This window comes from Pyrgilauda ruficollis, unplaced genomic scaffold, assembly GCF_017590135.1.
Source record: "Pyrgilauda ruficollis isolate IOZ18807 unplaced genomic scaffold, ASM1759013v1 scaffold4, whole genome shotgun sequence".
Classification (NCBI taxonomy): domain Eukaryota; kingdom Metazoa; phylum Chordata; class Aves; order Passeriformes; family Passeridae; genus Pyrgilauda; species Pyrgilauda ruficollis.
In genome coordinates this window covers 20130164-20274342 of record NW_024525489.1, presented here as the reverse complement: position 1 = coordinate 20274342, position 144179 = coordinate 20130164, and the positions used below count along the sequence as shown (strand labels likewise).

The 144179-nt window shown below is 39.3% G+C and overlaps 4 protein-coding genes across 8 annotated transcripts; 1 reads left to right on the top strand and 3 right to left on the bottom strand.

The window, feature by feature from the left end:
- Positions 1 to 39780: 39780 nt before the first annotated feature.
- On the bottom strand, positions 39781 to 52588 carry C1D (C1D nuclear receptor corepressor). 2 transcript variants are annotated; one of them, XM_041477042.1, is made up of 5 exons: positions 52532 to 52588; positions 45161 to 45307; positions 43711 to 43777; positions 43166 to 43221; positions 39781 to 40314 (listed from the first exon to the last, which is right to left on the bottom strand). In XM_041477042.1, exons 2-5 carry the CDS (start codon positions 45305 to 45307, stop codon positions 40138 to 40140), a joined length of 447 nt encoding a protein of 148 aa, XP_041332976.1. In that variant the 5' UTR covers positions 52532 to 52588; the 3' UTR covers positions 39781 to 40137. The 2 variants fall into 2 exon arrangements, with proteins under 2 accessions (XP_041332976.1, XP_041332977.1); XM_041477043.1 differs by having other exon boundaries at positions 45161 to 45310; positions 52539 to 52574.
- A 9504-nt stretch (positions 52589 to 62092) lies between these two features.
- Positions 62093 to 69032, bottom strand: DNAAF10 (dynein axonemal assembly factor 10). 3 transcript variants are annotated; one of them, XM_041477128.1, is made up of 8 exons: positions 68841 to 69032; positions 67700 to 67800; positions 66543 to 66673; positions 65979 to 66080; positions 65126 to 65241; positions 64640 to 64774; positions 63722 to 63819; positions 62093 to 62984 (listed from the first exon to the last, which is right to left on the bottom strand). In XM_041477128.1, exons 1-8 carry the CDS (start codon positions 69030 to 69032, stop codon positions 62777 to 62779), a joined length of 1083 nt encoding a protein of 360 aa, XP_041333062.1. In that variant the 3' UTR covers positions 62093 to 62776. The 3 variants fall into 3 exon arrangements, with proteins under 3 accessions (XP_041333062.1, XP_041333063.1, XP_041333064.1); XM_041477129.1 differs by lacking the exon at positions 66543 to 66673 and having other exon boundaries at positions 68841 to 68979; XM_041477130.1 differs by lacking the exons at positions 66543 to 66673; positions 68841 to 69032 and adding an exon at positions 67933 to 68148.
- A 93-nt stretch (positions 69033 to 69125) lies between these two features.
- PNO1 (partner of NOB1 homolog) lies at positions 69126 to 74661 on the top strand. The gene is made up of 7 exons (XM_041477133.1): positions 69126 to 69299; positions 69382 to 69531; positions 71093 to 71176; positions 72700 to 72760; positions 73241 to 73358; positions 73883 to 73953; positions 74390 to 74661. Exons 1-7 carry the CDS (start codon positions 69126 to 69128, stop codon positions 74455 to 74457), a joined length of 726 nt encoding a protein of 241 aa, XP_041333067.1. The 3' UTR covers positions 74458 to 74661.
- Positions 74662 to 76096: 1435 nt separating this feature from the next.
- PPP3R1 (protein phosphatase 3 regulatory subunit B, alpha) lies at positions 76097 to 115031 on the bottom strand. Of its 2 annotated transcripts, none has more exons than XM_041477131.1 (6): positions 114775 to 115031; positions 91368 to 91407; positions 82057 to 82233; positions 80558 to 80617; positions 79652 to 79836; positions 76097 to 78259 (listed from the first exon to the last, which is right to left on the bottom strand). In XM_041477131.1, the coding sequence occupies exons 1-6, from the start codon at positions 114775 to 114777 to the stop codon at positions 78212 to 78214; spliced, it is 513 nt and encodes a 170-aa protein (XP_041333065.1). In that variant the 5' UTR covers positions 114778 to 115031; the 3' UTR covers positions 76097 to 78211. The 2 variants fall into 2 exon arrangements, with proteins under 2 accessions (XP_041333065.1, XP_041333066.1); XM_041477132.1 differs by lacking the exon at positions 114775 to 115031 and adding an exon at positions 114082 to 114211.
- Positions 115032 to 144179: the final 29148 nt, after the last annotated feature.

Sequence of the window (144179 nt, the reverse complement as noted above, 5' to 3'; positions counted from 1 at the left end):
CATCCATCACTCCAATGGGACTGCAGCCACAGTTTAATTGGACTGCTACCATCACCCTGACCAACAAACGGGGTGTCAGGTCATATTCTGACTCTTTCAGTTAAAGCCAATGTTTCTGTACTATTGCCTTTATTGCAATTTTCCTATTAAATTGTAGTTCTGATGTGGAATCAAGTCAATCAATTTGACTTGGCTTAGCTCTTCTCTAAATACAAGGAGGAAATCTGGTTATAAATGCATCAGGCAACTATATTCCTTACTAATATCAGCTACTGCAGCTGCACTAATAACCATGGAGCTGCACCTTTTAATTACAGCAGAGGGTCTAGGCTAAAATACCATGCTACTAGGGGCCAGTAGGTCTCATCAGTCCTCCCTTAAGGGGGTAAAAAAAAAAAGAAGAAGAGAGATTGAAATGTAAAAAAAACTAAAACCCAACTGCTATGACTATATCATTTGGTTCATCTCTCAGGAGGCACCTACAAACCACACAACAGGGCATTCATCTATGAGATTATTTGATTCACACCAATTCAGATTTGGCAGGACACAGGCTGACTTGGTGCACAGCCTCACCCTTAAGACTTTAAACCAGATGTGCAGCAACTGATCAAGAGTGCCTTTTCCCAAGCACATTCTTTCCTCCCGTTGAACTACTTGTTTTGGAGATAGGTCTGCTGAAAGGCTACTGAACTACACAGTTAAGGAAAATGCACTGGAGAGGAGCTGCATCTTTGACTGAAGCAGAATCCCTGTCAGCCACAGAGAAGCTGTGCTGCTGTTAAACATCTGATTAGTTTATTCTGCCAAACATCTGAGAGCATCATTAGTCACACAAATGGTTTGAATTATGATCAAATGAGCTGAGTAACCTGCTGCCATGAAACTCCATGAGTCCTGTTTTCTCAGGTCTCAACATGTGTTACTCAGTGCGAAGCCGTGTCTCCTGGCTCTATTTGATGGCTTATGCAGGCCAGGGTTTAGAAGTGCCCTTTTCATCCTAAGGACAACCCTTCCTACTGAAATGTTTTACCTGAAGATTGCCCCAGTATATATTTCTACTAGACAAGAAGAATTAATGCAACACTTTCAGACATCTTTTGTCACTGCAGTATTGCACCCTCCTTTTGTTGGCAGGTATAGAGATGTGTTGCTGTCTATTTTTTGAAAACAAAATTAAAACCAGAAACCAAATTACATTTCCCTGGTGATTTGAAGCTCAGTGGTGATGAAAGGAATTAATGAAATCAGTTTGTCATTTTGCTAAGACAGGACCAGGCTATCTCTACCACAAGAGAGAGTACCAGCACACCAGCCATGAGATTTACCTCTCTCTTTTAGATTTTGCTGTAACTGAACCATTTATAGCAAAGAGGCTCTGACATAGATCACAATACATCTGCTCAACCTAATTCCAAGAGAAAAAATATTAAATGCCAGTTTTTCAAAGCATCAGTCCTCCAGTCCTCTCTCACTTTTGAAGGCTGACACCTGCTGTGATAATTCCCAAGACTGAGTAAATCCCTGTAGTCCAGCAGATGAGAGATTCTTCTATAAGCAAAAACATCATTTTCAACTTATATTTCTACTGCTGCATGTCTAAACTCTTTGCTCAGAAACTAAAGTACCCAAATAGATTCACACAGAAATGTGGGAGTCCCACATATGTATTTCCTTTTGTGCTGTGAAATACTTTACTAAACAGGAGTTTTGTTCTGTACAGAATCAACAGAGTGGAAAAAATTCCTGCTGTTCTCAATTCAGTGGCAGTGAAATACTTTATCCTGAGATACAGAAGAGTGTTTCTGTGCACAGTCTTCCCCAAAATTATTGCATGGAAAAGTATCAAGAAATATACAGGCATACTGATGAAAGATTTGTAAGAATAGCCACAAATCAGTGCATTTTTTCTTAGTTTTACAAATTCTGAAATGAGGAGTTTTGTTCTCCCCTCTGGAAATAAATTGGTTTATAAAACCTGAAGGAGAGAAATTACACAAATGCACTGCTGCGACCAGGAACAGTTACACGAATTTAGCCATGACTCAACCATCAAGAAGCTCCACACTCTACTGTCCTGTCAGCACTGCCAGACAAGAAATAAGCATCCAGGTTCATTCCAGTTAGTGGTCTGTGATCTTTTCTTCATTCCTGTTTTCAAACATTTCCTGCAGAGAGAACCTGAACTTGAGTATAACCAAGCTAGACCTACAGCAGGCACCTGCTGAAACGCTACAGATGTTATTTTGTGTCATGTGATAAAATCCTAAAAAACACCAGCTTCAATAACAGTGAGGGCAAGATTTAATCATAATTGCACTCATGGGTTGGAATTTTCCAAGTCAGAAAGGTCTTTAAGTGAAACAAGTAGTTTCAGGAAAAACATTTCCATTCAAAAAATTTTTATTTCTTCCTTTTAGGAGAATAAAATCAAAACTATCCAGTTCCAAGGGAGATATACTTAATTTAAGTTCATCTGAACTACTGCAGGGCCTCATGACATTCCAATTTTCCACTGACAGATCACATGTGTAACATGTAGTGGCTTGGAAAATATATCAATTAGTATCCTGATAATAATTAACATAATACAAAAATACCACTTTTCTTCTGCCAGGAATCCTTTTGTTCAAAAATATGTTTACAGATCATGTTTAATTATTACAGCCTGACATAATGTATTGAGGGAGGAAGTATATCAGAAATAAATAGTGTATTTATAAGTTCCAACATCTCTTATTGTATGAAGACAAGACAGAACCTCAGTGGGACTAGCACTTGTAGGCTCCCAGCCCACAGCAGCAAACCTGCACTTGTCAGTGAAATCAGTGAAAATTGACTCATTCTCTGCCATAACATCTTTTCCTGTGGTTGATGAGGAGACACTTCACAAAAAATAAAACCACTGATCTTCATATTCCAGATTACCACAGAAAAATAATGGTTTTCCCCATTGAGAGACAGGTGGAGTTACTCAGTAGCTCTCCTTCGCACAAACTCACCCTCTCGAGTTTCTAACACTTTCATTATCCAGCTCATACAGCTCACTGCAATTGAGATATGATTGTTTTCATTAATTAGAAGAGATTAGCAATGCTAAAGTCCTCTCCTGACAGAAATAAAGGCACGATCAACAAAATTATGTGCACTTAAATATGGAATTAAAGAGCAACAAATGCCTTGCAAATTTGCCACTAATACGTTTTCTGCTCTTGCTGAGTGTTATTATACTTATGGATTTACTATGGCTTCCAAGATGATAACTGCAACTCGTGTTTTTATGAAAGGACATCTGGATCAGGCACATATCCAGAATTAGTATTCTTCTTGCAGCAGAACTCCAGCATCTGTTCCATATGCTATCGTATCTTGTATGTTGACTAACTTCCAACAGAACTGGATTTTGCAGAGTTTACTATGGTGCTGTGAGAGTGCTCATCAATATGTTTCTCCACTTAGAATTCAAAACCCTACTCAGCATTAAGAAATACAAGCTTACAGCTTTTTTCTCCCAAGAAACCTCTCACTATGCAGTTCTGTACACTGTCACAGTCTGCATGGCTGTGGTTACAGACAGCAGACATCAGTTTTTGTCTGCAGTGGTCTTAAAGAAGGCTATATTCCAAAGTTTCCAAATGGAGTCCTGAAATATGGGGGCATTTTATCATCAATAATCTGTAACTCCTTAAGGGCATATTTTCCCTGCATAACATTCTTCACTGTTTTCTTTTTGATGCATCTGAATGACCTGGAGCAAATGGCCAGTTCTAAGCAGACTGATAAATTAGCAGGGTCTAGATAGAGAATACAATACTGAGGAGACATTGCCAACAGAAGCCCAAAGTAAATAATTTCTATACCTTCCCTTAAGGAAGGTCAGGTTTTTTTCCTGACCTTATAGCAAAGTCTCATTGTATTTCCCAAACTTCATACGTTCCTTTACAAGTATCTCTTTTTAATCTGGCAAATAACCAGAGTATTCCTTGCTTTTTGTCTTCCATTTTCTTCAACCTTTCTGGTTTGCCAGCACAAGTTCTTTCACTTAAAAAAGTTGAAGGAGTGGAGTTGAAAGTTTTATATCAAGAACACCTTTCAACATGCAGTAGTTCTACAAATTAAGATTCCCTGCAGACAGGTAAATGTACCCATGCTCTCCTTTGTACCATCTTTTCCTTCACATATTTCCTGTCTAGTAAAATTACTCTTCAGATTTGTTTTCTGCCTTACATGTAAAAAAATTGATTTTGGCTTTTGGGGACTTAGGGATATTATAATGTTCTAAGACCTAATGCTGTTTTCCACACAACATCCATTATTCCACCACATATCTACACTCATCTGACACTCACCAGTCTGTCCTAAATGTGGTCTGAAACACTTTGCTTCATGAACTGTTCATCAACAGTTCATCAAATGTCTTATCTTGATCTCACCCTCTGTTACACAAAACTTACAAGTACTTGTGGGTGTATTGAGGAATTCAAATGGATCACTGTCACACCTACATCTTGTCTCTCCTGCTTGAAGACAAATGTAAGAAAAATGTTTCATTTACTCTTCTTTTTTCTTTTTTTCCCCTAGAAAGGCTTGACATGGAAGGAAATTTTAAAGGCATTTTCAGCTCCACCAGGGATTTTGCTGAGCAGTGAATCATAAGACATTTATCTTCTCACCCACATAGTGCAGTTGAAGTGTAGCTTGTCTTTTGGTTACCAATTTCACACTGCTCCCAAAAGATTTCTGAACTAGCTTGTCCACTGCTGCATCACTGTCAACCAGAGCTCCCCCCCACACCTAGAACCACGCTGTGTTGTGACTGCACACAAGGAAAATGTGCCTCATTTGGGCTTTCCACCCCTTTCTCCCACATGCCACTTTGATGTATTTTTCTTCTTACTAGACCTTTGTCAAATTTATTTCCATTTGCCTCCCCCAAGCGTTTCATGCAGCCTTCCTACTGCATGCTTTAAGGCTTCCTCCCCTTTTCAGTGTACACTTTTCTGCCCTCTTGACAGACAGTCTGTGAGTGGAGCTTGTATCAAAACACAACCACTAATCTTTTGCTACTTTCTTTTCTCCTCAGTAAAAGACATGCACTACACATCCCATACATTGATTCCTCTTACATCAAAACCTCCTGGCAAGTGTGGGAGTATCATTACAACTCCACTGGGGGTTCTACACATAGTTAGTCTATCAGCAGCCAAAAAACCCAAAATCTGTTGAAAATGTGCATTCATACACACACACTATCATAGCATCTCTGGAGACCAGCCAAAATTTCCAAACTAGCAATTAACTTTGGATGTCTCTAGTAAGATTGCTGACACGTTGCCCTCTAGAAGCTGAAGGAAGGATGCCACTCATCTTCAAGTTTTCTCAGCCCCATCACCTCACCAGTGAAGGGTGGGGGTCCATGACACCAATTCCCACCAGCAGTGGTTGTGTTCCACTCTTACATTGTCAGAGAAAGCTCAGAGTGCATGGTGTGTCTCATCAGCTTCCCAATCACCTTCTGCATGCTGGTTTTGCTAAGATTTGGGGCTGCATTTTTTTAATGTCTTTTTCAAACAACTTGGTCTTGCCATTCTGTTTTATTATAATTATCACTACAAGAGGAGTAACCTGGTTAATTGAAACTTAGATCTCTTCCACTACCTTACGATGCACATTCTAAAAGCCAGTGTTTAAATATTGCTTGTCAATGCATGGGATGGCTTTGTAGAGTTTACCATGTCTTTTTGACCTTTTTTTTTTTTGCTTTTTCTTTTTTTTTTTTGTTTTGCCCTGCACCTGCTGAGGTAAAAAGGCCTGCAATGGAAGTGTTTTCACCTCAACAGGGTGGGTGGGAGGATTATGTAAACAATTGTCTGGAAAGAGGGTCTTTGGCAGGTCCCATGCTGTCAAACAACAATTGTGACTTCTTGCATTTCGAAAGTCACGCTCAGATGGTTTCATCTGAAACCCTGTGGGTAATAGTAGCCTTTTGAGGTTATGATATATCTGGATGGAATTCAATAAAAGAAATTCACTTTCAATTGAAGCCGTGGAACACTGCCAGACAGCCTCAACAATGAGATGCCTCTCCAAAGAAAATTGGACTGATCCCCCCCCCCCCCATTTTTTCTCCTCCCCTTTCCATTTCTCTCTTCATCTTTATTTGTGCTTTTAACCTTGTTTGTGGGTTCCTTTTTTTGATCTTTTTCCTCTCCCAATAAGTTCAGGATCCTGAAGCCTTAAAAAAGAAAATAAACACTTGGGACTGAAAGAGTAGAAGCCAGTAATAGAGAGACACAGACTCTCACAGTGGCAAAGACAAGTCAATAGCTCTCAATAGCTGACCTTTGCCACATGTGTGAAAGGAAACAGAATAGAACCTCTGCTCTGGGTGAAGAGGGGGTATTATTACAACCACCAGCTTCCTTGTTAAGAGGGCTTGTTAAAGTACTTATTTATTTGTTTAGTTTAAGGAAGGGGAAAAGCTCACAAAACCTGCCGCATTTCCAGAGGCAAAAGTGTTGGCTTTTTGCTTGGGTTGCCATTCATGATGACTTGGCATTTTTTTGGTTTGATTTTTTTTTTTTCTTTGTTTTGAGTGTTTTTTCTGTTTGTGTTTGTTTGTTTGTTTGTTTGTTTTGGGGTGTTTTTTTGCATTCTACCCCTTTTTTCCCCCTGGATTTAGCAGGTGATGCAATTGTCTGTCATCACTTGGTTTTAATCATCTAAGCAGATTGAAGAGTGTGCATAGTTGGGAGGCAGAATGGGAATGGAGACGATGCATAAATCTTGTGAAAGCAATAATTTTCTCCAATATTTTCTTCATCAGTGATCTACCTCTTGAGCTGTTAGAACTGCATGTGATTTTCATTTGATTTCCTGTCAAGTCAAATGGGCATAGGAAATGCATTAAAGGAAATAAATCCCCCATGCCTTGGAAACAGATCTCTTTGGCAGGTTTTTGCTCAAGTTCATTGTGGTTTGCACTTGATTCACATTGGGCTGTAAATCCCTTTTGCCTCAGTTCTATAATGATTTATTTTTATTACATTAGGTTAAGATTTCAAGACCAGTGAAGTAACAGCAATTTTTGAGTTAAAAAAATCTGACCTGCTTCTTCTCCCTACAGCAGTATTTGTCCTTTTATCTCTCCAAAGCTCACAGTCTACACAGGTTCAGGTCACGTGTCAGCTGAGACAACAGGCATGGGCTGGTGAGGAAGAGGGTCATTTGTTCTGCACATTGTGTTTTCTTCTGATCAGCTGCTTCAAAAGAATTGCAGGAGATGCTCAGACACTGTCTTTCACAAGAGAGTCCAAATCAAATTTCTGGCTCACAGGGATCCTTGGGATCCACTTGCACTTTCAAGAGAGCTGCCTGACTGTTGGCACCAAAGCTAAATCCAGAGCACAAGCTTCTGAACAAATGAGTTTAAATCCTGCTGTCATTTCAGATTGCTACATTTTTAACTGCTCTCCCTAAACTGTTCTGTACATACTATTAAATTCAAGTAATAGGGCCAATTTATTTCATAAGAGCAGTTCCAGCTAAAATTCCTTGCTAAGACTTACACAAATTCAGAGTGTCAGCACTAAACACACCCAAACCCAGTTTACTGCATACAATTCTTTAGGTGCTGCACATACAAGCAGATGGCAGCTCTGGGTACATTTGCATCCATAAATATTAAGTAGGGATTACACATCTCTAACATACAAGATTTTCCACTAAGTTTCTCACAAGCACAAGGAAATTAAACAACTGCTCCAAGTACACCAAACAGCTCAGTGACAGGGTGAGGAACAGAAAGGTCTTCTCACCTCCCCTCTCACACCCAGTCCTGAAAATACATTACCTCCTTAGAGTGAAGACTTGGTGTAAGAGACAGTCCCAAGGACTAAGGTATCAAGGCATCAAGGTATTTCAGGTACTGAAATATTTAGGTGCATCTCATTATGCTAGATTAAAAAAAAAAGAAAAATCCCCCTAGCTAGCAGTCTGTATGCTCTGCTTTTCTCACTATGTAAATAAAACACATGCACATTCATCTGGGTGCAGTGGCGGTTCATGGATGTGTTGCTACCCATGTATTTGTCCTCTGCCTTTATTCTCCAGAGTGCTAGGCTTGGCTATAGAACTTATTTGGACTACATTTTCTTCTTCTCATTTTATTTATGTTGCAGAAGAACATCAGCTCTCTTCTGAAAAGATTTACAAAACCCACTCACTTGTTTATCTTTTATGGACCAATTGTTGCTCTCCAGAAGATTTTTTGTTCTTGTAGGGCATACTATTTATTCACACATAAAAAATATATATTCTTACTACCTGTATAGTGCAGAGGAATTTTCAAGGACCAATATTAGAAAACTATTTTTAAAAACATATCAAGTTTAAAATCACTGCAGAATTACTTTCTTAGCCTTTTTGGTATTTGAAAGATTTTCACTTTGTTATGAGGTAACAAAGTAAATTCAAATCTTTCCAGAAAGAGCAGTTCATGAATATCCCATCAACATTCTTCCTATTATTTACCAGCCTTTATCTGAAATTTTTTTTCCAAGAAAAAACAAAACCAAACAGTTGCAACAGACATAGAAGGCAACAAATGAATTTGTGCTTTTGAAGCAAATCAGACATCTGTAGTCTAATAATCTACTTTTTCCTGTAGCAATAATAGAAAAATATTCCTTGAAGAGTACAACAGATCTAATCTGCAAAAATTACAGACATTCTTCATTGTATTCTTAAAAAAGCATTTTTGCTACAAAAACAACCAGAATATTCCATTGCTTCCATAGATAAACAGACCAGCTTCACAGCTAGGAAAATTTAGATAGTGCTGGTGCATGTACATACTTTGGAAGTAGATATAGGACAAATCCTGAAGTTTGGCATTACAAAATTAATAGGTGCAGTCCAACTTACCAAGCATGAGCGCAATCTCTTCCCTTGCCAGCATGGACTTCATTTGATTCCTTAACCATGGTTTGATATTAATGGCTCTAACATGGATACTGCTATGTGAGGATCAAGGTGTTTTACTCCTATATAATTTATTTTTTAATTTCAGCATATCTTCTTCTAGTTGAAGAACTGGATCCCTGGATAGAGGGTGCACTATAAATCAAAATAAACATTTATTTACATGAAATAGCATCCATATTGCTAAAAATAAAAATCACAATAGCCTGTGAAGACCTCAAAGCCAAAGCAAGAATCTAATTTTTACATCCTTCTTCCTTCCATAATTCTTAGGTTCTTATCAAACGAGTTCTTTTCATAGCTGGGAATAGCATAAAACCTTGCTTGGAATGTATAACCTTTACTTCACTCTCATGAACTAAGACAAATTCATTAGGAAAGCAGAGCTGTGAGTTCTAAGCTATTCAGAAGCAGATGAGTCCAGAAGAAAATAATTTTCCTCTAGCCAAGAGTCTGTACTGACCCAGAATCCTGTGCAGTGAAATTTAGTTGTAGCATACAATAATAACCCTAAAATTTAAAAATCAAAAAAATTTACAATCAACAGAACTTAATGGGTTCCTAAACTAGGTGTTTTAGCTGTGGCCATGAGTCATTTAATGAGAATTCAAATCCATCCCCCAAATGTCATTATTTTTTTAGGGGATTTTGTTCTAATAGCCTGGATTGTCACTTTGTGTTCCACTAAGTTCTCTTTTTTTTTTTTTAAGCTGGTCACTGCAGCATAGCACTAAGAAAGTAAGTGATTATTTTAAGGCAGTGCAGCGTGTGTCCCAGATGACCTTGCAAAGTCATTGGGACGATTAACCAGGATAGGCAGAGTCATATGACATTCATGATAAAGAATAATGTAAATAAAAGGCTAGAGGAGGAAAGGAAGATGTGTGCCCCTCCAAAAAACATCTAAAAACCCAAAAAAATACCCAGATACCATAAATATGTCAGACTTCTGTGAGGAGATGCTTATTTTTCATTCAGATTTTGACAAGAGTATGTTATACCTCTATTTTCCACTTCTTGAGCCATGTTTAAGCCAGCCTCCCTTTCTGCACATGAAAACATGCTGCCCCAGAAATACTGAATTCAAGAACAATGTGCACTTCAGTTGTCATTCCCACACTACAAAGCTTACCATCTACTGGGAAGATATCCCAAAATAGCAAAGAAATATCCAGTAAGTAAAACAAAGAGCAATCTAATAATCACATTTTACAGACAGAAAATACTCAAACTCATTTTGTTCTAAAAACACAATCTGAAAAGAAATACTGCAAAAGAAAATCTATCCCACTTTATGAACCAATACTACACTGAAGAGTTTTCTGTCCTGTAGTGGTGGATTTCCCCACTTTTTTAAATTAATTGCTCCTTCCCCATCAGGTCTCCAGTGCTGTAGGGCAGAGGAGATTTCAGCTACACCTGCCCACATTGCCCCACTGTGCTCTTCAGCCACAGACAAACATTTGTTTCTTACCCAGCTGTTCTACAGGAGCCTGTCCCTAGACCCTCATTTTCCCTGTGCTTCCACTACCAAGCCCTTTTCAGAGAACAGAGTGGCCACCAAACAGCAGTTCCAGGAGTGCAAATTATCATCTCCAAGGCAAAAACTACTCAGCTAACAGCTCCCATGAATCACTCAATAACTGGTGAAAGTACTCATCGCTTCTACCACCATCTTCTGCTTCTGGAAACAGATCTTGTCACAGCCTGGAGTGCTCTGGGGCCAGAAGACTGAAATTACAAGTTAAAACTTCTCATAATAAGATAGAATTAGAGCAACTTGCATTGGAAATTGTGCTTTGAAAATCCCATGGCATTTTGTAATCTCTCTCCCATACTATGATTCATCTCACCACCTATACAAAATTCCATCTTCATTTTTTAAATGCATTAATCAATCTTCCCACTTAAAGATAGGAGAAAGTTTCCCATAAAAAAAAAGCCTTTTATATGATAATATTCTTTGCACAAAAGAGTTTTCATTTTGTTGAAAAAGATAAGCATACAGAAAAAAGCCAACAAGTACAACCCACCAGGATTAAATCCCAGCAAATCAGAAAACAAAACTAGCAAGCCAACAAGTAACAGTGGTTTCACATCCTATAGCCACTCCACTGTTGAACTCTCAGCCCTGATCCTCTAGGATGCTCAGTCCACAAGTGACCCTCGAAATGTAAGCCTGAAAACTAAAATTTCCCAACACAGTAGTTGCTAATCATCTAAACTGTGATTCAGATCTGCTTTAGTATATGTATATATTATTACCAATTTATTTTTTTGCTAATCATTACATTTCTGCTCAGCACCAGACATACCAGTTCTGCAGCCTGCCACATACCAGTTTTACAACATATAACACATGAGTGGGTCCAGCCTCCTTGCAAGCAAGAGAGGAGACTAAGGACTTAGAGATGCTAAAGACTTAGAAGATATTACTAAAATTCCAATTGTGCTTCATACAGCCAATCTGCCTAGCAACCTATCAGCCTTCCACCGCAAGTCTAATGACCTCAACCATTCTTCCTACTTCACATCTCTGTCACTACATCAACCATCTGTCTCTGATTCACTAAATAATTTCTAAAAAAAGAGGTAAACAGCAATTGCCTCAGAACTGTGCAAGCAGCTACATTCTTGGGATGGTCACAAAGTCTGCTCTCTATCTGCTAGGTAAAGAGTTACAAACTAGAGGAGAAGAGGGATGTCACTAGCACCACAAGTGCTAGACAAGAATTTACCTTAAGCAACAGCCCTTCATGGTCTCCGTTCTAGGTGTCTCTGGCTTAAATACCTCTGTCAGAAATAGCTCTGCTGGTCACCTGGCTAACAGTGCAACTTTCACATCTCCTCTTCCGTGCACAAGGGCAGGTAGTTCAATAAGTCAAGATGAATTAATTTCTGTTTCCAAGAACATTTGTTATTTTGTTATTTGCCCTCAGCACTTAGCATGGAGCTCCCAACATACCTTGAATGCAAAGGATGCCTTCCCTTGTCTTGTTTATTGAGGGTGTGTTAGGCAATCCCAAAGAAAGTAAGCAGGAAAACTGCTCTCCAACACTGGTGGGTTTTGGTTTGTTTTCCTCTTTCTTCCACCACCACAAAATCTGAACCACAGGCATGGTGCATGTGGAAGGGCAGCTGTGGTCTGTAGTTTATATGGATGACTTCCAACCAGGGTTCACAAAGGTGTGTGGGGTTAAGGAGGAGGGAAGAAGGAGGGAAGTTTGAGGAGAGAAAATTAAAAAAAAAAAATTAAAATTCAATTTATTAGAAATGTAAGTTGAAGATGAAAGTTTATCCTTCCCTATTTATTTAATCCTTCCATATTTATTTATTTTATTGTGTTCCTTCAAGGGACCCTGGTTTCAACTCTGGGTTTTGGCTGGAAAACTGTCCAAGCTTAATTTTAGTGAACTTATAAAACAGGACCCTTGGCATGATGATAATGATACTATATTCTGTGCAACCTCTAAATAGCATGAATGAATAACAAAAAATGACAAATGACAGGAAATTCCACCTGTCTACTTGTGAACAAATATTCTCGTTTAGAGATTAAGTAATATCTCAAGTGGACCTGAGCTCTGGGCAAACAAAGCTTTGTGACAAAGACATTGCTCTCTTTCTGATTTTACTTTACTTGTGTTGGAATGTTGGGGGACACAAGACAGATGATGGACTTTGGACCTGGTTAACATAAGAGATTTGATAACAGGATGCCTTGGCAAAAGCAAACGGAAATTTGAAAATTAGACCTAGATTGCAAGAAGATTAAATCAAATGGGTTTACCGGAAAAAGAAAATCCCATTAAACTCTGCAAGCAAGAGATGTTGCTATATGCATAAGTTTGTGTATGTGATTTTAACCTAATCATTGTAGTACACATTACTAGTCTCCCTGAAACAGTATATAATTTTGTCCCACAATAAAATCAGATTCTGATCTCCAAGTCAGTCTCCCCGTCTCCCTCCATCGCCAACATACTTGGGGATTTTTATCTTATTCCTTTAAAAAAGAAGAGAGGTCAAGAAAGGGATCTGTATTTAATTTGACTGAGGTAGCACAGTTATATGAACTGGTCTCAATTCAGATACAAACTGAAAAGTATCACTTGGATTCAAACTCATCATTTGCCTTACAATCAACCAAGTTTGAAAAAGATACTGTCCAAGATACTTTTATAATATCTCTACTTCAGGGGAAAAAAAGTCCCCAAAATAACCTTTAAAGGGATAGCTCTTTTTACAAGCAAACCCAACCATAAATACCACACTTGAACCAAGAACCAAAAGCAGAGGTCTCTTGAAGTCTTGCCATGCATCAGTACAGAGCAGAATGCGGGCAGAATCTGCCACATATCCCTGGGATATGCTGGGGCTGCTGTGTGAGAAACCAGGTTCAGAGTCCTAGCAGTAGTGTTCTGATTTCCCAGCTTAAAACACAAGAAGCCAAGAAGAACACAAGAAGATTGTCTTCCTATCCTCTCCTCCACACCATACTAAAACCTGAACCAAATTACTCCTGACCACAACCTTGGGATTGCCTGCACATGTCTGTTTCTTCCTCCATTTACAACAGGCCAATGGAAAAGAGAAAAAACAGGAAGTAGTAACCCACATAGTTGAGCATTCATCAAGAGTTCTATGATGCTGGAGATGGACAGGTACAGATGTTCTCCTAAATTCTGGGGTGTCCTGGTTTAGGGCAAATTTTGGAGGATATTCCATTTCAAGGAATGGCAAGGAAGGCTGGGTATAGTTTTGCCATATCCACTGGTACATGTTGTACTCTGTGGAAAGTCATGGAGCCTGCTCCCTGCCAGACCCACAGGGAATGTGGGCATATCAGGACTCTCTATGCAAGGGCCTGTAACACAGACAGCAGTTCCTGCTTTTCCTTCTGGATGTTTCCAGGATGACAGCCAGCACAGAGACATTCTGTGCTACAGCATCATGCAAGGCATCTGTGTTCGACTTAACTTCTGGGATTCTGGGGAAGCTGAAGAAGTTAGAGTCACTTTGTCACTTTGTTCCGAGCCACTGGGAAGGACTTACCTTTCTTTGACCTGCCATTTGTAGAGAGCAGATAAAAGGATCGAGCTACACCTTCAACAGGAAAGGAAGGGCAGTATTTTCTGGAGAATGGCTCCTATTTAGGTACCTCAGAAAAGGGGAAAAACCTCCACAACCTTCAGCATCCAGGCATCCTAGTTGGTACTGGATTTTTGAGCAAGGGAATCCTTGGCTTCTGCCTGCTTGAAAAACACTGCTGCAAATGACACGCAGCAAACATGCAGAGCCAAACATTCATTGGAAGCTGCTGCCTCTGGAACACTGATGAAAATCCAGCTGCCTGGCTCCTGTATGATACTGCCACCTATTTTTCTAATCCTGACCAAGGAGTTCTCATTTCACCAGAGAATGGGAATTGTGTGAAGATTGCCCTTTCTTCCAAGCTTTGCTGTGTGTGCTTGGCCAAAGCATAAACAGGCATATTTAAAAAGAGTAAATGGAAGCCATGCATCATCTGCAGCTCGCACAGGCTAACAGCCAAATTACTCTGTTTATTGCAACTTCTGTGCCCAGAGAGGTTTCTTTTGTTCTTAAAATAGTATCAGTCAGTGCAGAGTGGAGATACAAGAAACTGAAGATTATATATATACACATACATTTTGTCACAAGTCCTGGTGCTTGTACCTATTATTCACTTTAATCATAGTTTTAATTGATTTGCATATTACAGTACTGCAGCTTCTGTAGACCGATAAATATATCAATATTGGATGTTAAATAAGAATATTAAAAGGTTCCCCTAATGCATAATTTACTTCATGGCAAACAATCACTTCCTCTCAGATCATCACTATTGCAAATTTAGAATCTTACCTGAAAGGCTTTTCCTAATGTGTTTCCTAGTAATTAAAAAATTAATAAAATATGATTTACATTATGATGTTTTAATTCAAGTTGAGTAGCAGTGTGGGAATGTGCTATTTTCTTAATTGAATGAGTATTAAAACATGGAGGGGAACACAGCAAGCTCTGAGTTCGAATGTATTTATTTTAATTTTGTTACTTATATCCCAGTAACCACCTCAAATTCCCAGCCCAGGTCAAGAACTAACAGGCCAGAAACTCTGCAAAGCTATCATAAGGAAAATGTCTCAGTCATAAAACAGCTTGCTTGCAAGAAACCACATGATGGAAAACAGGAAGACAAAACCCTGAGTATCATTATCCGCACCTTGAAAAGCAGGGATGGAGGTGCAGGCTGCTGGAAGTCACAGTGGCTTAAGCCAGGGAGTCTGAACCAGGGTAAGAAAATGGAACTGAACTCTATTAAATATATCAGAAGATATGACCCATGCTTACAAGGGGAATATTTCTGGTACTAAAGGTCTCATTAATCTAGTGGAAAAGGCATGACAAGACCTCATGGCCAGGAGCCAAAGCCAGGCAAAATCAGACAGGAAGGGTGACCATTTCTAAAAAGGGAAAGTAGGCCATTAGAGTTCCAACACTGGCGGATAGAGACACAGTGACTTCTCCAGCTCCTGGAGGCACTAAAATAGAGCTAAATGTCTGTCACAAAAGGCAGAGATTCTGTACGCCAAAGTCACAGAATTGCAAGAATCACTACTCATATTTCACAGTCCAGTCACACTCAATATCAAACCCTTCTGATTTCAACTAAGAGCAAACTCTCAAATTCCCACCTTTTATCTCATACTCACCAATAGCTGCTGCTGTGAAACCACACAGTGGAAGAGGTAGCAGGGAACAGTGGAGAATGCAGGGGTCTATTTGTCCAAAATACCAACATAACGTGAGGTTTCTAATATTGACAGCAGCTGACAAAAAAAATCCCAAAAACATATGTACCTCACAATCCCTTCCTATCAGCTGGGGAGAAGGGATGACTCTAAGTCATTCCCTGAATTTACACATGGAAGAAGGAGATGGTCAACAATGCCATCACCTTTAAGAAGCAGCCCAGCACAGGTCTGGGAATCCATCACTGAGGTACAAACCAGGAATTAGCAGATACAACCCACATATGCCTGCCTTATGGAAGGAATGGGAAAGCACTCAACAGGTCCCAAAACTAAGATCTCTTCCTCAGGCAGTTTAATAAGCAAAACAATCTCTGGGTCTAGAGGAAAAATGCTGGCTTTAAGAAATTAAAGAAATTCAATTTTCAGGGGGACTGCCATAGCATCAGAATTTTCTCTCCAAATTCTACTGCCAGCTGAACCACCAACCTGTTGTGGGATCTTGAACAGTCCTTCACTTCCACAGGACTCTCCATGAGCCTTTGCACGTCTCAGGGAGCAGTGCATGACTCTTGCTTTACATATGTGCCATGCCTGGCATAGCAGAGCAAGAGGCCCTTGTCACTTCCACGGCGCAAATGCTATTACTGTCACCTTTCACAGACCAGTCCTGCTCCAGCAGTCATGGTCTGGCTCGCTGTCACCACACTGGGATGCACAAGTCCTGCTTTGGGAAACAAAAGTCGTAATAGTGCCACACCAGGAAGGATTGCTCACATGCTGGGGACAGGTGTTGAGCTCTTCTTTGCACCAAACACGGAACAACATTGCACCCCGTTCACTTTTCCGTAATGCTGCTGAAATCACAGGCACTGACTTGGCAGAGCTTGGCCTCAAAACTCACCAAAAGTGTCCTGTCCTATATATGGCCTTTTTTTGAAGTAGCTGAGTGGACACCAAGGGAAGGAAAAAAAAAACCATAATACTGTGATACACAAGAAATCAGTGCTGGAGATTAATCTGAGATACAGGTGCACATTTTATTATGGGACAAGACAGAGTTAATATATTGCCATTGCAATAATGTGACCAGCTCAAAGAAAATTTAAAAGGGCAAGTTTTGGAGTCTGGTGGTGCATTTTAGGTGGTTTGGTTCGGGGGTTGTTTGTTTCTTTGGGATTTTTTTTTTTTTGTTCAATTGGTTTGGGTTTTTTCCAGATGCCTGACCTTTCAAGCAGAGGAAAATTTCCCTAAAATGGCTTCATGATCTGGCATTCATGCAACCCACAAGAAAAAGTGTATGTGGTTCCTTTCAAGACAAGGTTTTGGACAGAGATACTCTTAAAATATTGAGTTAACTTTCTGCTCCAGTGCCTTGCAGCTCAGTTCTAAATAATGGCCACTGAATGAGAACAGGCAGAGAAGAAACAAGTTTTAATTAGCTGTACAGTGAGTGTCTTTGTCCCACAGATAGATTTGATTATATCACTGATAACCTTCAGAGAGTTCGTAATCACATTACACAATATCATTCTTCAGAGCTGAAGATATTTTCCACACACCCCAAACAGCCTTAGCAGTAGAGAAAAAATAGTCAAAAGTCCCTTCCAGATGTTTTGGTGGGATTCTTCTGTTTGACTGAGTTCCCTCAACTGGGATGAAGCCAGGAGAGCTGCAAGTAGTGAGTGATACCAACCCAGATCTCTGCCAATGCAGTGTTTACAGGGTTAGTTTGTAAACCTGTTTATGCAGTTGTGTGTGCTACATAAAGTGTTTACCTTAATTCCTGAGAATGCCATCTGGTAGCTATGGACCAATGTATTCTGCATAAACTCAGACAAGAAATATCACCACTGATACTACCTGACATCTTGTGACCTTCAGACATCACCCACTGTAATTTTACATACCCTAAGCTGTCATAGAATTGGGCAAGCCATGGGAAAAAAACCCTCATAAATAGAGCAAGTTGTTTTGGCCATGACTTCAGCCCTTCCACTGAATCGCTGTGCACTTGTGAGAAGTACACCTAGTACTTGCTAGTGGCTTGCATATGGCACCAGGTAAGGAGAGAATCAGAATTTGTTCTACAATAATATTGGGGAAAAAAAGGGTTTGGATCCAGCAGAAGGCTTTTGATAAGAAGGAAGTGGTCTTGCAAATAAGCATAAGCAACGTGGATCATTCATTTCCAGTTACTGCACCAGCCAAGAACGAAGCCTTCCTGCTGTACTTAGATAAGTAGCTCTAATTTAGTAGGGCTCAGACAGCAGTCATTAACCACAGGATTCCTTCTCCACTTCCAATTTGGGAAACAAGAAACTGCTCCACAAACTGTAAGACACAACAGATCAGATCCTCACAGCCCACACACAGCTTATGCTGCAGGCATAACTTCACTGGGGATTAGCTCTAGTTCACAGCAGGTCAGCTGAGGGCAAAACCAAGCATTGCCACCTCATCCTTTCTCTGCTGCTGGGATAGATGGCAACTTCACTGTGCTTGCAAGGAGGCTGGATCCAGACATGTGCTATCTGCTGTGAAACTGACAGGTGGCAGGCTGCAGAACTGGTATGTCTGGTGCTGAGCGGACAATAAGCTTAAATGTAATAATTAGCAAAAAATAAATTGGTTAATAATATAGACATGTCCTAAAGCAGATCTGAGTCCATTTTGTTTATACTTATGGCTTCATCACTCCATTGGCTTTGTGACATCCCTGGGAGAAGAAGAAAATAATAGCCAGTAAAATCCCTGGACAAAGCACAAATTTCCTGCACTGTCAGGTGCATATTCCTTAGTGGGACTCAAGGAAAAATATTTTCTGTTCTGTTTCCTGTATGTCCAAATACGTACACACAAAGCAAGGAAATAAAAAATTACACCTTTGAATTTTTACTTCCAAGTCTGTCTTGAGTTTTGTCTGCTGTTTATTTTCATGGCAGCACATCACTGTACTTCTTCACACACCCTTCATGAGGCTGGATTGTTGTTGATTTACGTATATTGGCAGGAAGACTGGGCAGACTCCTCTTGGTCTCACCTCCCTGCTGAGTCACTGATTTCTCTGATTTCTCCGTGTTTCTCACCCGAGATTCTCCAAATCCTTTTTTTGTGGAATTCAGTGGGGCACTAGTCCCACTAGTTATTCCTGGTAACTTTTCCTCTAAGTGAGGGCTCATACTTCAGCTCAAGGTGTAATATAGCACTTGGTCCTTCTGCCCATTTTCCAGCAAAACATTTCTTGTAATAGTAATCATTCTGGTATTGGAATGAAAAGCTTTTTCAGGATTTTATTAAATGGCGTGTATGAAAATGGCTAAAGCATGTGATGATTTTCACTGGCAAAATCAGACTCCCTAAAGCGTCTTGTTTTTGTTAGTTCCTGAAGATCCACTCAACAGATCATATTGCCTGTAACCAGTGTGGGAAGCACATGCTTGTCTCTTGTAAGAGGCAGCCAGGACAGCTATTCTGAGGGCAAGGACAACATCCTGCTCCTGTCAGCCAGACTCACTGTTTCTCAGAGAATGCAGGGGCACAGCATCTCTGATGGATACCTGGTAGATACACACACACTTCTGACTGAACCCTGCTGTTGTAGATAGCTGGTCCAGCCTCAACAGCTGCAGGGGGTGTATTTGTGTTTACAGTTTCCCCTCCTGCCTTCCTCTCCGTGGGCTGCATCCTGCCTCTCTCTCTCCAGCAGCATCCAGCCCTCTCCCTGAGGCAGAACAGCAGTGCCTCCAGACCTTCCACACAGCACCAGCAATGAGGCACTGCACAGGCACCATGGATGCTGGGTAGAATCCCTTGGACATCTGCCCCTCAGTAACAGCTAATTCTGCCCCAAAAACACACACTTCCTGTCAACAAGAGCAGCATTTTGGCTCTGTGTTGGAGGACAAGTTCAGCCGCTGGAAGGTACAGTTGTAGCTCAAACAGCTGTTCCCCAGCTCCTCCAACGAAGAAGCTGAGGGCTGGATGGATCAGAGCAGAAACCTGGTGCTGGCCTTCAGACCACCAGATGGACCACGTGGAACACTTGCAGCTCACATCCCTGATGGTGCCAAGGCACTGCAAGGCTACCTCTTCAACCAAGGGCTTGTAATCCTGTGAGTGCTCACATCTGTAACACACATACAGCATCTAGTCAGACTTTATAAATTAAGCTTTTATTACAAAGTTCTGTTTATGAAGCTATTCTGAATCGCAATCCCTTTTTTCTAGGCAGAGGTTTTAAAGTTTTGCCTTTTCACACAGTGAAGAAAGGAATTATTTTCCCCTCTCCCCCTTCTTCCTGGCCCTGCTTTTCCATTAACTCTTCTGCACGGCTGTGTCTGTCTGTTTGCATTTACTATTCCCTCAATCTTTCTCTCTTCCCGAAGAATCAAAAAAGTGTTCTGGAGAAAACCAGATTTGAACTGAAGTCAACAGAAAAGCACCAGTTCTGGGATCATGCAGTTCCTTAAGCATCAATTTGAAGCTATCTGCCTAAGACTTATTTTAATTCCTTGGAGCAGACCTACTGATCGCCAAGACCAAATATTCATTTTCATCCTAGTGCTATGCATATTTATTACTTTTTTTTTTTTACTAGAAATTACTGTGGAGAAAAAGCAAAGCATACAGCAAAGATCACAATTACAGCAAATAATTAACCACTTGGGATTTAATACACCTCTCTGCAAATGTTTCTCTCACATAAAGCCCTTTGGCACACTGACAAGTGAGGTAAATCAAACAGCAAAATAGTTTGGTCATTGCAAGGTGGGGGAAGAGGATTCAGCTGAGATGTAAATTCCAGCTTCAAACTAAGGAACATTTTCTCTCAGCCTTCTAACATCACATAGCATATTTTATTAATCTGAAACACCCTAAAAGGCATGATTTTGCAACATCATCTGTTGAGTGGATCTTCAGGAACTAACAAAAACAAGATATCTTTAGGGAGTCTGACTTTGCCAATAAAAGTCATCACATGCTTTAGCCATTTTCATACACGCCATTTAATAAAATCCTGAAAAAGCTTTTCATTCCAATACCAGAATGATTACTATTACAAGAAATGTTTTGCTGAAAAAATGGGCAGAAGGACCAAGTGCTATATTACACCTTGAGCTGAAGTATGAGCCCTCACTTAGAGGAAAACTTACCAGAAATTTTCAGACTTCTAGCAAGGTGATACTCTGAAACTCTTCTCAGCTTTAACGCTCTTCCATTATTGTAGAACAGTTCCAATATATTCTTTTGTTAAAGACTGGACATTTTAAAACTGCTCCTTAACTATATAAAGAATTTTTTTATATCTCTTCCTCTCCTTTCAGCCCCATTCCAGTGGTTTTGCCATTGCTTGTATTGCTGATTGAGCTTTGTAACCACTTTGACCACACATTTGGCTCTTTACTTGATCTCTCCCACATCAGAACATACTGCTTTGGCCTTCAAAAACAATTTGCTAGAAACTAAAATGGATTAAAAATATATATGGCTGCAAAGCATTAGATTAATACTAGAGTACAGGAAATCAGAATGTTAAGTCTAATGAGTTGGCAGATGGTTCATGATCATGATAAATTTCGCACTCTAGTTGACACATTTTCAAATGTTAATGTCCTCTAGAGGAATAAACTCTGTTGTAATGACTGGAATAATGGCTTCAAAGGTGAGCATTTGCCTTGTTATTGTTTCAAACCCTGGCACTCAATGTACATAGGTGTTAGGCTACGCACTCTACAGAAAGGAAATAATTAGCACCGCATGGTGAAAAAAGACAAGGTTTACAGAAAAGAGGTTGTGAAGATCTCAGTCATGGAGAGAACGACCTCCTTCATCAGTGTGAAACAATAACTAATCAAGTACTGTACATAACATAGCAGACAAGCACTTGCAGGCATCCCAAGAGCCACAAAACTGTTCTGGATAATTGCAGCAAGTGTCTTGCTGGTTGTATGGCTTCGGCAGCAGTAAAACTCCTGTGCTCTGCTTCCTCTCTCCCACCCTTTCCCCTCCACACTCACTGTGAGCTGGTTTGCCCGGGGAAAGGAGCAGAGTCAGACTGCACAAAAGAAACAAGGAAGAGGAAAGTTGTGCTGTACATTCAGTCTCATGGCAGCCAGTAACCAATGCAAGAAAGGCATGCACTGAGAAACAAGGACAGTATAAAGAATTTTCATTTTTGGATTGTAACAAAGGATTTGGATTTTTTGTCTTGTGAACCATGGGCTTACAGGTCAGGATGGTATCTCCACACTTTGCCTTAATGCTCCCACATTCTCTGCTCACAAACATGGACACACATGAGTGCTGAAGTCCAAGCCAGCCTAAACTCTTGCACAACACTGACAATACCACTACTCCTGCAGAGCCAGCAACATTCCCTAGACTTCTTTTTTTTGGGTATACACTTCCCCTGCAGGTATCTTCTCAACGCCCAAAAGTTCCCATGCACAGCCATGAAGTAGCATTCCCCTCTAAGGAGGCTGTTCTACTTGTCAGTCCAAGTGGAAATAACCCAGTTTGCACCTAGTGATGATCCCATGGTCACGAATGTATCCTTCTGTCCTCTTTACAGTGTCTTGTGTTTTCAATGTCATAATAATTTATGCCTTCCCAAGAAGGGCAGAATCATCTGTTGAACAGCAGTCATGGCCTTATTTGCTCAGCTATTGCGTAATCTTACCTTTGCCCCCATAACATTTCTTTTAAAGTGTCCTCTGTCAAGAGTCACTCTGCAATCAACATTGCTGACCATGTGTTATTAATTAAGTAATTTTACAAAATTAGAAATACAAATCACATTGTTTTCAACCAAAATAATGACCTACCAATTATTCTGCCAACAGAAATGACTTGTAGCTTTTGGCAGGTCTTTTCCCTTTGGCCATTGTTTTCTTAGTTATTAACAAGGTTACAGTTGGTCCTTTTGATTAAAAAGCTTTTTGGCCAGAATCACTGCTATGGGAAAACAAAACCTGAAATTCAATATGCTTCTAGAATTCTTTTGAAATTTGATCTCAGTACCAATGAGGGAGGAAGGTGAGGGGCCACAGGGGACATATTTTGTTAAAAAAAAAAAAAAAAAAAAAAAAAAAAAAGAGTATTTTATGCTCACTAGTCTTCCTGTAAGGCACACACCATATTACTTAGGAGCTGATTGCAACAACTTCAAATGTCTAAAAAATATAAATTACGTTCATGGAGTTTACAAGCTCGGTTAAGGCTACATAGTGAGATGTATCTCCATGACTCATTCAAGCCACACTATCCACACAGACCTAGAAGATTCTTTCAGTTACCATAAAGGTAAATAAAGTCCAGGACAACAGAATCCATGGCCTTCTTGAACCAGAAAAGAATTTATAAACATATACAATAAACTAGCATTAAGAAATTATTATATTTAATATGACCAAAACAACAACATAATTTAAGAACTTAGTTTCAATACAACACCTGATTCTGCAAGACATACTCTCATAATCTATCCTTGGCCTTTAGCATTTAGCACTAAGGGTGCTGTGCAAGTAGTTTCATCTTAGAAAGATTACTTAGAAGGTAAAGTGTGTGCAACAGGGTAGTTCTGTACTCACATAGGTAAAGCTTAGTCTCTAGGTCTCCAGCAAAATTCAACTTCTCTGCATACGAGACTTTACAGAAGTAAGGATGGGCTTCACTTTCTGTGCAATATTGCAATAAATTTGAAAAAAAAAAAAAAAAAAAAAAGCAGAAGAAGACCTGTACTTTGCCACTTTGCCTGCTGCTTCCAAAAGGGGTTATTAATGCTGTGATGCTGTGAGGGTCAGCATCATAGAGAGGGACAGAAATGTGCAGCAGCAGAAATACACAAAATCATAAAGAGCATTTCCAGGTTTCTCTATGAACTGGCTTGTTCCAGGAACCTCAGATTTGATGTTTAGGCAAGTGTGTTAGGCACTTCAAGCTTGGAAGAATTTAAGGTTTGTGTATAATTGACTAAACGATTCAGAAAATGGTGCACAGCGGTATCAGCTTCACATATCAGCAAAGAACCTACCTTTCTCCATTGTTTTGCTTTCTTGCCCAGGGAGAGCAAGTGCAAATAAAATATCCAAACAGTAACCACATGAAAATACAATTTTCAAGAAATAACAGACTAAATCTTTAACAAGATAAACTAAAGGGGGTTGGGTATCATTTTTCCCTTTTAAATTTCTCCAACATTTGCACTCAGTGACTTACCCCAGCTGAACATCTGACACTGAAAAAGAACATAGCACTATTTGTTGCAATTAGAGCTGTAGCAAACAGCACACTGCTGTGTGCAAGTTACTTCAACAGCTTTTGTATCTCAGCCTTTGCAGTATCCCACTAATAGTCCTGCTAAAGCTACTGTTAGCCATCTGAGAATTTTTCCCATCCTCAGTCATGCGGTTAGAATAAATGCCACCTCTTCTGCACTGATTCCTTACAAATTCCTTACAAAACACTCTTCCAGAGCCAGTTCACTCATGCCATTCTTGGCTGGGGATGGGGAAGGGAGAGGGGGATGGAGGGAAACATGAAAAAGCAAAACAAAACAAAACAATACAAAAAATAATGAAGCCCTTCAAAATTAAGCCTTCAGAAGAAGACACTGAACAGCCAGTGTTGACTGTTACCATTCTGACTGCAGAGACAGCAAGGCTAAAATTAAGTTATGGTGTAGTCTTGCTTGACCTTAGAAGAGAAAGATCATGCATTTCAAAACTTCTCACTATTAGCAAGATTTATGCAATTCTGCACCAGTGACACTCACAGAATGTGCATTATGCTTGGCAATAGGCCTGCAATCCAGCTATTACTCCATCACATATTATAACACAGAAACAGAGTCACACCTGCAAGGCCTATGACAAATGACATTTCATTAACTTTGAAGACTGCTGGATCACTTTCCCAGGTTACATGTCAGCCAGGCTGTAATAGTCCTTTCAACAGTCTATCATGAATAGAAAGTCACTAAAATGTCTCAAATATTTCAGGGAGTAAATACTTCTCAATTTGTTAATGATGAAGTTCTATGTCAATTAGATGTAATGGGATAAAAGCCTATCATTAGAGGTCCTAGACCACACAAATTTAGAATGGTATTTCCCACTGCTTGTTTTGCCATTTCCCCACCACTCTCTCTCTCACATATTTATTTAATTTTTTACTGTTTCAAGTGACTAGCAGAGTGGTCCTGTACATTTCCCACTAGCTGTTTTCATGGCAAACAGTCTTTTCTGGTGTTTCAGTCCCCTGATGATTTTGTGGGATCAACAAATCAAACTGTGAGGTTTTACAAACATGAAAATGTCAACAGAAGAACATAGGATATAACACCTCAGGTGCTTTCTTTCCAAATAAAATTATTTCCCCCCCAGTCTGTTTCAGCCTAGTTACAAAAACCAAACCCCATTTGAATCATACATGTTACAGGTGTACATGAACACCAGTCTGTGCTGCCAGTAGAGAAGGGATTACGGAACAGCTCTTTGTAGAACACATGTCCGTGTTTGCTCACGATGGTTTTTGCTGTCCTGAGTCATTGCACTTCTCTCTGCTGGAAGGAGAGGCGGGGGTTACTCACATGTCAAACTCAGCACATCTTTAACAGCTCTGCTACACAAAGGCTTGAGACTTTGACCCAGACTTCCTTGTGAAACTCCATACAGCTCAGACCATGGCCTGCAATTGGATCCCACGAGTGTGCAAGGTTCTGCAGGCAGCAGATCCAGGTGAAATTTGGCTCCTGAGGGCATTAACTGCACCCCACTGGCCTCACAAAAGCCTAGGGAGGAAGACAGCATTCACCCCAGTCCTACAATTATTTCTCCAGCACCTGCGGATCACAGAGTGAAAGTCCTAGGGCACCCCTGGTGTGGGGAAACACTTACAATAAACAAGCAGGTCCCCCTTTTCCATAACCAGAGGCAGAACCTTCCTGGAGACCTGCAAAGAGTCTCTTTGCAAGTCTTTGCTCTTAATGTGGACACACTAGTCCATCAATCTCCCCTTGGGCTTATCCTGAAGAAGTTATCGGAACACCACAACCCTTCACAGTTTAACTGTCCGTTCTGAATGATATCCAGATGCACATCAGGTCACAGCTTATACAGAACTCTGTCAGAAAGCACCTGTAGGTCCTCCCACAGAAGGCAGGCTGGCCCTCTATGCCATCTCATTATATATTTAGATATCAGAGCCTGCCCCTTGCTCTGGGTCTTGCTCAGCCACAGAGGAATTCAATCAGGATTAAGCTGCATGAGCTGCAAAGTCAGAGAGCTGCCAGGTCTCTGTCAGTGTCTGTTGGCTTCTCAAGGAATCATGCTGGCACCATTTATAATTGTAATGAAAAGCTATTTGCATCTTGAAAGCAAGAAGAAAAAAAAATAATATATTCCCTAACTACAACCTCTGGGGCCAGCTGAGGACATATTTCTCTTACGAGCACTCTGATTTTGAGGACATGAATGAATTTGACAAAATGTAAACAACTCATTTCTAGAGTACAGAAACAAAGAAATGCAGGTGATAATGTGTCAACATCATGTTGCTCGTCCCTAAGGAAAGCAAACTCCGTGGGTAAAAGCACAGCTTTGCAATTTTAAATACACCTACACCCAAGAACTCATGCTGCCTACATTGCTCTGTGAGCTGCAAGTTACATCTCGTAGCATTTGGAAGAAATATCTGAAAGCAGCCTGTTATGTACAGATGGCCCATAAAAATTAGTCTTAGGTATTGTGCTGATTTACTTAAAACAGGCTGTACTATTTTGGATTGGCTCAGAATGTTCTGCATCAAACACCATCACAATGATCTAAACTAGGTACTGATTGATTTATGTCCTTTTACCTTAAAACATACTATGTCAGGCTTCATCCATTAATTTTGTGCTGTTTAGGAGTTTAGGTTTGTGTGTGTCTGTATTACTATTGTATTTCAGCTATATACCCTACAGTAAATAATCTTAATGATCAAATGACAGCCTTCATATCTTTCTGAGCAGAGTTCATCTGATTTATTAAAGTGACACCAGACATTTACTCAAGGAGTAAACAGAGCTGACATTATAGGATGATCTCTGAGGGAAACACTCCAAGGTAAATACTGAGGAGAAAGATTGGTTATGCATTCCATTCCTTTGCATTTCTTGCCTAATGTTTTACTTTCTTATTTTTAATGTTCCTAGTATCTTTTGTGATCTTCAGGCAACAATCTACAAAAGGGAGCCCTTTTAAATAGTTTTAACTGTCAGCTTTAAATAGAAAAAGAGTAACTGGTTGAATCTGGAGAAGAATCTGAAGAAACATCTGGAGAAGCCCAATGCCTCTTTGTCTGAAATCATAGTCTCAGTTAATCTGTGATTACTTGCTCTGCAGTGGGATCCTGCCTTTACAAGGAAAACATTGAGGAACGCTGGCTGAACCTCCTCATCTCTAGTGGCTACTTAAAAAAAGGATTGCTGCCTTTCATCCACTCAAAACATCAGCCAGATTTCCTTGTTAGGGTCCTGTGATTGTATTTGTTAACAAGAACAAAGGGAAACAAAAGGAAAAAGGGGAACAATGTATATGAAAATTGATAAGTCTTCCAGTCTAACCACAAGTCCAGAATTTTCTCTTATGACATACAGACAAAATGACACATGGATTGGAATGACCTGACCCAGAAATCCTGCCCCTTCTGTGAATGACAGTAAGAAGCTCTGTAGCTCACTTTGAGCAGCCAATTAAATTAAAAATTAAGATAAATGCTCTGTTATTTGCATGCAAAATAAGCCTTACCTTCTTCAAATCTGAGACAACATATTCTGTTTCAAGGCCCTGCTCTTGTCACCATGTATCCCTGCCCTCAAGAACCTGACACTTGTAGAAACAAAATGATTTTCTATACTCACTGACCAAAGCCAAAAGAAAAGGAAATGCATGACTGCTGATTTTTGAATCACAAGCAAGAGCACAAGAGACTAAGATGTATCTGAAGAGGAGAAACAAAACATCAGGGCCGAGAGGGGCACAAAGAACTTCTTTACAGCTTTCAGTTTTACAGAGATGATGGTCTGGTGACAGCAAGGAGAAGACAGACCCTCAGACAATTAAACAATACCCAGAGGCAGTACAAAAGGCCAGGTCTGGCACGAGGCACAGAGCAGGAGAGGCAGGAGCACTCAGAAGGCAGCTCTAGGTGATCTAGCAGCATGCAAGCATTACCTTCACTCACCTTTTTTCTGACATGCTTTGACAGTCCTTGAACAAAGCTGAAGCAATGCCAAACAGCCCTCACTCTATCAAAAAGAGAACCCTTCACACTTGTACGCAGGGATGGGAGAAGCCCTTGAAAGTGCTTTATCTTTTCAGCTAAAATTTGGCTAAATTCCTGCTGAAAACCATAACTTTTCCTTTCAAGATTGTTCCATCTGCAACATGGCCCCACACATGGAGGTGGCATAATTCAAAATAATGCTCCTTCAGCCAGTAGTGATGTGAAGAGCACTTATGGCTTCAAGCTTAAAGGCCTCACTGCCATAAACACTAAAGGCAACTAGAAAATTATATTTCACTATAACCAGCAAGTTAACCTGATTCTGTCAGGAAAAATGCCTGTTTCCTTGACTCATCCATCATCAAGGCATAATAAACTTATAATCAAAATTATATCAATTTAAATGATTCTGCCAATCTTTCCTTAATGGATTTAATTTAATAAAATTTTTAAAATTTTCCATGCCTGCCTATAGCAGACAACAATAGTAACAATGGATTCATAGGGACTGTGGGAAAAAACCCCAACCTCTTTCCCCATGGCAAAGTGCTGCGTGTACCAGCTGCTGCTGGGGAAGCATGGAGGGACTTATCCCCACAGGACAGAAGTGAGCTTACCTGCCCTTTCAGGGAAATGCAGGGAAAAGAGTGGACATATTCTTTTCCCAGTTCTATTTTCTCTGCCACTGGCTGGAACACAAGCCCGGGAGGTTTTTTGCTGCTGTTTGAGGAGGGTTTGAGGACTTAAAAAGGGTTAGGTCTCTGCACCTGTAAATAACATTGCAAAGTCACGAGCTGGCAAACTGCTGTTCCCCTTTGGCAATTTTCCTCAAAAAAAAAAAAAATATTAATCTTTAATATCCTCCCTTCTTCCAATCTCTCATGACGATGGGCACAACCCAGTGCTGACTGAAGTTTTGGGCCTCCTGCTGAGATTAAGAAGACTAATTACTTCTTTCACTAGAAAATAGCACCCACTATTAGAAGCACTCATTAGTAGAAAAGTAAATTAAGTTCTGCATTCATGGCAGAGATTCACCTCCAGATCCAGAAGACAGAAGGAAACTTATAATGTCAAAACCTAAGCCAAAGTCACTGGGAAATTTGCTTGGGACTTGAGATCAGAGTGCTAGTATGGTATTTTCAGCACCTACAGACAGGTTTCTACCAGTTGTAGTCCTACTCCCTCCATCACAAAGCAAATCGATGAATAACAAAGATTGTAATGTATCAAAACCAGAAGAAAATCACTTCAGTTGGAGCAAAACTGGGTTTTCCATTTAAAATAAAGCAGTAGTTAGACACAGGAACAAATGGCTTGTCAGTTGCACATGGGCACATTTTGGTTTGCAATAAGAAAGCTATCACTAAACCAACAGCTTCAATACAGGAATACAGTTATGGAACAACTTTTTGGGGGCCAATAAACCTAATTAGTTAGGGAAGTTGGCAGGATTTTTTAACAGAATTAGGCAACTCTAATGAAGTGCAGAAACCATGGTTCCCTAATGGAGGACTTCATGTGCCTGTCTTAAAATCCATCTTAATTGTTACACCAATGCCCTTTATGGTGATACTCAGAAATGTTGTAAGAAGCAGAACAAGTCTAGACACACCATTTAAGAAGAAAAGGGAGGAGGAGAAAGACTAAAAGCACTTTTTTTTTTTTTTCTCAATGGATATGCTAAGAGTGTTTTCCCTCTAAGAAGATATAAGAAAAACAAAAAAATATTAGAAAGGGCTAAAGGGTTTGGCAACTAGATTAATTCTTTACAGGGTTTCTTCTGGAAGATGAGTATTTTGCATTCACTCTCCAAGATTCAAACAGGGAACTCACCTTGGAATTCAGCCAGAATAATCTTATACCAATAGGTTGATTCAGGAGCAAAACCTTCAAAGGGACTCCAACTGCTAAAATTCTGGACAGAAAAAGAGAAAAACCAATGTGCAGATAACCACACAGGTCAGTGGGCTGGGACTGAACCCAAAGGACTTGATTTTGCATTCCTCCTAAACTCAGTGGGCAAACTTGTGCAGGAGAAGTAAATTACCAGAAGGTTTGCCCATGAAATGTAAACCAGAACTCAAGCTCTATTGCCCCCATCAGGATTTCACAACCACATAACACCAGTGATTTCATTAGAGTCATACCTGATTTACTAAAAAACAGAATCAAATTTTAGATCTAAGGAAACCCTTAAAATAAGTCATTATTAATATCTTAATATTTTTTTATGATGTAAATCCACAGGAATCAGTTAGGCTACCCAGGATTTATACAGAGGTAAAAGTTAAAGCAAGATTTAAGATTTAACATAGAAGTTTCTTGGACCCGTGATGTGCTTATGTGCTAGTTTAGGCACAGGCATAAAAATAATTTGTGACTAGATGCTAAGCAGAGAAAAAAAACCCACAAAAATTAGACCTTGCCTCAAAACCTTTCCCAGATAAAGTCATTAAAAAAAAAAAAAAAAAAAAAAGATATTTGGGGCTACCATCCTGTGCTGGTGAAACTCAACACCATTCCATTAAGAGAAGAACATCTATTTTTGCTGGCCAAGCCCTTGATCATCTTTTTCCATCCAGTGGGAAAGAGCTTTAATCTGGAGAGGGCACTGCACAGATGTGCTCACCTCAAACACAGCCAGTGTGACACAGCAGGCCAGCAGTAACCACCGAACACAAGGCAACACCTGCTTAGCCCTTCTGATAAAATCATTCCTCCCCAAAGAAATGCAAAGCCTTTAGAGCCCCCAGAGCACCAGCTGGGGTCCTGTTCTCCAGTCTGCAGTGGGGAAACACTGCCCTTTTCCATTCAATACTTGCCACATATCAGGATCCTGAGAATAAAGGACCTAATCTACTTCTTGCTTACACCATTGTAAATCAGGAGCAAAGCTATCCACATTAGCAGCCTTCCATGGGTATAAAACAGGTGTAAGTGAGAGTAGAAACAGGTCTATAAACTCAGCTGAATTTAGAAGTCAGTGTATTACTTTCCAATTTTGCAGAGATTACATTACATTATGTGTGTACATAAACACACACATATACGCACACCATCTTTAAAACCTCTCCAGGAAATCAGACAAACTAAGCAGAACATATGGAAATTTAACTGGTTGCTCATAAAAAGCTGCTAATATCTGCCAAAGTCAAAAGACATGGTGCAGTCTGCTACACGGGCTTGTTAAAAAGGGGAAAAGTAAAAAAAAAAAAAAAAGCATCATTTTAAACTAGACTACTCGATGGGTGGAGCAGCAGTTTCACTTGTCTCAGAAATGCAGATTTTTTTCAGTTTTAAAGACTTTCATAGCTTGGTTTTTGGGGTTGATTGGTTTTGTTGTGGGGTTTTTTGGGGGGTTATTTTTTGGTTTTTGGGGTTTTTTGGTTTTGGTGTGGTTTTTTGTTTTTTGGTTTTTTTTGGGGGGGTGGGGTGTGTCTGTACGGGGTCTTTCTTTCCCCCCCAGAAGGGCGGGAGCAGGTTTCTGTGACTGAAGCGCTTCTCGCCGCTGCCTCTTTGACGCTCCTTTGCTGCCACCACGTGGAAAAGAAACGGGGCGGCAAAAACGTGCGGGAAGCGCCGGGAGCTGAGGCCAAAGGGCTCCTCCCAAGCTGCTGTCCCAGCTACGTGCCCTCCTGTCCCAGCGGCACTGCCGCTCCGGGCTGCCTGCAGGGATGCGGAGTGACGGCGGTGAGCGCAGGGACACGGCCGGCAGTGCCACCCCGAGCAGCCTCCAGGGCACTGCCTTCGCCGGGGAAACGGGACACGCCAAAAGAGACTGCCACAGTAACAAAGGCAGGACAGCACTACACAGCACCTCCAAGAGACACTGTAAGCAAGGGGCTCCTCAGGGATTAAATGTATTTCCTCAGTAGCGCGTCCCCCCTGTGCTGCTCCTCCACTAAGGGACACACGAGCTTAATGCAGATATACATTCCAGGAGAAGTAAATGTTTTACTCGCACTTTTTCTTGTAGAGGAAGTGAAGTACCGGCCAACAAGTGCTGGGAAGCAAGCACAGCATCTGACAGGCCTGCTCGGGTGAGGGGAGGTGCCCCTCAAGGCAGCACCACTAATCCCTTCTGCTGATGGGATGAATGAAGTGGTTCAAGGAACAAACATCTGTTTCATTGTATTGTGAACAGAGGATTTTGGGCTACCCATACTGGAGGGGTGCATAGGACACTGTGGAGACTGCTGAGGGAGACACTTGGGTGAAGATGCTCTCAAGGAGTCCAGCAGTTCATATTGGTTTCCAGGGATGTATACACTGTTCACTTTTGCTTTCAATTTAAACTAATTTAACGTACTGTAAGATATTCTCCCCGTTTTCATACATCTTGTTTTTGTAGCAATTACTGTCTTTTAGGTAATATCACACAGATGTGCTCAAAGAGCACAGAGTTGTGAGAAACCCTGAAGAATTTCTGGCAGCATTTCTTTTGTTCAGTCTAATTTCAGAGGCAGACGTAGAGCCACACAGTGAATTATGTTGAACATGAACACAGGAAAGGCAGCTGAAAGACTGAAAAAGAGATGAAATGGCCTTTAAGCACTAACATAATTAAACATGAGAATTTGCCCACCTTATCTGTTGTGCCATAATCAAACTGGAAAAAAACCCCAAACTTATGACTTAAATAAGTAAGTTAAACTACTAAAATAAAGAGGTACAAGATACCCTAGATAGAGAAAAATTACAAACTTCTAAGCTCATGGTTGACTGGTTCATTTTCCAAGTGCTTTTCAAAACCTAAGCTCTGTGCTCTGCAGTTACTTCAAAGAAATATTCAGATGTTTTAGCAACATGGGGGTCACAAATATGTTCACACACACACGGCCAGCAAAGTCACTGTAGGCAATGCCAGCTGAGAATCAGCTTTCAGATTTTTGTTGGTTTTTTTTCCCTTGTTGTTGGTGGGATGCTTGAGTAGAGTAAATCATTACTAATCTTTGCCAGCTGAGGTACTGACTACTGAGGCTCCTGAAGCCAGCCAGCTACCCTGCTCAGGCTTTGTCTTAAATGACTTAGAACCTCAAATTCTCTTTGGACAAGATGAACTTACCATTATGCATTAACTGAAGGCTTGGCTCAATTATATCTTACCTTTTTACCATAAGAATCCAAGCATCAGATAATTCTGCAGGTCAGAAGTCACTGTAGCTAACATCAGAATCTGGCCTTTTGCATTCTGAAAACCTGTGCAAGAAAATCCATGGGCAAAATCTGGCCCTTAATTTTTCTCATAGTACAACCTCACCCACGTGGCAAAAGACAAAACAAAACAAGAAGGTTTTTCCAAGCTTATTTTCTTCCTTTTAAATTGTGCAAGTGGGTATAAAGTGTGCAAGGTGCATAAGTCTCAGTCTGGGCAGTTTGCCCTGGTTTGGGGAAAAAGTACAGGTACACCTAGAAATACCAACCTATGCCCAGAAATTACTCATTTACCTACCAAAGGTCTCCTGTGTAATTCTATAAATGAGGGATGAGGTCTAATTCTTTGTCTTTAATGATCTGAGTATCTTCCAAAAAAATAGGATACTTCATTCTACACATCACAAGAACACCTATTAAAAAGAATACTTTAAATGAACTAGTTTTCATTTTACCAGCTCAAGCAAGAAGCAGGTCCCGCAGCTTATAAAAATAAATGCACCTCCTTTTACAAAACAAATAAATTCAGTATGACAACTGTTACCCTTCTTTATGCTCTGAGGTGAGACAAAATCAAAATTTCAGCTTTTTAATACATTCAACACATTTAAACAGTGAAAAGAGGCACCCTTACACTGGAGTTACCACTTAGGGAGATGCCACACGTGAGTTAATCCCACCTTAGTTTAACTGATACAAAACTAAATCCCAGAGTGATCATAATGTAAAGCAATCAGATACATATAAGAGCATCTGTGGTCTACATTAAGTATTTTAAAATCTGAAATTAATATAAAGCTACATTAAAACAACACCGTTAAAAATGGCAAAGTTGTACTAGAGCTGCAATTCTTCAAATATAGTATGTGACAGAGCCCTGTCATCATCTGGGATGTACTGAACTTTAATTTTCAAGCCCATATTCCTCCCTAAGCAATTTGTGGCCTCAGAACTGTGCCGAGAGTTTCTCGTGCATGGCAAAACCAGAACATGAGCAGAGTAAGGGCCAAGCAGTTTGTGAGGTTCCCCAGAGCCCTTATCTGGGTAAATTTTCACTGAGATAACTTTTCTTTTTAATCTCCTAACAATGCATTTTGAATTTTCACCTCAGTGAAGGAGAGTTGCAACCTTTAGAAAAATACAGTTGGAAATTTTAAGCTGACATTCCAATGTGGCCTGTACTTTGCACAACGTGTTCTTCAACAACTCTAAGAACTACTCAACTTTCTGGTTTTGGGGGAATTCACTCATGGCAGAGACCAAACATGAAAAAGACCAATACAAGTAGTTAAAAGCTGGCAAAATTACAGACATCTGGGAACATATTACCATAAGAAGTTTAGGCACTGTGTGGGACTACAAATAGTAAGTCCTGTGTATAATAAAAGGTAAACAAAACTTAACAAATACTGTCAAAGAAGGGAGTAAGTAGACTTTACCAGACAAATAAATTTCAATGGAAGTAAATATCTTAGTGCTGGTTTTGTTACATAAAGACATTCATACTTACATAAAGACAAATTCTCAGTTCTTTTGTACTGGATTTTTGCTATTGTGACCTTAATGAAATCAAGAACTAAACTGACTGAAAGCAAAGATAATTAAGCTTGTGATGTTATACAGAGTCTCTAACAATAGCATTTCAGTAACATGCACTTTGTATTGTTGAACACTGAACTTCCTGACAACCAAGTGATCTATAACACACAGGTGAATGTGTAATGGTACATCCTCAGACAGCAGCATCCCATGTGATTAACTGCCTTAAGGAATCACTCTCTCCATGGAAACTTCACAGGAGAAAATGTTTTGTCTTGTGTGTGAGCTGGGGAGTAGGTCTTTCAGCCCAGGGCAACAAATTAAAAAGATTGTTTATGCTATCTAACTTGTCAGCATTTGTTACCAGGCATTTCTCCTTCTCACCTTTCAATAATGGGGACAGGAATTTTGTTACTTTAAACAATGACTCATTTGTTCCCATGGGGGCAAAAAAAACCTCATGTGATAAGGGAAAAAAGCATTCTAGAAAACAAATGCTACACCACATTCATGGAAATATCCGTACCATGTGAGAGAGTATCAAAGACTGCTTTTTCACTTGCAGAACTCAGCAGCTGCTCATTTACTTTAACAGACTCTGCTGGCAAACAGCAGCTAAGAATTTACCACTAGAATTAGTACTCTACTAAGGTACATTTGAGTTTTACTTCTTTTCTGTCTATTCTGGATCGTTGTTATGCACTATTATGCATTGTTATGCACCATAAATTGAAGGTGACCCTTCACTAAAAAAGTAGTTTGTGCTTCATGTACTCTTTTGGATGTGCTCTCTAGGTACCTTTGATACCAAGATTGTCGTGATGTAAAGTTGAAACAATGTGGAGCCGAATCAAATCCATTTTCTATCACTTAGACTTTAAATTTGTCCATGGAACGTGTCCACACAAGACTCAGAAGAAGCCTCTTGGCAATACTGAATTATCATACTGAATTGCATCCATCCATTTGCCGAGGCTGCCAAATTGAAATGATGCCTGTCAAGGCAACCCTACACTGAAAAGTAAAAGATAGCCTCTTAAATGTTCCATTTATAAAACTTCTTATTCACAGTCAAATTTAGTATCCCTTTTGAAATATATCACTTTACAAATTGATACCTTGCCATTACAATATTTCCATGCCATATTCACTCAGCTTAGTAGTAAAAACAAGCTTTTGCTCTTTCCCCTTTGGTACAGGTGATGAAAACAGTGCAGTTCAAGGTTTGCTTCTTAGATCACCAGCACTAAATATTCCATAGATCTGTAATCTTCTCTACAGGAAAGGTTAAAAGTCAGCAAAAAGATACACTGCTGGTTTTATCAATAAAATATCACAAGCGTATCCCACTGGAAAGCATAAATTGAAGAAAAAAAATTCCCAAGCAACCACTAATGCTAAAATGCTAAGAGTGCTCTGCAAAACAAAAGCATTCATGTGGACTTTCTGAAACTTTGTGTAAGAAATACTACTCAAAGCAGATTAGAAGAAAATTACACTGTCACACTGCAGAACATAAATGCATTTTTTAACAAATATGTATCGTGTGATTCTAAAATGAAAATTTGCAGTTGTTTTCTGTAACTGATGTAGCTTAACACGTTTTTTTTTTTTTTTTAGTCACTAGCAAGTGAATGTCTAAGAAAGTGAAATAATAACACAAACTAATAATGCCCTGTTTTGACACCTTTATATCTCAGTTTATGAAAAACTAATAACATGCATACATTTGGGGTGCAACCACTTTCAATTATTTTGGCACTTCTAAGTTGGAAACCTTGTGCCAGAGGAGCCAATTCCACCAATGTAACTCCACCCATGTTTCCAGTTTCACACTGGAGTTTGCTGTTGATGGCTCCCAAAAGCTGATACAAGTCCTGATCTAGGTAACCAAGGTCTCTCCCTCCAGAGCTGCAGAAACAGGTCACCATCACTTCCTGGGTAATGTATGTCATTTACTATGAAAACTAGGATTTCTCTTTACATTTCCCAGCCCTGCAGTTAAATCTGAGTATCAGTCTACCCTCTTAAACCCAAGAAAGTTCCTAATCCTGAGAGAATTTTGTTTGCTTAGCTTTTATTATTCCAGATAAATATGCTTGAAGAGATTTTCAATATAGCTGCAAAACTGACAGTTTTTGACAAAGCTCTATGTTAGCACTGATTTTCAAGACCAGGAAAACCGACTCTTTTATTTTTATTTTTTTTTAATATTTAAATTAAAATGTTTATTTTTTAATTAAAAAAAAACAAAACAAACAAACAAAAACAAACAAACAAACAAAAAAAAAAAAACTCTTAGGAATGCAGTTCTCCAGGAATAAAAATACTGAAGGAGTAGAAATGAGCCTCATTGATCTGTTGACTTCCCAAGTCATATGGCAAGCACTTTTAAGGCAGAAAATTTAAGCCCTAGGAAAATTCCCCCTTTGTTCACAGCCACAGTAAACTCTCTGTCAGAGAAATGTTTTCTAGCAGTAGATCTGTGTAAACTTCACAGAGCTCAGAGAATACCTTGTTCCTCATGTCAGATATTCATTTTGTTACAGTAAAAATCTCCTTAATGGCTAGGACAGTTAATGACAAATTGCTATTTTTATGCAGTTATTTGCCACTAATAAGAGTGGGATTTAACATCCTGAGCTGCATTTTCATTTCTCTTCTGAAATATATTTCTGTGAACTTGGAAAATTCCTCATGTGACCTCATACAAAATTCTAGTCCCAGCTGCTAACTTCACATGCTCTCACCAACCTCAACACTTCCTTGGTGCAAGGAGTGAAAAGAAAAAAAAGTTCCAAGCACTCATTACATGTCTGAATCAAAACAAAATCTTTAACAAAGTAATCACTTCAATGATATAAAAACCACTTAGCATCCATAATCATGATTACAAGCTTCTTTCAAATAGGGCTGTTAGTGAACAATAAGCACAGGGTGAGGATTCTTAGTTTGTGGCGTATATGTCTGGGTTGTGTTGTGTCAGAAAACCAAAGTTTCAATCCACACCATTAACAGCTGTACTGAAAAATGCAAGCCTTAAACAAAAATTCACAAAATTGCACATGCTATGTCTATTTAAACTGTCCTATTACAAATGTCAAATACCTGCATATAATTAATTATGCCACATGGACTTCTACCTCAGTAAGTCTCAGCTAATAGCCTTGCATTACTCTTGTTTAAACATTTACCAATGAAACCTGTGTACTTTGCTGGACAATGAATTATGATCCTTTTCAGAAATTATCCTTTTAAAACAAAACCTATAATTGAAGCTTAAGAGGAAAATAATGTAATGGAAATGTCCTCCAATCCCCATTTAATTAACAGCACTGCACATAAGTACAAGCTGAGCTACTCATTTCCTCAAGACAATGCCTCTCAAAGCAGAAGATGTTATCTCCCAGAAAATTTCTATATTAAAGTGCTCTGGTTTGTGCTACTTCAGACCACTTCTATCCTCCAACCCTCTCCCCCACTAGTCCAAAGAATACGTGACCTTTTTTCTTTTTTTTAGATCAGTGTGTTTGAGACTAACATTTTCAACCTCATGTTTTGTACATGCAGACCTCAACACTCACACCTAGACCATAAGTCTATTTATAACAGTCTAACACTGCCATCTGCAGTGTCAGGTTGAAAGGGGTACAAGACAGGGCACAAAGACTTCCAAACAAACAGCATCCAAACCTATTTAGAAGAACTGCTTCACATAAATGTGTTACTTTTGGTCAAGAACACCCTTTGGGTCTTTCGAATTTTTAACCTTAACTGAAAAAACAAACAAAAAAAAACAAACAAGGTCAAGAACACCCTTTGGGTCTTTTGAATTTTTAACCTTAACTGAAAAAGCAAACAAACAAAAAAAAAATCTCTCCCAACTTTCCTATTTTTTCTGGACTCCCAAATCCAGCAGCTCCTTCATTTGACACAACCATGACATCAACCTGAAGAAATAAAGCACTGTCATTTTAGCTTCTTACAGGCCTTTGACATGCATACTCACATAAGCAGTCCTGTGGATTTGAGGCAGCAAGGTTAGGTACCCACATCTAAATAGTTCTCTTGTTAGATGGATTGAAGGCATTCATTGCTATTTACCTGAAGAGTTTATTGTAAACAAAAACATGTAAATTCATACCAGTCACTAAAAAAGTTTCTAGACATGTAATGGGTTTAATAAACTTGTCAATGCATTGAATTTTTCCTTTCAAATGCGTATTTTTAGATAATAATTAGGGAAAAACCATCATTTTAATACCTAATTCAGTTTAGTTCACACTCTGCATTGCCTGCGGCAGTACAATGCCAAGGACAGCAACCATCCACTGAGCATCATTCAGCTTGCAGTGCTAGAGCTTTGTTCTTATAGTTTAGTCCTTCACACTAACAACATTTCCCAAACACTTGTATGGATTGTGAATTGCTACCCATACTGCATTTTTTGAGCTAAATCATCTATTTTTCCTTCATAATTGTTAAATAGCTTTTGGGCAGATAATTGAGCTTTGCATTGCAGCATATTGAAAGCTGAACTCACCTAGCACCCCAGCCTTCCTAAAAAACTAATCTTCACATTTTGATGAAAAACACAGTATTTCCAAGATGGAGCAGTAGTTTTTATTGCACCAGAGGGTGCTTTCCCTAATGAAGACTTGAGAAACACCAATAGATGGCCACACTCCCACCACCCCAGAGCACTCCCACCATCCCAGCATTAGCACTAAGGGATGAGCACTGCAGCCAAAATTCCATCAAGTTCCTGCATGTGCTGCTTCCTAATAGCCATCCCCAGCCTGCTCCTTTTCTTTGGACCCTACAAACTGCCCTTAGGAAACATCTAACTTTTTCACTGACTAGACAGAGGCTTAGAGCAGAATCCAGGGTGTTTGCTTGTGGCCCTTGAAGCCCTGCTTTCTCAGAGGCAACAGAAGAAAGGGAAAATTGCACACCTTCAAGTTGAAAAGAGTTCAACACAGTGAATAAACCTTACAAAACTCTAAAAATATGGCATTTCACACAATGCTCTGTCATAAACACCACACACTGGACAGCAGTGTTTAAAACTTTTTAATACTGAGGAGATTGAGGACATATAAAAAAGTGTCAATAAATCATTAAAAAATTTGAATTCATAGGCATTATAAGCAAAACATCACTAGTATTTATTACCAGCAAGTATATGTCAGGTCATTATCAACTGAGTAATGAAATGTCCAATGTGCATCAAACGGCACTTTTAGATACACATTAAATGTGATCACCTCAGTGACAAGTGTTCTGGACAAAATACAATCCTGTAAAATTTGTAAGTTAATCTGCTATACGGCACTTCTATGAGATGCATGCAGTATGCAAAACATTTCCAAGTAAGTTCTAGGTCTCTGCAATTCTTATGAGGGGAAAAAAAGACTTAGTCCCTCTGTCTCTTTTTTCCCTTAGCAGGAGTTTTGGAAGTATGTTCATTTTCTGCATTTGGTTCCCAGAGTGCATTTTTTACAAATCTAGAAGCAGCTCCTTTATCAAGTTTGGATGCCTTTTTCTTGTCTGCTATTTCTTTGACCTTGTTCATGTATGTTCTTATTCTCTCCTAGGGAGGAAAAAAAAAAAAAAGAAAAGTATTTCAAACCATTCTCCCAAGATTACTGCTAAAATGAATCAATGAGTAGAAGTTCTCCACACTGTACACTTCTAGAACTATAATAACTAGAAGAATAGTATTACTTAAATAAATATACCAGGCCCTTTGCAAACTTGAGTCTTCCCTTTAGCATATTTTCCATCACAGGTACCTACCACACCATCTGCATGACACCCACTATAACAGGAACACACAGTCCTACAGAGATGCAGACTCTGCATCTAATTTGCAGAGATATGGGAACTGTTCTTGCAAGCTAAGTTAGAAAATAAAATACTGAACTCAGTTTGGAGTTTGACCTACATAAAAATGCCAAAGTAATATTTAGGTATTTGACACATTTATGGATGCATTATACTGCCTGACTGCTGTCCACAAAAAAAAAAAAAAAAAAAAAATTAAAAAATCAGCAAGTCCAAACAAAGCTAAAAAGGCATCTTACACAAAATTGAAGATGGTACAAGCATCACACATACAACTGCCCAGAAGTCTAGGGGTTAAGTTCCTGAAATTGTCAAGGGGTCTAATCAAAGAACTTATTTAGGGCAGCCTGATGAATTTCCAGCCACATCAGAAGTTCATTTTATGGCCATAAATAACAATACAGGCCTATTTCCAAGGAAAAGGGCAGGCTTATTTGACATATCTTGGCCTACCAGTTATTTGGTGTTTATGGGTTGTTTTTTTTTTGGCGAAACCATGACCTGGATTCAGCCCCACAAAAGTATACACTCCCAGCTTAACAATGTCATTTATGTGCCTACTCATCCTCATCTGCTTCTGCAACAAATAAAGAAAATTACTTTGAGAGGGTACTAAGCAGCTTTAAGATGTGAAACCCCCTCTGATAAGTGCCTGCTTCTCTTCACTCATAAGGGAGTACACTCAGAGTAACTCTGCAAAATATTTAACAATTTGGTTTACAGATTTCAGGTATACATATTTAGCCTAATATGGCCTTTAACTGTAGAGCCTTTGGATGTTACTGTCATACAAACAACAGTAATATATAAATATATATGTACACATATATGTAGTGCTCTACCTGATACTTGAATTATGAATGTGGATTAACAGAACACATGTGGATACTGCTAAAATAAATTTTGATATGTAACCCACACATTTCTCACAGTCATTGCCACCTCTTTGAATCTGGAACAAAAGTTACAAGACTTACACTACATAACTGATTTTCAACTCTTCAGTGATCATTTTAAGCAACTGTCAAAAAGTTGTCAAAAGCCACTCTTTCTGTATCAGAAACACAGCTTTAACAAGGAGGGCTTTACAGGGTCTGAAATCATGATTGGCTGTAATATTTCTTTGGTGACTGAGATGGCTAATGAGAACAGATGGCAAACCTATATGTATTAACATGGGAAAAAGGAGCTGGAAAATGTCAACTTGACAAAAGAAATTAATTCTGATAGCCTGAGTGAGCGTTTTGTTAATACAGTTTGAATACCTGTATGTATACAAGGAGAGCAATTCTACAAACAAAATAATCATGACAGAACAGTCTTTTTTAATTCCCTTTCCACATGAATAAAAACATCACAATGCCTTTGGAAGGAAGAAATCTGCATTCATTCAACCTCGATACTTGCAAAAGGAAAAGAGACCCGAGTAACAATCTAGGCTAGGAAAATATTCACTCTTTCTTCGGAGTTAAAACAGCAGTTGTGAAGCAAAATACAAACATAAAATATCCACAGCAGAAGAGATAAAAGTTCTTAGTATCACTAAATTAACATGATATTCAGAAACTATATAACATAGGAGGAACAAAAAACTGACAGAAAGCTCATGAAGTATTAACTGATGCATTTTTTAATATGATACAGTCTAGACTACTGAAAACCTCACAAATTTAAAAATAGAACTATTCTTGATATTCAGGCTATCTTTCTGCATTTTTAGTCCTCTCTCCCATTCCATGGTTATGTAAGGATTACATTTAAGCTAACTATTTTACATCTGCTGAGATTTAGTATTTTCATTTATTCAGGAATTAAAATGAGTAGTGAGAAGTTTTGATTTCTGTTTCTTCTTCAGGCTAAATGATTCAGTTTTTTAAGTCAGCAGAATTTTCAAGATAGCTGGCCTTCTATACTGTAGTCATGCATCTAAATGGAATATAGAGACAAAACTAAAGATTTATTATAGGTCGTAAATATGTCACTAATGCAGAATTACTGGACAATACACATATAACTGGTGCCAAAAAAGCTTTTAGCTTTGTTGAACTGGATTCTTTACTGCTGAGAAAATGAATTATTGGAGGGCTTGGAAGGGGGAGGGGGCACTTTCCCGTCTTCGCTAGTAAATCAACCACACTACTTTTAGAGTCACACAAAAGTAAGAAAAGGCAGCCTCAGAGATTAACATGATTCCAAGTATTTATAAGAAATAAAAAATGCCATACTGGAAGTTATAAATTATTATCAGGACTGCAACATTTTTCCATTTAACAGATACAAGTGAAAAGCTGCTCTGCACAGAATCCAATTCTCAACCAAAGGTGGAAAAAAAGAAAAGATAAGATGATATCATTCATCATCCTTTTCTAATTTCAGCAGACTCTACCACTTCACTTTAAACAGTACTGTTTAAAAGTAAAAAATTTCTAAATTTAGAGAGCTCAGCAGGGCATATAAATAGTTATATAACACCATGTAGCATCTGCATGCTATTAGAGCAATGTATCATTTTTTAAATGTAGATACAAACATTTTTTAAATTCTATTTGGGCTAACCATCCTGCACAAGTAGGATGCATGCAGGGTAAGCAACTCACCAGTTCTTGTTTCACTGGATGTTCCTTTGGATTGATTCCCTGGGTAGCCAAGTATACTACAAGAAAAAAAACAAGATTGTTTTGAAACTGAAGGCTGTCTGTGACTGAGGACCCTATCAAGCAGTCACACAGGAAAACCAAAGCTTCCACACAAAATCATTAATAAGAATTGTTAATGGTGTCACTAAGTATCTGACAAATTATTATTATTAAATATTGCAACTAAAATAGCTTCAACAACTAAAATGGTTAAAATTTAACAACTAAAATGGCTAAACTTTCAGCCCTTTAAAGAACAGAAAAGGCTGCCACAAAAGAACCAGAAACATACTCACACATGTACAAAATTAGCTTTTCTAAATATAGATTTTTGATTCAGAATTTCAACGTCATTTACCCTATGGATGGCAAGAATGTGGGTCCTCAGGGTAATTACAAGGTTTTAATTATTTGGCTATGAGATATGATTATTTAGTGTTTGTGGCTGTCTAGGCGTTCGAATGGTAATAATAAATACTACGTTTTCCTTTCTACCACATACTTACCCCAGAACATAGAATTTAATGTGTACACCGAAACCAAATCCAGCTTTGCTTGCTCAAGAGGATCTAACTAGAATGAAAAAAAAACAAAAAAACACCAACATCATATTTGAAGAATTTTAAGCAAGATAGGCACTGATTGTGGTAATGTGCACATTTTATAATTGTAAATGTATTAATAAAAGAATACACACCGAAGGAGCATGTTTTGCATCACAAAATACCTTATGCCTTATTTCCATGCCATCACAGGACCACTCATTCTCTCCTCTCCAATGAAGGAGCGTGTTTTTGCATCACAAGTTCATTGAGACTGTGTTTATGCCTTATTTCCATGCCATCACAGGACCACTCATTCTCTCCTCTCCAAGCATTCATGTAATTCTCCCATTCTGAATTCAATGCCACAGGCCCATAATAAACCAAAAGCAAAATCCCTTAGCATGAAGCTCTTGTACTACTGCTCCCATAGTCAGAAATTAAGTCCCCATTTTTCCACAGAAACTTAATTCAAAATAGTTGTTGCTAAATGGAAGGGGGAAAAAAGTTTAAAAGTTGCTGAAACACAAACATCAATATACAATCAATGAATGTTAACACTACACATAGCAGACTGTGTCTTCAATGCATGTCAGAATACTTATGGATATAAAGCAAAAGAAGGATAAAGGTAATGAAAGGGGTTTTGTTTCCCTTGACTGTCAAAGTCAATTTATTATTTTAGTCCTACATGACTTCCAGAAACTCTGATAACATCATTGTAGAGCTCACTAGTTCTAACATGGATACTGTCAAAAGATCTGTGTTGTCAAGACTGTTTTCTTCATAATTTATTTGTGTAAGAAATTCTCACAGGATAAAGAAGTTCCCTCATGTGTTGCCTTTTTCTTGTCTTACAGAAAGAAATTACACATTAGGCTTTACATGTTACAAGACAGAGATGCTTATATGAAATTCTCAGGCACTACCTTGCTCTGATAAAAAGCCACTTTTTGTAGGCTTATAGCATAGCTAGAGGAGACAGCTCAGGTTCTGCAAGTCTAGACTTCTGGAATCAGATCAATTTCCACTTCTGCCAGTTCACCTTCACATCCTGATGGGTACACCAGTTCCATTCAATTTGTTGTGAAGAAGTCTCAGTCAAAAATGTGAGTGACCTCTCCATTATGGACGAGCATGTTAAGGAAGGTCAGGAATAAGCTATAATGTCCCTGAGCTAAATGACTCACTGGTAAAGTTATCACTTATCAGCTTGGAAGAGCATGTGTTGCATTGTTGAGCTTGTAAGACTATCTTAGAAATGAAAGGACTTAACAGTAAGTGTCAAGTGTAGGAGTAATTTTTGTTATTTCTCAGTGCAGTGGCTGGCCTAACAGACCCTTTTATTTCAGTTCAGGCTCTCAAGTATTTGTGTATTAACAAGGAAAAGAGTTTCAAAAGGAAGATAAGTTACCTTTTGCAAAAGCTCACTCCTAGAAACTGACATCATTGTCTTCAGCATCTCATCTACAGAGCCAAGAGACTTTTCAAATGCTGTGAGATAATCATGAATTTCAGTGGGGTATTCTTCCATGTTATTATAATCTTCTGACGTTTCCATCTGGAAAGTGGAAACAAAAATAATAATCCTTTTCATTAAGTACCTACAGACTGTAGGTATTTAAAAGACTGCAATTTACAACACAAAGCATTAGCATTCATTCATTAAACATTATAAGAAAAGCCTGCATGTGAAGAGTTCTAGCAGATAATGCCAGCAGCAACACTGTTAAATGTCCTGCAATTTCAGAGATATCTCCTAACTCCTGTGCAAAATGGCACGAAGGAGCATTACAATTTACATGACTTTAGTACCTATTCTTGCAACAGTCCTAAAACAGTATTTACTTTTTATGATCTGTGATAGAAAGAAATTATTTGCATGTTTAAAATAAGTGCTCTATAAATCACACTACAGAAAGAGCTACACCAAGCAGCAGGCAGCACATCAGGAAAAACAAAAACAAAACTAACCAAAAAAAACCCCAAACCACAAACAGAACCAATGGGCTTCAGTCTGTCTTAGGAAGAGACATTACTTCAGCACCAGTTATGTCATGGTCAGTTCATTTAGGAGTAGGTCCAAAAAATTCTTCTTGTGAACCCTGTATCCAGCTTTCTGAAGTCCCTAAGGGGTATTATAATCCGCAATATAACTCTACCTGTAACAAAGCTGAGTTGATTTTGGGGATTTCAGAATACTCTCGCAATCTTGTCAACACATCAGTGCACAGCAATTGGGAAATAAGATGTGAAAAATCCCAAAGTACCCCTTTTCTGTTCCCAGAATTCATAGTACCATGGTATGGCTACTGCCAAGCCATCTGGCTGCTGGTTTGCAATCAATATCTTTAATTCAAATCATAAATCAGGTATTATCTTGGGGAGTTAATGTTACTTAGAGCTATGTTATTTTCTACAACATCTATTGAGCAACAACTTTTCAAATGTTCTAAGGAAAGAAGAGAAGAAATATGTAATTTTCCTGCCTATTTGGTGAGCTGCATCGAGAACAGTGAGAGCACCTGGATCACTGCAGACTTTTCTTAGACTCAGAGTGATAATCCCACTCTCCAGGTGCCAAGTACAGAGGCTGCATTTTATCTATGAACACCAAGCCACACAGTCAGTACACACAGCAAAGAGCTGTCGCATCACTGCAGTTTGTTTTAGATATCAATTTGATCTTTCCCTTTCCCTGGCAAGAGCATGAGATGTGTGAAAGAGGTTTCCTTTTATTTATGTTGTCTCTTGCAGGTCAAAAAGAAAGACGATTGGTAGAAAAAACAGTGTGGAGCTACTCAAGCTTGTCTGCAATTTCAGTTTTAACCATACCGTGTGATTTCAGAAATATGATCAGGCAGTTAACAAGCCCAGTTTCACCACTGTTGTTTACACAGTTAAGAATTATAATCCTACTCAGCTGCATGACTGCTCATCCTGGTCAGAGCTGGTTTTCACACTGAGTTCAGAATCACAATGCCAACCATGCTAAAGGTCCCCTCCCCACCCCAGCACGTAACCCACACACCACACACATAAGCATTGCTTCTGTCAGCTGTGGCAGACCCACGGAAGAAAGCTGAGCTGGATCCACAAGTTGCTGCCCACAGAAAGGCAAAATACCAATACAATTATTTCTGACATTCACAATAACACTGTTTGTGTTTCGTTCTACCCCTCTGGCCACCTGGTTTATAATCTGCCATGTTAGGTTGATTAAAAGGGTTCAGAAACAATGCTTGTTTTTAATTTTGGTCATATAATACAGCATTAAAAAACCCTCAAAACTACAAAAGCAACTAGATTTTCCTGGTCGTTAATACAGCCAAGTTTGGTTAGAAGGTGTGCGTCAACACATGTTCCCTACACTTACACAAACAGGGAGAGAGGTAATCCAATCCAAGAATCACCTACAGGTCTTTCCATCACTGCAGTACTTAACCGACCTACTATGGTCTTGATTTGACAGGCAGGCATGAACATAGTGATAAATTCCAACTTCTCTCTCTCCCTTAATCAGTGTATCCAGCACCAGCAAGAATAAAAAAGAGTACTAACAAAAGCCTGTAGCAAGTATGTGTTACCAAAATTAATTGGAGGTGGTTTACAAGGATAAACAGTCACATATTTGAAATTCTTTTCAGTATATCAAGTTAGGGAATAACTTAACTTAGGGAATAAGACAGAAGAAGAATAGGAACATAGAAGGAAAAGATAACTAATACAGTCTGAAACACATTTTGCTATCCTTGCTGTCTCATGAACCAGAAAGAATTATGTTTATCCTCACATTTACTGAGTATTTACTCAACACTATTAGCAAGGAAAGGGAAAAATCTGCATCGGTGTCTTGGTTTGAAAGACAGGTGTCTGCCAAAGAAGGCAGGGAACCTCCTTTGGAATGAAAAAATATGACCCACTTTCCTCCAAATTATTATAAATTTGAAAATATAGGGATTCCAGGCAAAGATACGGGAAAGCAATACTAGGCCTTTACTAGTCCGCACAAGGATAACGCGGCAGAGCACAAACCCAGCCCCGCCGCTCCGGGCCGCAGGCGCTGCCCCCTGCGTGCAGTTCCGCTCACGGCCGGCGGGGGCGCTGCTGGCTCCCGGGCGGGGCGGGCGCCGTGATCGCCCCGCGCCTGCAGGGGGCGCTGCGGCGCGAGCTCGGCCGCGTCCCCCCTCAGCGGTGATGGCGGGATGGACAGCGAAGTGGGCTGCGGCGGGAACCTCGGAGGGGCAGAGGGGATTGCAGAGGCAGGCACACCCCTGGGACAAAACAAAATGTAACAGACAACCCCCGCAGCTTTAGCCGGAGCTTTGGGGGGTCGGCTGCTGGGTAAGAGTGTAGCAAAAAAGCCCGAGGCAGCGTCAGAAAGCAGCGAGGCTGGGCAGCAGCAGCCAGGGAGACGCGCTCTCCAGGATGCGGGAGAGGGTCAGGGTCCCGGGCTTTGCCCCGAGGCACCCGAATAGATGGTGAAGGTCCTTTCCAGTCGGATCGGGTGTTAATTAGGTCCCAGTTCATCAGCTGCTCTCAGGAGCAAAGGCTCACCTGCGGTAGGAGCAGCAGTGGCAGCAAATCCTCCGGGCAGCGCCCACAGACCGGCTGTCCCTCTGTCCCTCTGTCCCTCGCCTACCAGGGAGAGGGCCGGGGTGAAGCCCAGCCCTCACACCCCAGCCACAATCTCACCGTATCTCTGCCCTTCCCAAGAAAAAGCCCCTCGGGTAAGAGAGTAGCCAGCCGCACCCTTCCCCACCTTGGCCATTTCTTTTGTCTCTCATAAGTAGGGCTTGTTACTGTCTCGTACAACAAATGGGACAAAATTCCATGGGAGAAAGAAAAAAGAAAGAAAAGGAAAAATCTTAACCTCCAACAATCGAACTTCAAAGGAACAAGGCTGCCCTTTAGCCTGTGTACAGAACCCTGCACTGCTAAGTCTGCTGCTTCTGCCTGGGGAGCGGGAAGAATTTATTAAACTTGTGTTTTCTGTTCACTTCCACAGGAACTAGCAAGTTCCTACTCCTGCTGTGTAGGGACCTCTGTCTTTTCATTACACTGCTGTTTCAGCATAACTAATCTCTAAGAAGGATATACAAGCCAACAATGAGGCAAAAGTCAACAGCCTAAAACAATTTTGGTAACCTTAACAAGAGCAAACTACATGAGAAAACGTGTACACTAGAAACTCCACAAAGCTGTTTCTGCCAAAATCAACACATGGCTTTTGTACTCACACCTGCACAATGACAAAGCAAAGGATAGAAGGGAGGGAACTCCATGACTCCAAAAGCTATACTGCCCTCAGTAGTTATGTTTCAGTTATTAAATAACAAACAAATTTTTCCTCAAAGTTCTTCAAGTGTTTCTTTTTGTATTTTGAATAAGCAAAAACTTAAGTCAGTCCCTGAAGACAGTGTTAATTAGAATTACAATGTTAATTACAATGTGATTTGAATTTACTGACTTTCTACCAGATTTTATTGGCACTGAGTTCTCACTTTAAAAATTAAGGATAGTAGAAATATTCAGATAAGAGAAGTAATGAAAAAATCTAGCTAGATAAGTAATGCAAACAATGGGGAATTTTGAAGGAAATAAGACAAAATTTTCATTATCAAGCAGTAAGACCTATGATGCACAACACATAACCTGTGGTTGTTACAACGGTAACACTTCAAAGATCTTAAATTTTGAGAATGCAAAAAAAGGTTCATAACCCATAAACATAAAGTACAAAATAAATTTACTACTTTGATTAAGGACACTGAGTCAAAAAACCTGTGATGAAAAATGTTGCACAACTTCCTAACACCAACTTACCAGAAACAAACTTCCTTTTTAATAACCCTGAGCTGCCATGTAATTTTTGGGGAAAAAACCCCACAAGAATATGTATTTGAGGAAGAAAAGGACTTTAGATTGCAAAAGTAAGCCATTTTCATGAGAAAATTTATGCATTGCATTTAGGTCTGTTTAGAAAAAATGTTTCTTAGTTTCCATAGGTGCAAAATTTCTGAATAATCTGAAATTTCTGAAAAATCCTGAATAAATTCTCATTTATTCAGAAAGAGGACTGCATTTTCTGTTTAGAACACAAGAAAAACCTTGTTCTCTTTGCAGTCAACATATCAGTACACTATAAACCAAAGTAGGTAACACAAACTGCAAAAAGGGAGGGAAATATTAGACATGATTAATGAACCACAGAAAAGACACAAACATGAAAAGGAGAAAGAGAAAATACGTCATTTTTTGCAGACTCTATAAAAACAACTACACAGGTGACAATCAAAAGCAGTTTGCTGTAGTGTTAACATGGCTATTGATCTAAGAGACAACCAAGTTAAATGCCATATGAAGGTATTTTAAATAAAAACAGAATACAGATGTTTGTGGACAATACTACTAGCAAAATTAGCTATATTTATCTTCCAGGAGAAAGAAGAGAAGAACTAGAGACCCCTTTTAAGAAAAGCACACCCAGGAAAAATAGAAATTGCAGTCAATTTTCAGGTGGCTTTTATGAATAATCTTTTAATATATCTAGAGGTGATTTAACACAAGCCTTCGAAAGCAATTGCCAGCTGGCTTAAAAAGCAAAACCAAACTTCCCTTCCCGCTCACACCCCGCTCTGGGCTCTGTGACCCCAGCAAAGCCCTGTCACACTGAAAGATACAAACTCTAATTAGGCCAGAAGCACCTCTGTGTATCTTTTGCTGAAGATACATTGTGAACACAGTGGAAGCTACATGCATCTGTCAACACGGCAATAGGAAACCACTTAAGCAGAAATGAAAAATGCTCAGTGTTAGCGTCATGAATGTGGTTTTCAACTGGAATTAAAACTGCAAGTTCGGGATAAAAATGGTGTATTTGAAATATTTAGTAATGTGTAAACAGAAGACAAAAAAGCGATTTAGATTCTGCTAAATATTGCAATCCGCTCATCATGTTAATTCTTGCGTATTCCTTAAGCACTAAAAGGCCTTTTCTTTGTACTTAGCTCAATCCTTTTTTTTTTTTTTTCAGATTTTTCACCTAATAAAAATCAGATTAGGTAATTAGATTATTTCATCTTTTCATGCATATTTACTAATTGCATAGAGGAAAAAAAACCTACCAGGAACTTCTTGTGCAGCAAAAGTCTGTCTCCTTGGACAAATCAGTGGGGACAACAATCAATACTGAATACTTCTGTCCTACAAATTTCCAGCAACAGGAAGTGACCTGCCTGCAGTTTGCACCTCCTGTATACTTGAAAACTATGGAGAGTTTACTACTTCTAAAACCTGCTGCCACTCTCCACTGATATCAGCACCATGAATATGAATATCCAGAATTAAAGCCAAGAGGTTTTTCCAATCCCTTTAAACTGCTGACCTAGTTTCCTTTAGCCACTAGTTCCACAATGCATGAAAAAGCACTTCCTTTACTATAATGTAATTTTCTGTATTTGTAATTTGTGTAGTGCCTCTCTGTACCATTTTGAACAGCAATTCACATGTATTTTCAGCTGGTTTTTATTTGGCTGTGCTAACTGTTATTTTTATTTGGCTGTTCATATTAGAAGCATGTTTACCCATTTTTTGGTTCAATATAATTTAGTAATTGTGGGATGTTTGTGTTCTTAGCATGGATTTTACTGATGCAGGAAAAAAAACATCTACCTGGAGCTATGGTGGCCAGTCCATTCTGGTGTTCTGTTTATTTATTTAGAGGAAAAGCAGACCACAGATGAAAAAAACAACGCTAAAAATCTTAAGCCACTTCAAAGAGAAAGGCACTTTTCATAAAGGTTTCTGTTTTTCTGACATGAAGCCTGAAAATTCTACCAATTACTTTCAAATTTCTCACACTTTGGAGAAGAGCTTTGGGTTGAGTGTTTTCTCATTTCTTTACCAATGTCATACTGCCACAGGATTAGCAATACCCATGTATTTTAGATTTGAAGTGGTTTTTTTATACTTTTAAAACCAAGAAATATGCCAGACACATTTCCATGCTGATTCTAAAATCCAGTTCTTCCATTTTTGTTTGTCTCAAAAATGAGGCCTTTTAATCAGCATCATCTAAATTTTAATTTGCTACTGGAAGTCCATTCCACGATGTTGGCAGCAGCTAAGCTTGTGGTCAGAAAGCTGTGACAAAGTGTAAGGAAGGGGACATTTTGACCTTTGCAGCAACAGGAGAGCTACAGATGTTTCATTACAGGGTACTCATAACTTTAAGTGCCACCTGCCCTTCTGTTAGGTGCTGCTTAACTGTGCTCACAGCCTGTATATGCACACTCTACCTTCTCTTTGAAAAACTTTGCCAAGTTCCCAAGGCTCCTCAAGTTTCAACACTATTTTCCCAATTTTTAACAGACATGTAACCGTTTACTGCCCACAGAACATCCATCCTCAAAAAATGCAAAAAAAAGCCTACAGCCCATGTTCTTTTTCTCACCTACACGTAAGCCAGTCGTAAACATGTCATACATTAAACATTCAAGGCCAGGCCGGATGGAGCTCTAAGCAACCTCGCCTGTAGTGGAAGGCGTCCCTGTCCACAGCAGAGGGGTTGGAATAACGCGATCTTTAAAATCCCTTCCACCCCAAACCACGCTGCGACTCCACAAACCGCGTTTATAATGCTCGCTAACAACGCCAGCAGCGCCCACAACGCATGCACAGCGGCCCTGCCTCCCGCCAGCGGGATTCCCCGCTTCCCAAGGCCTCGGGAAAGGCCCAAAGGCACAGGGAGCGGCCGGGGCCAGCCGGGGGTGGCCGCGCTTACCTGCGGGCGGGCGGGCGAGCACGGCGTGCGGCTCCCGGGCGCGGCGGCAGCAGGGCGGGCCCGGCACCGGCGGTGACGTCGGAGGGAGCGGGATGCGGAAGCGGCGGTCGGGCGAGCCGGCCTGGAGGGGAAACGATCCATCCCAGTCTCGTAAATGCGCTTGGAGGGAAGGGAGCCGGGCAATAGGGCCCGCAGAAAACAAGATTTGATTAGGGAATCATGCACTGGGCATAGCAGCTGGTGTAAGTTAGTCCCTGACATGCACGAAAAGCGCACGGCAGGGGGTTTTGCGTAAAGGGCAGGGGGGAGAGGGAATAGAGAAAGGAAGAGAAGAATTAAAGGGGAAAGAGAGAGAGAAAGGGAAAGAGAAAGGGATCCAGCTGATGTTCAGGGCAGGGATACCTCTTTATGGCTAGGTTTCCCTGCCCTGAAGACTCGTTTCTCTCTTTCTGCGTAAATTAGTTCCCATGCACAGTCTGTTCTATCAAGGGTCTTGAGTGGCCTTGATCCCTCCTACAGCCCATGCCCATGTCTTGGCCTCATTCCTGTGCTTGCGCTGTGGTTTGTTGTGCTTATCTCCAAGAACTTAAGCAAGGATGTTTGTCCGAGAAAAGTGGTGCCCTACCTCCTCCTGGCCCCCTTCTCCACTCACAACTTGTTTTTCTTCACAGTGTATTAATGCCAACAGTCTTTTGTTATTACCAAGAATTCTTGTCTGGTGGGATTCCTGTCTGATTCATTGGCTCCACAGCCATCCAGTTATCAGTGTCTGAGACACACACTGGGCTCTTACCTTCGGGGATTCTACAGTGGGGAGGGAGATGCTCTTTTAAAGCAGGAACATGCTTTCCAGCTGCTGTCTTCTCTGAGTGGAGAAGGTAAACAGCCAGCATGACATATCTCCAGCTGTTCCCAAGCTCTTGCAGTTGCTTCCTGGAAAAAGGGAGGCACAAACTGTGTGTAGAGATGGTCTCCTAAAGCCAGAGATTGCATGGAGTCATCCCAGGGGATTGGCACTGGTTCCTGCCGACACTGCACATCTTCACCTCACCCTCAAGTGAGAGCTGGTTTCCAGTTGTGTTATTGGCTGTGTTTCCCGCTGTGTTTCTCCACAAGTCCAGAGGAGGCTACCACAAGAATTGGAAAGACAGAGCACCTCTTCTACGAGGGAATTGGTTGTTCAGCCTGGAAAAGAAGTGGCTTAGGGGTGATCTATTTGCGGCCTCCAGTACCTGAAGGGAACCCACAGGAAAGACAGAGTGGGACTTTTTACAATGGCATGTGATGACAGAACGAGAGGGAATGGATCCAAACTGAGCGTAGCTTTAGATTAGGTTTTAGGAAAAAATTATTGACTGTGAGGATGGTGAGGCACTGGAGCAGGTTGTCCAGAGAAGCGAATGTCCCGTCCTTGGAAATGTTCAAGGCCAGGCTGGAGGGGCCAGGCTGGTCTAGTGAAAGGTGTTCCCTGCCCATGGCAAGGGATTGGAACTAGAGGATCTTTAAGGTCCATTCCAACCCAAGCCATTCTAAGATTCTGTAAGATTTCAGCAAATAAATCTGGGTTCAAAATGCAGTGGATTAATATTTCTCTACTGCAAGAGCTCACTGACTGGAAGATCACTGACTGGAAGATCAGTGGCCACATCTGTGGCTCTCAAAGATAAGATTCACTTTTTACAGGTTTATGTTCTGATAAATAGTATAGCAGAAATCAGTATCTGCATCAACAGTATTGGCATTACTTGCCAAAGACCTCTTTTTGCCTCCTGTTCACAATCTCATCTGAAGCTTATTGTAACTTAGGTTTTGCAGCCTATTCCTCCAAGGTAAGATCACTGGAGTCCTTCATCATAGTTGAAGAGGGCCTTCTCCCAGCTATAGGTTACCAGGAACCTGCATGTGGCTGACTAAGTTGTGGCTGGTTGCCTGAAGGGAATGTGCTGAGCTGGCTTGCTCAGCAACAGTGTCCAGAGGAAGAGAAAAACAGGTCCTGTCTGGAGAATGACAACTTCAAGGCTGGGGAAGGTGGAGTTATATCTCTAGGGGAAACAGGAGTAGAACTTGGGGATCTTACCTAGCTTCACTGAACCTTCCTGCACCTTCAATGCTTTTAAAAATACCACAAAAATGAGCTTCCTTTTAATAAGCTGGTTTACATCATCTAAGTGCTATACTATGTCAATTCTAATTAGATCAGTGCATACTGCAAATGAGAGTCTTTCTCCCTAGTCCCAGTTGGAAGCATATCTGGAGATCTTCAGATGACATTGTTACTTGTTTACATCTTGTCTCCTTTTTCTTCAGGAGATTTGAAGGTTTAACTTTTCAGTTTCAATCAAAAATGGCTGCAAATGAATAAAAGCTTGGGTTTTATGAATATTATAAAAGCAGCAAACACAGGGATTATTTAAGAGCCTTTCAGCCATATGTGGGACACATACAGGTGGTAGAATCACTGGTGTACAGAATGGTATCCCTACTGTATGCTAATATTTTGGTGTAATAATAAAATTTTTCACTGCATTTTCCTAGGCATTTCTTATTTTCAAAAAACACAGTCTTGATTATTTTCTCATGTTCATTTTTACTAGTACCAGTACAAAATTATGCACTGTAAATAAAAGGGAATTTAGGAGAGTTTTCTTTTCAAAATGTTCAGAAATGGAACAGTCTGAAGGGTAACAGAGAATTAGCAAGACCTGCATTCCTAAATAGAATAATACTTTGCAATTCTAGTATGCCAAATGTCTACAAGGAGGTCAGAACACTTAGCATATGTTTAGTTCATTCTTACCTCAGTATTCACATGTCACAGACCAGGAAATACAGAGAGGGGATTTGATTGATAGACTAATTGATTTACCAAATGTGAGGTAGAAATTGTTGCCAGAGTCTTATTTCCTAAACCCAATATTTAGTTTCAATTACAAGATCAAAGGAAAATGCAACATGTGCTGATCAATGTTCAGATTCAGCCAACTCTGCAGAAGATTGTAACCATGTAGAGCATTAATGCAGTACAGATTGTGCTCTGTATTCCCTGGTCGTACAGTGTGGCTCTGTCTCCTTCTACTGGTTTACATTTGTTGTAGATTTGCTCCTACTGGCTCTGGACTACTACAGGTTTATACTTTTGTTCAGTTAACTGGAGTTCCTACATTGAGTGCCTACACTGAGTGCCAAGTCTTGGAATTTCTTGAGCCAATTCACTCAGGAGTTTATTAGGTACAAAACCATTCATTTTCTGCTTAAAATGGCTGCACTGCCTGTTTGTTTTTCAGGAGCAGTGAGTGAGGAGTTAAGAATTCACATTTATCCCAGCCAAAATCTGATTGAGATACAGGTCATATAATTCAAATGGTTTATGCTGGTGCCACTGAAAATATATTATTATTTTATATATGGATATCTATTGACAATTCTATTCACAAAAAGCTGTACTGGCATCTTAATGGTACTTAATGGAAACCATTTCATTTGAGAGGCCCATGAATGATTATTGATTTTTCCTCTATCATTCCGAAAACAAGAGCAAACAATCCTGAATATTTTTGCCAAAGTAGTCAAAGTGACAGGCATCCTTAAAATAATTACTGCATTATTATGAAGCATCTCATCCCCTGTAAATACAACATAATGATTTCTGCAAAGTCAGTGTTCTTTGTGGAGCAAAGTGGAGGCCAAATCCTGCAGTCTTGGCCTCACTGGAATCATTATACAGCCTGAGTCATGAAAAGCATCACAGCCTGACGTACAGACCAGCCGTGGCAACTCCGTCTCCCTGAAACAATGCCACTGAAAAAGCTTTGGGAGATGTCATGCAGAAGAAAATGTAAGTGAAAAAAATATAGCCTAGATTCTTCTGCTGTGAATCTGGTGTGAATATAACAAAGATTACTGGAAGCTGCTTGTAACAAAAAGGTTAATAAACCATTGGCAGGATAGAAATACAGACTCTAAAATCAGACTAAAAATCTGGCAAGCAGACCAGTTTGGGAGATGTTTGTGTGTGTGGTACACATGTGTCTGAAGGGCACCTTGGGCCTTTTGGAATAGGCATTTTGTTTTTGTGAGGCCTACTTCTTGGCATGTAGTCCAATGAATTTGCAATCTAATTTCTTTGCAGTGTAATCTAATGAATCTGCAATCCCATGTGTGGGCAGACAGCAAGTTACCAGAAGAGGGTGTAGCAGGAATAAACTGAAGCACAAACATCCATCTACTTGCCAGTATCACCTGACGTGCACTTGTTCCTTGGTGGAAGAAGGGCGAGTACCCAATGTTTCCTCTGGTAAATCAGAAGACAGACATTCCTAAAAGGACAGTGACAGGCAGCTGCCTGGCTCAATGCCCTGTTTATGGGAAATTATGTCTCTGCCTGAATTCTGCTGAGAGCAGATGTATGCAGGGAGGGAGGGCAGGGATAGAGATTTTACAGTGATTTATTGCAATGCACATGGTGAGACCAGAAAGAGAGACCAAGGTATCTATCTGGCTGCCAGTTTTGTTTTTCTTACTTGCTAGATGGGGTGAGAAGGAGAAGAGAGTCTTGAAGCTAATCCTCATTTTCAGCAACTAAAAGTCCTATAGTAGTGACATTAGCACTGTGGAAAAGAAATGTAACCTCCAAAATTTTCCATGTTCTGTTACACTTTGCTGAACTTAGGGGCAGCGTATGTGGCAGCCTGAGCCCAAGTGAACTTATACTCACCTTTCAGTTAAAATGCTCTGGAAATGCCCTTTTTTTTCTGCAATCAGATTAAATTATAATGACTTTAAATCTACTAAACACAGACTCTTTTCTCTTTCGAAAACATTGGATCTCTAATCAAAATACAGATGCAAAAGTACACAGAAAGAAGGAAACTGAGACTGATGTATCTTTGGTTTAGGGAGGAAAAATAATATAATTCAATAAGACTAGCTTAAGTCCTCTAATTACAGCTTTTTTAGCATAACAGATAGGGAGTATGAGATCTACACTGAGATAGTGATAGTTGGTACAGATCAAAAGAGCTTGTGTTCGTACCAGCTAGATTAAATGACAGGATGTGGTGAAGTACTGGGTTACTTTACATACAAAGCCTTATTCACTGAATGTATATATATCTATTAGATTAAATGCATTTATAGATGGAAACTGTAGAAATAAATTGAAAGCAATTTATCATGTGTAGAATATTTGTTCTGATACTATTCTAAGATTGTATTTCTTCCAATTAGTATGTAAATCTGTAATTTTTTTTACAGCTATCTCTCACTAAGATTGGAAGTAAATTGTATTAGAAATTGAGGTTTATTTTTATATGCATTAGAATTCCACCTGTCTCACTTGTTAGCTTCTGTGCATAAATTCAATAGAACCACATATTTTATACCCTGTTTTGGCAGAAAGCCTAATACAACTTTAGGAGTAAATTAAACTTAGGACCCAAATTGTAGTTGTCATTTTAAAGTGGTTTTTAATATTTATCTCTAGACAACCCCAGCTCCTTCAGCTGCTCCTTGTAAGACTTTTGGTATTCTGCTCAGTACTGAGGCAAACAAGGCCATAAGTACCTTAGCCTTTACCTTCATTCTTTGTCACTGTGTTTCCTCTTCCCTTTCCAAAAAGGATGGAGATTCTCCTTAGCCCTCCATTTGTTGCTAATATATTTAAGGATTTTTTTATTGTTGGCATTTGACAGGTTAAATTCTATCTGGGCTTTGGCCCTTCTAATTTTCTCCCTCCATAAAACTTCATTACATTCTTGTCCTCCTGAGTTTCCTGCCCCTTCTTCCACAGGTCATAAACTGTCTTTTTTTTCCCAAGTTCCAGACAACACTCTCGGTTCAGCTGTACACTTCAGTAACCTGCTCAACTGTTTCCTCTCTGCTGTATTTCTAGAAGACATCTGGTAAGTTGAAGTGCCCCACAAGAAAAAGGACTAGCAATTGTGAAATTCTAAGCTGCTTATAGAGTCTTTCATCTGCCTCTTCACCATGGATGGATGATCTCTAACAGATTCCCACCAGGTTATCTGACTTGTTGGCCTGCCCCCCTGATTTTCACCTATAAAGGCTCAACTCTTCTGTCACCACCATTAAGCTCTAGAAAATCAAAACACTCCTTAACATACATGGCTACCCCAGAAGGAAGTCAGGGTGTGAAGCAGAGACTGTCAGCCTTGGGTGACCTCTTGCACATTGACAAGAGTGGAAAGAGCCATTGTTCTGGGCCCCAATCCATACATTCTTCACAGGCTATTTTTACTGCCAGGCATAACAGAAGAGGGAACTTACATGCGCCCTTACATGGTTTTGCACCTCAGCTCCCTCTGCAAATCCCCAGACATGGAGATGGTGACAGAAGATTTAACTAAGATTGCGGAGGCAGGGGAGTACAGGAAGGAGAGGGGGAGATCTCTTGGAAAGAGAAAAGTACTCTGAAGGGAAATCTGTCCCAGAGGCTGTAGTTGTACTAATCTAACAGCAGTGGGCTCACTCTTTGGCTCAGAGACTGATTGATAAAATGTGGGGCCATACTGTGAAATTGAGCTAGTCTCCAAAGCAGGGCTGCCACACACATATTGCCTATTAGAAGCAGCTCCTGCTCATGCTACAGTCCTGAATCACACCAGCAGAGTATTGGGCCAGTTGGCCCAGATCAACTATCTAAGAATGTATTACTGAAGACTACTATTGGGAAGAGATGCCCTGCTGTGGTCACCTTTCCTGCAGGATCCTACAGAACGTCCATGACAATTGACTTATTGGTGGCTGAGGAGGAGACAGACCAGAATGTGGGGCAGCTACTCAGTGCTCTTGAGACCCTGGATGCTCTTGCAGCCATCAGGAAACTAATCCAGTTCCAGTGTCCTCTGTGGGTCAATGTTGTGCACCTCCCAAGGCAGGCTGTGCTGTGGAAAGCAGGTCCTCCCAAAAAGGCCAGAAGTAATGGAAACATTTCACAGCCAAGGCTAGAACTGGTCACCATCACCAAGTTGCCAAATAGCTCTGGCCCAGCTCCACAGAAATCCCATCTGGTCTTTCCTCTGGGCTGATCCTGCACTGCCAGAGGCAGTCCCACAGCCGTGCCTGGCACTGCACTCCAAGTGATATAGCTCTTGGCTCCTGCCTGAGTCAACAGCTGCCCCTGCCCAATGTACTGGGACTTGGGTTTGCTACTGCGAAATATTTTGCATGTATAAAGGCTTTAAATACATGCTAGACATACAGACTGTGGTCTGAACATTTTTGAGGAGTGGGCAGTTCTGTTTAAAGTGAATGCTACTGAAAACTCAACAGTAACAGCATCACAAGCAAGAAAATGTAGGATTAATAATGGGGTAAAAAAGCAGTAAATCAGTGTATTTTCCTGGTGCTTTGTCAACACCAACTTTAGACAACTTCATTACAGAGTTGAATATGCAGGCCACAAGCCTCTTACTTACAGATCAGTCAGCTTAAACAAAAATCCCTGTCTCCTATCAAATCTATTTGAAAGGAATAATTTGGGGAAGATGAACTAACTGTATTGACAAGCTCTGTTTGCTGCCTCTTAAGAATCACTGAAGAGCACGTCTTTCTTTTTCTGTGCAATTCCCCATCTTCCTTCTTTGTACCAATTCCATGATGTCCCTAACAGAACCAGTGGTTGTGAAGAGGTGAGAGCACGGCATTGCAGCTTCCCATACAGAGTTACAACTTGCCTTACATTGCTTAAAATTTGGTCCAAGTCATGCCTCAACTGTAAATTACCTTTTTTTTGTGATGAAAATTATATATTGTATGCAAATACTGACTCCATGCACAGAAACCTTGAAGGCCTGTAATCTCCAAGGACCTGTACAAATGGTGAAATTCAAAAGAACTATACTGATGTGAAACAGAAGACCCAAACCTGATTGTTGGGGATTTGGGCAGTATCTCCTTAAAAAAAACACAAAGCACAAACCCAAAAAACACATAACATGTCCCTGTACATGGGTTGCAGTCATGCCTGTAAACAGATTTTTTCTTCCATGAGCACACAGGGATGGTTTGCACAGGAAACAAGCAAGAGCTGCCAGGCAGATACACTTGTTAAATGTAGCCACTCCAAATTTGGGAGCACATTCCATTTCCTGCCCTTGGGCGAGGCAGGGGTTTTCCAGAGCACTCCTCAGAGCTGCGTCAGAGAGCATTTGGTCTGGGCGTGACATCTCAGATGCATTATGATTTTATTTAGAACACACTTCAGCTCTGCAGGCTGCAGAGGCAAGGTGCCACGCTTCAGCAAGAAGGAGAAGGACTATAAATAGAGCAGGCTGGACTGCCACAGACAGCTTTTTCTGGTTTAGCCTGGAAGAAGCAGAAATCCAATCTGCTGAGGAGATAATGCACAGTACAGGCACAGGCAGCGGCTCTTCTCTCCAACCAGTAACTGTCTTTCATTTTGTAGGTACACAGGTACAGCCACTTACCTTTAAGGAACCACCTTCCATCCTTCCATCTGTGCTTTCTCCAGCTCTCAGTTTTTTGCAAGCTCCTTATATGCAAACTGTCATATTTTCATGAAACTATGTGTTCCCCTCTACTTACGAGGGGAACACATTTCTTCATTTACAAAACAAGGAATAAAATGAATTTCAAAATTAAGTGCACAGAGGTAACACACATTTCATATTTCTGAGGCCCATGGAGCTTTAAGAATTGTTGTTTAATAGTTCTTGCTCTAAGTTGTATCCCACTAGGAGATCTTCCATGGAATTGTCTGAATAAAAAAGGGACATTTTTGCTGCAATACAAGTACATAAAAATAGCACCAAGAGCCCAGTCCTGTGCTCAAGAGTTTTTTGTTTTCCCTTGCAGGTACCTACACTGAGAACTTTTTCTTCCCTTACTCTGTGCTTGACTCAGTTACTGTTAAAGAGAGAAAAAGTATTTCTACCTGTTTCTGCAGCCTTTCACACCTTTCGGTGAGTATATTTTATTTACAGCACAAAGCTAATGGAAGCCATCTTTGGACAGTGCATTTTAGACTCAAAGCACTTGAATTCTTTGAATTCCACACCCCCAAAGCAGCCAAGAGTACAGATAATGGTTCCTCCTATTCCCTCCTGCTGGAAGGACCCCAAGAAGGACAACATTTAAAATCGTTTCAGAATATGCTCTCAACATTACACCATGCACAAAAGGAGATGGGATTACTTGGGTCAAAAAAATCAGATACTAAATATTTACACTTAAAAGCAAACCATCAAGTCTTAGGGAAGACAGGTGAATCTCCTAAATCTTTGTCTTCCACAAAATATTTAGCCTACATTGCCTGTGTTTTCATCCCTGCTGGCCCTTGCTAAATCTGAAATACAAGAACCTAAGTTTGTAGAGGAGAGTATCAGTGGCCTACTAAAACCAAGGACTTTCACAGACACACTTTGTTTATGGTCTATTGTAATGTTCCTCCTGCCCACCTCTGCTACACAAGCACGAAGCATTTCTCCATTCCAGAAAGTTTAGGGTCTAATAGCCTGTAAGGTTTTTCTATACATTACTTATTTAAATCTCTGGATATTTGAATAATATAATTTGTTCACATTAAGAAAATACTACATATAATTTTATTTGTAGAATATCAAATTGAAAACAGATATAAAAACAACAGAACATATAAACTTAATAGGAAACCCAACTAAAATAATAAAACAGTGCACTTTTCTCGATAGTTTAATTGCAGTATGATCTTCAATAAAAACCTTACTCCTTTAAACCTGAGTATTTTAGCCTTTGTTATCGTTTCTCTATTGTAGTAAAGAATCCTAAGTCACTTTAACAAACATTCTAATTAATAAATCCAGTAACACAACAAGTTTCTGCAGTAGTTCCCACTGCAGGAATGCACATGGACAACACTATATATAATAAAGCCAAACCATTTAACAAGTGTGAAGAGATTTGCACTATGAATAAACTGAACACAAACCCAAGTGAACTCTGAAATTACAGAGCTGTGTTAACATAAAGGCACATTTTATTTTCAGTGTAAATTCACATTTCTAGAAAGTTAAATTTTGTGCCCAGGAAACTTCAAGTCATGACAGCACAATCAGCCAAACAACTCTGATTGCACGTATCTGAACTTTCAATAGAAAAATCTGGCTTCTATTTTTTTAATCCAGTTTTATTAAAGAAGAAATTAAATTAGAAATAGAAGGGCTCCCCCTCCCATATTTACAGACTGAAAACTATATTGCTTTCTGATCATAAATTCTTGTTTTCATGTCAAATTTTGTTAAGCTTTGTAACTATCAGCACCCTCACAGTTTGGTCAAAAGCCCCACAGACACAAAGTCCCTTTTTGTCAGGGCTCCAGTCCAGGCTGGAGATGGGCTGTGTTGACAGAGTCACATTCTGCAAGAGACTGAGAGACCCTGCCACCCCCATCTCAGATCCTTCCGAATCTTTCTTCGAGCGCTGGGCTGGGTACTCACTGCCAATGAGAAAATTAAACAAAAACACCTACTTAGAAATGTAGTGATACAAACACATCACCATCCTCTTTATTCCCTGCTCTACAGATAAGGAAAACAAATGTCTTAAAAGTAATGAATAATCATATCCAGCTATATCTACACTGCATACTTTAGTAGACATTTCATGAAAGAAAAAAGGAGCTGGGAAATTTTGAATCCTGACACCCTTATCCTATAGCTCTTCATTTAACTGGTTGGTTGAGTTTCTCGCTTTTACCAAAGCCAGAAAAATTTAATCAAAACTATGCTTCTGAAATTTAATGCAACAACTTCATTGCTTTTAGGATTATTAAATTATTTTTCCATGTAATGTAAGAAAATGTAAACATAAGAATGATTAAGTCAAGGCTTTCAATATTCTTCTCAGATGTAACTGCTACAATATTAGAATTTTAAGAAACCCATTTTTTTCCATTTATCACCTTGTTAACCAAGGATATAATTAGATCTTCATTATATGAAGACAACAAGGGCAAGATTCACCTGTGCTATAACATTCTCTTAGGGATTAATTCAAGATTCCAGATCAAGTACTGACAGTGAAATCACCCTTTCTACTGCATTTGTAAGCAATAATTGTAACCAGATATTCTGAGGTTGGAAGCAGGACCCCACTGATCATTTCCAGAAAGATTCTTTCTTAAAACATTAAATGGTTGGTTTCTTACTCCTGGCTGGAGAAGTGTTCACTTACTATTTCCAGAGATGAAGGCTCCCAGATCCTCCACTTGTCATAAATATATCTCTGTTCTGTGGCAGGTGCCGGACCTGCCAAATGGTAGATTTCTGTGCCTAATAAAAAGAAATCAGCATTGTACAAAAGTCATTTGGAGATGAACTTCATAGGAAAGGACACAGAATCTTAAAACAGAGATCACTTGTATGAAAAGAGCCCAGCCTCCCCACAGTGGATGGTTAATTTCACTGTATGATATCTCTTAAAATCATTACTGGAAGGGAATATATTACAAACACTGTGTAAACAAAACACACAGTCAACAACTCAAACCTCAGCCAGGGCACTAAGATCATACAGCAACAGAAATCACTTAGGGAAAAACCCCAACACGTCCTCTGGCTTAATGTATATCTGTCTGCAAATGTCCACAAGGAAAAGCTTAAATGCACTTAATGAACAACAAATTCTATTTTCACATTTTATTACAGAATTATTTATAAATAAATAAATAAAATGTATTGTTTTGTTCTGTAAAATGTTCTTTGATTCAGAATCAAGTACCTCCAGCACCTTATTGGCTTTGAATGATAGCATGGAAAATACTAAGAGATACTAAGTTGAAACTCAGCCTTTTCTAAAAAAAGGAAGTCCTAAAGAACTTCACCACAAGAATGCCTTTTCTTGAATTATCCCCAGATTTTGTTCACAAAACAAAACAAAAAAAAACCAAACAAACAAAAAACAAAAACAAACCCACAAACCCAAACAAACCAACAAAAAACCAAAAAAACCCCAACCAAACAACAAAATAAAACAAAAAAATTATGAAGTAACCTGGGCATTTCTTACATATTTGTACTACACCTGTAGTAATTTGACAGAATGAATTTAGAAAGTTTGCCTCTTATTAAGAAATTCTCAGTCTCCCCATACCTTCTCTGAAACAGAAGCAAAACCTTTGGTTGGATGCTGAGTTCTCATATCAAAGACATGGAATTTTCCCTCAAGCGATGTGGCCACCAGCTTATTCATATTTATATCTTTTCTGTCAAACTCCACACTGCAAACCTGGATACAGAACAAGATAAATTCAGTCTTGTAATTTAGTCACTGTTAAAAAAAAATTGGGTGTTTTGTGATTTGTAAATATATATTAATAATTGGTTATTTCCACAATAATATCATCATCAAACAGGAAATAAACATGTTCATCTGAAAACATTAACCCACTGAGAAATGCCCCATCCTGTCCTGATCAAGAATGTGAGGGGTACCACTTGCCAAACCTAAAGAAAATTATTCCTTGGTACAATCTCAGCAGAAACATCTTCTGGGTAAGTTTCACACAGACAAGAGTCCTTTTAATTTTTCCACCCTACATAGGAGCTGGAATGAAAAATACTTCTATGATTTCCTTACCCCATTCTTAATGTTGGTCTCCCATCGCAGTGACATGGTTTTTAAGTCAAACAATTTAATGTCCCCATTGTCATATCCGGCACATACAACACGTTCCTCTTGATTGTAAGCATTGCCTGGACACAGAGAGAAAATTAACCAGAAAACACAAAATCTCTTTAGCCTGTAAATTTCACAAGACCCAGGCCTGCAGTTTCAACTTCCATTTATACAACAACAACAAAAAGTTGTTGGGATACTAAGATGTGGTGTACTGGATGGTTTTCAAACCTGAAGGGTCTAGAAAAATCTTGTGTAGGACACAAGCAACTTTGCTCTCTCCAAAGAAAAATGCAGAGCTCACATCAAGCATTGCTGTTTTCTTTAATTAGCTCTTAAGCTTCAAGGGACTTCTCTTAAATTAACTCCTTAATGCTTGGTAGCTGCAACTACACTACAACAGTGATGAGTTCCCTGTACATGGCAACATTTACATCCCTTCCAGACCACACAGCTAGATATACTGTTTTTACATTTCTAGGCACATAAATAGAACTTGCACAGCTTATCTGTGAAACCACAGAATCATCAAAGCATTTAGGTTGGAAAAGACCTTCAAGATTATCAAGTCCAACTACAGACAGTGACCAAAAGTGATTAGAGAATGAGTCTACAACCTAACTATCACAAACCCACAGAACTGGTTTATTTTGAAGAAAAAACCCCACACATAAATTTAATAGTGTGGAAAAGCAAAACCTGCTACTTATGCATGCATACAAAATAAAGTATTCCATAACATCCTGAAATACACTGACAACCATCAAAACACAGTCATGTGAGAGGGAGGAATGGTCATAATCTGATCAATTACCAAATGCCACAGTCCAGCAGTCTCTTTTGCTCTCCCCCTCTACAGGTTCCATATTAGCCACAGGAGTGTCATTCTGCCTTGGGTCCCACACCTTCACAGTTCCTGGGAAAGAAGACAATAGATTTTTTATTAGGAATACATTGTCATACTGTGTTCACCTTCCCAGGAAAGCCCTTTGCTTTTCATCCTAATCATTCAAAAACAGGAGCAACTCTTTCAATTCTAACCCAAGCCTTAGTGTTTTGTAGCTATAAGAAAGAACCACAAAACCAAACAGAAACAGAGTGAAAGCATTTATTAAGGATACATTTTCTCTAGCTGATATTTTGCATTTATCATGGTTTGTGTTCCTTCTGTCTCATGCCCAGTGACAACAGCACCTTTTGCTTATCTGTGGCTTCTAGAAGAATTAGAGAAAATTGGTCCCAAGCAAGATTCAAAAGACAGTGTACAAAGAACTAGTTGCAACAGCTTGTAACTAGTTCAGATGGCAGACTGTGCCCTGCCATCAAGAGCTTGCAGGCTCAGAGGAACTGGGAAGACTTGCAGAGTTCACTAACTCACCATCTCGACTGCCAGTCACAATTTCTGGTGCACCTTCCCCAATTCCTAAGCCACCTACACCATCTATACTGTTTATGATTTCCTTATGACCTTTCACAGAATACACTGGTATTTCAGGAGCTTCTAAATTCCTAGGCAAGAGAGAAAAAGAACAGAAAACATGGCATTTTTCCTTGACACTCAGGATTTGTACAAAAATGAAAGGAAACTTGAGCACAAATCATAAAAGCTCAGATTAACGGTGAGAACAAATATTGATATCACCACTAAGAACCATCAGTCTTTGTTTGATTCCTTCTTTGGCTACTGCTTTGGACTGCTCCAAAAGAAATGGCTCTTTTCTGGACCTCCTGTTTGTAAAGGCAGTTGTGAGATTTGCCACAGCAACCACTCAGACCCAGTTTTACACACTGGGCTCAAAAATGAATCACACTACAGATCAAGACACTCCAAGTATCTTTACTTTCAGTAGGTCTGTAAAATAACTTGAGTCATTGATCCCCACCTAGCTCTGAGTACTGCTCTCTAACTTTAGGTGACTGTTGTTTCCAGCCATGAGTTTCATGGCTCTTTCCCAATGATTCCCATTCTTTAAGAAGCTTTCAGAATTTTATTTTACATTTCAGCTAGTAACTGTCCACGTAATTCTTGCTATTCCAACAAGAACCAGTAGTTCCTTGATATAGGGCAATATAATAATAAAAAATCCCCTTTTGACACTACTACTTTATTTGATAATAAATTTACCTAGACATTAATTACACCAATAATTCAGGGACCTAGAGGAAACATTTGAAATTTGAAGATTAAAAATATATATTTAATCTAGACATGAAATTCAGGTTGAACACCACCTCTTCTTTGTACTTGTGCATCCATTCAAAAGCCTCTTTTCAGAGGACAACCTCACAGAACTTTAACAGGTTTTTTAGCTGCACACAGAAGATGGGAGTGAAGCAGCACTAAATTAAACACAGTGCAGAATTCTGCGTTGTTTCTACAATGGTCCAAATACAGTAGCCAGCAAAGCTTGCACTGGATCCCAACCACAGGCAGCATGGAGAGCATCTCATGCAAAATCCACAAACAGAAACCTCTGTACAGACAGACATGGACAGCATCAAGTGAAAACACTTCCAGAGAATATCTGTGCTTACCATATGTTAAGGTTTCCATCGAAATCTCCTGTAGCTAAGTATCTTTGCTGCAGAGATGTAGCACCAAAAGTTCCACATTTTATAGGTTTGGGCTTTTCGATCTTGTAAAGAAAGGAAATGTCTGTGTCAGCACACGGAGAAGGCAAAAACACCCACAGGCCACACAGTTCTCGGGAGTGCACAGGGGCAAGGGGCAGCGAAACACACATGGGATATTTGGTGCAAAATACTACCAAAATGTTATCAAAGGCAAGCTGCACTTTGAGTTTCGTCCTTGTGCCCAGAAAAGCAGGGTCCAGGTTACTGGTGTGGGAGAAAACACTCTGCTTGTGGCCTAGGGGGCCTCATGCACCTGAGGAACTGCTCGCCTCAGAAGTGAACACTCAGAGGTCAATCTGAGAGAAAAAACCAACCAAACAAGAAAGCAACCAACCAACCAACCAGCCAGAAAAAAACTCCAAAACCCAATCAAAAACCCAACCAACCAACCTAAAACCCAAACAATTACAAAAAAAACCCCAAACAAACAAACGGAAAAAACACCCTCAAAAAATCCAAGCACAGGCAGAAAACAGAAATCCATAACACAACACAGGAAAACAACCTATAAAACACAGCAGTAAACAAAATCACAGGATCACAGCCTCAGGCTGAAGAAGGTCTCTGAGATGGTCGGGTCCAACCTATGACCGGCCACCACCTTGTCAACTAAACCACGGCACTGAGCGCCAAATCCGGTCTTTCCTTAAACATCTCCAGGAACGGTGACTCCATCACCTCCCTGGGCAGCCCATTTCAGTGTCTAATCACCCTTGCCGTGAGGAAGTTCTTCCTAATGTCGAACAGAAACCTCAGCAGCTTAAGTTGTCAGTAGTTGCCTGGGAAGAGACAGACTCCCCCCCGGCTACAACCTTTCAGGGGGCTGTGGAGAGCGGCAAGGCTACCCTTACCAAGAAACGACAGGGCATCAGCGAATCAGCACATTTAACTAACCTTTCAGGGGGTTGTGGAGAGCGGCAAGGCTACCAAGAAACGACAGGGCATCAGCGAATCAGCACATTTAACACGCAAATCAGCTCCTGTTTTGCATCCCGGGCTCTGGACGAGCGCCCCGCCGCTGTTCCCGAGGGGACTCGCTCACCTCCCGCAGCAGCTCCAGACGCGCTCCGTGGAGCTCGTACAGCTGGATGACGCCGGTGCCGCGGGCGGCGCTGCCCAGGCACAGCAGGCGGGCGCTGCGGGGCACCCACTTGCAATCGAACACGGTGTAGCTCAGCGCCTGCTGGACGTGCGACACCACCTGCGGCCGCTCCGCACCCAGCACCGCCGACATCCCGCCCCGCTCCCGCCCTGCCCCGGCGGCTGCGGCGGAAGCGCCGCCGGCCCCTTCCGGCGGGAGCCGCACCACGTGTGCTGCGCGGCCAACATGGAGAGCGAGGCGGCGGCCGGCGGCGCCTTCACCAGCGTCGTGTCCCGGCGGAGCCGCAGGAAGCGGCGGGCGGGCGGCGAGGAGCCGGCGGCGGGAGCTGCCATGGACACGGCGGAAGCGCGGCCCAGCAAGCGGCCGGCGTTCCCGCCCGTGGCCGCCGAGGCGCTCGGGGTACGCGGGGCGCTGGGGAAACGCCGCCCCCGGGTCTCCGGCGTCCCCCGCCTCACGGCCTGCTGTGTCTCGCCCCCGGCAGGTCGGGAAGGGTGAGCTGAGGAAGATCCCTGTGCCGGCCAACAGGTACACGCCGCTGAAGGAGAACTGGATGAAGATATTCACGCCCATTGTGGAACATCTGCAGCTTCAAATCAGGTTCAACTTGAAAACGAGAAATGTTGAGATCAAGGTAAGGGGAGCAGCTTCTTGGGCCTTCCCCGGCAAGAGAAGGTTGTGTGCAGACCTCGAGGCACCTTCCAGTGTCTGAAGGGGCCTCCAAGGAAGCTGGAGAGGGGCTCTTTGTCAGGAACTGTAGTGACAGGACAAGGAGTCACGTTTACAAATTGAAAGAAGGGAAGTTTCGTTTGGATGTTGGGAAGAATTTTTTTACTGTGAGAGTGGTGAGACACTGGAACAGGTTGCAGTGCTCAAGGCAGGCTGGATAAGGCCTTGAGCAGCCTGGTTTAGCGACAGGTGTCCCTGCCCGTGGCACCGGGATTGGGACTAGAAGATCTTATGGCCCACTCCAACTCCTTACCGTTCTGTGAATCTGCCTCCTGAAAAGCAGGGCCTCTCCTCATGGGTGTTCCGCAGATTAAAGACTAGAGAAGTTGTAAATCCCATATAATGCTTGGAAAAATGGAAACTGTGTGGTGTCACCTCCCCGGGGATCACATTGCTTGGAACAAATAGTTACTGCAAGTAAAATCCAAAACTACAGATCTGTTCCAGAAGGAGCCAGCAGAAGCTGGGGGTGTGTTCAGTTTTTGTAAAAGAAAGTTATGTACATTAAGGAAGAATTTTCATCTATGTCTTAGATAAGATTTTGTAATTCAGTGTTTTCCAGCTATTTAACGTTACCCAATACTGACCTGGCAGTAAACAGGATCTTAAAAAGGGGCACTGAATCTCGAAATGCCTTTGTTTGTTGCAGACAATAAGGGCCTATGGTTTAATAGCATGTGATTTTTCTTTAATGGTTTGCAGTGGAATACCTTAGGGCACAGACCCCAGTATAAACCTGTAATTCTTGTAGACGTTCATTCTTTATCCTTATTCCTTCTGAGGAATGTTCACACCAGGAGTTTTTAAGGGCATATCTAAAGTTTTGACATACGACTAATTGTATTAGCAACACTGACATATGAGATCTTCCAATGTAATAGTGAAAATACAGCAGGAATTTTGCTTCCTAACTATGAAATGTTATCACAAATTTGATGGCAGGAGCCATCCTCCTTGAATTGGAGGACAGAATTATTCCTTATTTACTTTACTTCCTAGAAATAATCTCAGGTGAAAGGTAGGGAGGAGCAGGAACTCCTGCAGTTTCACTCAATAACTGCAGGAGAAAACCCTGGGATTTTAGTAGCACCTTTTGATATGAAATGATGTCTGGTGAAAAGATATCAAGGTAGTTTTGTTCTTAATCAAGCTGATTTCATTTTGGCCATATCCATCATGAACATAAAACTTTAAAATTAATTTCATTCATCTGCTAAGGCATATTTAGAATACTGTCATTTGAATAACTCTCCTGTCGTCACCATACTTCTCTTTTTCCTGCTGTTTGCTGTTGGAGTTTAGTTTGTGTTGGTTTTGGGTTTTCTCCACCAAAAGGGTTCTACTTAGTCAGCGGTGGTGTGGATTTTCAGCAACTTTTCTCTTCTGCCCCCTCCAAGCACAGGCTGATCTTTTAAGTTCTGCTCCTAACTGGTCTTAATTTGCAAACATAACTTCTTGTCTTGCAGACTTGTCAAGAGACAAAGGATCTCAGTGCTCTGACAAAAGCAGCTGATTTTGTGAAAGCCTTTATACTTGGATTTCAAGTAGAGGTGAGTCTCCCAACAGCCAGATTGTAAAATTGCTCCAGTTTACTGATCTGTCCCTGGCCTCTCTGCAAATTACAGTAAGAAATAAAGAGAGAAAAATCCTTAGGTGGTTTTCTAGAAATCAGTGTTTTCTAGAAGTTGTGACTGGAGTAGACATCCAGTTTCTTAAGATAATGCTGGATAAAAAAGTAGCCTTCAAACAGCACATAAACAGAGAACATAGGTTGTGTAAGACAAGCATAAAGCAATAATCTCTGAGGTCCTCTGCACTGGTAGAGACTGCTCATTTTTCTTCAGCCCAAGCCAGTAACCTCCAGTCTGTGCGAAACTCACAGAATCACAGAATTAACTAGGGCAGAAAAGACCTTTGTGATCATCAAGTCCAACCTATGACTGTCAACTAAACCATGGCACTGAGTGCCACATCGAGTCATTTTTTAAACAGCTCCAGGGATGGTGACTCTACCAGCTCCCTGGGAAGCCCATTCCAGTGCCCAGTCACTCCTTCTGTGAAGAACTTCTTCCTAATATCCAGCCTAAACTTCCCCTGGTGCAGCTTAAGACTGTGTTCTCTTCGCTGGTTGCCTGGGAGGCGAGACCAACCCCCACCTGGCTACACCCTCCTTTCAGGCAGCTGTAGAGAGTGAAGAGGTGTACATGAGCCTCCTTTTCTCCAGGCTGAGCCCCTCCAGCTCCCTCAACCACTTCTCATAGGACTTTTGTTCCAGACCCTTCATCAGCCTTGCTGTCCTTCTCTGGGCACATTCGAGCATCTAAAAGTCGTTCTTAAATTGGGGTAAAACAGTACTGGACATAATACTCAAAGTGTGACCTAAGCAGTGCCAAGTACAGAAGAAGAATGACTTCCCTGGTCCTACTGGCCACACTGTTCCTGATAGAGGCCAGGATGCCATTGGCCGTGTGGGTACACTCCTGGCTTGTGTTCAGCCGTCAGCTGAACCCCCAGGTCCCTTTCTGCCTGGTTGCTGTCCAGCCGTTCTGTCCCCAGCCTGTAGCTCTGGAGGGGATTGTTGTGGCCTAAGTGCAGGACCCGGCACATGGACTTATTAAACCTTTTATTAATGGATTTGGCCCATCTATCCACCCTGTCCAGATCCCTCTGCAGAGCCTTCCTAGCCTCCAGCAGATCACCACTTCCACTTGCAGTTTGGTGTCAACTGCAAACTTGCTAAAGGTGGACTCAATCCCCTCATCCAGATCATCAGTAGATACTAAATGGGACTGGGCCTGTTGGAGAAAGCAAACCCACTTCTTTCAGTGTGGTAAGGGCTGCTCCTTGCTCTAGACCTGTATGGATTCACTAGCACTGGGGAGGCAGGGCTGAAGGCACGGGCATCCAAACCTGTGTAGGGTTCTCCAGATGGAAGTATTTGCATTGCTGTTGAAAAAAATTGGATTTAACTTTAGTTGTTATTTGCTAGGTTGTGTGTATAAAGAGAACAGCAGCTTTCAGCTGTGTTACTAGCACAAAATAACTGCTGATAACAGATCTCCTGCTCTTTCAGGATGCCCTTGCTCTCATCAGATTAGACGATCTTTTTCTAGAGTCATTTGAAGTTACAGACGGTGAGTATTTTCTGATGCAGCATTCAAGAAGTCATGTGTGCATCCTGCTACTATGGATTTTTCTTTTCCCCTGCTCCACTTTCATCACTTTGACCTCACAGATCAGGAAAGTCAGAAACATCTAATTTTATGTAGTACTGGGACTCCTTGGAGTCCCCTGCAGGGCAGGATCTAAACCTGATCTACTTCATTTCTACCAGTGTTAACTTGGTGCCCTTGGACTCCATTTCCTCAACATGAAGTGCAGTGCCTCCCTCTGCACTTCTAAAGGAGACTTGAGTTCCAGAAACCCTATGTCAGCATTGGCTGCAGTGTGCATTACTAGTCAAAAAAAAGCTGAAATCCAGGTGGATCTGTGTTGACCAGTGAAGTTGCTTTGGTAGTACTTGGCATGAGTTGTTTCCAGCAACTTGACCAAGGGAAGCATTAACAGGAATACACACCACTGCTGTTACCCTGAGCATGCTATTCTCATTTCAGTCAAACCTTTGAAAGGAGATCATCTGTCAAGAGCAATAGGGAGAATAGCAGGGAAAGGTGGAAAAACCAAATTCACCATAGAAAATGTGACCAGGACACGCATCGTTCTTGCTGACACGTAAGTACAGACTGACTTCCTCTTAGGCAAAGCACAACCCCTCAGCTAATCCATGTCCTATGCCAGAAACAAAGATAACTTAAATTTTATTAAACTGTTGTAGAGTAGTAGTAAGAAAAAATATTTAAAAGAATATTTTAATGAACACAAGTTATTTGACCTTTTGTTATGAGAATGATAGTGTCACCAGCGCATCTAGAATTCAGTCAATCCCCAAAGCACAAGAATTCCTTCTTACGAATAATCAAAATGGAACTCACCAACACAGCAATGTTTTCCTCCTGAAGCTGCTACACTATTAAATTTGCAAATGGTAAAATCTATTTTAAAAGCATTTAGAAGAGCACAAATCTTATGTTGTAGGTTTTGTGGGTTTCACCTGGGTTTTTTTTTTTAACAAGTGTAGAAAAGAAACTATTACACTGATACAAAATTCCACATTTACCTCTAACCTCCAATTCTCTATTAACTGTGCAATCTCTTAAGTTACTTTCTGTTAACTACTGCTACTTTTCTTTTTACAGAAAAGTTCATATTTTGGGATCTTTTCAGAACATTAAAATGGCACGAACAGCAATTTGCAATCTAATTTTAGGTAAGTCCTCTTATCTGATCTTCACTACATATGAATCTTGCAGTTTGAGAAACTGCTTTGTGACTCTCACCCTCTTCCCTGTCCTGTCCACACCTCCATTTGGAGCAAATAGCTTGCTGGCAGTTGGCTTGTGACTCTTAAGAGGAGAAGCAGGGAATCCAGGACTTGCTTTCTGGCTCCAAAACCCTCACCACATTGCAGAAAGATGTTCTGCATTTTGATTTAGCTGCAGCATTCCCTAAGGGGTCTCAAAAGCCAAAGGGAGCAACCCGCTTTGGAAGCAGAAGTTGAGCTCTGCAGTTGCAGTAAGATGGTGACTGACCTTGCCCATCCTTCTCACCCTTTGGCTTAGTTCTCCAATTTTAACACAGGTGTGAGCACAACACATCCATTTTTCGTGGCAGTTTCCTGACTAGATTTGTGCCTTCTTCTGCAGGAAGTCCTCCATCCAAAGTTTATGGCAATATTAGGGCAGTGGCCAGCAGAGCAGCTGAGAGGTTCTGAGCTGCACCACCAAGGACTGGGGCCGGAAGTCCAGGTTCCTGGACACAGGAGAAGCCAAGAGCTACAGAAGCCATCAGGTTTCTGCTGGATTTGGAAGCCCAGAAGAAAACCACAACTGTTTGTGCACTCTGACTTTGGACATGTGGTCTGATTTGAACAGACCTAATGTTTGTGTCTAGTCATTAAAAGGGGTTTTAAATTGTGTCTATATCAAAAGTCCATGATTTTATTTGAACAGCCTCAAAGAAAAACCTGCTTCATTACGGATTTTCTGAATATCAGACTTAAGAGGCTACTTCTTCAGAAAGCCTTGGTGTTTGATGTTTTGAGCCTAAAGGAATTGGCAGAGCTAAGCATTTATAAGCACACATCATGGTTTAGTATCTGCCTGAAAGGAGTCAACTGGAATGCAGAGTTCAATGGTGGGCTGTCCACTGAGTCTGTGCTGCTGCTGGAACAATGCATCACATGAAAAGCGTAAGATGAAGGGGTAAATAACATATTTGAACTGAATCCTGAATCTGCACACGTATAGATTTCTTAATTCCTAAAATGTTCTGTAAGGACAGCCTAGTGAAGCCAAGAGCCACCAGGTGAAGTACTTTCCAGTGTACCAAAACACCAACAACTGTAAGGTCCTGTGTGTCTCCTTAAAATGTTATATAAGTAGCATAATGCAACAAAAGTAGGGGGAGAAATTAGAGTGCCCAGTCCCAGCATGACTTAATAATGGACCCTCTTCTCCTAAACCTGCCAGGCAACCTTCTGCAAAGTATCTTGCAAAATAAATCTGTTCCGGTTTGGGAGTGAAAACAAACTGAAATATGATTATCAAACACACAAGCAAATTGAGTAAGCATTTAGGTCAATGTCCAAGATTCCAGAATAGTGCTTCACAGTATGGGATTATCACTACAGCCAAACTGATTGGAGCCTTCAGTTGTGAATAGATTTAAGACCTGCTGGAGTTACCTCAGCACACAGTTTAGCAGTCTGAGCGATACAGGGGACAGTGTGTGCGTTCTGAGCAGCTCCAGGCACACGTACCTGCTCACTACGTTTTCTGTTCCTTGGCTGCTTATGTCATTTATTTCAATTAGCTTAGAAGATAAAGGAGAGTGAGTCAAGAGCGCACAAAACTGATGTTTATCCTAAATTTGGTACATACCGACACTGACCCAAAGCAGCAGAAGGGAGAGGGCAGCACACACAAGGTCCAAACACCTGCACCCCGAAGAGCACAGCACAGAGCTGCTGTGAAGGGCATACCTGTGCAAGGAGGGCTGGTGTCAATACAAGCTCAGACATTTCCTGAGACATGAACTGCCTTTTATTCTCCACCTACATTAATGTTAGGAGGGGTTGGTTTGTTTTTTAAAACCACTTTCCACAGGGATTTCAAATGAAGCAGGTTATCCACTTGGAACGTTTAACAAAGAGAACCAGATGTGCCATTAAACAACATCAACATGTCTTGAAATGCTGAAATGAGCCCTGGACGTTTTCAGCAGACTACACCCCGTGGAGTTTTTCAGTAAATCTTAATCAAGGAGTGGACAAAAAAATATGAACAAGTTTTCTTCAGAGCAAGGTGCAGAGCTGCTTTAAGGTGAACAGGAAAGGTACTGAGCACGCCAGCTAAGGTTCAAATATTTTATTTTGTATTCATACAGTATGAAGGTTCTTATAGTTCCCACAATATATGATGTAGCATGCAGAGGAAAAACTAAACATTCAACATAAATCATTTTTCCCCACACAAACTGAAAAAAAAACCTCATCCCTCCCCTTCCAGTCCCCCTAAGGAAATAACATTAGCACTAAATTCTATAATGCCAGCCAAGATATGCACAAGCAAGAAAAACTGAAAGCATTTGCTAAAATGTTTGTAACAAATACTTATGTACAAAAAATTCACAAAAGACTAATTCCCCCCCTGAAGCAGAGCACATGGCAGTTGACACTGGAACAGATACAACCACTGGCTGGGATTATAAACCACGTACTGATCCAGAAGAAGAAAAAAGTTACATGTAGTGGAGATTTTTGTTTTGAACATTAACATTTACCAAAGTTTGGCAACATTATCTTTTCAATTATGCAAATTATGTAAACAAGAGGAACATTTCAAATCGATCTACATGCAAAACTTCATGTCATGCAAGGACACTAAGCACCTGGATTTCTCTCTCACAGACAGAGCCCATGATGTGCAGCACTCAGTTGAAGGAACAGCTATGGCAGACAGGTGCTCGATTGAAGAGGTTCAGACAACCTGCACTTTCCACTGCTCATTATAAAACAATTTTTTTTTAAATAGAAAAACTACTATACAGGAAAGATGTACTGTCCTAAAAAATCTGCAAATGTTTTTCTTCCAGCCAATAGTACCACTGCAGAAAAGGGAAGGGATGATATAAAGTTGTAAAACATGGCTCGCTACTTTTATATCACACAAACAGATCAAGTTACCTTCCATTACAAATTATGATATGGACAAATCTAGAAAAGAAAAAAAATTCTCCAGGAAAAGGACTGGAGAACTGCAAGAGGTATAAATTTAGATAGTGTGAAGTTTTCCTCCTCTATGGCATAGGTTAACAAGATTCCCCCCCTGTATGAATCATATATACATATATATATAAAATATTACCAGTTATTTAGCTACCTGTAGTATTTTTTAAATGCAAGGGGGAAAACTATCATGGGTGAAACAACAGAATTTAAGTGGCAAGAATATTTTATAATCTAAGTACTGTATAAAATAAGTAGATGGGAATCCTGCAGTTATGTTGATCCTAATTTCATTAAGCTAAGCACAAGAGAAAATCATATATGCATCTACCACCTTAAGCAGCTGTATCTAAATTGAACCCAGAACAGCAGAGTTGTCTTGGCTTCAGGACAGCTGTAGCTGCTCCCAATTCCTGGGTGACGGAATCTAACAGCCATCAAAGCATTCCGCAGTCACTATATGCACACGAGGACTAGTTCTTGGCAGTAGCATTAAACTATATTCTCATATTAAGTAGAACTGTACTAAGTTATTTAGCAAAGAGACACAGTCCCTGGTAATATATTAACAGGTATAAATAAACTTAGTCTCCCGTGTTACAAAAAAAAAAAGTAATTAAGGTGATTTAATAAGAAGCAATGCTTTGTCAGCCATTCAATATATAGAAACATCTGAACAGTCACAGGAAAAGGAAAAGAGTTGACCTAAGACCCAGTTAAAACTTTACATTCTTCTACTATATATATAAAACTGTGTGAAATAAAAGTAAGGATGTATATCCACATATTGAACTGTTAATATTCTGCTTGGCACTTTGTACTCTAGTTTTGTTTCTGAGTCAAGTATATTAAATTAAAGCCCACCTAGCTACTACATATAGAAAGCTACATATATATCTATATATAAATACACACACACATATATATATATAGATAGATATTTCCTTGTTATAAAAGATGAAGAAAAATAAATTAAAAAGCCAACCCCTTCCCTTTCTCCGCCACATTGATATGCTCTTTCCATCTTTGCTGTCCTTCAGACTTTAAAGTGCTACACTGAGTTATTGAGAGAATAAAAGTTCAATAACACTTAGTTGGCTTCATGAGGCTCATGTTGGAAAATGTGGCTTCACAGAGAAAAATACTTCCATTTAAATACACAGAGAGCATTGCTGGACGTCTGGAGCAGATCTTCAGAGATGGAGAAGAAAGCAAAAGTGTTGGGTGGTGCCCTACAGAGTCACACATCTACGACCATCTTTTTGTGGATATCTAGGCCTCCTACAACCTGGGAGAAAAATAAGGTTCAGAAAGATGAGAATTGAAAATTAACAAAGTGCAAAGAAAACATTCAATAGATGCACTGCGGTCAATGATAAAGACAGTATTTCCCTGGCCTCTCCAAACTGATTTACATTTTACAAGTACTGTGAGAGATGAAATTAATTATGTACAAACCAAGGTAGTTCAGTACAATTAGTACAATTTACACACTCAAGGGCCTGAAAACCAGTGCAAATAACACCATTCTGGCATTCCTCTCCATCTCATACTATGACCTTGTAGTATGTTTGTGCATGTTAAATAAAATGATGACTTCTAAAACACCCTGTAAAACTGTGAACCTTCCCAGGAAAAGGAAAGTACTTTAGGAACAGCAGCAGGATTTCTCACAGAACATACACCCAGGAAAGAATTACCAGTGTTCACAGGAAAAGGAAAGGTGCCATGTCAGAGGAACATTTTATAATGCAGGAACAAAATTCAAAGGCCAAATGGTATGTGCCAAAGACAACAAATTAAAAAGCATTTTTGTAGATACATGGCACCAGATTCAGAGAGGGTAAATGCAAGAAAAAGAATAACATGTTATAGAACTGAAAAGTGTCCTGTCATGAGGTCAACAAAAACTCAAGAAAATAAAAGTAAAGAAGAGGAAAATCCATCAGTAGCACAAGGAAAGAAGCCTGGGCAAGAAGCCCAAAGTCAAAAGAAGAGGCAACATCACATTTGATGGATGGCTGGAAGATGACAGCCCAGTACAAGAAATAAACAAGTAATGCAGTATTAAATCCAGGCATTTGCAGGCTGTAGCTCTAACTTCTTTGCAGACAAAATGTTTTTTACATGATGTCACAAAAATAATTAAACTTAAAAAAAAAAAAAATCCCCAAAATGCAAACAATAGTACCTTTTCACTTTAGTAATTGGCAGCATGGCAGATTTCCACCACCCTCCCTCCCCTTCTTTTTTTTAGAACTCAAATATTTTTTTAAGTTGAACAAGTTATGTTTGAACTGAAGTTATAAATTCGAAGATTAGGGGAAAAAAGCAATGCCCAAACCATGCTATCAAGTGTATCTTCCTTAATGTACCATTTAAAATCAATGAGTAAACACTCATTATTGCAATTTTCAAAGGATCAATATTCAATGTGTCATCTACTTTTTTTGAGGAAAGAATTTAAAACTTGCTGTCAACTAATTAAACAAATATATCCCATGGGATGAAATCAACCCCTTCAAGTGTTAAATGCTACATTATAAGCATTCTGTTCAGTAAACCTCTAAGTTCCTAAAAATGCTTATTTTAACTGTTTACTCTTTTTCCAGAGCAGCACTTGAGAGATATTTTTTTCTCTCTCTGTAAATGACTCCATTTTTCTTTAGAAGTTACTTACAGCACAAAATTCTTCAAAGGATATTCTTCCATCACCATCCTTATCTGCATTAATTATGGTTTTATCTACAATTTGCTGTAACTGAGTGTCTTTGAGATTGTTCCCAACCATCATCTTCAGCACCTGGAAGAGCTCTCCATTTGAGATATAGCCATCTTTGTCCATATCATAAATGCGAAAAGCAACTGCAGAAGTAAAAAAAATAATAAAAAAAAATAAACCAACCATTTGATAGCAATTGTCATTGGAAAACAATATATACTCACTTTAGAAAACACCTGAAATTGTTCTAGCACCTGCAGTAAAAGCATTCTGTGAACACCAAAAAAGAAAATCTTCCCCACAAGTAAAGCACCCAGCCAGCAAAAAAAATACAACCTTCCAGGAAACAGATGACTTAAAATCCCATCTGGTTACTTTGCTGCAAACAACTTGGCGTCAAGACTGAATTTATTTTTAAATATTTCAGTCTTAGTTATTGGAAGCTACATCCGTAACTGAACTCTTCTACTCCTAAAGCCAGAGTCTGGAGATGCAGTTCTGAAACAAGAATTTAATGCTTTCCTACTGTAAGAGCATATAACTGAGTATTATTCTCAGGCCCTCTAAGTTTACAGAACTATATAGCAAGCCGTTCTTAAATGAATTTACTTTTTATAAAAAACAGAAAGCAACTGAAATTCTTCAGAAATCAACCAACCTCCCTCCTCCAACCTTCCCTGCAGAAAAGAGTGCTAACAATCTTCACAACAAATAAAGGACAAAATGTGCAAAAAGCTTACAATCTACTTTCATTATTTTCCTCTCTTTACAACAATCTGAATTTGCCAATTTCTTAATCTTAACCTACAAAAGTGTATTTTTGAGTATGAGAAAATTTTTGTTAAGGAAAATCAAAATACTTACACCTCAACTTCTGTTCTTTATCTCCTTTGACACTGAACTGGGAGACTCCTTCTATAAATTCTAAACAATGCAAGGAAAACATGTATAACAAAGCACATTTTTTAATAAACAAAGAAGTCAACATTCAGAAAATTTTAGAAATTGTAAAAGCAATCTAGTCTTTAAAATATTGCCTATCTAGTCTTTAAAATATTGCCTACCTTGTGACACCTAAATGTCTGTGTACTTTGATATTTAATGTTCTTCAGTGGGAGGAACCCCAAATCCAATGCAGCACTCACTAAACAGACTATGTCACACCAGCATTTAAGTAATTTTGTTTTGGACCTTCACAAGACCTTGACAGAAAACTCTAAGCTCTTTACTAAAGCTACTCCAGTTGAGATTCTAATTGTACAACTCCTCTCAATACTGGTTTCTCAATGTAAAGAATTACACTGAAACTGAAAACTGCTTTTGAAGAAATACTAAAATAATATTTTTCTATAAAAGAAAATTGGTTTTGCCAACTTCCTGTTTCCTTCCAAGAGGAACAACTCCTGATGACTGTATTAATCACAGCTCAATGTCACAGACAACATGATGATCATTGCTCATGACCATCTATTTTTTACAAGGGAATTTTGAATAGTTCCATGCAACAATTACTGCTTCTGATCAAAACTCAACATTCTGGTTATACTGTAGCTATCCCTATAGACATTTAATGGGCTTTGCAGAGGTTACGAACTCTTGCATATTAATATCTTATTTAAAGTGTCAATCTGTCAGTATAATAAGATTTAAGTACTTTCTCCAATTAAAAAAAAAATGCAAGACTGATTAACCTTCTCTAGTCATAAGAAATACTAAGTTTTACCTTGAACAGAAGTTACAAACATTATGATTTCAGACACTGTTTTAAGATGAACTAGTGAGGAAGATTTTAATCATGGCCCTTTTAATCGTGAATATTTAAAATTAATCTAAAATTTTGAGAAATGTACTAAATCAAATCTTCTGTGTTGTTTGGATTTTTTTTTTTTTTTTGTTTCAAGTGTCAATCTAAGATCTACCTAAAAATAACCCCATAAAAGAAGTATCAAGAGAAAAACCTGGGCTCCTTCCTATTTTCTAAATACTTGAAAGAAGAGATTTCATTTGGACAAATACAACTTATGCAGAAACACACCACTTAGCCTACCACACTTTCTTCAGTCTCTCCTCAGCATCAAAATTAAGAGTCTAAATTGGTATACTTTAAGAGATATTTAATGAGTAGTCCTCAGCCAGCCAGACCTTAAAAGCTACCACTAAACAATCTGGTCTTTTAACCATTTCACTCAGAAGTGCCCTAATGCAGAGAAACTAGTTTTACCGGTATTTAGTTCCACTAGGATTTAGCACCTTATTTTAACACGTCTTCTTCACCTCTCCTCTTTTAGATGAAGAAAAACTGGAATTCTAAAGCTCTAGGAATTCTGAAGTACCACCACCTGTCACAGAACACTGTGCCTTACCTTTAAAATCCACTTCTCCATTGCCATCTGTGTCAAATATATCTATTACTCGCTGTACTAACGGGTTCTGTTGCAATTCAGGTAAAGACATGAACTCTTCCACGCTCAGAGAACCAGAGTTGTCCAAATCAAGCTTCTTAAATCTCTTTCCTAGTCTTTTTATCTCATCAGCATCAACTGAAATGAAAAACAACCCCAGACTTATTCTCAGAAAGGCTTCAGTAAACCCTTTGCAGTTAAACACAAGGCACATTTCATTGCTTTCTTACAAATTTTTCTCCTACTTTATTTTAACTATTAAACACCAATATAGATAACATGAAATTCTGAAGACAAACACAATTTTATTTTAAATAAGACTTACCTTTTTTCCTCCCTGCACCTGCCATAATACAGTTATTAGCCTTGTGACTCACTGAATACCACATGCTGACACAACATTTTGAAGGATTGAGGATGCTTAGCTAGCTCTTAGTCAGCTCTTACAAATACCAGATATTAAGAATCTGAGGAAGAGACCAAGTGTTCTCTGAAGGAGACAGCATTATGTTTACACTGGACTAACATAATATGCCAGAGAGACAATTATATTCACCTTATTCGCAAAACTAGTGCTTCTTCAGCACAGCCAACACGAGATCTCCTGGGATATGAGTCAAGTTAAGCAGGTTAACACTCTTACTGGTAAACAGTTATCTCTCACCTACTCAAAACACCCCTCTGACAGGCCTAAGGTCATTTTTCCACTCCATCTCAGACAGGTACACCTGTAGCCACAACTTGCACACAGCTTTTTATTTGTCAGAGAAATTAAAGTGAATTCAGGTTCTGCAGCACCTCTTCATCTAATCTGTTCAAATTTATAGGGAATCTCAATTAAAGCATATACCTAGTACCCCATTTTACACATCTGATTATGCCAAGAATAGACTAAACCTGTGAATCCATAAAAACAAAAGCAATCATGTACTGGGCAACTGCTGAAAAGCTTGAAAAATTTCTCCATAACAACCTGAAAACATCCTGTCAGCAGCCTCATTTACGAGATCCGAGTCTGTTCACATGTTGCTCACCCTTTTTAGCTACAAAGGAGCAACTGAGGTTCTTAGGAAGCCTAGAAGGAGCCCAGCACAGAGCAAACCACAGCAAACATTCCTTGCAGAACCTAAGGCTGCAAACTCTCCCTACCAACCCTCTCCTTAACATGAACAATATTTCTAAGCTCCATTTAGTAGTGTGTTTGCTCCAACAGTAACAGAAATTGCGTAATCTTCTACAAGGCACATACCTTCACATTTCACATTACATCAGTACCTTCTTAGGCTTTTGTAAAAGGGCAGCATAAAATCGAATAGCTATGAGTCTTTCCAATACATAAGGTCAGCCAACCTGCAGAGCTTGATGTTTAGAAATTGTAACCAACTCAAAAGACCTGATCATCTACCAACAGTAACCAACTGCCACTTCAGTTCCTTGATATCCTTGTCTAAAAACCAGTGAGACGCAAATAGAGAGTCCTCAGGACTGTACTATTTCACAATGAAAGAGAGCCTGACAGAAGTCCAAAGGCACAAGATGATTTTCTGACATTTTGCAGTTTCAGTTACTGCTTGCAACTGCAGAGGCTAAGGGCAAAAACCAGTCTGCAGTCCCAGAAAAATCTTCTCTTTGCTGTGCCAGAAAGTGACAGACCCGATTCTGCCTCTAGGGCTACAAAAGTGAGACTGAACATAATTCGCTTTCCTTGGTTTCTAATAAGTAGTGTGGTATTTCACATAATTAACCTCTCAACTGCACTGAAATATTCCTTTTATCCTAAGTTTGAGCAGAACCCTTGGCCACAACTGGAGGTGTGCCCTGAACAGTACAGCAGCACAGCAGTGGCAGCAGCACATTGCACAGCTACCCAGGAACCCCTCCAGGTGACACAGAAGGAGACGGAGCACCATACAGTAACCTGGATGTAGATCATCATCACGGGACTAGAAGAACACAGTGTTAAAGAGGAATGGCAAAGCAGAGCTCCACAGGCAACATTATGAGTTCCATCAGCACAAAATGCTGCTTCTCACCCATACACTGAAAGGTATTTGCCAGCTTTTGCTTCTGTGCACAGAAACTCTTTTGCTTCTACTCATCCTCACTCCCAGTCCTGAAAATTACGAGGCCCAGCCCATTTTAATGCAGACAGCACCTTGGCAAGCTGCAAATGTGGGAACTTCATTTTAGTGCAAGCTCTACTTGCAACTCCCATAGAAAGAGTTCACACTCTCAAAAAAGCCTCACAGCACAAGCATTTGAAAAAGCATAGAAATATTAAGGGTGACTTATCACACTACCTATGTAAGCACATTTCCCCTTGTAAAATAAGTGCACGAATTAACATAATTTATACCTGTATTACTTCACTTTAAAACAACTAAACAGCAAACTAATTATATTGTCTATGGTGTATATAATGCACTGTCAGCTTCTTACCAGATCAGTGGAATCACACTCTCAGTATTAATAGAAAGACTAATCTTTCCATTTTGGTCAGTTCTAAAGCCTCCCAAACAACCTGAAATACTTCATAGTTCTGCAGCTTCACAAAATCACAATGGAGAAAAATTATAAGAAGCATTAACACGGCTGGATCTCTTCTCCCTTGCCACAAAACCTAATGAGTTAATGAACTGCAAGTTCTGTAACATTTCTAAGTAACATGTAAGAAACTCCCAAGTACCAAAACACAGCAATGAATTTTTCACAAATTAGGATAGAAACATGGAGCTGCCTGAAGCAGGACTACAGACCTCTGATCATCAGGTAACACCACTTTCTCACAACCCAGAGGTCACATTAAAGAAAGTCTTATTTCATTACTTCAGTTCCATTTCCTGGTTTGGGAGCTCAAGTCCATGCCATTTTTCCTCACAAATATAAGAGCAAATATTGCAAGTGACACCCAGAGTTCTGTCAATGTTCTGCTATGAAGTGGAGTTAATTACCACATATACAAGGCACTCACTTGTATATGTGGTAATTAATACGTGGTAACTCATGGCTACATGGCTTAAATTGGCATAAGCTGGCACAAAAGACCAGACAAGACTGTCTCTGCCATTGCACAGACGTGCTAAGAAAACAAACTGTTGTCAGAAAGGTGTTTTATCCAAGGTATTTCAACAAGCAATGCTGCTCTGCCATCATCTGCTGGGCACAAGAACCACTGTTGGATTAACTAGCCGCACATCTGCAGTTAACAAGGTCCTTAAACTCCAAAACTAGCAAGTGTAAGAGAAGAAATTTTTTTTTTGTTTTGTTTTAAAGATGGTAGACAAAGAGGTCAAGATTATGGATGATAAAGGTAAGAATCAGATCACAGGAAGGGAGGAGGTTGCAAAGGAATTTAAGAGTATTTCTCAACAATGATCATGTTTTGCTGAACTGTAACAAAGCAACAGCTGCCGCAATTATGAAATTAAGGATATTTGAAAAATATTAATTACTCTTTCTCCACATATACACACGTCCCATTTCATAGCTCATAACAGCTCAACTTCAATGCACAGTCCAGGTACAAATAACTGGCAGCAATTTCTACTGGAAATGGGATTAAAATTTCTCATTCCAAACCTTGAAACATTCAAGCAAGGGGTGTGCCTGCACTGGAGATCTGAAAGAGGTTCTTTTCTTAACAGGAGTCAAAACAAGTCAAAAAAACAGTACTGAAAAAATCAGCATCTCTGTCAAAAGCTGACCAAATAGCAAACTCTTCCTCTGTTTTGTTTCTGGCAATTGATACAGCATGAATGACAGTACTTGGAGCAGGAAATAATGAAAAAGCGAAGTAAATGCAGGGGTAAGAAAACTGTCTTTAATAGTTCATCAGCATATAAACCTCTGTTCCTAATGAACATATGTGGAGAAACATGAGATCATGTTCATAACTGACTGTATGAGAATCTAGTATCAGAATTTCATTATTTTTCCTTAAATATATTGCAGGCACCTCACCTACCATTAAATCCTTTCCACAAGCTGAATTTTAAAAATCTGGTACACTTGAAAAAAATTTGTATTTCAGTAGCATCTTTGTCTTCATAGAACAGCTTTAAGAAATAAGAATACAAATATAAAATAAGGGATGAGTACATCATAGTATAATATGCCTTAGATTGGCATACCTTCTGTCAATTCTTTCTTCAGTTCACAGTCTTCCTTTCTGGTGACTCTCCCTGCCTATGCTGAATTTACCTAAAAACTATGCAAGTCTTCTGGAGCTTAATGTTTGTTTCTTGGCTCTTCTTTGGATTTTTTAAAGGGAAACAGCATACATTTACATATAACAGCAGATTTCAATAGCATCTTATTCATTTTTTGTTGACATTATCTCCCAGAATGCATATATACAACAGTTCCCATCTAAGATGGATGCTGCCCTATTTAACAATGCTTGTATTTTCCTTCTCCTTATCAACACTTTCTTAAAATTCCACATAGCTCTCACTGAAGAACAGAGCACTGAAATTAATTCTTAGTGTCTGAACAAAAAATATGACTTCGTGCCCACACAAACTCTCCAAAGTTCTGCTGGAAACACAAGGTACAAGATAGTTCAGCTTAAGGGAAAGCTGAGCCGAAAGGACTGATGGTGGCAGTAGCAGACAGAATTTAAGACCAGCTCAGGAGACCAGGCCAAATAAAAACACTAGGAACTCCTAGGAAGTCCAAGTCCATAGTAGTGTAAAAAGGGTGATACCACCACTAAGGAAAATCAGGACTGAGCTTTGTTTACATCGTTTGAGCTTGCCTGTGACTCATCACCACACTCCCAGCAACCCTGAGCATTCAGATCCAAATTAACCTTTTTTTTTGTGCTGAGCTCCCCAGCTGACAGGGGGCTCTGTGCTTCCCATGCTTTTCAGCAGAAGCAGACAGGATCCCCTCACCTTGGCACTGATGCCTGAGCTCACAAACTTACTAACTGGCTGGAAAAAATAACTGCTAAGTGCTTTTCTTTAAAATGCTTTATTGGCAGCACTGCATAAACACCAAATTCTGTACTGTTTCAAAACACTTGGAATTATTTATGTTTATTTCATAATCCATTCTGAATTTTGTTCCCCTTGTAATTAACATAAGGCAGGTGTTAAGTAGTTCTGGTACTAAGGATTTTTTTGTTAAAGAACTATCAGTACTTTCAAAAGACTCCTCTTCTAGCCAAGTATTAAAATTCTTAGGGCCAACACCTGCTTCATCTCTTGAATTCATCTGCATATATCTAAAAATATGATGAATCATGTTAAAATGCTTCCAAGAAACTACATGCAAATGCTTTGCCTCACTCCCATTTTAATGCAGGAGTCTTATCTCTCAGATGCTCACTTTCTAATATGCTGATCCACACTGCTGAGTTCCTCACTTCTGCCCCTCAACACAGCAGTAAAGGATGATCCATTAGATTTCAACACAATTCTCTTTCAAATTGTTATGCATGTAACTGATGTTCAGATAAGACTGTAAAAACTATTCAAGTGGAAACTCAAAATGCTTTATTAGAAGCCAATTTCAGTGTGCTTTATGCTGAAAACAGTAATTTCAGGAAAAAAAAATATATTTTTTACAGTTAACATAAAGGTACGTAGCTAACTTTTTATTAATCTGAGAGCCAAAAGTAAAGAATGCCCTAAAACTACAGATTTCTGAAATCCACTACATTCAGTGATGCTTTAACAGGATAATGCATATGCATTAAGAAGCATGGTGCATCCATTGCTGCAGAGCACAGTATACACACTGGCATCTGCAAAGGGTACAGACCTTAGAAAAGCTGTACATCTCTCAGCAATTAGGTGCTGAGCACTTCTGAAATCTAAATGTTTACCCCTGTATGTAAAAGGATGGCTTTTCAGATACTCTTAGAATACTGGCTCAAAGGTTTAACAAACAAAAGCCAGATCAGAGCATGGTCACAGAGAGCCCCATTTCCACAACTTTTCAAACATGAAATCATTATAGACAAGAATATTGCAAAGGTATTAGGAGAAAATTTGCAAATCAAACATGTTCTGAAATGAATTTGGAAAGTTTCCAGACTAATTTTCCCCCAGAAGAATGTATTGCAGAGTTCTCAAAATAAAACAGACCTTCAGCAAAACTTGCACCTCTACCTACAGCCTCATCTGATTCACGAATATAACGTTTCAGAGTAGCAACCACATCAGCCATTTCAGTTTTGGAGATCAGATTTCAAAAAGATGATACCCTTGAGAACACATTCAACCACTCATCTTGTATATGCTTACACACAGCTGGCCTAATCCTTTTCATGACTTCAGATGTGTCAATTACAATTTCCTAAATTAGGAAAGAGATACTAGTCTTCTTATCCTAAAATCCAAACACTCTACAAAAGAGTGTTTATATTAAAAATACTGTACTATAAACCATTCTTTACTCTATTACAAAATAGTCTTCTCTACATCTTTTTGCTAGGATACAATTTTCTTATGGACAATTTGACAGATTCTAGCTGACATCAAATTTTCAACATGGAAAGCAATAGTAGGTTTTCATTAATTTCTGGCACAGTACAGCTGAGAAACAAAACCAAACCACTTTAAGGAATTCAACAACACTAATTCACCCACTGAGAAGAACTAATGTTCTAAAATGAGAGGTTAAAAGAATATGCTAGACTATCTAATGGTGTGCATCCTCTCTGTGGTATCCTGAATTTGCTTCAAGTAACTGCCTACTTTAACAAAAAATCATTCTTATGAGACACCAAAGTAGGAACTGTAGCACCAAGCAGAGGTTATGACCCAATGCCTCCATGCAAACAGCACTAATACATTATTACTAATTGGCAATCTCCAAAAAGGTGAAAATTCAAAATCCGTATGTCCTAGATTGCAAGGCAATGTGTGTATTCTATTTGCCATCTGTTAGAGGTGTGGCAGTTATCTTCTGTTAATTGCGCAGTTTATCTCTTCCACAAACCAATCCTCCCTCCAGGGAGACATCTGCTGTTAATGAGCTATTGAGTGTCACTGCATGACTGATAGAAATTACAGCATCCTATTGGGAGATGCTCCGCCCAGAGGGAGGAGCCAAGCATTCCTAACTGGATATAATCTGAAATTTTTGGGACACCTTTCCACTGGATTCCCAGAGGAACAGCTGTCTTTTCCACTGGATCTTCAGAAGAAGACTACACCCATCTCCAGGATCACTGCTAAAACAGAACCACACCTGACTCTGCAGTTGGACTGCTACCAACACCCTGACCAACAGGGTGTCAGTACGTGTTCTGACTCTGTCAGTGTTGTTTTGTATTACTGCATTGTTTATTTTATTTTTTATTGTCTTCCCTAATAAAGAACTGTTATTCCTGCTCCCATATCTTTGCCTGAGAGCCCCTCTTAACTTCAAATTTATAACAATTAAGAGGGAGGGGGTTTACAGTTTCCTTCCTTAGCAGACACCCGTCTTTTCAAACCAAGACACCGTATCAGATGATCTTCAAAGACACTGTCTGGCCTTGCCTTGAAAACTTTAGATCTGTCAGTGACAATTTCTGGGAAGCAGCAGGAACGTTTAACACTTCAAGAACAATGTGAACATCTACTTGGCAAGCTTGCTTCCAGTCATGCAGCTGTGCACACCCGTGTCCAAAACCCCTGGCTTTCAGAATACTGAGGCACTCAGGATCTTTAAGCACAGCACTATCATTGCAGTGGCTGGGCCCATCCAAGCAAAGGGACAGTGATAACTCTATTTTCCTGGTGTGTTGAGACATGCTGCCCAGGGATACAGCCAACCTTCTGCTGTGAGAAAGGCCAGCAAAGCAAAACAACCTTTAGTCTTGCAAAACTTCATATTTAAACAACAACAGCCTCAACATATCATTTAACCACAGAATACTATGCAAAAAATCATCAATTTCTCTGCAATAAAAATGGGCAAAGAAGTTCAATAATAAACCTTCAGGCTGCCCATTGCTACCAATGAATATAGTTTGTCCTAGAATCAGCAGTTAAGGATGGCAACACACTGCTTACAACTCTGACATGACTAGCTAAAAAAAAATAGTTCTTCAGAAACCAGTTTGTCCATAACAAAACACTGACCAATGGAGCAGTAATGTAAGATTGAGATATATATATATATATATGATTCAGGAAGACACTACTGAAGTCTTCATCAAGTACAAAACTCCAACCATGTATTTGCATTTAACAAAATACACTGAGAGCATTACACAGCTATGCACTGCTGTGGATGATATTCCCAAGTGTTTGCAAACTTATGACTCAAATTGGAATCCAGGTAGATGTTCCTATTAGGCACAGAGGACTTGCAAATTCCCAGCTGAAGTCTCATTTCTCTGAAAAAACATATTTAGACAAAGATTTCTCCATAACCATTTATCTTCTATTACAGTTTGAGTTTCAAGAGCCATAGGCCATCACAAGCGCATGACAAGCACTGTGAAAGGAATCTAGAACACAGTCCCTCTCTTGAAGGGTTACCCTGTTTAAAAACAAGATCCAATTCACCCAAGACAAGGAATTTTATCAAGTGGCTCAGAAGACACATACACATGTCTACACGCGCTTTAGGGCTGAAGAAAATAATTGAATAGAAAAAGCAATTAAGAATAGGTACACTTAGCACAACACCACAAGGACACTTCACAAGACAACCCTTTCTTTGGTCAGCTTTAAGCGAAAAATACTTTGTCATTTTTACAGGGTAGACTAACCCCACGAGATGGAGCAATGAGTTTTATTCTCATGTGGCCAAAAGCAAGTAACACCAAGTGGGTTCTCACCTAACTGCTTGGCTGCAAACATACACAAGGGGAAAAAAGAGCTCATTTAGTCTCAACCTCTCCCTTCCTCTGAAGGCACGAAGCCAGTTTAAGCAATATACTTCACTCCTAACACAGCACAGACTGCACCATGACTGCTCCACAGCCCTGAGGAACTGGCACCAGGATTGATGGAAAAGCCCCACTGGTTGAACTACACTTCACCCTACAGACATCAAGACTATTGTAAGGTTTTTTTTAATATTGTAATGGAAGACTCAAAGAAAACCCTCAAACCTTTAAGTGATTTTTACTTTAAAGATGGACTGATTTTTGATTTTACAATCTAAAAGCAAAAGCTGTATTATTTCCAAAGGTAATTTTTAACCTTTTAATTTTATTCTTTTAGTTAGTATATAAACTGCATATCATACATGGAAACTGTACATATCAATTTCCAAACAAAATTGACTTCTGTAACAATACAGTGTAGCAATTAAAAAAAACTTACAGTGCGAGCACATTTCCAAAGGGTAGCTTGCCTCATTTCCCTGAAACACAACAAGAAAAAAAGAACAAAGTTGCAATTACTCCTAGATTAGCTTTAAGCAACTATTTAAATTTCAGCACTGTAAAAATCTCAGGAAATACAAGATACATTGTTATTTAAAAATATATATTTCAGACCCAACAATCATAGACAGTGTTTTATTTGAATATATCTATGTTGCCAAAACATACAAAGAAATATAAAACCATTAAGATGTCTCCTTAAATGACAATTTCCATGAAAATGTCAGTTCACATAATTATGACAAGAAATTCAATCCCGTATTCTAAACTCAGAAAAACAAACTCACTGCTTATATATTGAGGAAATGCTACTTTTCAAGTTAAAAATATTTAATTTCAAAACTTCGCAAAACCTGCTTTACCATTTTATTTCATAAGCAGAAACAGACGTGTACTTATAAACTCCGACGACAAATCTTATTCAATTTGCATAAGAAAACTGTTTTCTTCCCTGAACCACCTGCCCGTTCCCCCAAAAAAGGATTCACACAGCAAGAATTATGCAAAAGAAGAATTTTACATGACCAGAAACTCAGACATAATAGCTTTACATTTAAATATTTTTGTAATGTACTATGTTAGTATGTTCCTGCTTTGTAACTGAACGGAAAGTCAAACTAAGACTTTAAATCCTTGCTACACAACAACACAGTAATAGCACAAAAAACTTAAAACTTTGAGGGCATCAACAATGTAAATTTGCACTTATGGAAATCAGCATGAACTACTGCAGTAGGAACGCCAAAAAACACTTAAACTTGGTATTTTCCCCCAAATGCCTCGCTTTGAGCCAGAGATCACAATACGCACATGCTTAATGACTTTTCTGAATCCATTAGCAAAGGAGCAGCCAGATAACTGAAGAGATTCATAACCACATTCAAAACAAATGTTTTTAAGGGAGTGTATTACACCAGAAAACAAAACATATTTCAGATGAGTCTAAGATACTCTATTCAGCAGCAATTCTCTTATGGTGTAGAGCATAAAGGATTTCACAGCTGAGCACTTGCAAAGAAAGGCTCGTCAAAATGATACAAAATTGAACAGAGAGATTACTTGACAGAAGGGGGGAAAAAAAGGAAGAACTACATTTAGCCTAGAAGCTAAAATGTGACTGCATTTCCTAATTAGAGCAGAAAGGAGCAGAACAAACATCTCATGAATCTAAACATGTCCAAGAGAAGATGTGTCGTTGTTGTTGAGAGGAGTTGTTTGCATTTTTTATCTCAGGAACTTTTCACTTTGCTTATCATCCCCCACAATCCACAGGCTCTCTTGGTTCTTTAAAAAATGTTCATGCATTTGCTTTCTAAGTAGGGCAGCAAAAAGTACAGCCTTAATGTCTTCTCCAATGTGTACTCAGAGCAAGACAAAGAAGCAGAACAGAAAGGTAGATGAGGACCATCAGGCCATTAAAACTTCAAAAGTACATCAGGGATGTTCTTCAGACAAACTAACTGCACTGTGGCAGGGAATCCAGGAGAGCAGTACCACATGGAAAATACTGCATGGGACCAAATCAAAGTCTCAGGATAAACAGCAAAGACCAAAACAGGTAGCAAAAGGCTAGTGTATGCATATGAATATAAAAGGGTAGGGAATCTAAAATGGGAGAAAGCAGAATTTTGAAACAAGAAGAAACAGGAACCAGGGGATCCAGCTAGGCTGCTCAAGACACGAGGTCATGAAGAGGCAAGAAAAACACCAGACTGGAAGGCTGCAAATTAAAGGAGAAAGTTGAATTAAAACCAGTGCATTTATGTACATGCACACAAATATACAATCTTAACTACTACTGTTGTGGGCATTTACATCCTTGTTCTGGTCTTGGGAGAAAATTAATTTCTGGTACAGGCCACCAAAACCAATCTGCCTAAAGACACATAAAATGCTTCTGTAAACTGAGCAGGACAAAACAAAAAAAAATGGGGAGTAACTGTTTTCACTTCATGAATTGAGTAAGTGTAATGTTTATAAGGAGCCTTACTATGCATTTAGATGCACATGCTAAGTCATAAGTAAGTTATCTAAATGGAGTAGCCTAAAAAATATTTGGAAATCAGACAAAAAAGTGAATAAACTTCAGCTTAATTTTTCTTTGATACAGTTACTGCTAAAATAAAAGTGTTCAGAATACTTACCTATCCAGGACTGGATCTTGGACATCTAAAAAGGCAGAAAAATGTAGTAAATGACAATGTAAAAATTACAAGATTATTCAACATTTTCCATATAGTATTTAAGTAAAGTATTTTAAAAAGCAGTTACCTGCTATTGATGCGCTGAATATTCATCTTCACAGGAGAATCCAAAATTCTTGTAAGATTTCAAAGGACGTTGGTAGGGAGGGTGTTTTTCAGTACAAATAAACAACTGAATTACTCATGCCAAAATTCCTGTTTGCACTGCTGTGACTCGGACAAAGACAAAAATAGTGCTCTATACGAAAGCCTTGATCTTCAGACATTAACAGGAATTATTTGGTCTCAGGAGCAGGTATTTTTTATCATATTCCACAAGCAGCAGTACAAGAAGGTTGCTTACTTGTCCCCAAATACAATGAGAATGTGTATATGCTTTATAGACAGGAGATAAACCCTGAAACACAAGCACTAAGCAGGCTGAATACTCTTCTTGCTTAAGAAGGAAGGATTGTTTAACAGGCAGGTATTAAGTGAAATGGAGGGTCTAGAGCTATATCCACATTCATGTGCTCAAAAAAAAAGCAGGGAGCAAAGCACCCCTATGAGACATCATCAAGTATCAAGTAAACCCTCTAAGAAAAGGGAAAGAAACTGGATACACATTTTCATCTATACAGTTTTAATGCAAAGAATTACCTGATTTTAACAGCAGATGAGGAAGCATTCTAAAGAATGCTGAAAAATATTCTTTGTGATTGAGTGCACTAACAGAAAATTTGAGTTACTGAAAAAGATCATTATAATTATACACCTTATTCATCAAAATAACAGTTTATAGTTTTAAATTATACTAATCTATAAAGACCAAAGCCAGTGTAAAACTCCAAAGATGTAATTTCATCTCCAATAGAAAAGTTCATTTATACAAACACATCTGTAGAGTAACAAGGTTCTGACACAACATAAGACTGTCAATTTAAAAACCTCATTATAATAGTAGTGTTTCCTGCCAGATATATACTTAGCATACCTCACAAAAAGGCAGAGTATCTGCTTGTATACACTGCATCAGCACATTTAGATACCAGTGGCACATGGTTTGTTGAAGAAATGCATCTTTTACAGAGTCAACACTCCAAGAGAGATTTACTTGGCCCCTATACCCAGTGTAAAACATGCCTTCCCCAGCTGCATCTGGGTATCACTACAAGGCTGCTGGAACTCTGCTCTCTCTCAAGCTGCACCAGTAGAAAAAGAAGCTGAAATACTACAAATACTTTGAATACCCTTATCCTTTCAGAACAGTCTTGAAATTTTCTTAAATGCTGTTAAAAGGCTATGAGTTAATTCCTAGTTAAACAGGCACAAAATCATGACTTGTTGACAGAAATAATTACAGATAAAAGTCCAAAATCTGCTAACAGAAGGTTGACCCAATTCTGAATACTGCAGAAATGCCAGTTTCCTAGAGAAAAGTCAAAACACATCACTAAAGGAGCTGACATGACAAGTAATGTGTTTCTTTAAGAACAAAAATGGATCTTGCAATTTTCTACTAAGTATTCTTTTTCCTTTCAGCAGCTGTGCCTTTTTACTAGGTAAGAACAACCTCTTAGCGGACTTTAGTCATTATATCTTCTGTAAATTATATTTAAAAAAAAAATATTTCCTGATTTTTTTCCCTGTCAGCTATTTCAAATACTAATCATTCTTTCATCTTAAGATCAGTTTTGTACATGCTGCTCCAAGGTACAATAGTTGAGGCAATTATCTTGACAAGTTTCCTTTTAGTGAAAGACATGAAGATCTGTAGATAGAAAATAAAAAAGGAAATTAGCAATTAGCAAAATTAGTAACAGAATTTTAATTCTTATCTGCATTTGTTTATACAAAACAGCTTGTACACAGACATCATACTGCAAAGCAGTTCTTCAGCATATATTAGTAGAACACTGTTTCTAGGTCTAATTATGCATAACTTTTCTGCATGGTGTGCATCTTTTTGTAAATAGTTCAGAGAGTTAAATTAGAGCATCAGCCCTCAATTAGTTTTCTGCTTTTATAAAAGCAGAAAATGTGTTTAAATGTCAGCAGGCCACAATTTCATCCTAGGACTAATCTCAAATTTAGTTCTCCAAAGAGGGTGGGCGGTGTACGAGTCACTGCAAACGAAAATTAATCCCTGGACAGTTTAAAACATAAGGTTCTTTCCACAGCCAGGCAGTTAATTTAACAAGGGGCAAGAGTGGTCTCCTGATCTGTTTAGTACATGTACAGGAGTAGTTGTCCAAGATTTGCTATCTTCTGTAGCAGCATACAAAATCAATGTAAGATGTTCATCCTTGTAAATTGCCTTAAACATGCAAACCACCTTGTTACAGCACCAGCTGTTCCAGCTCTGCACTAGATGTTCCTGCATTTGTGTTGTTGATGCAAAGGCACCTCCTGGGGTGCTGGCAACACACTGTATGTTGTGCTTCTTTCATCTGCTCCTGTTCCTTCTACACTCCTAATTACCACTGTTAGCAAAAGCAAGAAACTTCAGCGGGCAAGTGAAAGAGTCCAAGCCATGTCAGCTGGGGACCAGATAATGCCTCATGCATAATGCCTCACCCCCTACCACAACTTAAAAGAATAGGAGTATTAAAGATGGAAGCAGCTGGCAGTTCACACTGAGGAAGAGCCTACACGTAAGACCCTTCTCCCTGTTCCACAAACACAGAAAATGCTTCTCTGTCTTTTCTCTTTCTTCTCCATACCACCAAAATTAACATTGATGACAATTACCTGTTGCAGAGAATTCTTCCTCCTCCTTCGAACTCATTTTCCATGTATTGTCACTTTCATAAAGCTTTAACATTGAAGAACTGCTTGGTGAAAAGAAGTTTGATTTGGTTGGGTGGTTTTTTTATGATCAATCTTTAAAAAGATTGATCAGTAAATTAGAAAAATTACTAGGGCTTTGGCTGTCAGAGGTTCGTATTCCTCATCAAAAAACAGCAGGCAAGTAGTCAAACTAAAAATGATGGTATGTGTTTTCAAGGCTCTAAAAACTCCTGCATGAATAGAACATGCCACATAGACACATCTACAGTGGTTTAAAATAAGTTTCACACAAAGCCCAGGAAGCTTTAAGCCACTTTAATATTTGAATTTCTGAATTAAATGTTGGTCACAAAAATATGCAAGATCTCACCTATTGTAATTTATACAGTTTTATAAGGAACTTAGAGAATTAAACATTAAAAGGAGTTTACCAGAGTGCAGATGAAAGACGTACACAAAGTTTCTGCAGACATCACAAAAAATATGGCTTAAAACAAGAAAAGCAAGAACAAGATTTCAGTGCAAAAAAGCAGCAAGAAAAATACTTTAATCGACCCTGTTCAGAAAGACTATGAATATACTTCTATTTGGCCTTTTTAGTTAAATTCTATGAGAAGAAAAAAAAAACCCTCAAAAACCCTTGAACAAACTACTCAACACAGTAACATTGTGGTCAGTCCAAGAGGAGTCTATGAATCAAGAAAAATCCATCACCGATTATCTTCTATTTAACAGGAATATCCAATTTATACACTGCAAAAGGAAACTTGTAAAGGAAATGTTATAGATCACCAGGGAATTTGGCATTTGTGTTTTGACTTGGAGTAATTAAGACACCTTTTAGGCTTTTTATTGCAGCAGTGAACAAATCTGCCTAAAATTTGAATATCCAAACAGAGTCACCTGAAAGCAAACCTTAACTGAAGAACTGGTAATAGCGCAGACTAACTGCCAAAATTTAGAAAATACCTTTTAAAGCAACTTGGTGACTTCTGTATTGTTTTAAGCTACTAAGTTGCTTGAAAGTATTCCAGGCAGAGTGCAACTCTCCTAAATAGTTCCTCCTTGAATTAGCAGTTCTCCAACACAAAACTTCTACTCAAAGAAAATAAATCCACCTCTGAGATTCTTACATTCATACTAATGTTGCGTTAGATTTTGCAATGCAAAAATTAAGTGAAGCCAAGAAATTAGAAGACATTGAATAAGAAGACTTGTAGAAGTTCAAGAAACTTAACAGCAGTGACACTTTCACTGCTGACCCCAAATTCTCAGCTTGTCTTCTAAGGTCATGTCCTAAAGAAGGAATTAAAGAAATACATAAAAATTCATGTGAGGTGACGCCCACCTCACATTCAATAAGACCAAAAATTAAACATCTCCTAGCAGTGAGCTAGACTACAGTTGCCAATCTTGCATTATGTTTTCAGGTCACCAACAAGTCCAGTCTATCCTGAAGCTAGGACACTATGACAGTGGTTTAAGATCCAAGACTTCCAAGCTGAATCCAGCTCAAATGACAATTCATTGAGCCTTGAGGACTACACTACAATTTTCACCACCTCAGCTCTGCTTGTGTTTCATTCATTGTTGTAACCAAAGCCCATGACATTTCATAGCTATTACTTTGGTTATCCAAAAATCCAACGTATTTTCTGGCACTGGACTGTCAAATCTGGGCATCTTGCTACCCTGTGGTGTGTGCCTACAGTCATCCACATGTGCAACAGAAAGAATTAGAGGGTACAAACGAGCAACAAATTCTCACAGGTTATACAGAAAAGTCATGGATTAAAGTAAAGTAAATAAATAAGGAAGGAAAAGACAGGAAAACAGAGAAGCAGCAATAATGCTGGTACCAGGTAAGTAGCACAGACAAGAAGTGTGACAGTAAAGGACTTAGGCATTCCATTGGTATGTAGGAGTTGCACTTCTCCCGAGTAAAACTTGCCATCAAAATCAGTAACTATTATTATGAACACATCTCTAATAGCTAGAACTAGCAACATATATTGAACTTACGGAATGGCACAAGTCATGAAAGAAATCTGTTTTGGTATTTGGTATTTCTTAACCAAATCAATCTTTCAATGGTCTGTATGGATGGATGAGCAAAAGAATGGATGAGTATCCAACACTTTTTCTTTAATTCTTTAGTCAACCAGCAACAAGATGCATATTGCAGCAATATATTACAGTTATTTTCTCCTGAACCCCTGAAGATATAGCTACAAAACCAAGCTGTGAAATTTATGAACTGACCTTAGATGTTGGTATTTAGATTATCTCGGGTGCAATCACACAGCGCATGCAGGACAACAAGAGCAAGCAGTGTCTCTGTCAGTCCCAGTCAGCCTGGGTTCTTGCAAGGCAGGCCCTGCTTGACCAAACTCATCTCCTTCTATTGCAACGTGTCCCACCGAGCAGATGAAGGCAAGGTTGTGGATGTCATCTACTGCACTTTAGGAAAGCCTTTGACACTTGTGTCCCACAGCATTCTCTTGGAGGAACTGTCTGTGCATGGCTCAGGTGGGCCAGGATTTCACTGGGTAAAAGAATTTCCTGGATGGCCAAGCCAAGAGCGGTGGTGAATGGCGTTGCATTCAGCTGGAGGCCGGTCACCAGCTCCCCAGGGGGCTCAGTTTTGGGGCAGGTCATATTTAATACTTTTGTCAATGATCTGGACAAGAGGATCGAGGGTACTCTCAGTCATTTTGCAGATGACACTATGGGAGTTGTGTTCTGCTGGAGGGTAAGAAGGCTCTGCAGGAGGGATCTGGACAGGCTGGATCAGTGGGCCAAGGCCAGTGGTATGAGTTCAACAAGGTGAAGTGCCAGGTCCTGCCCTGGGGTCAGAAGCCCAGACAGCACCACAGGCTGGGGGAAAAGTAGCTGGAAAGTGTTCCAGTGGAACATGACATCGTGGTGTTGACTGACAGCAGCTGAGCATGAGCCAGTGTGTGCCCAGGTGGCCAAGAAGGCCAATGGCATGCTGGCTGGATCAGGAATAGTGTGGCCAGCAGAACCAGGAAGCTCATTCTTTCCCTGTACTTGGCACTGGTGACACCTCAAAACCTATATCCAGTTCTGGGTCCCTCACTTCAAAAAGGACATTGAGGTTCTGGAGCAAGTCCACAGAAGGTTTGGAACCTAGGTCCCATGAGAAGCAGCTGAGGCAGCTGGGGATGTTTAGCTGGAGATAAAGGAGTTTCAGAGGGGACTTTACCTTGCTATTCATTTGGGATTAAAAAGAAATCTTACAATTACATTTAGTTCACACATTGCTGTGCAACCAATTTAAGGTTTCCTTTAAATAGGTAGAGGCAACTTCCATTCACTGGCAGGCACAATTTCAAAGAGACCACAACTATCTAGCATAATACATCCACAACTCCCTAGCATCTCTGTTACAATTCCAACCAGCAGTTTAAAACCAGTGAAGCAAGCCAGTCAACATATTGTTCCATTCCACCTTTAAGTCTGGAAACTTCCATTTAGATACATAAACTACTTTCTCCCCTACATCTGCAAATCATCATCCCTTGAAATTTTATAGTAACTTTTTGTGGATACATGAGATACATTTATTGTAAAGGTTACCAGAAATCTGATAAACAACTGAACTTGTATCAGTGCTCAGCTTTTATGTATGATCTTTAAGGGAAACCATAAAGGTACAAAAGACAGGTCTTACAGCTCTTGTTAATATTCTAACTCAATACCTCACCTGAATACTAATCAACAGCAAACATCAAGGAAGGCTGTAAGCATTCTATATAGAGAAAAGAGAGCATGTCAGGAAAAAAAAATCATAATACCACAAAACCAAACACAGCTTCTTTTAACTTACCTTGGAAAGAAGATTTCAAGTTTTAAATGTGTTAAAAAGCAGCCTAAACTTTTAATCCTGCCGCTAAATAAAATACTCTGTGACCTTCAGTACTGAAGGAACTAAAAAAAAGATTAATACCTAATTCTTCAACATATTTAAATTGCAGACATCAGAGATAATGAACCAAGGCAAAGGGGATTGGTGGATTTGGGATTACAGTAGAGATCAAGTCAGGTTAAAGCTGTTACAGCATTCTGGCATTGCTTCTTTCAAGTATGTCGAGTGTTATAATTCCCTTTGCCACAATAAAAAAAAGAAAATCTTATTTTAAAAATAAACAAAAAACCAAACAAAAACAAAACACCACCAACTTATTTTAAGTGGTGATTCCTTAGAAGACTCTCCTCTCTTGCATGTACATCAGGTTCTACCACATCACCTTTCTGGACATAGGAGGCAAGAAAGACTGTCCAAGTCTTAGGAAAAGCCCACAGTTTACTCCTTAGTCACCACCTAATCCAGTCATGTCTCTGTTCAAGCTTCATCAGTCATTTTAAGGGAAGCCACTTGTCCCCTGGCTGGCAGTTGGCCAGTGACTTCTGCTACGCTTTATTTAAATCCTTCACTGTCCACGGGTCTCCTCCAATGTGAGATATTAATGGCTTAAGGCCATCACAGTCAAGTAACTATTCTAGGATATCATAGGGAAGCCCTAAACCAATGAAGCACAAAGCAAAACCAACATAAGCAAAACCAAATCTGCCAAAGCCTCTACCAGAGAGAAAAAGGAATCAAGAGTGTAATTTATAATAGTGATGGCTCCTGTTGCCAAAGCCTCTACCAGAGAGAAAAAGGAATCAAGAGTGTAATTTATAAGAGGATTCAGCCTTCAATACACCATTTGGCTTTTTTAAGAGAAACATAACAATAAAAAGTGCATCTACTCAAATACGATAAAACCACTTTTTAAAATTTTCATGTTTTGAATTTCAAGTGTTCAGGACTGAAAAGCAATTATGAAGTCTGTACACTTAGAGCAGGGATTATATGATATATATTCGTATACATCAATCCCATAGCATTCCCTATCTGAACTCCATTACACTTGCTCAGCTTCCAGCAAAAATCTAGACTTACATGATCTTGAAGGTATGATTAAGTAGTTGGTTTAATCATAGATCTCTACATGCAGACGCAAACACTAATTACTCACCTGCAGTGTCTCCCAGAAAAAAAAGTAACCCAAGACAGAATGAGACATACAGACCCAGCAGAAACAACAAAGAGCAGTTTGCTAAACTGCTTAATAAGAAAGAATGACCAAAGATAAAACCAGTTTTACTGCAAAGTCCTTTTCCCGAATTTGGAGGACAAAAGAAGCCATGAGGTCAGAGCACAGACTGATAATATAATTTACTAGGTATGTATGCATTCCCCCAAATCATCTCACCAACTCTGATGTAGACATAATAAAAACCTAAAGGATAACTAGATTACTATAAACTTAACTCAATTGTCCCATCTATAATATGTGAGACTACTCACATTTTCTGTTCCATGTTATGATCTCCATAATAGAGCTTGCAGTATGTCAGATAGATAATAAAAAGTGCTAGAAATAAATATAGTGAGTTTTTAAAACTAGGTAAGGCAGAGAATAGATTGTGCCACATTTGGAAAACTAACAAATTAATCTTGTTATTTGAAGGAGAAAAGCAAAACCTCACATGTATGAGAAACCAGAGAAAACAGTAAGAGCTCTCACTGTAAAAACTTGTAAAAACATTGCAATCTGTAAATAAAACTTGAGAGAAAACAGTGACAGGAACAAAAATGTTACCTTTATGAGCTAAGGTACATTTCACAATTTCATTTTTGGCAGTTCCCAGCTGCTACTCTTTAGCAGCAACAACCCAATCTGCTTATCCAATCACTTCAAAGCTCACATTTCTTAAGCTTGCATCACTCTGAAAAATTCTCAGAACCTTGCAATTTTAAGTGCATAAATGAATAATGAACTTTCAAAAAGCCAAGGAAAGGAGTTTCCCAGAAGGATTCAGAAGCAACACAACCTTTAGTAGGGAAAGAATAAAATTCTGCCACCACTAAATGAAGTTCTGATGCAATTAAGAGTTCACAATGGTGTGAGAAATAACTGCTCACTCTGAATATTTAAAAAGGTTGATTAAACCTTGACAAAAATACAACAAAAGGACTATATAAGGAAAAATTTGCAGTGCTGGGAAATAGGAAGGTCTTGGGATTAACAGTTTGCTCCTCCACTGCTTCTGAAGGAGTCAGAGAAAAATTTACAAGATAGTAATTTATTGGTTCCACTAAGGTTAATATACTGGTTTCACCTACAAAACTTCTTTCTATGTTACAACACAAAGTGAAGTTTATTCAATTCCCTTAGCTAATGAGCAGACCATGGCAACTGGTCCCTTCGGGCTTTAAAGACACTCGCAGTAAAGTTAGTTTCTCAATCAATCCACCCCATGGCCCCATGTGCTGTTACATGGACTAACCCCACACCAGTCAAAATTAAACCAAGACCACACCGTGCAGAACGTTTGTGATCCAAGTACAAAACAAGGTAGAAAATGCAAACGACTGCAAAAGAACAGACACACCAATGACAAGTCACAAACAGCCGCCCTCCCCAACCTGAAACAAACCACAAATCTTTATGCATAACAAAAGCAGAGCTTCAGAGAGCATTTCAAAGAACGCAGCTTTGGAAGCATACAGTGCAAAAGCTTCTCTAAAGAGTATGGGAGAAAACATAAAATGGGACTGAAGACTTTATCAAGTGACTGATGTGTCCTGGGATTTTCAGAGTTAAGAGCCAAGATCTTAACAAAGAAATTACATTAACTTACATTTAACAAGATATTAAAGAGAAACAAAAAAAACAAAGCATATCACAACTGATCTTGTTTTTTGGGACAATGATGGATATAAACTGGATATCAGACACTTACAATCACCAATTTAATAGCTTCATTAGTAGGAAGGACTTTTTTCCCCTTTGTTGGTGAATATGAACACAGAAAATCAAAGCAACTGCAAAGAGTAAATTGCGTCATGTGACAGAACGACTTCAAATTTGGAAAACAAACACAGGAACAAAGGAACAAAACTTCATTCAAAACCTTAGGCCAAAACACAAAAGCATCACCAAGAACCTGGAGGAACTACAGAGTCCCACAGTTTTCACCAGAAATTAAGATTATACTCAAGCTGTTATTTAGCATATCACACTCTCTCAAATGAAGAAAAGACAGAACTACCCAGAAGAGTCAAAACACTCGTTTTTTGAAGGTAAAATACTTAGTAGGTAATTAAAGCTCTTTCAGCTTCTCTCCTGCTCCACAACAATTTAAAGATAAAACAAATTTTCCCTAGAAAACAGAGAAGGCTCCAAATTTCCACTCCAACACAAAGCAGTATCGACCTCATCACTGGCTGACCTACATATAAATAGGTACAGAACAATTACTTTACAAGAAGATATTAACTTGACCTAAAGCCATAATTGAAATATAATTTTCTATCTATATTCTCATGAGGCTGTTTTTAATAAGGCCAATTTAATTCTCAGCATTTCCAGCGATTACAAAATGAGAAAAACCAAACTAGGGTGCTTCAGCAAGTAGCTCTACAGACTAATCCCTGTAAAAACACTACCAAGTTAACTGGTATTTCAATATCCCTCCAAAATTAACAGTCAAAGACATAGACTCTGTAATACTTCCAAGTCAAGCACTCTTGCTGCTGGAATGATGAGGAGTGTGAAATACAGGCTTTCTTTTCTCTGCATTGTTTTTCAACCATGTCTAGTAGATTGTAGAAATCAGAGTCACTTAAGGTACAGGACTTGCTTGCAAATTGAAACTGCTTTTTGAGTAACCTTCAAAAACCCAAAGGCTATCAATATTTACAGAATGAGAAGTTACCTCTTAAAAGTATGAGTTGTGATACTCCAAATACAAGAAATGAGTAAATTAAAGGATGGCTCAGTCTGCTGAAGTTTCTGAACCTCTGGATTGGCTTGTACAAAGAAGACATTTAACTGCAAAAGCCTGAACTCTACAGGCAGGAAAAAACCCAATAACCATTAGATCAGTTTCATACTACTACACTTCAGCAATGCAACGAGCATTAGAAAGGAGCAAGAACACTTCTCTTTGCAGAAGATTTTTTCCAAAAAGCAGAAAAGGAGCTACAGCAGTCACAGAACCCCAAGCAAAGAAAGAAAAAAACCTCCTCCCTAATTTCTGCAAGAAATGGCTACAGATCCTTGTGCCTGATTAGGCTGAGACAAATATGAAAAATAAGAATTTAGCTAGAAATGAAATATAGCATGTTGCCCTCTGACATCAAGTGATGAACATACAAATTACTGTATTTGTTAATATATAATACTGTAACTAGTTGTATATATTCATTAATGTCATATAATTAATGCATTTCTTCCTCATGGAGCTAGCAAAGGTTCCTTGCCACAAACTGTTAACAAACTTGAGCAAGGAAAGCATGGAAGATCACTATTAGTTAGAAAATAAGTTTAGGTGGCCTTCTTTTTTTAAGAGAGTTTAGACAGTAGATTCACTGCAAGGGGTATTTATAAAGGGCAAAGAAAATAGCAAAGATACATTAACAGATTATACTGCATCATATAACAGTATTATGCTACTTAGTGTAAAAGACTCTACTGCAGTTCAACATAATTCCCTATTCACAGAACAGTGAGGTTAGAAACAGTCAAGAACAACATGACTTGCGCATCTTTCTCTACCAATTGATTTTCCTAAGTTTTTAGATTTCAACAGTGTATTCAGTCATGTGTTAACTGCAAAGGGAAAGGCTTTAGGAACAGTTGCACAGGTATTATAAATTAATCTGAAAAGGCCTGAAGCAAAACAACAAGATGATGCAGCTCTACTGCATACAACAGTTTAGTGCCAGTTTTAACAAACGCCCTTGAGCAGGGAAGTGTAAGTACCAATCCAGAAAGCATCAGTAATTCACAAGGCTCTACCACAAGGGGTTAGAACAGAGTCAGGAAAGTCAGCATCCAGCACTGCACAGAAACAGGCTGCACAAGTAGATGCTGTCACCAGCCTTTCTTCCCATGTGAGAAACTTATAAACAGTTCAATACCGCTTAGGAAATCAGAAAGGGAAATCTAAGTTTGAAAGGAGATAAACGTCTTACTGCCCAACGGCTGCCCAAGAAGAAGAGAGAAAGAGGAAACAGGATGATTGAAAGAAAGATCACAAAGCAGACCAAATGTCATTCAGGCTCCATCACAAAAGAGGCTGAAGAACATTGTGAAGAATTGTGAAAATGACACATACCTCAAAACAGAAAAGACAGTTCAAAAACAGGATTTTATTTCACAAACTGACATGAACAAAAAACAATCAAGGAGGCAAAGATGCAGAACTGAGCAAGATGTGCAAATCAAAGGAAGAAGCAGGTTGTGCTGAAGAGGAATTGTTGCATAGAAACAGAACCTGAAATATAAAGACTGTTTGTATTCTCAACCTGTTAGCACTAATCTAGTTTTGTCTTTTGCTTTTTCATTAAAGGAAAATAACTTTATCAGAACTTGCAGCTGTCAGCTAATAAAAGGAGACATTTTAACAAGTTTTGGTTTAGTATATGCTATTCAAGGATTCACAAAGAATAAAAATGAATAATATGGTTTGAAAACAGGCCCTACCAACACTATGATCCAAAACAGAGGGATGAAATCCACTATAATTATCAAGAAATTAACAAAACATTACACAGGTCTTTTTGGCATTACCAGCTTCCATTCTAAAATGAATACTTAATTTCCAGCACTTAAGAATTTTCCACAAATTAGAAATTGGTGTTCTGAAGATGCATTATAAATTTCCAAAGTCTTTCAATTATCACAGATTTCCCAAGAAAATGAAAGCAAAATAAAGCATAATAAAACACAAAACAAAAATCCAAACAAACAAACAAAAAACCACAACAAACCAACAACATAAATGTGTTCAATTAAGGTTTTCCCTGCTATGGAGTATTTGAAACCTTCAAACAAGTCTTATTTTTATGACATGTGTCATAGAGAAAGTACTATTTTTAATCATAACACTGAGGTGATGTCCATTCAGGAGTTTGTTATATTAAGTAATATTTAAATGCTATTTAGAAGAATATTTTAGGTTAAGTTCTTCAGGACAGGAGCTGGCTTATTTCTTACATACAGGTATGCAAATATTGAGTATCACTTTTCCACAAGCTAGTAATAGGGTACTCAAAGGATTAAATTAGAAGTCCAAACCAATTTCAGTAGCTTATAAACATTCGTGTCAAATGTTTGAGAATTATCCAAAATCTCATTACCAGAATAGTTCTAAGATATCCAAACTAAAGATTCACAGCACTTGCTAAAGATTGCTTAATCTTGACAGAACTCAAAGCTTATTAATTGCTGTAATTGACAATACAACCATAAACAGCTGTCCTGAAGAGCCATAAATTTTCTTAAGTGGTAAATGTACATAAAGTTGTAAATGTACGTAAAAACAAGCATAAGAGTACACACAAAGCAGCATTAGAAAAATTACTGTATTTATAGGGTCTACAGGTTCCAAAAGAAGTCCAGTAGATGCACCCCTGCAGAGCCCCAGGGACTTCCAGTAATAATTACCAGTTGCTCACAACCAAGAATCCAGTCCATGGCGCCATGCAAGGACTGACACAATTGTGCGTGCAATCACAACCTGTCCACAGAACCACAGGCCACCGTTTTCCTGCTATTCACCATGTTATCTCTTTATGTGCCACACTTTCAATAATTTGCAGTTTGCAAGCATTAAAGACAGTATATAATGCATATACATTTGCATACTAGTCTGTAATACAAACTGCAAATCAAAGAACACTTTAATTTTAAGCAAAGTGTTTTAGCAGCTCTTTGTTAAACACTGGATAACAAGGTTTGACTTGACACAACACTTAAAGCACTGCACAGATGCTACACATTATCTCTGAGAAAGTAGATAAAACTACTAGTAAAACCCATCCTGTCTTTAAAACCAATTTTTCTGGAATCTTTAGTTGTTCTCCCCCCTGCTATAGAGAAGTACACTATTACTACCTCATTATATAAAAATGCCTACATCTAAACCCACCATCTTCTCATTCTGCTCCTTTTTAGACCCCTTTACTCACATTACTTGTTTTCTCACCACAAAAGGGCATCTGGCCACCTTTTAACTCACCACCCCATTTTTCAAGGCCTCTCAAAAGAGAATTTTTCAGAAGTGACCTTTAGCAAAACTCAGCTGCACCAACACTGGAACTGCACTATAACATTCAAGAGTACACAAGATTCAAACTTACTAACCGCTCATATTTTACAAATTACGTTTATCTGATTTTTCAATGCATTGTCTGAAAACAAACAAACAACAACAAAAAAACCCTAACACCAGTGGTACTTACTGCAAATGCCTTAATCTTATTAATAAAATAAGCAGTATTTTGAATAAAATATTTTAGGAAAACTAACACTGCTTTTATAAGAATCACTGGAAAAATTTCTTAAATGGCAAACAGGTATTTTACTTTATACCTCTGAGAAGAAAAGTTATTAAGAGTGCCAAGATAGTCTACTTTAGTCAAATATAAAAATCAAGTCTATTTATTCATCTCACATTTTTATTACTGCTGCTTAGAAGTTCTCCTATTTATCACAGATTTTTTCTAGACTTGCTAGCAGATCTACATGCAATCAAGCTTTAATCTAAAAAAAAAAAAATCTGTGAAGTCTCACTTCAGCATTATCAACAAAACTGACCCATGACTGCTCAAGTACCACAGTGCTAAGCCTGTCAGCAGTGGCTCAATACTAAATTAAACTTCCCAAGGGAACATCTTATATACACAAGACTGAAAACTGTTCAGTCATCATGCCTACTTTAAAGTACATGAGTTCTCCTTCACAAACTCAGGCCTGAAGCACAGCCATGGAGTTTATTGAAAAAGAAACCCAACAACAAACCAAACCAAACAACTCCTTTTAAAGTCCTCTCTGCTAGCCATAGTGTCATTCAGCAGAGGAAATTCCAGTGACTTTTTTCAACTTCAGTGATGCTATTCAGAACCTACACAGTCAGCAGTGAAACAACAGTTGGTTTTGTCCTTTACCACTTACTACAAAAAAACCTCAAAGCATCTGATAAATGCATACAGAGGAGATACTCACAGGGTAACAACAGAGAAGAGGTAGAAAGAGAGTCCTGTAGTTTCCAGCTGATGAAAATAAGGGGTAAAAAAATCTCTATATTTGTCACAAATACATCAGAGGAAGAAAAAGTTCCATAGCATTTAAAGACGATACTAGGATTGTAGTCTAGTGGGAATCAACAGCTGAATCCACTTTTCCAGTAGCTTGGTTTCTTTCCAGAACATATCAACCCTGGGCTTCATTTCTGGGCTTCCTATCTGTTGTCCCATTCCTTACTCTCCTGCCCCTCCCAAATTCTGACTGAATTGCTTCCGTAAACATCTTACTACATTTCTTAAATTCCTACCTTACCTAAGTAGGGAACTATTGTAACTTTAAGCTGACTCAAGCTCCAGTTCTGCGCCTTAAGTTTGCTTAAAAATCTTCATCAACACAGACTTCACAAATATTCATTGACACAACCTATTTACAGCTCAAAAGCCAAGATTTTTATTGGCAGTTCATAAGAAATGCTGCCTTTAATCCAACACATTTAACTGGTTTCCAAGACTTCTTTAATGCAGTTAAGGATTATTTATATTACTAGATTTCTTCCTTAATTGTGGAAGGGAGTATCAACAGCAGGGCCAAATGACTGTCAAGTTACAAGCGAGTCAGATATAGTCTCCAGCTTATTTTGTATCATCAACACAGTTTTGCCCAAACAGTTAAAGTGCTTGTAGCAACATATAAAACACTGTCTATATGGGAAAAGCCTAATAAAGTATAGCTATCAAATTAAAATTTGCAAGCTACACAAAATGTCAAAATTAAGAAGAAATGATGCTCCAGAAATTACTTCACTTGAAAGATGGGGATTTTATTCTTAGACACACCTGAAATTTTAAAAAAAACCAACTCTCCACAGACTTCTGCCACTCAAATTATATATAGAAGACCTGAATAGAAAGACAAGACATAATTTAAGCTAAGCCCTCGTTAAAATCATCTCAATATTACTAAATACATTATTTCATCCAGTGACCAAAAAAATCTAGCTACATCATTGCATTGCATGCACAAATTGTATGCACAAATTCTACACCAAGCAGAACATACTGCTTCTAGTCCTGGACTCTCCCAGAAAACCTGAACTGGTATATCAAAAGATTTATCTATTACAGATTAAAAGATGTTGGTGCATGTCCAAGACTTTCCCACTTTGTTCAGCACATCAAGGCAATCTCTGTAGCTGATCTTTCTGACACTGCTGGTGTCAAGATTACTTGAGGCCGCTGACAACTAAGAAACAGAGTAGCTTTTGCAAGATATTAAAGGCCTATCTCCAGCTCTAATCTCTAAAAGCAGTCACTTTAAGCAGCGAAAATTCTGTTACATAGGTGCTGGAAGAAGGCAGCCAGTAACTACTGAACACCATCACACGCCCTAAGCCAAACTGACAATGCACAGCACATTTTCTAGCGGCTGCATTTTAACTCCAAACCGCAAGACCCCTAAATTTGTAACAGTTAATTTTATTTAAACGCATTTCTTTTCAAAGCTACAAACACACATTGCCAGTACCACATACTAATGTTAACTTCTAAAAAATAACAAGGACCAAGGATAAGTTTATTACCCTGCCATGACCTCGACCTTTTCCATTTGCAGAACAAGGGCAATATTTACCAGCTTCACAAGAACACAGCAAGTTAAATTCTTAAACTCAAGTCTTTGGGAAAGAAAGAACATATTTAAGTAATTGATATAATCATATCAGCCAATAAAATTCCAACTGTTTCAGGAGTTCCAACTTTTCTATATTTTAATTAACACAGGCCAGCGAGTGAAACAAGATGCTTATTTTCTAATGGTATCCTGCTCAGAGGTTCCAGCTGCGTAACCTTTAAGCACAAGCACTTTTTACTCCTCTTTTGATGCCAACATATTCCTGTCATCATTCCTTCCCCACCACCTCAATTTACTTCCCCATCCTCGCAGTGCTCACTCCTCCAGCAGCAGAAGACTTGGATCATGACAAGGACATCACACAGTAGCACCTTCTCTGTTTCTGCTGATTATTGCCAAGAAATAACATGTAGAAAGTATGGAAACAGCCAGTCCCCTTTACCCCCATGATCCTTTTGTAAGGAACACATAGGAACAAACAAGGTCAGGAAAACATACAGTCCAGAAGAACACAATAGAAAACTGGAAAATGTGCCACTGTATGAATTGGCTGCCAATGAACAAAGAATTGTTCTAATTTTTTACTATTTTTTCTCCCAATTACAACTTGACAAATTATATTACACAGAGAAGGGAAAACAGGTGTGGCAAGGAAGAGGAGGGGCAAGGAAATCGAGAGCACACTGCTTTCAAGAAGTCACATATTAGCTCACATAACAAAAAAATGTTTTTCCATGAAAATTTTTCATCATCAATCATTTCATATAGTTAAACCAAAGTCTTTAGAATCACGGAATCAGTTAGGTTGGAAAAGACCTCTGAGATCACTGAATCCAACCTAAAGAACTTTATGCTCAACTACCATTCAGATTTAAAATGTTTTGAGAGGATACAGATTTTTAGATGTGTAGTGAAACACATCTAAATACAGGCAGCAAAAAGAGGGAGGTAAAGCAAAACATTTCTTCAAACTAGAAAATAAAAATCATAGCAATGCTGAAAAATCTTATGCAAGACTAATTTATGAATTCAGTAGAAGAACACTATTAAGCACACCTACAATTAAAAAAAGCTATTTCTTCTGTAATACTGCCAGGTAAGCACCAATTCAGCACCCAGATTACGGGGCTGGACTATCTCTTTAGAAGAAAAGGCTGAGAGAGCCAGGACCTAATCAATGTGTACCAGTATCTGAAGGGAGGGTTCCAGAAGGATGACCAGGCTCTGCGTGGTAGTGCCAAGCAGTAGGCAGAAGCTGATGCACAGAAGTTTCACCCGAAAACAAGGACAAATTTTTTACTGTGTAGCAACCCTGCACTGGAACAGATTACCCAGAGTCTCCGTCCCTGGAGATATTTCAGAACCATCTGGGCACAATCCTGCGCAACACGCTCCAGGACGACCCTGCTTGAGCAGGGAGGCTGAACCAGGTGACCCACTGTGGCACCTTCCATCCAACCTGACCCATTCTGCGAGGAGGTAGAAGCAGAAAAAGAGAAATGGTTTGGCATAAAAATGTGCACTTCTGCCTCACCTCGTTTCCTCAGAAATACCAGAATTACTGAATTCTCTTTTTCTGGCACTGATAGACAGAAGATAATCCCATCTACTTTAAGATATGAACAAACCCCACAATGTAGGTGTTATTAATCCACTCCCTTAAAATTTTCCTTTCACCTGCTAAGCCAGATACCTTAGGTGATGAATATACTGAAGCTTCTGAGGTATGCCCACCACAAACTATTTTTCCTTCAACTACTCAACTGTCATTCTCCCTATTGTTAAATTAATAGTTAAACCATACAAAAACAGAATTCTAATTCTACCACAGGAATAGTGAAAAAATATAATTACTTTTTTAAAAAGTCTTCTTCCCTCTCCACCAACAGGCTCTTATCTTCCTGTTTAGGAAAAACTAGCTTTTTGTTCAGCTAATAACCAAAAGCATGTAACACCTCCCTGCTAAATAGTAAAGAATTGTTTAAGATGGTCTTCTGGGGTTGTTTTTTTGTTTTATTGCAAAAAAAGAAGAACTGTTTAAGAGGTTCTTTACTCCAGTAATTTAGAACCAGTGTTAGATCACTTCCAGCTGGAGAAAATGCACCAGAGGCACTAGTATTCAAGTGAAGTGAGTCAAAACAACTGAATAAGAGACTAGTTAAGATGGATGCATGATATAATATGTTTTGGGTGATTTCTGTAGAATTCTGGGGCTTCTGTACTACATCTATGAAGAACTGGATATGAACCAGAACACAGACCATCCCGAGAAGACAGAATTTATCTAAAACTAAGATCATTCAATACCTTTATCTGTGCTGTTTACTTTTTCCTAGAAAACACTACTCATAGGAAAAACTTGCTAAGTCAACTCTGACAAAAATAGCTTATCAACATTACTTCCAGCATTATGTAATGGACCCGTCATCATATGCTCTGACAGATTATTTTAGAACTGGCTACACCTAAACATCCAGAAGAACATTCTTTGACTCACTAGATGTTTTTGTTTTATCTTAAGCTACCTACTACAAACACAACAATACATTCACCTCTTTTTTCACCATTACTGTCAGCTCTCTCATTCTGCAAGAACTTAAAAAATACTTGTTCTAGACTGTGAAAAAGGAATTTCTCTAATATCATAAGGGTTGAAACAAGATGTACTCCATTAAAACTGAACTCTTTCAATGATAACATCCCCTGATTAATGACAAAAAAAAAAGCAACCTAAATTAAATGCTGGGTGTGTTTGGTTTTTTTGTTTTTTTTTTGTTGTTAATGTATAGTTTTATATTGATTTTCAGACTGAAAGGCGTCTAAGATCAGATGGTACCAGTGTAGTGATATAGCTACAGTAGTGCTGTGCTTACTTGAGAAAACAAGCACCTTTACTGGCAGAGATAACATTCATAATACCTTTTTTCCCCAGTATATGCATTTCCACATTGCAATGCATCATACACAAACACTATTCAGGAAGCAATGAACTAATGATCAACACGATTACACCATCAAAAGATCATAGGAAAGCTTTAATTACAACAAAATGAATAAAAAAATAATCAAAGGTAATAATACATGAAAGTTAAGTTCGTTAAAGGTCACTGACGCGCACATGGGCATCATAGTTCAATAATATTTCTGTTATATATGCATATATGTTAGTCTATTACATCTGGCAGGTCTCTGAGAACAAAATTTTCACGGAAGATCCAACTACTGGCAAGATGAGCACAACTGTTGTGTGGAAAATGATCACTGTTCATGATGATCTATACGTTAAAAGTAATTACCAGTACTGCAACCATGGCATAAGTGATAATAATTTCTTTAAGCCTCAAATTCATTAATACCTTTTTCTCAAAATATGAACTTTTCTTTCCCACCCCAGCCTTGATGTGCTCCCAGCCGAAACCAAAGCTTTATACACTTCAAAGCACTTCTCCAAATGTACATCTATTAAAGTGTACACACAAAACCAGTCTGAGCATGGCACATTAGTTTCTGCCACAACTTTATTTTTTAAAGGAAAGACTGCAATGCCTGCTTAAAAACAAAAGGAAACCCATTTTTAACTTCCAGGCCCTGTGAGGTCTAATGTGCAATGTGATAACCAGCTGGCCTCGCTCTGAAAGGGTTAAAAACAACAACAAAAAAATTTAAACTACTTGTATTTCTCCAGCGGTAAAACCAAAATATTGCCAAGTCTTCCCGCAGCCAGGCCACTGGATAATTTAGGCTAAAAGAAATGTTTATTAAAAAACAGGGCGTTGATTTCTTGGCAGCGGTGAAAAGCAGGAGACACCCCTAGTGTCGACGTAAAATACTACAGGACTCCATACTGTATCTCCAGGTTAATTTTCCGGCAGAAAAAAGGAAATTTAAACCCGTCATGACTGAAAAAACAGAGCGACTCTCGCACACACACACACACACACACCTGGCCACGGGGCACTCCCGCAGCCTCAGACCCCGAGCACCCATCCCGTGTGAAGCGTCGGCTTTCCGCCCCAGCCCGGGCACAGCGCACATTATCCCGTCCACCGGGCTACGTGCATTACAGCTTTCCGGTCCGCATACGAACAGCACAGCGCTACTGCTGCTGCACCGGGGGCGGGGGGAGAACCCCGCGGAGCTGCGAAACAACCCCCGCACGGCAGCGCCGCCGAAATCGCCGGGGTTTCGTTCGGAAAAGGCTCCGGGGGCCGATGGTGCCTCCGTGGAGCAGACGAGGCGCAGCACGGGCGACGCGAATCCCCGGACCGCGGGGAGGGTCGGGCGGGGGTGAGGTGAGAGAGCGCTGGCGAAGGGAAGGGCCGAGCCCGACAAGCGCTGCCAAGGCGGTGGAGGGAGGAGGCGGAGAGCCAGCGGGGTTCCGTGGGCGGCGGAGGAGAGCGGGGGATGCGCCCGCCGCCGGGGAGAGCCGGGAAGGAAGCCCAAAGAGGAGCTCGCCCGCGGGAGGACGTGGACGGCCCGGGGGCGGGAGGAGCCGGGTCAGGGGCAGGGCAGCGCCGAGGCGGAGCGGTGGTGGGGCCGCGGGGGTGGGGGACACGGCCCGGTCTGGAATATTCCAGCGGGGCGGGAGCGGGGAGGGGGGAAGAGCTAGGGAGGGGAAGCGAGGGAGGGTCCTCACCATGGCGGCGGGTGGGCGTCAGGCGTCTCCCCCGCAGATGAATCCGCCGACCCCGGCCTCGCTGTGCGTTGTCCGGCGTCGCCGCCGCCGTTGCCAGTCCCAGTCCGCTGCCGATCCCGCCGCCGATCCCGCTCCCGTCACTGCGGCAAAGGCTCCGCTGACCCGCGCACCGAGGGAGCGAGCGAGCGAGGGAGGGAGGGGGCGCGAGCGGCGCTGGCGCGGGGCGGAGGGGGCGGGGCTCTCACATCCGGGTACTCCGCTGCGCCGGGGGGCGGGGCGAGGTCGTGACATCATCGGCGGGGGGGGGAGGGGGGAGCGTGAAATGGCGGTGGGGCGGCTGCGGGGCTGTCAGGGGCGGAAGTGATTTTTGAGATCATTACGTGCAGCCGTCAGCTCGGCGTTGCTTCTACTCTAACCTCAAAACCACTAAACTACATCACCCAGCTCTAAGTCCAGGCGCCTCTTAAACACCTCCAGGGTTGGTGACTCCACCACTTCCGTCGGCAGTGCATTCCAATGTCTGGCCACCAGACCAGTTCAAAAAATCTTTTTCCTACTGTCTAATCCCAGTCTCCCCTGTCGCAGTTTGAGGCCGTTTTCTCAGGGTAGAAGAGGCTGCTCTCCAGTTACTCGGAGGGAGCGGTGAGGTTCCCCTGAGCCTCCTCCGGGCTAAACTGCCCCTGCTCCCTCAGCTGCCCCTCATGAACCTGTGGGGGAAAAGCGATTTTTGGGGCTGCCAGAAGGTCCCTTTTAGTAGGCCTTTTGTGTTAAATGTTAACTACAAAACACAAATGTTTCCTTTCTTTTTTGCTGCTAAACCGGGACTGATCAGGGTGATGGCATGCACTTTTTTTTTTGTCCCCTTGTATGATTTGACAGATGAATGTGTGACCATTTTCAGTGCTGGGCCTGGCTAAATGTGACTGTAAGGCTGCAGTGACTGGCTTGAAAAGTCTTCAAAAGGATTCCAAGGATGCAGATTTCCTGACCTGTGCAGCAGATACACAAAAATACCTTAATAAACTCAAGGTTTATTGCTGCTGCATCTACTGGTGCTAACAGTTGTTATCTTTGCTCCTTCAGGCCTCTGCCCAAAGAAAGGTTCCTTCAGGAAAACTGCCAGAGCTGCTGGTCGTCCTTGTTCTCCCAAACACCCTTGGCTTAGGCTGGTCTCTTTCAGCTATAACCTATATATATGCATACATAATTATTATATGCATAATTATTATATATATATGTGTGTGTGTGTGTGTATGTATTTTTATAAGCTTTGCTGCTTGAGCTTCCTCATGTGACTTCTGTGTTCTTCTGTGTTCTGCAAAAGGGGGAAAAAAAATCCACGCAGGGAGGAAGCTCTGTGCAAGGAGGCATTTGAAAGCATGCCTTTGAGAGGTGTCTGCTCTCCCTATGTTCTGGCTGTTATTTTCCTCAGGCTTTTAATGTTGTATTGCAAGAGACTATCCAGGCTTGAAGCTGCTTGGTAAAGAATCAGAGAGTATTTAGTGTTGGAAGGGGCCTCTAGAGATCATCTAGTCCAACCCCGATATTTAACAGATTTTTAGATTATGCTGTTTCCGTACTGTTAATAGTTAATTATACAAAACTAAAGGAATTGTGCAGTGATGAGATAATTCTTAAAAGTGTATGCATGTATCTTTGTTTCATGCCAGCCTTGCACCCTGCATAGTCTACAAAGTAAAATTACTGGAGCTGAATGCAATTTCAGATGAAGGATGTAATCTCTGTAACCCCTCTGAGGCAAAATTTAGGGCAATGCAACTGCTTGCATAACTAAGGCTGACCCTCAGGGAGTGATCTCTATATATTGTGAAGTTTTAAATAGGCCAGATGACACCTTTAAAAACCTCTGTAAAGGGTAAAATAAAATAGTTAATAAAGAGGGTGTGGTTCCACATTTCCTTTGGTGTTTTTGCCTTTCTGTCCTTTCTCTGCTAAATGGGTTTATTTTGGAGCACCATGACACAGCACATAACACTGTAACAAATGAGGTGGTGATGAGAAAATAATAATTATGTACAGTTGTGTTGATACTGCCAAAGAGAGGACTCAGTGCCATGTTGATGTTTTTCAGGCATTTGTTCCTTGGCTCTCAATAGCTAGACACTTTGCCAGGGAAATGCAAATTAATTCTGTCAAGTTCAAGGTGAATGGTGAGCTAATTCGTAGGAGAAGGGAAGATTGGATTGTTGCAGGTTAATTTTTTAGGACCACAGCTGAGAGCATGAGCTTTCTAATCTAAAATGGTAATATCCTCTCCCTTCAGCTCCTTCTGGAAGAGGAACTGCCTCATTACTGTTGCCCTGTTAGTGGGAGTCTGAGCTGATCTAAGATTAGCAAAGGTTACCTTTAGAGTGCAGAAGAAGGAGAAACCTGGAATCTTGAAATTAAATGCACAAATGCTAAGAGGAATGGGAATCCCATAGGGAAGTCTGCTCAGGGACCTACATAAATGAAGAGTGACTGTGGAGTTCAAGAATAGATCAAAAGTTGTTCTGTTCTAGAAGACTGAAGCAAAGCAGAACAATAAATGTGCAGTTCTTAGAAACTGTTCATGACTGACGAATGTTCTGTTCCCAAAGTGATACGCAGCAAGGGGGAAGCTTCAGCAGGGAGAGCCAAGAGTGGGTCAGGGAGATGGCACAGAAAAGTCTGGCAAAAGTAACTAAGTGAAGGTGGTGGTGATGAGTGAAACTGAATGGTGGTGATTTGCACCAGAAGAAAACAAAACAAGCACTAAAACATAAGTGTAAGATGTGAGTTAATAACGAATCAGCAAAACAGGCTGGTAAGAACCTGGGCCTGGCCCCAGTAGGAGGTTGTACATCAGAAAATGGTCTGGTCCAGGGAAGGAATTTCCTGCCTGTTTTTATTAACAGATACGGATGGTTAGGATGTCTCTTCTTTTATGGGAAAAAAAACCCTAATAAATAGGATGTCTAGGTATAAAATATTCCTAGATTTCACTAAAAGCTAGCATTAAAACTGACTGGCCTCTAGACAAAAAATAATAACTTGGGATCTCTAAGAGGAAAAGGAATTCTGATGTAAAACAGTCTTGCTCCTTGCATCTCTGTCATTGCAGCTGTATCTAGCAGATGTAAATCTGGAGTAAAAAAATCAACTAAATTAAATTGAAGGAAGCTAGAATTTCTGTTGAATAATGTAATGAGATTAAAATAAACAGAAATGAGGAACATAATACCTTATTTGTTACCTTTTTGAGTTCCAAGAAGCCAAGAACTTAGGAAAATACACTTTTAATCTCATGATGCAGTTATGTCACTCCTAATAGTTTTCAACCTCTAGATGCAGTACAGAGAAGAACTAGTGCACTTTTAATTCCCTTCTTTTGTTTGAATGTGTCCAAGTTGCTTTTCTTTTATATCTAACTTCTAAAAGGAGTTAAAAACGAAAGGTGGTGTTTGTTACTGTGTAGGTAAGAGTCTGTAGAAAACCATGACTTACATTTGATGCTTTGCATTATGGTACCTGTATTTCTGACTAATATTTTTGAAAATACTGATACGTGATTTTTTTTTTTTTAGAGTAGGAGTCAGACATTGCTTTATCATTTTTTGCTGGAAGTAAAGCTCAGCTGCAGCATAATTGCAACCATTCAAACTAGGATCATCACATCATGGAATCATTTGGATTGGAAGGGACCTTTAGAGGCCACTTAGTCCAGCCGAGGGGCCACCTATGTCCACCATAAGCAGGGACATCTTCAGCTATACCAGGTTGTTTAGGGTCTGGTCCAATTTGACTGAATATTCCTAGGGATGGGCCTTCCACCACCCCTCTGGGCCACCAACTCCAGGATTTTACCACCCTCACTGTAAAAAACATCTGTCTCCATGTAGGTGGAAACTGATTAAGCTACAGATAGGTAAATGTGTAAACTCTTTATCTGTTTGGGATCTTCAGTGTTGTTAACCATTGTGATGTGGCTTGCACAGTGCTTGACCTAATGCCTGGAAAACAGTTTCTGGGCTGCTGCTTATGTGTCTGGGCTCTAGCATGTTTCTTTGAAAGTGCTGTTTGTGATGCTCTAACTGTCTCAAGGTTTTGAGGATTTTTTAATACAGCATGTGTCTTTGGTGTCCTGAGCATATCCTTTTTTGTCTTGCCTTGCTCTACTCTTCATATAAACATTCCTGACTCACAAACCTTGCTGGGTGCAATTTGTCAGCATTCCCCTCTCTGTTAACCCAGGGTTAGGGCTGCCACCTAATTAAATAATCTTCTGTCTTGACCCTTAACAGGCTGTAAGCAGCTTTCCCAGCAAGGCAGGTAAACTCTTGGGACTGAGTGCAATAAAGCTTGAAATGCAGTATTTTCATATGTGTGTTCATATGTAGTAGTGTTTTATAAAAATCAATAAACTCTTATTTTTTTCTAGGTCTGTGTAAGGAAGAAAGGAAAGCAACTTATGAACTGGCTTTGAGAGAAAGTGCTTTCAGTTACAGTGGGCAAGGGAGGATGTACTTTATCAGCAAAAGAGGAAGCCTTTTCAGATAGAAATGAAAACTGTCCTTTCTCAGCATGTTGAATTGCCCTGTTGGTGCAGGTCCTGAACTCTTAATATCTGTAAAACCAATGCACCACATTGATTCATCATTTCAATTGTAATAAACCAATAATAAACAAATCTAAAGATACAAAACTGACTAGAACTGACAAATGGTTGGAAGGATAATGTGCCTCTCATTGCATCTCTCATAGTCCTACATCTGTCTTTTCAGGTGAAAGAAATCAAAGGGAACCTGTCCTTATTTTCTGGCATATTTGTGAGAGCATGTATAAAGTGCCAAGGCTTGGGAGGAAAGAGAGATGATACTTTTCAGTTCCAGTAAGGCATGGCTGAAAAAACTTATCTAATGTAATGAAAGACCAGAAGAATGCTGTGGGGCACAGAAGCCTTATGAAGCTATAGGTCATAGGATGAGTTTTAGTTACCCATTGGTTTATTTTGTGTCACTGTGGGATGCTGGATTTCAAATTGCTAGAAGGGGTGCAGATGTATGGTTGTCTCTTGCATATGTGCATTTACTGAAACAGTGCTTGTTAATGCTTCTGATCTGTGTATCTTGCTGCCCAAGGTGCTGTGAATTAAATGATGTGATAGTAGGATTATTTGTTTTCAGCTCTTGTTTGTCATTAACAGCCTCCAAGGACTTGAAGCCACAAACTGAAAATCATTGCAATAAACTTTTTGGTTTTTTCTTTACTGTATTATGAAGAGTAGCCTTCTGATTTCCTGAACTTACTGCCAGTTCTGGCTAGGATGAACTGGGGATAAAAATTATTTTTTTTATCTTTGTCTCTGTGCCTATAATAATCACATTACCAGATAACTCTCTGCAGAACAATATGGAAAAAATTTGCAAGAAAGATTGAGACTAAAAGGTTGTATTTTTCCAGAGACTCTGCTGTTTAATTGCTGTGTAATACTTTCATGCAGTGCTCTTGTTTGCCTAGCAGTTTTTAAGAATTCCTGATGGCATCCAGCTGTAGCTGGGGTTGGTATAATTGGCTGCTTTTTTCCTGAAGACATTTATTTTGGGGAGTTGTTATGGGCTAACTGCTCAAAGACCTTGCAACAAATGGAAGCAAGTGCTGGAGTAGTGTTTAATTTTAATTTTTTTTCACTTATGTGCTTGTTTACAACCTTTGCAAAGTCTCACTTGTTTTGCTTAATTCTGCTAGAGATATATGTGTATCAGTCTGACTTGTGAAGTTCTTACCTTCCTGCAATAACTGACTAAGGCTGTAGAGACTGGGCTGCACAGATTGTTAGTGAGCTATTAATGTATGTAACTCCAATATTGCAGAAACAATCTCTTGAATTACTATTTTATCACTGGTCATGTATTGGCTGACTGATTCAGGTTTGGGCCAGTGCAAATTCTGAAGGTGATGACTCAGGCAGTAAACTAGACCAATGATTTAATGGCAAAACAATAATCTGAACTGAAGCTATGCCAAAAGGTCTTTATTTGTTCATTGACTTTCTTGTAGCAAAGAGAAAAGTAGGGAACTGCTTTGTTGCTGATCCTCTAACAGTTTGAGTTGGGGACAAATTTTGAATACATGTTAGTAACCTGACCTTTCAAAACTAATCAGCATACATATTTTCCTGTGGAGTACATTTTAGCATATCAGTATGTATTGCAGGGAGTTAATTAGTGCAAGGTGCTGTGTCTATTACCCTCTTTTTGTTGTCATGGAGGACAAAAACAATGGCATTAACAAATGCTGTCTGTGGTGTGATATGTTAAATTGCAGCTAGCTTAGTTGTGCATTTATTCTACAGCTTGTACTGCCATGATCTCTGTGCTCATGTAATCTGTTTTCATTTGCGATGCTGTCAGCAGTATGAAAAATTAAGTAGCATGTTAGAGCTGTCAAGGAAAACATGATGCAGCATGATCACACATATTAATGTAAATGTTCAGAGCCCTTTAGCTGAGGCAATGAGACCACACTAAAAGAGTCACCTGTGTGTGGAATTCTCTGCTCAGGGCTGCTGTTCTCTGCAGAGACTCTCAGGAGTGCAGGTTGAGGACTGTGTCATTTGTCATTGAGGGAGTATAAACCCCTATGCCAATAAAATATATTTGCCCTAGGATGGGATTTTTTTCTTTCCCAGGAAATTCATAAGGTGATATTCTTTCCTCAAGGTGAAAAACACCTGGCCTATCAACTGCGCCTGTCAGTGTTTGGATCAACATTGGATACCACCTTTTTCTTTTAATGGTATTATTCAGGTATTTTGCACCTGAAGCACAGCACTAGAAAATCCCCTCAGCTCTTTGGTGGTGTGTGGAAATTTCAGTAGAAAGTGAAATTGCACTCAAGCTGCTGGATGGGGATTCTGTGTTTTGTTCACATAAAGGAGGTTTAGGTCCTGAATCCCAAGCATTTACACTTCTTAGGTTTTATGTTTGCTCTTTGCGCTTGTAACATGGTATAGATGGTATAGTTACCCAAGGAATCTTAAGTAGGTTTAGCTCCCTGGCATCCTCTTCCTCCTTAGAGGTAAGTAATAGACTGCAGGTAATAGACTGCAACATTTTTGCAAGTGTGTGTGTGTCACTAAGCTACTGGGAGCTCTTGCTTTGCACTGAAGTTAAAGAATCTATTACAGGAATTAAAAATTGGCGGGACTTGCTGTTAATCGCTGTTAATCTGCAGATTTTGAGTGATTTAAGTCTTTGGGCCTTCATCTCACAGAAGACTGTCTAATTAAAAGGGGCACTTGCCAGGGATGGTGTGCAGCTTTTTACCCTGGAACAGTGTAAGTCATGGTGCTTCTGCCTCCTACTTATTTGGCAAAGTACCATCAAGTTTCTGGTGTGGAATTGATTTATAACTTCAGTAGATTTAATATCAGCTTCTGATCCATCCTGCTGTTTCTGAGCTCTCCCACAAGAAAAAATTAGAAATTTTCCATTCCTGAAGGGACCTGCAATGTTTCCAGAGGAGATTTCAAAAGTCAGAATAAAGACATTGTCTCTTATTTTCCTATCAAAATTCCCCCGATTCTGTCTCCCTGCAGACAAAATGTATGCATAATGACAGTGAGGTTCCTAAGTAAATACCATGAATTTTTGGGTGTCTTAGTCATACAGTGCTATTTTTCTTTCCTCTGTCAGTAGGGAAGAATACTGCTTGCTGAAAATTGTACATTTTATTTTGCAGCCTGTTTTGCAGGCTGAAAACAATTTCAGATTTTGTACTGTAAAGTACCACCACTGGAATTTTGCTGAAGCCCAAACAATTTTCCATTGGCTGATAATACCCTTAAATGTACTGTTCCTAGTTTATGCAGCATGTTTTGTATGAGAAGAGATACTCCAGACTGTCTTCAATATGAAATCTGGTTTCAAAAAACCCACTTCTGTAAGCCTTGTCTGTGGCAGGAACAATAAGACCAGTAATGATTCTTTTCAGCTGGTAGGGAATGCAATGGAACATTTTGGATGTTCCATGACCTTGGATCATGTGTTTATGCATAAATAACCAAAAAGAGGCTTAAGAGAACATTGTAAGAAAAAATAAATAGTGCAGATGTAGTTATCAGGATAGTACTAATGAGATGAGACTGTGCTGAAAAAAAATTGTATTATCTTTTAAAGAACTTCAGGTTTGTCTTTTCTCATTCAGTTGAAGTTGTCATATGACTCCTTCTGCAGATTTAGGAAGAGCTGGTAAATTTGCAGAGGAGAGTTAATGCCCAGGAAAGTAAGGTATGCATTTGAACCTCACAATGCCATGAGACCTTTGTACTGCATGTAAATCTCTGTATTTAAAAAAATATGGAAACTTGTTCAAAGCTTGTTGTAATAAGCATGTTACTAATGCTATGACTCCATGGGTTAGATCTGAAAAAGATTTACTGAGGTGTATCCAGTTCTGCTGGACCCTAGGGACCCAGTGTTCCAGGGTAAGCACAGCCTGTGGATGAGGCACTACTGCCGTTCTGACAAGCCTCAGTGAAATTGTAGTCAGTCTCTTTCCTGTTATAGCTCACACCAATTTTGGACTAGAAGAAACAGCACTGTAGTGGCTTTTTGGTCAACATAATTTGCAGTTTTCTCACTGACTTGCGCTCACAGGAGTATTTTGCTACCTCCCCAGAGCTAAAAGTGTAGGATGTGTCTGGGAAATGTTTATGTTATGTCCCTCTTGCAAATAGAAAACATTCTGAGCAACACCATCATGGCACAGTTGAGGCAACATGCTACTTCCCGATTCTGACATCTGTAGCAAAGAATAAACACTGGTTATCAATACTCTCTTGTGCTGCTGGATATGACCTCTCCAGCTCTAGCAGTAGTTAAACCAAGACCTCAGGAGCAGGCAGCTGGAAGCTTTCATTCTCTGTGTCTGCATTCTGTAATCATACTCTGGGATGGAAGGGACTAATTAATGTCTGAATACCAGGGAACACATACCCAGTCTTTTGCTGATCAAATGCAGCAGCATTTAGCACTGGATTTAGCCTAAGGTCAGGGAAGAGAGAAGGGATGCTGTTAGGGTGAAGGAGTAATCTGTAATCCTCTTGGTGGTGAAACCCAATCTGCCTCTCCTGACCAGGTCAGTCTAGATGGATAGCACACCAGATATGCCCACATCTGGTATGGTGAGAGAATTTCTCTGGTGTGTATGAAGGATTCCACTTTTTCTCACACATGTAAATGAGGATCTACATTTAATGTTGAACAACCTGCAGCCCTTCTTGTGTGGGCTGTTAGTTTTAAGCACTGCTGTTCTGAGTGCAATAAATAGAGCATATTTTAGATTAATTCTACAGAGAAATAAATTTCAGTATAACCAGGTTTTCAACACTCAAAAACCTTTGGGTATACCCTAAAGCTGTTGCAAACCCTGGGAGGTAAAAGCATTTGAAATAGCTGTGTGGAGAAAGCAGTGTTTTAAAAACAAAACAAAAAACTTCCCCAGATATGATCTGTGTTGCTCTCAGAGCGTCCCAGTTCCTGCAAATCTGAGTGACTCTGCAAATGGACTTGCTAAAGAGGAAATGCTGCTACATGATTAAGGTCCCTGAAGGTGCTAAAAAAGAGCAGTGAATGTATAAAGCCAGCAAAGCTTGTGGTATTAAGATAAAAACCATCCATCATTGAAGCAGTCAGGACTCCCCTTTTAAGAGTATATCTTCTTTTTACAGTGTTCAATTATGTGTCTAGTTTGCATAATCATTAACGAAGAACTAGCCTCACAGTGGAAATCCTTTGGTTTACTGGTATTTCAGTAACAGACAGCACACATTTTACTGCTAAAATGGTTAATTTGTTAGTGATGATGGTTGTTCATCTTGTTCTGAACATGTGGGTGTTCATTCTGCCTGAACGCATACATGTGTAGATGTATGCTGTAGGATATGATGAAAGCTTAAAGTACTCAGTTCTTGGCATCATAGTAGCCAGTTTAAGTATTTGCTCAACATCTACATTCATGAGTAGCCAGCTTTTGAGGCTTCCCCTATGTATCTCATGAGAGATTTAGGATATTTATATTTTGAGAGAGTTTGGGTTGGGGTGACTCTGCAGATAACTTCCAGTTAAGATATAAAACCCAGGAATTTCACTGGAAGCAAGTCTAGTTTCACTGAGCAGTGAGGCTGAGCTGGAAGCATGCTGCATCCCTGAGGAGACCAGTGAAAAGCTGTTGCTGTGGGCAGCCCCTCTCGCCCAGTCCCTTAGAGCTAGTGTGTAGGCTCTGCAGCATCCTTAATTGTCCCCAGGTGGTGTGTGAATCATGAATCACACCTTGATCAAATCTGTCCTCAACTGTAGTAAAGTGCTCTTGCCTGCTGCTGTTGTGATAAAGACCAGAGAACAGGTCCAGACTTTATTATCTGCACAAGGTTTAACTTCCACTCTGTTATTTCTCTTCTGGTTTATGGGATCACTAAGCACTTGATTATTAAGTTTCTTGTGGAGCTTGGGATGCCAAATCTTGGTCATGACCAGTTATTTTTTTGCTACAAGTGTGAACAAATCCATTAGTTAAGCATCAGTGAGGTTGGTAAATGGCAATCCTGATGTCTAAGACAAGTTTTCTAGTGCACGTGCTCTTCTGGATGTCGTTTTGGGAATACCTCCACTAATACTCAGTTTATACCAGTGAGCTGAAATACAGGATTTTTAACAACAAATTTGTCATTCATTTTCTATGTGACCTTACACAGTAGGTATCTCAGGTGGATGTGTAGACTTTAGGCCCTCTTTTGAAATGTCCTTTTTGAAATGCAATAGGTGGAGGATACAGAAATTCTCATACAAATGTGTAGTGTATTTATATATGCATTTTTATTTACATAATATAATCCATATTTAACTTACTGAAAAGTACATTATACTAAAATATGGTAAATTCAACCTTGCTTGATATGTCCAGCCTAAATACTTTTTTTGTAGAGGAAAAATGGAAAGAACAAAAGGATTCTTAATGACTTCTAAAAGTTTCAAAATGCAATGTCATCAGTGTTAGCTAAACTTCTGTATCTGCATAGAAGATACTAACTCACTAATGAAATTTCAGGTATTAAAAGCAAGGCAAATCTTAAAAGCTGCTCCTTCTTTGCCTTTTTTTTTTCTTTTTTTTGTGCTACAACCTAAATTGACAGTGGTTCCAGTAAAGGTATTCAACTAAACTCCTTACTGTCTTTACTGTTTCATGTTTAAATGAAAACATGTGCCATAGAAGTTGGAAACTACTCAAAATATTAAAGGTATCAATAAAAGATACCTTTATATATATTATAAAGATACCTTTATATATATTATACCCCCACTTTGAAATTGCTTTGCTGCATAATAGTCAATTTATCTGGCTCTCAGCACAAGCAACAGCTCTAGTGTCTGTGTTTGGAGATGTTTGGTTCCTTGCTATGGATTATATTGTAAATGAATATTTTGTGAATTAATAGTAACACATCTTTTTAATGATAAAAGGACTTTTAGTTTGACCTAATTGTCTAGTTACTGCCCTTTGCAATAACACACAGCTTCCTGCAGCTGAACACTGAATTGAAACAAAGATAGCTTATATAAATATGTAACTGTTTATCACTTAAAACTCTCTTGATGCTAAAGCAGTAAACCTTGGTGTTTGAGACGGTATTTTAAAATTTGGGTGGTTTCTGAAGAGATAATCAGATTCTAAGCTGAGTTTCTTCCCTCAAATACCTGCATTGTCTTCAGTAATACATTTGCATGCAAACTGGAGGAAGGCATTTGGCCTATTCTTAGAGCAAGTCAAAATTATGTTCTGCTTCTTCATGATCAGCTGTACATCTTCCCTTTATATCTTGTGTGTCAACAAGTGCAGGGCACTGAAGAAGCTCTTTGCCTTGGAGGAGCTTAGAGCCTACATGTAAAGGATAACTAAGTGTTATTCTGTGAGTTTATTAGGGTTAGGAACTCGCTATTCCTTACCAGTGGGTTGTAGTGTGTGGGTAGATAGCAGGTGTGTGCATTGGCTCCTGCCATGCTGCAGGAAAGGGGAATATACCATTGGTTTTGCCCTCCTTACTGGGAGTTTCCCACATATGATCTGCTTGCATTAATCTGCACATGTCTGCTATTTAACTCAGTTCTTAAAATATTATCCCTCTTAGCTTAAACACTTCAGGTAGCTGAAGTTTTTCTAAAGTTAATTTATCAAGTAGTTGGGCTCGGGAGAGAGTACATATGCAGTTATGTTGGCAGACTGGAAAATAAATAAAAATTTCTGTAAAAGAAAAGCACTGTATTTGGTGACTGGGACTAGACTTTAGTTGCCCACTGTCACCAAAACCCCATCTCTAACCACCAGTTACCAGTCAGTTATTGATGCCCGTTGGGTGGATAAAACTTGATTTCATTATCACACTTGAGACCAGGGCTGGATCAGGGTCAGGCTGAGAGAGGAGTGTAGTGCATGTGGATAGGCAAGAGCTGGCAACAGATGGTATCATAGTGGGAAGAAAGAGACAGCTCACCAGCTGGCAATGTTTCTACTGCGTTTTGTCAATTATTTGGTTTTCTTCAGGGAAGAATTCAGTGTTTGGTTAAGTTTTGTTGTTATTTTTATAGTCATTGATCCTAAGAAATCATCTTGCCTACTCTGAATTTAGTATTCCTTTAATTTAAGGCCATATTTTATCCTAAATAATATGATTAGTGCTCGCATTTTAGAACTGTATTTTCTTAATCAAAAAAACCCCTCAAGTTACATGTAAATATTTTGGCAAAGGGTTCTCCAAAACCGTGAGCAGAATATTCATCTTTGTGGCAGATGGTTCTACAGTAATTGCTGATTCATAGTCTTTTGAAAAAGGAAGTAAGCTACTCATGAGTTTATGGACTAAGCATTTTGACTAAATTGTTTATATCAGCATATGGCTTTTGCAGTAAGCTTAGAGTTAGAAAGTACTGCTTATATTTTACAAGTAGGATTGACTTAATTTAGTGATTGCACAGATGAAAAGGACTCATACGTTAGTTTTTCATTCAGTAAGTATTTTTTAGGTTTTGTTAAAGAAGAAGATAGTTTTATTATTCATTGCTGTTTTTCTTAAGCAAAACCCTAAAATGTTTAAAACCAAGCATTAGCTTATTTTGTAGGGTATTTGCAGTGTAGTTTTCAGAGGAGATGGGTTTCTCATAGACTAATTTTTCTTTTCTTTTTTTTTTAATTCTTGCTATAGATTTAAATTTTCATTAACTTGTGGATGTATAGTACTGATTCTTAAGCTTTAAAATTTTAATTTGTTTTTGCATCTATTTAATTTAAAAAATATGAGTAGCTGCCTGTGAGAAGGACGACTGCTTTCTTGAAGAGATAATTTAACTAGTTATGTATAAACATTTATTCCACGCTTATCACCATAGTAACTGAGGCCTCAAGTCAGTGTGCTTTGCTGAGCAGGGTTGCAAATGCTGTAGTGAGCCAGGGTCTGAACTTCTGTATGAAAATACAGTTTCACATTTCATTGAAGCACAGCTAATCCCTGCTACACCTTTTTGACCTTCTGCCATTATTTGTACTCCCAGGGCTGCAAGCATGGCAGAAACCTGGGAGTTAATGTGTCTGAAAATTAACCTCCCTGGAAATTAGTGTGCACCACATCGTCCTTCTGATCTGCTCAAGCATGTGATTGTATGGCCACTAGTGAGGCACCGGGGAGAGTCAGGAACATGTGATTGTGATAAGTATGGAGAGACAGCTACAAATTAAGCTGATTACAAAGCTGCTCTGGAAGCCACTTGTTTAGGGCCTGACTATGCTGTAGCTGAAATTGTTGAAAAATTGTTGGGTTGGGAGTTAAGCCAGTTTAAGTGAGGAAATTGTCTAACCGATATTAACTTGAAGTGCTTTTTGCGACTTTGGAAGTATATCCCTGAGCCAAGTATCTACTTGATGCTGTTTTGTGAATGGAAGATGCTGTCAGGATTGACTTTTGATGTCTCTTCCATATGCTGACCTCTGACAGCTGGCCAGAGAATTTCATCGGAATGTTCACTTCAGAGATTCTGTTGCAATTAACTTAATTGCATCTCTTTATTTTCATCTTTTTATACGTACCTAGACAATTGCTGTCAGAGAAACTTCATCTTTTTACTTCAGCTTTCATTTTAAAAGCAGCAAGGGTAGTACTAGCTATTTCTGTGGTCTGTTTGTAAGTAAATCTCAAATGTATTCATGCTTCTGATGCTCCCTCCATCTTATAAAATATGGCAATGTGTTTTATAACAATAGCTTTAGGAACAAAAAAAAGCTTTATACAAAGCTTTAGAAACTCAGACTTTAAAACTCAGAAAGACTTTAAAACATTTATCCTAAAAACTTGATGAAGGCTTTTAATTTTTATCTGTTACATTAACCAGGCCATCATTTTGAGCCTTAAAAATTACACTGCCATTGTATTTTTCCAGTGCACTTTAGATCATCACTTCACCATCCAAGGTCCTGATCCCATGGAGACTTGCACACTTGTTTAACAATGCGTGTTTCAAACAATACTACTGATTTATTACTCTTCATTTACTGTTACCTGATTTGGAGACAATCAGATCCTGGGGCATCAGCATTAATTCTGCAGTATTTGCAAACAGAGAAATGATTTGCAGGTGTAGCACAGCACAGCAGTTAAGCACACTTGCAAACAGCAGTGTGAAGTGTGATATTGTATAGCCATTTATAGCCTGAGTTTTTAAGAGCTGTAACTCTGCTTTTGGCTTGGCTAACTTCCATGGCTGTTGTAGATTACATTTGCAATCAAGTTGTTGCCAAACTTCCACTCAGTGTTGAGGTCATGTTTACTACTGCGCAGCTGCATAGTGAAGAGTTGCAGTAAAAACAAAATAAACTTAGGACTATTTGAGGAGCAGCTCTTTATGGGACTAGAGAGCAAGTGGATGTTGGGCAAAAGCTCAAATTGACTGGAGACCAAAGCCAAATATTTTTGGCAGCATTTAAATTTTACTGTTTCATTATAGCTGATGTGTTCTTGACTGCAGCTCTAATAAAAACAACTTGTGCATGTCCTGAGTACTGTTTAAAAAGAACATAGATGTAAGAAAACTGGAGTCTGCTGCTCTCCATATGTGGTGTTGGAATGGGGCAAGGTTTTCATCTATCAGCCAGAGTGAGGAGCCTCCTAAAAACCCCATGCACATTAAATTTCTGGCACTGCTCATGAAAAGAATGCTGCTGGAACTCTTGAGGACCTGGCTAAAGACTGAATGTGGTCCTCCCAGATGAGGGTTAAAGTATACTACAAAAGAGCTGCAATGGAGCTTTCATTATGACTTAGCTGTTCAGGATAAGACACCCACACCTATAGCCCCCTTTTTTTGTTTTAAATTTGTGTAGATAGATGCATTTTTGCTGGTGTGAATGCCAGTAACTCTTTGAGCTTTAAAAAACCCAAAAACCATGGGTGGGTAAGGGCTATTACTACCACTGACATTTTGACAAGCCTTTTTTAGGTACCTTTAAGTAATGAGGTATATGCAGTGATGATCAGTTGCATTTGGCAAGCAAAATTCTCCAAAATACTACGTTTTCTGTGTAAAAACAGACCACAGAGCAGAGGAGAAGGAGTTTTGTAGTGTCTTTACATGAGGAAAGAGATAGGTTTATATCTTTTGTTAAACACCAAAAAATCCATAGAGGACCAACACCTTATTGTCCCACTTGTATGAAAGCTTCAGCTGGAATTCTCAAATTTTAAAGGCTAGTCAAACAAATACAGAATATTAGTGTGCAGAAAACCAAATTTCTTTATTTCTGTTACTATAAACATTTTTTTTTCTTTTTCTGAAAAGTTGATTTTGAAGCTGGTATTTGGGGATATGATCATACTAGCTTTGTGAGGTATTGCAAATACATATGCAAAAGTTCACAGAACACTATTAGAATTGGAAATGTAATTGAGTTTTGGCCTGACTCAGTATGGGCTGTGTGCTCTCAAATCTCAGTGAATCTGGGTGGGGTCTGGAACATTTTTCTCATACCAGGAGTCAGTTCTTTTTTCTATTGTCAATTTTTGCTGATCTATTTTTGTTTTAGTATTATTTCTCTTTATAGACATGATGAAAACTAATTTGAAATAATTCTTATTCTGATTGTGATGGCTTTACTCCGGCTGAACACCAGGTGCCCACCAAAAGTCTATTTACAGCCCTCCTCATTTGGACAGAGGAGAGAAAAATATAACCAAAGGCTCATGGATTGCAATAAGGGCAGAAAGACATCACTCACCAGTTACTGCCACGGGGAAAAAAATTCAACCCGGGGAAACCAATTTAATTTATTAGCAATTGAATCAGAGTAGGATGATGAGAAATAAAAAATCTTAAAACACCTTCCCACACACACTCCCTTTTTCCAGGCTTAACTTTTCTCACAAACTCCCAATATGCAGGCAGTTTTGCAGCCTCCTGCTCTTATTTGCTGTAGTCAAAGTATTGAAACTATGAACACTTTTGTGTCCATTGGTATTTCACAGATACAAATTACTCAGAAATGGCAGTGCATCACATAGACTGTTATAAGTCTCTTTTACCAGACAGGCCAAATACCTTAAGGAAAGCCATTTTGGATTGTAAAACTTTTAAAATTATTTCATTAATTTGGTAAAGCTGAATGTATGTTGCAATAATTTCCAGGGATCATGAGTATTTCATTTTCCACAGAAGTGAGCTTCCAAAACAATGTGTTTGTTTTGCTTCTGAGCTGGAGGCACTGTAGTTGCCCAAGTTCAGGTTTCACCTTCAAACAGAAATCTAACTGAAGCAGAAGAGCCTTAAAACCATTCTGTTTCTCTGTGCTTGCTTCTTGTATTTGTTTTGCCAGGCACTCATGTTCTCTGTAGACTGTGGTTCAACTCTCCAGTCAAAATCCTGGTATGTCTCCTATGCAAGAGTAGCACAAAAAGGAACCATACTGGGATAAAAGATCTGGGACCCATTAATGTTCAGGTTTAAGTAGATATGTAGTTTAGGAAGGATTGGACCCTGCAGTTTATTTTCACTAATTTGGAATAAGAAAGGGTTGGGGCAAATAAAATCTTAGAGAGCCAAATGACTATTTTAACCCTTCATCTTGTAAGAAAGTAATACTTTGAATGAAAAAAAAAAAAAATCACACTTGATGTATATCACTTATGTCTATGAGCCATAGTAACTTTACAGTTATGATAGAGGTAAGTAGTTTATATCATTTACTTAGTTATATACAGTCTTAGTTATGAAATACTACTTACAGAGCTCTTTAAATCAAAAAAGGTTTTTGCAGAAAAAAATTTTGTCACAAAATTTCCGCCTTCTAGATCAAACAAATCAAGCCTCCCAAAAGTCCAGTTGACTCTTTGTGTGTATATATATTTCATTTTCATTAAATCTGCTTGAAAATGAAAAAGTTTTTTTGGTTAAGGTTTTAGTTGGCATGTTTTTTTCCAGTCATTATTTGAAAAGTAATTTTTGAATAATCTTTAGTATCAGGTAATGCTTTAAATAGCAAGAGACAATTTTCCTTTTTCAGAATGCTCCAAATTTTTTCTGTTTCTTACAGCTTCTAATGTTCTCTTTTCTTTCAAGTCAAGTAAAGCAGGTAGATGCTTAGTAACTCTGAAATTCAAACTACATATCTGGGTATCTAGTTTTGGTTAAAACATTGTGGATCAGTTTATAATATTGGAACTTAAATGAAACCAAGTAATTCTTGTTTCCCAGGCAAGTTCTAATTAGCTACATTATGCTCTGTCCTTGGCCTTTTTATCTCAGAGCAGACTTCAGCTTTTTGTGTTTCTCAGTTGCAGTTTCAAGTTGTAAGACAATGACTGTTTTCAGAATCTTTACAAACTCCATAATTTCTTTTCAAATGCAGGGGAAAAAAAACAAAAAACCCCCACCCCAAACAATCGAAACCCCTACTTAAAGAAATAGAACAGAAGTCATAGAATGAATGTAATTATTGCCATTAAGTGACTGCAAGTCCTACTGGGAAACTTGAAGTCAAGCTCACTTTAAGTCCTTGCAGTCGCAGTAAGTCAAGTGAGTGCTGATACGCAGTGTCCCTCAGTAAAGATTTTTACTGGATCTAAGGGGATTTTCCGGGATGATCTTGGCTACCTTTCAAAATGTATCACTGAGGATGCTTTTTAATCTGCTTTCTATGTCCAAGCTCTATCTATATTCACCCTGAACTTCGAAAAGACTCTTCAGACATTTCATTGTATGAAACATCAGCAACAGATGTAATTACGATGACAAAAAAAGGGACAGCTAAGGTGGCTTTACACAGCTGTCCCTTTTCCCTCTGGGACTTATTAATGTTAAACAAACAAGATTCTGGTTGCCTTGCAGACTCTTTTCAAACTATGCTATCTGGCCTGTTTTGTTTCATTTTTTTTTTTTTTTTTTAGATATGCATTTACCATATAGTGTGATAATTTTGCAGGGTTAATTACTGGTGAATAGGAACAGTTTTGTTCTGAAAAATTTCCTCAAAAGTGTGATCTGATGTGGTCTGCATATTGCAGATATTTTAGATAAGGGTTTGATTAATGAAAATTTAACATTACAAAGTCATCAGTCAGAGCCGGCTTTTCTGACTTGACCTTTAGCCTTCTGTGGAGCTGACCACAGCTTGCAGCTGAATCTGTTTTTACTAGGTGTTAATTATGTGTAAGCCAAAACACAGCCTGCATGATTATATCATAGTTGGCTTTGAAATAGTAGCAAGCATTTGAAGACAAGGAAGATTTGTAATATTGTTTTTCACTCATTTCTTTAAGAGGAGGAAGGGGTTCTGAGCAGCATGGAAGACCTTTGGAGCAGAAGTTGTATTTTGTCTTATCTTTTCTACCTCATTTTGCTCCACAGGGCTTCAATCTGGGATTAGATCCGTGTGTATAGATCTGTATATATACAGCAATTGCTTATTCAGGACATAATGGTTTCTGGAAGTTCCTGCAAACCTGGAAACAGGGTGGGTATGGTGTGTTTAGTTCTCTGAGTGTGGAAACCCATAATACAGTAACACAGAAAATGATGCCAAGGCTTATTACCTATCACATATATTTCCCCTGATATTTTGCAGTTTGATACCACAGCAGGCCTCAAGGACTCCTTGTCCCCTTTGTGTATGTGTGTTATTCCCAATGCCAGTGATAGGAGTTAGCTATGCACATCAGGGGTAGGATTTACCCATTGGACTAAACTTAGCAGAGAATATGAAATTCTCTCTTCTCTAAAACTAAGCATCACTTTTACCTCTGCATTTTGTGATTTTTTTTTTTTTTTTTTTTTTTTTTTTTTTTTTGGAATTTTTTTATTACAATCCAAATGTATGTGTGTTATTCCCAATGCCAGTGATAGGAGTTAGCTATACACATCAGGGGTAGGATTTACCCATTGGACTAAACTTAGCAGAGAATATGAAATTCTCTATTCTCTAAAACTGGACAGTTTAAGCATCACTTTTACCTCTGCTTTTTTTTTTTTTTTTTTTTTTTTTTTTTTTTTTTTTTTTTTTTTGCTAAGGAAACTGTTGTGGAAGTAGCAGCTGGGAAACATGATGATAGCAGAGTGTTACCTTGATGGAAATTGCAGCTCAGAGCTGTTTTTCTGGAAAAAGTAGCCATTGAGGTTGACCCTGGTAAAAACTGACTGTCACTTACAGGCTTCATAAATAGTTGACCAAAGAGAGGATTCCTTCTTTTTGTGTTATATGAGATATATTTTCTAGTATTCAAATATTATTTTCAGTCATTAGCCCAGATGTTAAGTTCTCCATATTATTGTGATTTATTGTTCCTCTTATACTGCTGTCTGGATAGCTGAGACCTTTGGCCACATGAGAGACATTTATATACATCAGATACATCTGGACATAAATGGTGTTGGACTTGATGTCTTGATGTGCTCAGGTTTTTCCACTATGTAAGTAATTGCATTAGGGGATAGTAATAGTGTGACATAAACAAGGGTGCAAGAAGGGTTTAGCTTGTAAATTCTTGATCTTTCATTTTATGGGCCTTTTTTTCACTTTTTTTTTTTTTCTTTTTTTTTCAGCTTTTGAATCTTCTTTGGTAATCCTGTGTGGAAGCTGTCAGGCGTGGGGCACTCCAGCATGTTTAGAGCTCCTACACATTTCCAAATTGAGAACTGCGACAGAGAGGCATCTTAGCAAGAGAAAAGCTCCCTCCTGTGGAAGACATGAACTTCTGCTGTGACACGGAGCAACCATAAGGGCTTCACGCCGTGATTTTAAATTAGCAGGAAAAAGGGTTACAAGCACTGTGGGACTTTGCAAATACTGGAATGCAAAACCCTGCTCCCTGTTATTGTTTTTCTCAAAGTAAATTTTTCGTGTATTGTATGAGTTATAACTGAGATACAATTTTAGAAATAACTGTTTGCTGTAAGTAAAACTGCATCATTTAAATACTATAATGTGGCCACAGTGGACTCTGTAGCATTAAAGGTATCTAAAGCAGCTGATATGTTTTCAAATTTTGCTTTCTATAGCTCTTTGCTGAAAAACCACAGTATTTTGGACATTTCTATCAATTTGAATTTGTAGAGCTTACTTTTAAAAAAATTAGTTTTCTTTTCCCTTTTTTTTTAAAAAAAAGTTTGATAATCTGTATATCTAGAAGATCTGTATTAAAATTATTTTGAATCTTGCTGTGATTGGTGGTCTTTGGTAAAATGTTCTGCTGAGCTCAAAGCCTTGTGTGACTTGGAAAATAAAACTGCATAGGAAGCATGAAGATGAAATTGTGATGGAGGGGCTGGAAGTAGAACTTGTTATAAAATTCCTGCTAGAAACAGTATTTTTACCTTTGAGCTGAATATGATTCATGCTTGTGATCTGAAGGTAGAAGGCTCTAGCTCATTAGCACATTAACAAAACCCTGAGGCATTTACTTCCATAAATGCTAATGTTATTCCCCTGAGAATGAAGCTCTTTTGGGGAAGGGGAGATGGATCTTTAGTACTCCAGTGGAGTTTTAATTTTACCAATTCCAATTCATTGCCAGCTAGAGCGGACTGAGACAGCACCGAGTGCAAAAAAATGTTGTTTGGGTATTGGAACCATGTCCATTGGCCAAATGGTAAATTGTCATCTTGTTCAGAGAGAGCTGGGTTCTAGTTTGTGGCACACAGCAGCATAACTTTGGTTACAAAAGCATGAGATTAGCAATGGTATGGAATGGTGAAGTGAGATTTGGTTCTGTCTTTAGAAATGTTATGGTGTACCTGCTTGTTTTGATAGAGTTTGGAGTTATCTTTGAAGTAGGGAATGGTTTCTGTGTTAAGGCAGTATTATCTTCATTTATGAGAACTGTGAAGATATTATAGATTGGGGGAGCGGTCCTAATGATTGTGCTTGCAAAGAAATGCAAGTTCCCGAACTTGTGAGCAAGCAGAAATTCTCATGAGGCTGCATGTAACAAAGGCTCAAGTCAGGATCATGAGAGATGTTGGCAGAAGTGCCTTATCAGTGAGGTTCAGTGCTGTGTGAGCTCCCTTGGACCTCTTTGATCTCCTTCTGGACCACAGAGCACTCACTGGCTGCTGCTCTTCAGGTGCCAGTTTGGATTAAAGAAAATCAGCAGTAGCAAAGGGGAGTCCCTTTCACACAGAAGTACTTGCTCTGGGTTCTGTAAGGCTGGAGTGTTTGTGTGGGAGGGGAAGTGGTCTGTGCAGCTCAAATGGGGATGGGGAGGCTTTTACATGTGGCTTACAGCTCACTAGTGGCTCCTAGGATTGAAAGTTCCTTCCTGGTACATATGAGTCACCGTGCCTGGAGGGATTAAGATGTGTGGATGTGGCATTTGGGGACGTGGTTCAGCAGTGCACTTGGCAGAGTTAACAATTGGACTCGATGATCTTAAAGGTCTTTTACAACCTAACTAATTCTACAGTTCTATATTTCCCGTTAGCAGCTCCACCTACCGAGTGGCTGGAGTATTTCTGATTGCTGCTTTTTGCCCTGTAGCAATTTTTGTCTGGTTTCTTAAGAAATTGAAGCTTGTGTCGAACACACTGGCTCTTCTTCCTCTGCACCTCTCCACCCCCAATATTAAACGTTTTTTTATGAAAATCGACTACTGAGTTGCTTTAGTTTATGCAATTACGAATTTGAACACAGTACACTGGATGAAATTAGTTTCCCTAAAGATAGAGGGGCTGCATCATGAGTTTACTTAATGTTATAACACAGAGGATGGACAGGAAATTAGTTTCTACAAGTCCCATGGTTCACCATGACACACTAAGAAAACAAAAGTAAAATAAAAGTTTTACTGGTTTTAGTATTCACATGGCAGTGATTTCTACAAAGCAACTGTGACATGGAAGGAATGCTTTAAATCTCTGAATCCTCAGCAGTTAATTTTCTTTTACTGGAGGTGTGGGAATTGAAATAATGATAAAAATACAGAGGAGAAAACATACCAGAGCTGGAAATTTACTCTTGACTGGAATGACTACTAATTTGTACCTGCTCACTTTAAATGAAGCCTTGTTTGAAAACTTGCAGACTATGGTTGCAACAATTTCAGAGACGTTCTGATGTTTTTGAAGTAATTTAAAGCACTACTTTGTATCACCTATTGCAGATTGTATTAAAGCCTTGTCCTCCTTCCAGGAATTCTGCATTAAAGGGGCTAAACAACAGGTAACTCAGAGCTGGTCTGAGATTTGACAGTCAGCCTACTTTTTTCCACCGCATCCTAAAGACCATTGTCTCATTTAATTTTTCATTTCTATGAGATTTTAATAAAAGCCCAAGTGGCAAGAAGGAGATGGGCTAAAACTGATTACACCCTTTTTTCTCCTCAATCGAAATTCTTTGTTAAGTAGTATAAAACTAGCTTGAATGTTATTCAGTAACATGAGCAGCATGCTTGGCTTGGCTGAGCTGTGCCAACTTCTACTTGGAGTACTTCCTCTAATGTTTTGAGGAGTGCTGCTCCACAGGATACTGATGTACTCAGTTGCTATGCCCTCTGTGTTGGTGGTATAAGGGCTTCCTTTCTCATTCCATCCTATAGAATATAGTGCTGCTTCTCCCACCCTCTTGGATTATTACATTAAAAGTTCCTGAATGACTGAGGGCCTTATATTTTGGAAATTGCTACTTAGTCCAGAGCCTTGAAGGAAAAGGAGTGATAGATTGAACAGCAAATGCTGAGAGAAGAGAAAGGCTTTTCTGTCTCTCCATTATGGATGAAGGATGAGAGAGAGGGGATGTAGATAAGCAATGACAGGATGTGAAACCTGAGAAGTTTGAGATTATTATGAAATCTGTGGAAAGTTCCTGACACTGAGCTTAGTGAGCCAGAAGCTTAAAGCTACTTACCAATAAAAACCATGGGGTGTAGTTATGATATTTTATTAAAGTCCTTTTCTAGGATTTTTTTCCTCTTCTGAGGAGCTGAGAGCCTCAGGAAAGAAATGTAAACAATAACTATCTGCTGCTGTGGAATGCAACAGGTGCATCTTCCATTGGTCCATGTGGATTGTTTTCAATTGATGATGAATCACAGTCACCTGTGTTGAGACTGTGAGCAGTCACAGGATTTTTTTATGCATTCTATTCTATTCTTGTTCTTTGTAGCCTTCTGATCTTTCTTTTCTCTCTGTTCATTTAGTATAGTTTTAATGCAGTATTTTAGTATAATATATAACATAATAAATCAGCCTTCTGAAATGGAGTCAAGCCTCGTGTCTCCACACACAAAGAATTCACCGCAACAACGGGGAATTCAGTAGGAGATTTTTGAGGTTAGGAGCAGTCTTTCTAGCAGAACTGAGAAGTATTAAAGGTGACTGAGACGGAGACTACCAAAAGAGATTTTTTTGGGAGTTCTCTGCTAGTGTTATATTTTCATAGGGACACTCCTAGTGACTGTTTTCCCCCAGTGTCTGTGGGTCAAAAGCATACTCTGAGATTCTCCTATCTCTTTCTTGTAGCATGACTCCAAGCCCATGGCCTTCCAGTGTTTTCCCTTTGATATCTGGACAGAAGCTGGTGTCTCTGATTAAGATATGGTACCTCATGGATTTGTAGAATGGAGTATAAGGAAAAAATTGTGTACTTAGCTGTCCTAGTCATGGTTCTCTGAGAATAAAGGCTATAGGCAGACTGCAAGGTGGCAAATAATCTTCCTTTCTTGTGCTGTTTGGATAATCTCTCCGTTCTGGAGCTAAGTATATGGCAGCATTCCTTCTTTCCTTATTTATTTGTGTTTGAGGGCTGCTGTTGGGTTTACAGGGCTGAAGAAGAAAGTCAAAATTGATAGCTGCTTTTATTAAAAGAAATAAAACCCAACCCTTCAACAAAATTTTCAGCTCTGTTAGTTCATTGTACAACTGATTATTCACCTGTTTCCAGGTGCAAAATGTTAGTTCTTGCTTCCTGGAAAAAAAGAGATATATTTTCTAAGATAGGGTAAATGATCTGTAGAGGAAATCTTTTCACTGTATTTATAACAAACAACCTCCCTGGAAGTGTTTCCTCAACTTCTTTAAGTTATACTTAATTTGTATTAAAATGGTCAGGTCTAAATTCTTACAGTTCTGTCTTAAGCAAGGGGAGTTCATTCACATTTTAGCATATTATGGCAGATTTGTCTCTCATGTTTACTCCATATGTTTTGGTGGGACTTTGTACCAGTAGTGCATTTGGGACTTTTGTTTTCTTAACCATCTACCTCCTATCCCCCTTAAGGTTAGCAAAGCTCAGTGTAAACATGGTGAATTTAATTCATTGTGTGACCAGTGCATTTATATCTGGCTAGTACCTTGTTCTGATACACAAAATCCTGCCAGACTTGAATAGAGTAGATGCATGATGCTTTTTTGTTTGCTTGTTTTAATGCTTTTTAAATCTTTGGAGGATAGTCATATAGTTTCCATACATAACAGGGATGACTGCAGTTGTATTTTCATACCCTGGTGTTTTCTACATTTGCTCAGCTTACCTGTAGTATTTAGCCAGAGATGTCTGAGAAGCCAGAAGTGAAAATTACACAGTTCATTTAAAAAAACAAAACCTCCAACACCCAACAAATTTTAAAAAGGCACCAACTCAGACTATATATTCTGTGCACAGAATTGGCCACAGCTTGTTCTCTCCAGTAAGTCTGAAATGTGGAAGTGCCTGAGGTGAATCTGTTGGCATAGCAACTTAGTGAGCAGGAGAATGGCATCCATCACAGTCAGGAAAGAATGTATGTTGTGATATTGCACTACTGCCACTTGTTTGCAGACCCTCTGGGGTTCACATTAAACTCATAAAGATTCAGTTCAAACTTCTGAGAGCATTTGGTCCCTGTAGCACATATACTGTAGTTTCATGTGGACATTAGTGACAGCGTTGTCACAGTCACTCCTGTTACAGCAGGCCCCCAAGCTTGTCTTTACTGTGCTGAGAACAAGCAGAAGGTCCAGTTAACCATTAGCACAATCATGTAGCTCTTGCCTTCATCATCATGCACTAATAGTTTGTAATTTTTTCTCCCAGGATTGTTCAAAGGCTGCAGATCCTAGATGGGAACCAGGCTGTTCCTCACTATTGGAATAAAGGAAGTAGGAGTGCCTGTTCTCTGGGGGAGGGAAACAAAGGTGTTGCAGATAGCATGCAAAGCACTTGTACATGGATTGCAGCATCAAGACTCAAGTTTGTCTGAGTGAGGTCAAACAGAATATCAGAGCCTTACACCTGGTCAATGCAGATGTGCTGCCATGAATTGTTTCTTAAAATTTAATAATTTTTATCATAAAAACTGATGGAGAGGCTGTCATTGCTTGTAAGCCATGTCTCCAATGGAGATCTGTTTGTCTATGTGCTCATAGTGCAATTCACTGTGGGTCAAAAGGTAACAAACTCCAGTGACTGCAGTGGGATAACTCACAAAACCTTACAGGAGACACAGAGAAACCATGCAGAGAGAACTGGTTTGTCTCTTCCTAGCTTGATGCCACCTTGTCTTCCTGAAGCTGAAAGCCAAGGCTCATAGGGATTTGAAGCCTTAAATCCCAGTATCAGGGAGAGGGGGAAAGGGAAGCAGTCCAAGGAATGCTGGTGACAGCTGCCAAGCATGCAGCAGGGAAGGCCTATGGGCAGGCGTGGGTGTCTCTCCTGGCCAAAGGTCTGGATCAGCTACACTAAAGGGGACTTTGCAAGTCATTGCTTGTGAGCTTTGTTAAGGGAAAACGTGAATGTTGAAAGACTCATACTGCTGCTTTGTGCTTCAGGGTTGACACAGCTATTAAGGCAATGCTCACTGCTTTGAATTTTGAAAGTCATAGCATTTGTTTCAGATCTCAGAAAGAGGTTAGCGTTTACAACATGCCACGTCCTTATTTAATCAAAGCTTTGCACGAGGCTTTAGAATAATGGAACACACAGCACATACATTAAAATTTTACACAGCAAGTGAGGGCAGTGCTCTTAACCAAGTGAAAAAGAACCTCTCCTGGCATGCAAAAGCCTTGTATTACAAAACTTACATCTTTATTGTACAGAAGTTCTGTTCACATCTTTTATACAAAGAATTATATAAATGAGGTCTTCTGATTCTTTGCTAGTCTGGAATCAGTAAGGGTCACTGCATTTGCAAACCAATGGACAGAACTTCAGCTGAAGCCAGTAAAACCTCTTTACCATGTGAAAGTAGAGCAAGTGAGACTTGAGGTGTATTATTTCTGTTTCATACACAGCCAGATGGTAGGAGATACCAAAGTCTGTAGTAGCTGCACTAAACACAAGGCGTTGTGCAAAATCTAATGATCTAATACAAAGCCCTGTGCAGGATCACAACTGTAATAGTCATGACTAATAACTTGCTTTTGAATCCTGTTACTCAGCAGTATCAAAGAGCTATCTGCTACCTCTAAATATAGATGAAAAAGTGACACAAAGATTTGGAATGTTCATTTCATTTTTCTTATGAAAATGACAGCTGGACACTTCATTACAAAAGTCTTGATGTCTCTTATTTATAAAATCTCCAGCTATGAGTGCTTTCTGGTTTCAGCTGGATTGACACATTGTCAGCATTTTCTGACATATATATTTGATCCTAGTGTATTGTGGCCTGAATTATAGTACTGAGTTCTCTATATACAGTACTGAGTTCTGTATAAAAATGGAAACATTAATTAGAAAAAGCTGTGTAAAGAACAAACTTGTCTGGAGATTTAAGTGTTGCTGATTGAATAATGCATCAAACTGTCACAGCAACAGTTTTGTAGTGACTCAAATTCTATGAATATTCAACAGAGTTGTCCTGGATGAAAGAAACTCAAAACCCTACTTTCAGGGAACAGCTGAAGTCTTGGGTCTCCTTTACTAGGAGCAAACGTTTACTTTGTAAGCAAAGCACTTGATGAGCAAGAGGAAGTTGATGGGACTATTTTGCTTTACATGTCTGGAGTATCAGAGCTGGTGGTGTGGACACTCAACCAACATCACATGAATAATCTTCTATTTAAAAATAATGCAAATCACATTTCTGTGTGCTTAAACCTCACCCAGGGAAGAAGGATATAGGAGCTGATAAATGCCATTTACACCTTCCCCAGAGGAGTGATTAACCAATTCTCATCCTTTCTATCCCTGCTTCTGTCTATGAAAGGGGTGCTGCAATCCTGGGCAGCAATGTTCAGTCTTAGGATAAGGAACCTGTACAGCAGTTGCTCTTGCTGTTCTCGCCTTCCTCTTAAAAGCAGCTCACTCCATCTGCAGCCTTTTTCTTGAGCATCCTCTCAACTGAATTGCTACAGGACCTGCTAGGTTGTAAGGGAAAATGCCCTATTTGGCATTAATGTGGGCATGAGAATTTGCCTTAGGAAGGGTATGCTTCCAGCTGGCTGAGAATAACAATCCTCCTGTGCCAGGATTGGCTGGATTTATTCATTTCAGCATTTTTAAATGCTGGAGAGCTAGGACACTGTGGGTCTTACATGTTTTTTACTAGGACAGAAGTCTGTGAATTTATGTGTCACATGTATTTTGTGCCAGTGTACATATGTGTTCATATGTAGAAACAAAATAAACCAAAGTATGCAAATTATTGGAGAATCAAATCACTTTTCTAGCAAAGTAGAGACAGAACTGATTCACAGCTTTCACAGCTGGAAGTCTAGAATCATTAAAGCATGTTATCTGGAAACTTCTGCTAAAATGCTACCAGTAGTGCTTCTGCCTGAAATGCAGATTTCAGTTTGGTCAGTTTTTTCATTTTGAAGAATTCTTGCTAGGAAAAGTCTAGGAAAGAAGTTAATGGAGAAGATTATTTCTAGATTTTCATTTCAGTAAAATTTGCCCATATAATGTTGCCTTAGAATGGAGATGCAGCTGGCTAGCTCACCGTTCCACAGCTGTATTACCTCAATGCCACTGTCAGTTCTTCTGGCTGCAGGAATCTAGTAAAGCTAGAAAACTAGTAAAGCCTTTTGATTAATAATTCAGTGGAAGAAAGTATTTCCTTGCTAATTCAATTCTGTCCTAAATCATTACTTTTCACACTATATTGCTGGAACAAACTGCGTATTAATAAGTTCTTGTGAATGTTATCACATTAACCATCTGCATTTTAGCACACTGGATCTGTGTTTCCTAGAAACAGTAGCTTTGGGTGAAGAACAGAAGGTACTTTGGACTGCATTCTCAGAAACCACTGGCTACATACCCTCTACTGTCTGATTCTCTAAAACCACTGCCTTTTTTAATACAGTGTTTTCAGCTCATTTAGATGGCCATAGTAGAGAAGAAATTGTTTAAGTCCTTTATTACAAAGATCAAAAGTCATGTTTACCATTTACATATACAATTTACAAATTATTCACAAAGGGAATAACAGATATGCAGGAACTGACAGCTTACTTCAACCCAAGCTGGGGACAGGACAAGTGTAGTTGTTTCCTTGCTTCCCTGTCTTCACAGAAATAAAAGATATGTCTGTTTTGTGTAGTCTGTTTGTGTTAAACACTGATCTAGTGTTTATGAAGCACCTTTAGTTGTAATGATTCAAATGCTTGCATGCTTATCTTTATTTGAAAGACTGCAGTGCATGTATAAACATGCACTGTGATCTGCACCCTTCACACTACTGAGTGCTTGTTGGTCAGAAATCTTGCCAATGAATACAGTGGTCAGGCTTGAAAATGTTGATTTGTAAGATTTAACTGATCTCAGCAATGTGCCATTAAAATAAAAATGGAGTTTAATATCAGAACTCTTACTCTAGGAAATAAATTAAGTATGGCTGCTGTATCTCTCAAGGATACTGTATGATCTTAATATAGGTCTTAGCCACGTTGTTAGATGTCTTGGATAACACAACTTAT

Bases quoted from the DNA above. Each gene is read 5' to 3' on its own strand.
- PPP3R1 (XM_041477131.1), bottom strand. The intron at 82,234-91,367 runs GTAAGTTTTTTT...TTTTCATTTCAG, and splicing joins TTTGGAAATGTGCTCGCACT to TTGATGCTGATGAGATAAAA. The intron at 80,618-82,056 runs GTAAGGCACAGT...TGCATTGTTTAG, and splicing joins TGGAGAAGTGGATTTTAAAG to AATTTATAGAAGGAGTCTCC.
- PNO1 (XM_041477133.1), top strand. From the start codon at position 69,126: ATGGAGAGCGAGGCGGCGGCCGGCGGCGCCTTCACCAGCGTCGTGTCC. The intron at 69,532-71,092 runs GTAAGGGGAGCA...CTTGTCTTGCAG, and splicing joins CGAGAAATGTTGAGATCAAG to ACTTGTCAAGAGACAAAGGA. The intron at 73,954-74,389 runs GTAAGTCCTCTT...CTTCTTCTGCAG, and splicing joins AATTTGCAATCTAATTTTAG to GAAGTCCTCCATCCAAAGTT.
- DNAAF10 (XM_041477128.1), bottom strand. From the start codon at position 69,032: ATGTCGGCGGTGCTGGGTGCGGAGCGGCCGCAGGTGGTGTCGCACGTC. The intron at 66,674-67,699 runs GTAAGCACAGAT...TCTCTTGCCTAG, and splicing joins GATGGAAACCTTAACATATG to GAATTTAGAAGCTCCTGAAA. The intron at 65,242-65,978 runs GTAATTGATCAG...CTCTGTGTCCAG, and splicing joins CTGCTGGACTGTGGCATTTG to GCAATGCTTACAATCAAGAG.
- C1D (XM_041477042.1), bottom strand. From the start codon at position 45,307: ATGGAAACGTCAGAAGATTATAATAACATGGAAGAATACCCCACTGAA. The intron at 43,222-43,710 runs GTAAGTATGTGG...TTTTTCTTGTAG, and splicing joins ATTAAATTCTATGTTCTGGG to TATACTTGGCTACCCAGGGA. The intron at 40,315-43,165 runs GTGAGTTGCTTA...TTTCCTCCCTAG, and splicing joins ATCCAGTGAAACAAGAACTG to GAGAGAATAAGAACATACAT.